The sequence below is a fragment of the Panthera leo genome, chromosome C2 (assembly GCF_018350215.1).
Source record: "Panthera leo isolate Ple1 chromosome C2, P.leo_Ple1_pat1.1, whole genome shotgun sequence".
In the NCBI taxonomy this organism is placed as follows: domain Eukaryota; kingdom Metazoa; phylum Chordata; class Mammalia; order Carnivora; family Felidae; genus Panthera; species Panthera leo.
The window spans coordinates 7,783,449-7,927,627 of NC_056687.1; the positions used below are offsets into that span (position 1 = coordinate 7,783,449).

The 144,179-nt window shown below is 47.9% G+C and overlaps 1 protein-coding gene across 1 annotated transcript; it reads left to right on the top strand.

The window, feature by feature from the left end:
- The first annotated feature begins 14,899 nt into the window (after positions 1-14,899).
- KCNJ6 (potassium inwardly rectifying channel subfamily J member 6) lies at positions 14,900-86,328 on the top strand. Its single transcript, XM_042903073.1, has 4 exons — positions 14,900-15,132; positions 15,238-16,158; positions 85,440-85,727; positions 85,946-86,328. Exons 1-4 carry the CDS (start codon positions 15,057-15,059, stop codon positions 86,041-86,043), a joined length of 1,383 nt encoding a protein of 460 aa, XP_042759007.1. The 5' UTR covers positions 14,900-15,056; the 3' UTR covers positions 86,044-86,328.
- The last annotated feature ends 57,851 nt before the right edge of the window (positions 86,329-144,179 follow it).

A 144,179-nucleotide genomic window follows, 5' to 3' on the forward strand; every position in this document is an offset into this window, starting at 1 on the left:
CAATTCCGACTGTAACCTTGGGCAAGGGGTTCACCTTCCTCAAATCAGCGACACCACACAGCTGTACGCAGGATGGGAAGAAACAGGAAACATACGTGGAGCCAGACAGCCCGGTGCAGGCACAGAGTAGGGCGTCCATAAATGTTCATGCCGCCCTGTTGGTCCCAAAAGACGCCAGAACGTTCCCACCTACCAGACAGCTGACACAAGAGGTTCTAGAAAGGCTTTTTTGTGCCCTGGCCTTTCTCCCTGGGGTTGGCCTTTACCCCCAGAACAACCCCTCAACTGCACACACCTGTTTCCCTTCCCTCACCACGCTAGGGCCATCCACTGCAATGGCACTCGAGTAAGGGGACATCCTTCTTGCCGCCGCTCTTTCCTTCACGTCACGTACACACGTGCACCCATTCACACACGCACACACGGGCACACACCCTTCCTCTCCTCTATATCTGCAACGGCAGAAGAGAAAGATTACGAGCTTCAGGATCTAGGCCAACCCGGAATCCAATCTCCACCCTATTTGGGAGGCGTAAGCTTCAGCACGTGGCACAACCCAAGAGACCTCCTTGTGTCAACACTAGCCCAGCGCTTGGCACATAGTAGATGTTCGGCGAGGGCTGGCTTTCTTCCTGTCACACGTGAGGGTCACGGTCACGTCTCACCTCCCTCACGCTGCCTTGCCCATTAGTCCAGCCACTGCCGAACTCTGAACTTCTGGCATGCCAGAACATTCTTGTCTCGTGTCCACAGTGTAGAAGGCAACGGCACATTATATGGGACGGTGTGCAGGTCTCGTGTTAACCAGGCAAGCTCTTAACTTCCAGATGGGTCTACCCATCTGTGTCTCAGATTGCTTCTGAATTTCCCACAGTTTCCAGGACAGTGTTGAGCTTGTAAAACTCGTGATTATTATAGCTGCAAGTTATGTACCTTCCTGGACCCAGACACTATCATAATTGTTACCGTTTGTTCCACGTCTCTAGGGCCCAGGTGCTGTGTTTGCGTGATTTATTGTTTTCTCACAGTAACCCTGCAAGATAAGGTCTTCTGATTCTCATTTCATACTTGGAAGTAGAGGAATAGAGGAAACTGAAACTCAGAGGCCGGAGTGGCCTGAACAAATGCACACAGATCAGAGGCAGGAGAGCAGGCTCCGATCCAGGCCTTCCCCGGGCCAAACTTGGTCACCCAGGCTGCACTGCTGGGCACGTTTCATGCCCTGTAATTCTCCCGTCAACCCAGCAGGGGAGCACTGAGCCTGTTTTGCAAATAAAGAGTCTAGATGAATCACTGGGTTCTCCTGAAACCAAGACTACACTGCATATTAACTAACTTGAATTTAAATAAAATAAATTAGTTAATTTTAAGAAAAGAAGAAGCGTCTGTGGTTAAGGGGGCTGAGGAGCAGGGACTCCCCAGGTCTGGCTAAGTCCCAACCCCGCCCTGGAGTAATCAGGAGCCATAAAGGATTCTTGCTCCGGAAGGAAACCAGCAAGTCAAGGCTCCCAAGGGAGGGAAAAGCCTGAAGTCACCACCACTGCAGACATCAGGGAAGATACACAGGTATCCAGGAGAGCGCAGGCTGGAACCCAAGATCTCAAAGCTCCCTCTAGCTCTGCCTCCCGGTGTCGGCTGGCTTCCTGGGACCTCAGTCTTTTCGTGTCTAAACAGGAGGAGGACGAAATAAATGACATCCAGAGTTCCAGGACTGCTGCTCTCCTGTACCATGTCTGAGAGCAAATGACAGAGGCACCCTTTCCTCTGAGCAGAGTCAGGCCTGAGAAAGGGCACACGGGTTGGCAGGCAAAGCACAGGGCTTGCAACCCTTCTGCTTCCCTTCTGTGGGTATCCTTGTGCAGTGGACAACCCACACAACTGGATGCAGTGATCCTAAGAGGTTCCCAATGGTTCTAATTGTCTAAGGTTCTGATTCCCGAAGTTCTTTGAGAAGGAAATCAGTGGGATGTCACTCTCCTTCATCCAGCCCAAAATGACCTGTCACTTCTCTCCTTTGAGCATTGAAATTGCACATTTTTACAAAGCCATAGCCACACGCAGGGCAGCCAACATTAGTCCTCTGACCTTGCAGTGGGTACCAGACATTCTAAATTTAGGTTCACCGTTGTGGAGCCCCCAAGCTAAAATTTTAATAAGAGCCTTTGCCCTTTGGTAGCTGTCACATGTGTCCAGCGGGACGTAAGAGCCGTTCTTCCACACAGTGACATTAAACTCTCCAGTCCCTCCGGATCTCTGACCAAAGTCATCTCTCAAAGCCCAACAGCTCAAAGTACAGGACGAACAAAACCCGCCTCGCCTTCTCATGACGCATCAGACATAAATGCCCCACATCACCAGTCCCGGGGACAAGCTTCAGCTGAGGGACTTACACAGGAAGGTGAGCATCCGGGCAAGGGACCAAAGGAAACGAGTCCTGAACTTCGGGCACCACGGGTAACCGCAGCTCTGAATCATCCGCCAAATGTGTCTCGGCCGTAAAGTGGGAAAAGTGGGGGCAACAGTTGAACCATGAAAGGATGGCAGGAAAATCCCACCCCAGCCTCAGGCTGTAGCGTTCTAGAAACACGAATCTTCTCTCATTTAGAAAGCATGTATGCTTTTCTTTTGTTAATGCAATTTCCTTGTTTATTGTGCGAAAATATACAAAACACACAATTTCCCACTCTACCCATTTTTAAAGTTTTTTAACTATTTACTTGAGAGACAGAACGAGCAGGGAGGGGCATGGAGAGAGGGAGAGAGAATTCTAAGCAGGGCCTGCGATGTCAGTGCGGAGCCTGACGCGGGGCTCGATCCTACAACCGTGAGATCGTGATCTGAGATGAGGCACATACTTCACCAACTGAGCCACCCAGATGCCCCTACCATTGTAACCATTTTTTTCTTAATATAATTTGTTGTCAAGTTGGCTAACATACAGGGCGTTCAGTGTGCTCTTGGTTTGGGGGGTAGATTCCTGTGATTCATCCCATACATACAACACCCGGTGCTCATCCCAACAAGTGCCCTCCTCCGTGCCTGTCACCCATTGTCCCCTCTCCCCCGCGCCCCCCCCCCCCCCCCCCCCCCGTCCACCCTCAGGTTTTCCTCTGTAGTTAAGAGCAAGTGTACACTTGCCTGCCTCTCTGTTTGGAACTATTTTCTCCCCTCCCCCTCCCCCATGGTCTTCTGTTAAGTTTCTCAAGTGCCGCATGTGAATGAAAACATATGGGATCTGTCTTTCTCTGACTTATCTCACTTAGCGTCATACCCTCCAGTTCCCTCCACGTTGCTGCAAACGGCCATGTTTCATGCTTTCTCGTTGCCAAGTAGTATTCCCTTGTGTATATAAACCACTTCTTCTTTATCCATCCGTCAGCGGATGGACACAACCATTTTTAAGCGTATACTTCTATCGCATTGAGTACATTCACTTTGTTGTGCATGTATCTTCCTACCCCGGAGCCCCATACCTGTGCCACGCAAACCCCTGCCCCCCTCACCCAGTACCCGGTAGCAAGCACTCTACTTTCTGTCCCTCTCGATCTGACTACTCTAGGGACGTTACGTAAGTGGAATCTTACAGAATCTGTCCTTTCGTGTCTGGCTTATTACACTCGGCAGAACGTCCTCAACGTTCATCCACATGGTTGCAGGGGTCAGAGTTTCCTTCCTTTTCAAGGCTCGATAACACCCCGTTTGATGTCTGTCCCACATTTGGCCTGTCCGTTCATTTCAGTGGACGCTTAGGTGGCTCCCACCTTCTGGATGTTGTGAATAAGGCTGCTGTGAACAACAGTGTACAAATTACCTGTTCACACATGCTTTTCCCGCCCACTAAGCCGGGGCCTGATCTTCGATTATGCTGAGTTCAGTTGTTTGCCTTGCTAGACGCAGATTTAACCCAATGGGTCTGCTGGAGTGTGGTTTTCTTGACATCTACACTGGAAAGTGAGCCAAAGTGAAGCCCCTTGACCGCCCATTCACCCATCTGAAAACCTAAGAGAGATGTCCCCAACATCCCCTTCCCATCTTTCCCTCCTGTCCTTATCATTGCTACCCTTCTGGGAGGAAGTTTCGCCCCTTTTTCTGCATTAACCCAGCCCTCCATCTACAGCGCCTTGGACTGACCTCCACTCCATCAAACACCTCACTCCATCACTGCCCCCTTCCTCACAGGGGCAACGTCTCCACTTTCGATTCTTCTCAGCACACACACACACACACACACAAGGTCCCCATTCCATCCGTCCCCTCCTGCTGTCGGACTTTAAACACGCTGTGTATACTTCTCTTTTCTCACCCCCTTCCTGACGGATCACTCCTCAAACCACTGGAATCCGACGTTCGACCCCATCAGCAGATGACACAACCCCCCCCACCGGTTGGATTAGTTGGATTAGTTTCCTGTGGTGACCGCACAAGTCAGTGCCACGTGAGTGGCTTACAACAACAGAAATTTACTCTCTCACCCCGTCCTGGAGGTCAGAGTCCAGAATTACGGTGTCCGCAGGGCCACGCTCCCTCCGAAAGCTCTAGAGGAGAACCCCTCCTTGCCTCTTGCAGCTTCTGATGGCTGTCGCCGCATCACCTGAATCCCTGCCTCTGCCAGCACATGGCCTTCTCTGTGTCTTCCTATGTCCTTTTCTTTCTCTTGTGGGGACGCTCTAAATTCATTTGGGACCCACCCTGATCTAGTGTGATCTGATCTTCATCCTTACTTGAACTATATCTGCAGAGACCCGACCTGCAAATAAGATCACATTCTGAGGTTCGGGATAGACATGGGTTGGTGGTGGGGACGCGATTCAACCCACTACGCTGGTGAATCCCAATCGCCAAGCCCAATGGACATTGCTCTGTAGCTCTGTCTGAGCCACATTTGCTTTGGTTACTCAAAACTGAAACAGCTTTATGTTTCTTGCTGATATTTTAGATGCTAGGAGCACATTAAGAGAAAATTTCAATATAGAAAAATTGAAAGAAAGCAAAAACACCCACAAACGTACAACTCAGAGATTGATCGAACTAATATTTTGGATTACATTCTACACACACACACACACACACACACACACACATTAATGCAAGATGGCAATCAATATATGCAAAGGACTATAATTTTCTTATTCTGCTTTTTCACTTAACGCTATGACACGCACAACCTGTCGGGTCAATAAACACAGGGGACCCGTGCATTCAGTAGACAGGTGCCGGGGTTTGCCATAAGCCAGGCACTTTTTCCAGGGTCTGAGATCCATCAGTGAATAAAATGCACCGATCTCAGCCCTTGGGGAGCTCACCTTCTGACCGGGGACCAACAGACAGCAAGAAGTTCACATAATATGGGGCACCAGGGTGGCTCAGTCGGTTAAGCGTCCGGCTTCAGCTCAGGTCATGATCTCCCGGTTCATGGGTTCAAGCCCCGCATCGGGCTCTGTGCTGACAGCTCGCAGCCTGGAGCCTGCTTCAAATTCTGTCTCCCTCTCTCTCTGTCCCTCCCCTGCTCGCACTCGGCCTCTCTCTGTCTCTCAAAAATAAATAAACATTAAAACAAATTTAAAAATTTTTTCTGGTGCACCTGAGTAACTCAGTCAGTCAGTTAAGCAACCAGCTCTTGGTTTGGGCCCAGGTCATAATCTCCCAGTTCGTGAGACCAAGCGCCACGTAGGGCTACATGCTGAGCGTAGAGCCTGCTTGGGATTGTCTCTCTCTCTCTCTCTCTCTCTATCTCTGTCTCTATCTCTCTGCCTCATCTCCACTCACTCTTTTTCTCTCAAAATAAATAAACTTAAAAAAAAAACTTCACCTAATAACTAACCCCTTTGATGCCAAAAGTGAAAAGTACTACAGGAAAAGCAAAGCAAACGGTAGCACAAGAAAGAGCGACATGGAGTCCTGGGCAGCAGCGATTGCAATTTTAAAACGGGGAGGGGCTTCAGTTGAAGCTTCAGTAAGAAGGCGATCTTGACACGAAGAGTTGAAGACCCCCCAAAATACTGGAAAAATCATTTTTAGCGGCCGCGTAGTATTCCATCGATTATATCTGCAACAACACGTTCAACCAATGTTCGATGACAGACATTTAGGTTGTTTCCAGGTTTTCACTATTATGAGCGAGGCTGCAACATATCCGCCACGTGGCGACGTCATTTCCTTAGAAAAATGTCTAGACCCTGAATGGTTGATTCAAGGCATCCAATCATCCCAAATTGTGAGACGTCCTGTCACCTACCCTCCAGAACGACCTTTCCGGTTACACTGCCCAGAGAGCATATGAGTTCACAATCCCTCTGCCTCTCCCAACACACACACACACACTCCACATACTACATTTGTCATTCAGTTCTAACTGTGCCAACTTCTGGGTAAAAAAAGAAAAAAATGTTATTGTATTTGCATTGCTTTCACTTGGTTGAACAGTCCTGCCATATGCCTTTTAGCTCTGTGTATTTCTTCTCTTATAAACGCCTTATTCATTCCCTATGATCATTTTTTTTTCTGTGGAGGTATTTATTGCTTTTGTAAATTGGGAATATGTATGTTATGTGTTGCAAATATTTTTCCTGGTTTGTCTTCTTACTTTTTTAACAAACACTTAAAATTTTTATACTGACAAAAATACCAGCCTTTGAAAATAGTTTCTGGATTCCTATCATGGTTAGAAAGGCTTTCTCAACTCTTACAATTACAAAAATATATCTTCTACGCCTTCTGTAGGGCTTTTTTTTTTTCTTGGCATTTAAATCCTTAATCCACTTGGAAGTTATTCTGATATAAGAAATAAGGAAGGGAAGGGACTCATCACTTCTCTTCCAAGTGGGCATACAGTTGTCCCCACAGCGTGTGCCGAGTCACGTCCCCTTTGCCTGTCCCTGGGCTGCAGTTCCACAAGGCTTCCTGCCCTGCTCTCTCCTCCCGCCCCTCACATGTCTCATCCCTTCCTCTGGTTCCTCCTCCACTTCTGAGCTCTTAATGTAATTCTTTTCCAGGAAGCATCCTCTATAATATTCCTCTATAGAAGGATATCTTTCCGTATCCTCTTTGAACTCCGTGCGATCTCCCCACGGAACTGTCGTCCGTCCCCGCAATGGCAGCCTCCCCCTGCATGAGCAGGTGACCTTCCAAACCCGGAGCCCAGTCCGGGTGACTGCTGAACGCCAGCCCCACACACCTGATTCCCCATCCTGCCCACTCCCCTCTGCAGTCGCCAATCTCCACATTATCATAATTCTGCTTCTTTTTTTGTTTTTTTTTTTTTAATTTTTTAACGTTTATTTATTTTTGAGACAGAGAGAGACACAGCACGAACGGGGGAGGGTCAGAGAGAGAGAGGGAGACACAGAATCTGAAACAGGCTCCAGGCTCCGAGCTGTCAGCGCAGAGCTCGACGCGGGGCTCGAACTCACGGACCGCGAGATCGTGACCTGAGCCGAAGCCGGACGCTCAACCGACAGAGCCACCCAGGCGCCCCCATAATTCTGCTTCTTATTCGATCCTAAACCCTTTGCCACGTCTTCATCCTCACGACTGCTCCCTTCATCCAGCACCTAGCTGTTTCTGCCCGTGGGCACCCTGTCTCCAAAACTCAGCAAATCCAGCCGGTGGCCTCTTTTTGTGCTGCCCATGAGCCAAGATTCATTTTACGTTTTTGAGGAGTTATAAGAAGCTTTTAAGAAGCCAAGAAGAATATACAAAAAAGACACCTAGGTTGCCTACAAAGACTAAAATATTTACTATTGGCCCTTTGCAGGAAAAGTTTGCCAACACTTGCCGCTGGTCTATACTCCACGTGACTACCCTCCAGAAGGATCCTTCTAAAATAGCATAAAATATCGAATCATATCACGCCTCGTTTTAAGACCCATCTCCATAGCCTGGTACAGAGGCCTTCGGGGTCCAGCCGGGCTCTCATCCACTGCTCTCCTAGCTCCCTCCATTTCCCCCACACGTGCTCTATTCCAGAATCTCTGTCGTTCCCAAACAAAGCCGCTTCACGCCTTCAAGACTTTCACACGTGCTGTTCCTGCCTTGCGAGTGCCCCACCATTCCGGCTTTTGTCTATCAGGAAGCAAACACACACTCACCACTTCCTTGAGCAAACCCATCCTGCTCTCCACCCAAGACAGATTTAGGTTTGAGCTTGCTGGTATCTTCCCAGTGCCCCTCTCCCTCATCTCCGTTTTCACATCATATTTTAATTTGTTGCTTGCCCCTGACCAGAGAAATTCCTTCCCAATGAGGTCTTAACAGAGCTCAGTAGCAGGCCTCACCTGGCAAGATGCCCTGCATTTTAGATTGCCTCCTTTATTCGGGAGTGCTCAAGCGAATGTACCACATTCTTTCGATTCAGGGGAGAAAACGAGAAAGTAAAGTAAAAGAAAAGCGAGCCGCATCTGACAGACCATCTAGGGACTCTCAATAACACAAAGACCGTTTGAGTAGGTCTTTCTTTTAAATTGTGGTAAAATACACGAAACATAGAATTACCATTGCAAATACTGCAAATGTACGATTTGGTAGCTTTAAGTACACTCACTGTGTTGTGCTACCGTGACCACTGTCCATTTCCAGAATCTGGGGGATCATCACAAACAAGTCACTCCCCCTCCCTCCCTCCCCCCAGCCCCTGGCAACCTGGATGGTGCTCCCTGTCTCCATGCGTTTGTCTGGCCTAGATACCTCACGTCGGTGGAATCGTACGATATTTGTTCTTTCGTATCGTTATTTCACCCAACATAGTGTTCTCAAGGTTCGCTCCTGTCATAGCATGTGTCAGAATTTTATCCCTTTTCAAGACTGACTAATCTTCCATTGTGTGGCGGGACCACATGTCGTTTATCCCTTCCTCTGCTGATGGACATTGAGGTGGTTTCCCCTTTTAGCTACTGTGAATAGCGCTGCTATAAACACGGGTGTGCAAGTTTCTGTTCGAGCCCCTGCTATCGGTTCTTTCGGGTTTATACCTAGAAGTGGAATGGGGGGATCGCGTGGTAACTCTACGCTTATTTTTTGAGGAACTTCTATGCTATTTTCCACAGCAGAGGCACCATTTTACGTCCCTTTCAGCAAGGCACCAAAGTTCCAATTTTCCGCATCTTCACCAACACTTGTTATTTCCCCTCCCCCCCCCTTTTTTTAACAGTCATTCTAATGGGTGTGAAGTGATAGGTTGGTTTTGATTTGCGTTTCCCTAATGACCAGTGACCTAGTCATGTTGAACATCTGCTCGCGCACTTGTTAAGCCATTGGTCTTTGGAAAAATGTCTGTTCTAGTCCCTTGCCCATCTCTGAATCGGGTTGTTTGTTTTTCTGCTGCGGAGTCGTAGGCATTCTTTATATATTTTGAACATTAGTCTCTTGCCTAAGATATGCTTTGCAAATATTATCTTCCACTCTGTACATTGTCTTTTCATCAAGTAGGTCATTTCTTTTTAGCTTTTACTTAAATTGCAATTAGTTAACATACAGTGTATTATTAGTTTCATGGGTACAACATAGTGATTCAACACTCCCATACATCACCCAGTGTTCATCACTACAGTGCACCCCTTAATTTTACCCATCCCCTCACCTCCCTCCCCCCTGGAAGCCATCAGTTTGTTCTCTATAGTTAAGAGCCTGTTTCTTGGTTTGCCCCTCTCTCTCTCTCTCTCTCTCTCATTCTCCCTTTGCTCATTTGTTTTGTTTCTTAAATTCCACATATGAGTGAAATCACATGGTGTGTATCTTTCTCTGACTGACTTATTTCACTTAGTGTAACACTCACCAGTTCCATCCACATTGTTGCAAATGGCAAGATTTCATTCTTTTTGATGGCTGAGTAATATTCCACGGCGTATATATACCACGTCTTCTTGATCCATTCATTCGTCAACGGACATCATTAGGAGGTCATTTTTAATGAGGAAGTGACCATGATTCTGTGCCACTAAGGGTTCTCCTGAGCAGGTGACGCTGAATGAAAACCACCAGGAGGCTCGCATCTGCTCCTTTTCTCTTCCACCTCGTTGTAACAGGTGTAAGGCCTCCCACACTCCTTTCTTTCGTGGAGACCGCTGGCCAGCCCCAGAGACAGCTGACTAGTTTTGTCCCACGGGTCTTGCCCCTCACCCCCCATGGCATTCTGTATCCCCACCGCTGCTGTCCCAACAGTGGGGGTTGAGTTATGATTTTTCTCAGATTCCTGAAGTCATACACCAGAAGGGTCTCAATGCCGTTTTGGAAAATTCCTTTTTTTTTTTTCCTTTTTGATGCTAAAAGTCATATAAACTCATTCTAGAAAATTTGCAAAAATCAGAATATTTAAAAGAAAATTTTAAAGCCCCCATAAGCCACCCACTCAGAATTACCTACTAACATCTGTGTGTACTTCCTTCCAACTTTTGATTTTTGCACATGCGTTGGAGATCTCTCCTGTTTTCCTGTCGGGTTTTCCCCAAAGCATTAAAAACTCCTGAAGTACGTTCTGAACATTTCCCTCGGCAGGGGAAGCATCACCCACAGAACTCATACATAGTTTGAAATGTAACAATTTCCCAACAGGAGAACATCTCAACTGGCTTTATCCCCCAGACCCATATTTACTCTAAGCCAAAGTCCGGAAAAGCAACTCGTCAAGTAAATCATCAGGATGCTGGCGGTTGCTGCTGGGTCCCCTTGCACCCAGTAGGGCACGTCACAGGTGGCAGAGAGTTCCTCTCCATTCTCTTTGGTCCAACCACCTGCACAGAGGGGCGCGTGTGGTCAGTGGGTCTGAGCACCTGGCCGCTGCGCATGCCCGGCGGGGTGGGGGTGGGGGGAGGCCCCAGGGCCAGTTTCTGAGCAGGGCAGTGGGGCGAGAAGCTAGCATCACGGGGCTGTGCAGCCCCCCCCCCCCCGGGGGGAGAAACGTCAGCTTTGCCACGTGCAGCTGCTCAGCGGCTCAAAATGCTCTGCAAATGCAATTCAGATCACCCCTCAAATCCACACCCGGGGTTTCAGGCAAGAAAAGAGCCCTTAAGAGCCATCATTAGCATTCCCTTCTCTACTTCCCCTGCTCGCATTTGCATTCCCTCTGAGGGTGCTGAGCCTTGCTCCTGGCTCAGAACTGGGAAGCCCCGCTCCCTGGTCCAGGGCTCCCCGCGATTGCTCTGGACGCAGCCTGGAGGCTCGGCACCCCCCTTCTGCGCACTCCACACACCCTTCCTTATAGGCGCCCCTCTTCCTGCCCCTTGGGACTCCTACTCCAGTGTCTGCTATGCCCCAAGCCCTCCCACACGCCCCTGGCTCTTTGGTTTCTTTCACCCGTGTGCCTGCCCCCCGCACCCTATCAAGCAGGAGGCCAGCCTTACCTCCCACTGCCGGAGGCAACATTCTCCTCTCCCCTCTCTGGCTCTCTGGCTGGGCCTAAGAATTAAGCTGACACTCGGGCTCCCGGGCGGTTCCGCTGGTGAAGCGCCCAGTCGATTTCAGCTCGGATCATGGTCCCAGGATCGTGGGGTCAAGCCCCGTGTCAGGGTCCAAGCTGGGCGTGAAGCCTGCTTAAGATTCTCTCTCTCTCCACCTCTCTCCTCTGCTCGTACTCTTGTGCCCTCTCGCGCTCGCTCTTAAAAAAGAATTAAGCCAACGTAGAATCACAGGAGAAAAGCACAACACGTGTACACGGGAGCCTCGCAAGAATACAGACAGGGAGAGTGACCGGAGCCGGAAGCTTCCATACCATTTAGACGAGGAAACCATCGGTGTGTAAAGAACTGGCAAGACAAGGGGGTTGGGTAATAAAAGGTAAAGGAGTGACCAGGAAGATGTGGGTTCGTTTAACGAAGTTTGTTTACACAGCCTTCCCAGCCCCCAATTCCCCGCCTCTGGTGAGGAGAGCGTCTCCCACCCGCTTGGCACAGGGAGGGCACCTTTCCCGTGGGAGATTCATCTCCTGCTTTCAGGAGGACGGGAGGGTCAGAGTATCCTTCTTTCGCTGGCTGTTTCATAAGTACCTTCAATTCAAAATAGTCAGTATGCCAAAGTGGCATGTTTTGGGGGCGACCTGTTCTGAACCCCTTCACCATCTTCCCATGGATGCACCTTGCCCGCGTGCACTGTCTCACCTGCAGGGGCACCTTAAAGGCCACCTTCCCATCTCACCCCCCAGGAGGCTGGGCTATCTTTGTTTGACTACATTTTTATTTGTTTTAAAAAGGCTCTTGGGGCGCCTGGGTGGCTCAGTCAGTTAAGCGCCCGACTTCAGCTCAGGATATGATCTCGCAGGTCGTGAGTGCGAGCCCCGCGTCGGGCTCTGTGCTGACAGCTCAGAGCCTGGAGCCTGCTTCAGATTCTGTGTCTCCCTCTCTGTCTCTGCCCCTCCCCTGCTCACATGCACACGCTCTCTCTCTCTCTCAAAAATAAACATTAAAAAAATTTTTAAGCTCTTAAGTAGCATATGCATTTACATTTTGCCCAACACCAGACCCAAGCATTTGACTAACCACACGCTAGTTCATTATAGATGCTTAGATTCAAACATTCCATCCCGACTTCCTCTCTCCCTGCTCTTTCCCACACCAGCCCCCCCTCAAATCATGACACTTCTCTCCCCATGTCAGTAGTGCTGCCCTTAAAATGAGACCTAAGACTATATTTGATAATAGACACGACAGACATAACGGCCCAAACATTTTTTTTTTCTTGTTTCTAGTCAGATGGCGGCTTTTTGCCACTAACTCCGGCCCCTCCACCTTCTGACTCCACCATCCTCTGTAGAAAGGGCAGGGGCCTAGGAGAGGCTACATCCACTCTTTGAGGCTTTGACCCGGAAAGACCAGCTCCACACCTGCCAGGACTCTGCACTGGCCACCTCTCAATACAAAGGAAACTGGGAAATGTGGGCCAGTCCTGAGCTAGAAAAAGAAGAAACAAACAAACAGAGAATGTGGAGGACCAACCAGCAGGCTCCGGGAAGACCCAGAGCGTTTGTGTCTACTCACTCATTAGCCTTTCAGACAGGTTCCTCCAGGTCAGGATAGATGCCTGGATTTGAAGGTTATAGCCCAGCCAGAAAAGGCAGAAAAGCATCTTCAACTGGGGGCCCGGGAGGAGGGTTGTAGGTTTCCTCGTGACATTTGAAAGTATGAAATATCACTGAAGATTGTTAAGGGCCAATCGATCTGACAAACCCTCTTCTTGGGGGGTGGAAGGACTGAAGGACTCAGGGACGCAAGGGCTCAGGGTGGCTCTGCACAGTCGGAGGGCTTACCTCCCCCCCGCCACCCCCGGATCAAGGCAAACCCCTACCTCAGGTTCAGTCAGGCCCTTGCATCCTGTAAACAAAGCCCCCCATCCCAGTGGGTTTGAGCCCTGAGTTTATCCCCCATGATGTCATATGGAGAGACTCCCAGTCAGGGCAAAATCAGCAGCGAGAGCTCAGGCGAGACCTTTCCGGGTCACAGATACCCCACCGGGTAGGGGTGCCGGCAGCGAGCAAAGAGAGGGCCTTGGCGTCCATCCAGATGCCCCACCCCCCCTCCCTCCCGTCCCGACCTCAGCTGCTTCCCTTTGACGCCTGTCCTGGTTTCTCTGTTCGAAGAAGAAAAAGAATAAGCAAAGTTTCTCTTTGACACATGAGGGCTATTGAGGGCAGTGATCTAAAAAGTCAAAGTTGTCAAACCAAACAGCAGCTTTTGCAGACCGGATGCTGTCTCTTCCTTGTGCTGCAATATGAAAACAGATCTATGGGATTGATTTTTAAGGAAACTAACCAACCGTGAACAAGGTTAATCCATAAGTGAAGTTGGTACCTCTCCCGTCCTATCCACAGCTATGTTCTTATTCAGATAAATGTTTTCGCAACAAACCGTGTTTCTCCTTTAACCCAGGAGAAAACGTAGTTACCGCAGAGAAAATGCACTGCGGACCCAAAGGCACAGAATGAAAGCCTGGGGAAAGAAAGTGCTGATGAAACTTTTAGAAAGCTTTAAAATCATTGGCTGAAAAAGTAATTTCATACAGTGGTTGATGTGTTTACTGGCAGCATCATTTCCAAATTTCCCCTTGCACTCAGATTCTAGAAGAGTTTTCCTAATGCACTGTTAACTAACGACCGTACCAAGGCATGAGTCATGACGGCCGTCGGAAAGGAAATAACCACGAGCCAAAACTGCAGATGTTACGTGTTGAGGCAGAAACCAAATAGAACGTGTAACACACAGAAAGACAGAGAACATTTCCCCACACCTTTTTTTAACCTGGGCATCAAATCAACCCTCAGAATATAATGCAGGCATCCTTACCAACCAAAACCAGAATTTTCATTCTTCAGCTCTGAAATTCGAGTAACAATTTAGAGAGTTCACTCAAAATTCTTGCCCCAAATGTAAGGAGAGTACCTGCTAGGAAAGTGCTGGGAGGCACGTAGCACATCCATCATTCCATTCAACTTTAGAACAACCCTATAAATCGCGTATCGTGATCACCATTTCGTCAATGTGGAAACTCAGGCTCGATGAAGCTGGATAGGGTGTTAGGTCTACCCAGGCTGCCATAACAGAAGACCAGAGTGCGGGGCGGGGCTGGAGGTTTAAGATCAAGGTGCTGGCAGGATTAGTGTCTGGCCGCCTCGCGTGGGTTGGAAGACCTCTCTTCTTGGCTTGCAGATGGCCACCTTCTCATTGTGTCTTCACATGGCCTTTCCTCTGTGTGCACACCCCTGGTGTCTCTTCCTCTTCTTATAGGGACCGGTCTTATCAGGGTGCCTCCCTTATGACCTCATTTAATGTTAGTTATCTCTAAAGGCTCTATCTCCAAATACAGTCACAATGGGAGTTATATCTTCAGTACAGATTGGGGTGGGGTGGGGGACACAATTCAGCCCATAACAGCACGCCCAAGAGCCTGCAACGGCTGGGGGGGCAGAATCAAGACTGTCTGAATTCAAACACTTCTTTATCCTGCGTGTGCTGGAGGCCACGTGGGAAGGCATCCCACGGAGGGGCTGGCTCTTAGAACTTGCTGGTAGGGAGACAGTTTCACAGCAGTAAGCTCTGTCCCGGTGGAAAGGGTGAGGGGGTACCTACACAAGCTAGATGGCAGGGCACAGGACTCCAGGTCAACCAAAGGCCCACCCAGAGATGCCAAATGAAAATGGCTTCATCTACTCTGGTAATAACTACACGAATGCCGTGTACCGTACACAGTGTGGTTTCCGTGACCCCCAAAGAACCAGAATTTCATTCAACTTTTCTTTTCTTTCCTCCAAACCACCAGCTAACGTCCTGGAGGGCGACTCCATGGACCAGGATGTTGAGAGCCCTGTGGCCATTCACCAGCCAAAGTTGCCTAAGCAGGCCAGGGACGACCTGCCAAGACACATCAGCCGAGACCGGACCAAAAGGAAAATCCAGAGGTACGTGCGGAAAGACGGAAAGTGCAATGTCCATCATGGCAACGTGAGGGAGACCTATCGCTACCTGACCGACATCTTCACCACCTTAGTGGATCTCAAGTGGAGATTCAACCTGTTGATTTTCGTCATGGTTTACACAGTGACTTGGCTCTTTTTTGGGATGATCTGGTGGCTAATCGCATACATCCGAGGAGATATGGACCACATAGAGGACCCCTCGTGGACTCCCTGTGTCACCAACCTCAACGGGTTCGTCTCTGCTTTTTTATTTTCGATAGAGACAGAAACCACCATCGGTTATGGCTACCGGGTCATCACAGACAAGTGCCCAGAGGGAATTATTCTCCTCTTAATTCAATCTGTGCTGGGGTCCATCGTCAATGCATTCATGGTGGGATGCATGTTTGTAAAAATATCACAACCCAAGAAGAGGGCAGAGACCCTGGTTTTTTCCACCCATGCGGTGATCTCCATGCGGGATGGAAAACTGTGCCTGATGTTCCGAGTAGGGGATCTTAGGAATTCCCACATCGTAGAGGCTTCCATCCGAGCCAAGTTGATCAAATCCAAACAGACCTCAGAGGGTGAGTTCATCCCCTTGAACCAAACAGATATCAATGTAGGGTATTACACCGGGGATGACCGTCTATTTCTGGTGTCGCCACTCATCATCAGCCACGAAATCAACCAACAGAGTCCTTTCTGGGAGATCTCCAAAGCCCAGCTGCCCAAAGAGGAGCTAGAAATTGTGGTCATCCTAGAAGGAATGGTGGAGGCTACAGGTAAGACGTGTTCCATGCTGGGGCATCTGTGGGATCAACGCTCTTTGTGAGTTGGCCCTGACTTATTTATGATGAAATATGAAAAACTGAACCTCCCTCACTATCGATATCACCCCCCCGTTTCATGACATAGTATATATACCTCTGTGTCCTCTAACCTCGCGTAGCCACCAAGAAGTCTAACCATTTAGCTTTTTAAAAGCTTTTGGAGAATAAACTAATAAGTAATTTTCGAAAGCACTACGTACTATATTTTAAATTTCCAAGTGTTTCTGTAAGTTAAAATCTTATCTGTCTCTGAAGCGCTTTTAAATGGCTCTAAAACATTACCTGATTTAAATACTTGAGGTGATTTAATAGCAAGCCAAGAGGAAAAAGTTTAGCCTTTCAAAGGAAGGCTGACAAATTGCTTTAATAAAAGTGCAATTACACCCCTTCTTTGAGAGCCATTTGCAAGACCCGGGGCCCTGGCTGTTCTTTGATATCAAGTGAAAGCTGGGTGTCTTTCTGTATACTCTACCTGCTGAACCCCCAGCTGATATAATTACTGCAGTAAATAATCCTAACAGGAAAGGGGGAAAAAATTGAAGATCCGTTCATCACAATCCTATTGACCCTTCTGCTGTTAATGGCTGATCGTTGACGCGTTCTTGGGAAAACGATCTGTTCTCAAAATAGCGAAATGGTCTGTCTTTATTGAAGTCTTCACTCATATCTGAGTTTGGCACGTGTTATACATCCCAGCAGCAAAGCAGGTCCTGCCTACGTTTATCAGTAACATTCCACAAAATAGAGCCAGACATTCTGACTTAAGCTAAGAATAGCGCCCCACTATAAAGTATAAACCCGAATCCAAATGCATTATTTTCTTTCCTGTTCTTCGGAGTTATCGACAGTAGCCTTAAAATCCTCTTTAGATGTGCAAGCTGCATTTCTGTGCTTTGAAGTCTGCAGCCTGCGGTTCTGGGTTCATTTCTATAATCTGAAAATGCACGGCCAACAGCCTGGCCCCAGATTCTTTTTCCACCCATAACCTGAGCTCAGTCATCCCTTGAAAGCCGTCAGTCCCATGTTTCTGCTTCCCTGTACCCAACAGCAGGCAAGATCATTACCTCTAACTAACTTCTCTTGGAGCGGTGGAAACTCTCGCCGTTGGTTTTTTAAACGCAGCCAGCAATGAAAATGTGAGTAAAAGTCTTTGCGTGGGGCTCAACGGTAGGACTGTGCTCCTTTCCGTAGAACAAAAGGAACACGGACCACATTCGAAACTGGCTTTAAAGAATAACAAAATAATGCACGTGAAATACTAAGAACTGCACATGTGAACGGGTTACCTGCACCTTGAGCCTGACTCTCCCCGAGTACTCATGAGGCAAGGCTGTGTGGGGGGAGGAGGAAGAAGAGAGGGGAGGAGGGGGGGAGGAGAGAGGGGAGGAAACAATTCAAAGCAGGAGCCCGGTCATTTTCTCGCCGACCAGAAACTTCTCCCACCTCGGCTCAGCACGGGGACTCTGGATCCCCCTAGTGGTGACCACTGCCATACAGCCGCTGGCAGCATAAACCGACCACTCGTGATGTAGCCTTTATATCAGATTCCTCATTACAAACCCTCCCGGTAGGACATGAGGGAGGGGAGTGGACAAGCCTTCTTATCGTTGCGTCTTTGAGCTCAAGGAGCAAAAGCCACTGAGATGTACCCTCTGGTTACTGGTGCTAATCAGAGCCGCAAACCGCAGGAGCTCAGCTTCAGGTTCCCTCAGACCAAAGCCCGATCTTGAGCAAAGTAAATGAATCCAGAATGAGCAAATTATCTTTGTAATGTCCCTGAGTTGGAATTCTCCCCGGGGCAGACTCTGTCTTTCTGATGGCAGCTTGTGATGAGTGAGACTTTCTAAAGGGAAGAACAACGTTTTCTTGGTAATTAACAGTGATACTCGCCTCTGAACAGTCAGCAGCCTTTCTTCCTGCTTTTCTTAGAGAAAACTTGGTAGTTGCCAGCATAACAAAAATCAAAACACTTATCGCTGCTCCTGGGGAAAGGCAACTGCTCTTAATTTAAAAACATAAAATAAAGTTTTCTAATTTCTGTTATGTGGAAGGAAGAATGTTCTAGAGAGTTCTGGGTTTGTCTGGAAGCTGGATATGTCCTGATCTTTTCCTAACGGGATTCATACAGTTCAATACTTCCAGCACATCTGATCTCTGAAGCTTCAGCAGGATACTTTTTCTGTGTGAATGAAATGCACAAATGGAATTGTGGGTATTAAACAGACCCTTGAGGGATGGGAAGAATGCTTCAAGGAGTCAAAGCCACAGGAAAAAAAAAAATAATAGGCGTGAACCAAATGCACACCAAGGAAAACAAATTCACAAGGATCTAATTATTCATTACAGGGCTAGATGGGAAGTCAGGAGCCTTGAAAACGGCAAGCTGACCCAACACGATTTCCGCTTTATTCATGCCTTGTTTCAAAAATGACTTAGTTGACCTTAAACCACTGTCGGTGATCCCAATTAGCAGGCATCTTCCAAGAATGAGCCCCACGCTGCAACATCACCACAGTGCTCTCCTCCTTTCACACGCGTTGTGGGTACACAGTGATTCCAATACGGTGTTTTCTGGAAATCTGAGCTATCCTGCAGTAAGCCGAGTATGCACTGGGTCCTTTAGTCTGCTGAGCGCCCGGGGCCAGAACACGCCAGTTGGTCTTCTGTTGATGCATTATATTCTCTACTGCAGCCAGCCTGCTTTGCCCCATCCCTCAGAGTTAGGCTCGATTTTAGAAAACGAAAAGTAAGTTCCTTGAAGACAGGACGTGATCTTGCCCAACATTGATGCCCTGCAGGTCCTAGCCCGAGTCCCCCACTCGATAAGTCCCCTAGCCTCATAAAAGACAGACTCACACCCACAAAAGACAGACCCACATCCTCAGTGGGTGGCTCGCGGCCGGTCCAGCCCAGGGTCAGAGGGATGTGCACCGTGACCTCTCGAGAACCTTTCAGTCATGTGATTCTATTTTTGAAAACGAATCAAACCCTGGAAAATTCTGACACCAGCCACCCAGACATCTGGGAACTGGCCGTGGCTCATCCTGCAAATATATTTTTAAAGGGGGCCCTTTATGTTCCTGACACATGGGCAATTTTGAGATAGTGATGTTTACAAAAGGGTTCACAGCTACGTAAACAAACTTGCTCAGCAGCTGTGGCAAATGTGCTTTAAAATAGTAAAGCGTTCACATAGACTGTTATTTATAGAGGGCAAATTGGCCTGGAGGCTAGATGACAGCTACACAGAGCTGGGCCTGTTGCCAGCCAGCTCCCCACTAGAGCCTCTCTGATTGATGAACTTCCATATTTACCCCCCAACGATTATGCAACTCTGACAAGCAGTCCTTTCCAACACCTCAGCAAATGTGCCTGGTTAGCTGGGATGAATCCCCATTAAGCTTTTTTGTTGTTGTTGTTACAGAAATCATAAAACTTAGACAAGAGTAGACCAAAAAGGATAATTAACTCTCATATAGCCATCATTGAATTTCTAGGATTGTCAATTCACAGCCAAACTTGTTCCATTCTAGACCATCACTCCCTAACCGCCCCCCAACCCCCCGGCCTCGGATCTTTTTCTCTACAACTCTTTCCTGTGTGTTTCTAAAAGGCAAGGGCTCGCACATACAACCGGAACACGTTGGTGGCACCTAACATACCTAAAATCGTTAGTGATCATTCCTTAAGATCCAATATTCGGGTGTTCCAACTTCTAATCGTTCCACAGATGTCTTTTTTTATTGTTTTCAAAGCTGCTCATTTGAAGCGGGATCCAAATGAGGCTAGCACGCTGTGACCGCTTAGGATCTCGTGAAAGCCTCTTAATCCAGGAGCTCCACCTCCGTCTCTGGGGGGTGTTTTTCTTTCAAGTTTTTCTCAAAGAAGGGAACTTCTGAAAGATTTAAATAATGCACAAAAAACTGGGGAAAGTGGAGGATGGAAGGAAGCCGACTCAGTGGAGGTACACTGACACGGGACCGATGAGGACACAGGCCCGACAGCCCCGCAGCTGCCGGCCGTAGGAGGAGAGGGAGTGGGCATCCTAAACCCGAGAACGCAAACCGGAAGCAGGAAACCGGAAGTGGGGGGGGGCGAATCGGAAGTAGTTGCCGTCTTTCGCCACAGGAAAACTCAGTGCCGTCTCTAGAATAACGTGTAGGCGGAAAGGGTTTTGTCGCGTAAATCACGTGACAGATCACAGGATTTTTGAGTTGGAAGGGATCTTCACCAACTCTTATTTCACAGAGGAAGTGGAAGCCTGACTAGTGCCTGGGCCCAGGTCAAATAGCCCCTGGCAGAGTAGGACCTTGAAACCCAGGATGGCCGACGTCACCCAGCCTCCACGTCCAGTGCTCTTTGCGTGGTGAATGCTGCTGGTTCATGAGGATTCAAGAGAGAAGTGCGCCCCAAAAAGAAGTGTCAAAGCAGGCTGCCCTCTCTTTTCCCCTCCCATTGGCTCTTTTTCTTTAAGGTTACTCTGTTGGTCTCTGCTGCTACCGATTCGCTTTAAAACTCTCGATGCGTTCACATGAATTTTTAACAACCATGTATTCAGATGAAATGTGCTGCAAAGAGTTCTGAAATCTAAATTAAGTAAGCAGTGTCTACACAAATACCCCTGGAAGGGTATGATGTTCTGTCAGAGCCGATTTCCAAATACCATTTTTCTTTGCTGTGATCAAAATGCCACTTCACTGTAATAAGAGGAGAATATGAGATCACAGATTTTGAAAAGGTGGCATTTCGCAGATAAGATGGTTGAGTGTTAGCACTACCGTACTCTTAAGCTATTTCTAGTAATGATATTTCATACCCATTACATTTTTCAAGTCTTATTTTCTCCTCTTGATAAGTTTCTGCTGATCCCTCCATTGGCAAGTCATTATCTCAGGATTTACCGTTTTTCTCTTACGAGTCACAACCACAGCTACCTAACCTGGGAAAAGAATTAATTGAGGTGATCTGAAATGTTAAGAACGCGGGTGAAAACCTCGTGGTAAATCTATATAAGGAGGAACACAAAAAATTTCAAGGACACATGAATTTATTTTTCCTAGGTAGAAATCTACTGTTCATCAACATCAAGAAATCCAACTACGCTTTCTTCCTTGGGCGTTAGGTTCAAGTGATTTATTCAGGGCTTCCTTCCAAAATGTCTGCCTCGACATGATATATCCCAGGAGTGTCATTGGCCGGCTAAAAACCGATGATAACTGCTTCCCCCAAATATGGTAAACTTTTTGTGATCTTCAGCAGTTTGGGAACACTGTGTTCTGATTCATCACGTGTCCTAACAATCTTGAGACTGGATACTGTAGACCGCACACAGGGTTTTAAGCTTTTCCACAACTCCTCTAAAAGGAAGAATATCGTAAGTCTGTTAAACAGTGTCACTTTGTTAAATACACTGGGGAAAGCCATGTAAGTTGTTCATGCACGCACACACGCACGCTGAGCCGAACACCCAGAGGTGCTTCTTCTCCAGTTAAGCACGCCCTTGCTTTTCTGTCCTACACCAGTCCACCTGCAAATTCTGTTTGTTATACGAATCATTTAGTATGCCTCTTTTCTGAGAGCAATCTCTCTCAGCTACAGCCAAGCTTGTGTCTCTTCAGTCATTTATAGGGTCAGACCATCCTGGGCTCAAGCCACAGTTACACCATTCACTGGCTTCCTTAGTCTCTCTATGCCTCGAGATTTCTTCCACGCTAACGTTGAAGCAGTAACGGTACCTACCTCACAGGTGATCTTTCGACTTCCGGTTTTGTGAGAGCGGATCACTTCTTTCCCCGTAGACTGCACAGGTGAAAGGCCATATAGAGCAAAACTTTGCGAGGGTGGGAAGCCTGGCAGTCCAAAGGGCCAATCCCGGAGAGTGGCTCCATCGGTTTTAGGGGCCTTGCCACTGATGCCTCGACAGAATAACGAATGACCCTCTGAAGGCCCTCTGCATAGTCAAAACGGCGAATGGTAACTTAGGATAGCCAGTCCAAGAAATGCATACTCACAACTGAGAGTAAATGCCAGCCTGGCCTCTGCCCCAGTTACTTACCGTGAATTACAAATCGATGGGCTGTGAATTAATGTGGATCACTGGACTCTGAAAAGACTTTGCATTCCTATTGATAGTAACATTTCATCATTATAATTTCTGCCCAAAGTGAACATGAATATAGATTATGCTCAGGTCTTCTAAGGCAACGGCTCCGTGAGGACAAGACCAATAGTCTGCATCTGAAAACAGTATTTCTGTGTTCCCAGTTCTCCTCCTAGGTTTCCCATAACAACTCTAAGGTATCCGTTGACATCCCAACTTGAAGAATGTAGTTTTGTGCTGGTAACTCAACTAAATTATATTTCCTTGCATAATAAGTCCTTAGAGATACTTCTGCCTTAAACTATAGATACGCTTCAACAAAGCAGACAGTCAGTTGACCCCTAAATGACACGGGGGTTAGGGACACTGACCACCCCCCATGCAGTTGAAAACCCATGGATAACTTCAACTCCCCAAAACTGAGCTACTGATGGCCTCCTGTTGACCAGAAGCCTGACCAATAACAGTCGACTAACACGTATTTTGTATGTTATATGTGATATATACTATATTCTTATAATAAACTAGAAAAAAGGAAATGTTAAGAAAATCACAAGGAAGAGAAAATATATTTACAGTACCATATTGTCAAACAATCCACGTATGAGAGGACCCGCATAGTTCGGACCTGTGTTTTCAAGGGCCAAATGTAAATAGTAATTTCTGTATAATCAACTTTGTTGTTCTCTATTTATTGAGAAAGAATGATAGAGATACCGTAGCAGTCTGCCCCCTGTAAGTTATGCTTCAGTAGCAAACAACCCTAAGGGCTTAAAACACATGGGTTTACTTCTCATTCACGTTACACAGAAGTTACAGCTCGGTCCACCTCCGGTTTACTCCAGGATGCCGACCGAAGGAGCAGGCCCCAGGGAGGACGTGCGGTTCTCATGGCAGGGAGAGAAAAGAAATGGCAGGACACCTCACTTCTACTCATCATGTATTAGTCATACCTAGCAAGTCACATGGCAGCGATTGATATCCGTGGAATGGGGAAATAGAATTGCTTCACAGGACATGGAACAAGCAAACGAGAACAGAATAATACAATCCACCACAGATAACCAAGTGGTTTTGAAAACCACTGGTCTGAGTTAAAGTCATTAGTGCTGTTCACCAAATATGTCCGGCTTTCATCCTGCCAGACACAGGTTAGGATCACATCTCCCCGTTCCTGTTGGGCATGGCCCTGTGGTACACATTCCTCCAGAAGTCTACGCATAAGCCATGCGTATCGCTCTGGTGGAAAATGCTCCCTTCCGCTCGTACGGTCCCCAGAGCACACGTCACAGCAGAGCCTCCATCATCCCCGGACTGGAGACTGGCTTTGAAGGGAAGACCCTGCCAAGTCGCTCAGATCATACAGCACGACTGAGAAAGAGCCTCACGTTGTTGGTTACCATTGGGTTAAGCCACTGAAATGTGAGTTGTTTACTAGGACGGAGAAATCTAGCCTATCTTGTCTGATACAAAATGTCACACAGGGGCGCCTGGGTGGCTCAGTCTGTTGGGCGTCCGACTTCGGCTCAGGTCATGATCTCAAGGTCCGTGAGTTCGAGCCCCACGTCGGGCTCTGTGCTGACAGCTCAGAGCCTGGAGCCCGTTTCAGATTCTGTGTCTCCCTCTCTCTCTGACCTTCCCCCATTCATGCTCTGTCTCTCTCTGTCTCAAAAATGAATAAACGTTAAAAAAAAAAAATTAAAAAAACAAAAACCAAAAAACAAAATGTCACACTAACATTTTGACAAATTGGCTGTCGCATTGCTACTGGCTAGTCTAGACTGGCCCTGAAGTGAATCGGTAGCTAGCTACTCTGCAGAACCCCCCTCCCTCCTTCAAGTCCCATCTTCGCAGGGTAAGCCTTTCAGTTCAGACAGGCTGACTTCAAACTCTGCCTCCACGCCTGACTGCCAGCGAAATTGGGCACATGTCCTTCCTTAACTTCACCAAACCTCATTTTCCATTCTGGAACATGAGAATGTTCCTTAAACCTGCAACATGGCTCCACGAGCTAATACATGTAAGTCATTCATCATGGGACCTGATGCACAGTAAGTGCTCAAGAAATTCACAGAGTGCATCTGTAATTCTGTGACTCACACTATTTTCACCCATCATTTCTGGAGTGCCTATCAGATGCCGGTTACTTCAGTAGGTGCTGTGCACATAGATTATTTTCAACCCTCAAGACAATTCTGAAAGGTAGGTGTCATCCTTGTTTGGCAAATGAGGGGTTGACTCTCAAGTGGGGGGCTAGAGAGCAACTTTCCCAAGATTACCCATCTGGTATGGTGAGAAAGCCAGGATCCAGTCTCAGAAACGCCCACCTCCCCAGTCTGTCTGCCCCACGCCTCTCTGGAGGAGACTTGGTGCACACAGCCACATTTTAAAGGAGCAGTTAGTGATTCAGTGTCACTAGCACACTGACAATTATGGCTCCATGATATATTCTCCTTTGATTACTTACTGGCTTTCGTTTGCCCATCAGGCTCCCCTTCCCCGACTGTAACCGACGGGAGCAATCTGATCTTCCATAACATTTAGCACTGAGTCTCTTGAAGGGACACTTATTGGCTCATACTCCAGGTTCTGCCCAGCTCGGTGTTATCAGGTGACCATGCCAGCTGATGCTCTGGGCCAACCCCCTCCAAAGCAGCCTGCTGCCATGCCAAGTATAATCCAAAGTGCAGTCAAGCAGCTGGCTCACAAACCCTGAGGGGAGGAAAAAATAAAATTTAATATTGAAAGGGAAGGATCAACTTTGACTCTGAGCGCCCTGCCCGAAAGCATGATGATAAAGAGATTTAGGCTTTGACCAGCCTCATTAAACCTTGTTGGGGTTTCCATTTCATTGTGAAATGTCCAACAAGACTCTTTCTTGGGTTTGATGATGGTGATGACGGTTTTTCTCTGGGCACTGAGGTCATCCTTAGAAGGTTTCAATTAAACGTTTGCTGAGTAAATGCATTTGCTTTTACATTTTCGCAAGCATATTTTACATAGGGTGACTATTAATAGGACTCTGGGAAAGCCGGTGGATGAGAAGGAGTTAATGGGTGATGACATCGGAGGAGCACCCATGGTACAAGCACTGAGGGGACAAGGCTAAAGCTTGAGTCTAAAATGGATTAATGCCCTGTTCACAATGGCCCCAGATTAAGTGTGCTTAATTACAAGTCAGAGAGCTTACAATAGCAGTAAAGTATGAGTCCTTTACTTCCTTGAGATCCTTGGTTTTCTATTATCATCTGTCTCGCAAAACCAAGTTGGAAAAGTTGTCAAGCTTCAGAGGAACAAAAATGATGCCGGTCCGTGACTCTGGAGGAAGCTCTTAAGAATCCACAAGGTCCAAAAATGGGAAAGAAAGATTTCCAAACACCTATGAGTCTTTCCAGCATAATTCCTTCGTGTTCACCCAGAGGCACCTCAGCATGTTCAGCCTGGCCTGAAGACCCTGTCGTCAGCCCCCACAGCCAGGGAAAGAAAGAGGTCACATTCATTAAGCCAACAGCAGGTGACTATATTTGGGAGGTAGGCAACCTGACTGGCCATGGACAGACCAGGCCAAGAGCAAGGAAGGGCAGGGATCCTTCCAGTACAACTTTGCGGCCTTCACTGCTGTGGGGATCTGGCACAGAGTCACCCCCTACGTTTGGTGGATGAATTGACAAAAGCCTCCCCCGTAGCTGGAAGTACCCTTCTTGACTTTGAAGAAGCTAGCTGAGGACGCCACGAGTTTCCACATCAACAAGGCAAGGTGTCCTCTATCGCCATATTGAGGGGTAGAACGTCACCGTGGCATTTCTTCCCTTGAGTTCAACCCGATACCCGCTCAACCCGGTGGAAAGGGGGCATCTTGTGAGTAACGAGCATCCGTAATCTGGGAAGGCAGCGGTCCAGCAGACAGGAGACAGAAAAGACATTAGATCAAAATGTGCCGTTGTTGTCACAGCATCCCACATTTGCTGCCCTAGGGTCTGTCCTTAGGATGAAACCAAATCTGTTGATGAATCCAAGGACTGTGCATTTAAGTTCAAATGCTTAGTCTGTTCATGTCCTCATCCACCAAAATCATGGTTTCTACTTCCTTCTCTCTCTGCAATCTCACACGACTTCTTCTTAGACAACAACCTGGCTTCACACTAGGTTGAGAAAAGAGATGTAATCACAATGGACCAATGGTCCTCACTCTGCCACGTCTCCCACCCTACCTGGGCCTTTAACCCTGTTTCTTCTTGCCTCCGAGCCCATTCTATCTGGAATCCTGTTGTCTATTTTCCCTCTGAGCCATTTCAGCCAGGCCCTTGGCTTTGATTACCATCTTTTTTTTGCTTTGCATGTGACATCAAATTTCTGTCTCTGGCCCCAACCTCTCCCTGACGTTCTGCACTCAGAGATCTAGCTGCCTCTTGGCATCCCTATTGAGATGCCTAACAAGCCTGCACAACTAATGCGGCCAAAGCGGAAACTAAAGATTCTAGAATCCTCTATTATTTCTTCCCCTCTCCATCTTCCCCATGTCCATAAATGTCATCATCAATCATGCAGTGACTTACATCAAAAACTGTAGCAGCATCCTTGATTCATCTCATCCCCTTACCATCCAGAAGTCCTTCCAAAATATGTCTGCGGCCATGACTACCACCCCAGATCAGGTCGTCATATTGTGGAGGGAGCAGCGTTCAACTGAGTCTCCCTGCTTCACTTGGACCATCCTACAAAAGTCCATCTTGCCCATAGCGTCCAGAGTGCTTTTAATAAATGTAAACCAGAGCAAGACATTCCCATGCTTAAAGCGCTCAGACAGATTCCCACAGCGCTTGGAAAATCCAGATTCCTTGCCATGGTCCACAAGGTCCGTCTGGCCCGGCTCCAGCCTGCTTGTCTGCTTTTACCTCTAACCACTTTTCCATCTGACTCACCACGCTGCAGCCGTTTGAGCTCTCCATTCTGAGCACAGAGAATCTTCCTCAGGGAGGTCTCTTCCAACCACCCAAGAGAAACCAGCTCCAGTCACTGTGCCTCCATCATGCTATGTGGGACGTGTCGCCAGCTGACATTATCTTGTTATGTGTTTATTAACAATCAGAATGGAAGCTCCATGATGGCAGTGCCTTGTCCTGTCTTTGCTAGGCTCCCAGTACCAGGAACAGTGCCTGGACCATAGCAGGCACTGGCTAAATATGTAAGTGTCAGGGTAAACGAATGAAGGAACGAGTAAGATTCCTATATGATCACAAAGTGGTCTCTTAAGCACTAGAGAAAGTCTAGAGTCATTTAAAATTGCCAAAAAAAAAAAAATCCATCTGGCTTGCCTAAAGCCTCTGCCTCCTGACATTGGGAATCACTCCAGGGACAAGCTCCTCAGTCTTCCTCAAGACTCCCTTCCACTCTCTGCCACTGAAAATTTTCAGTGGGTCCCCAGGGCTCTGTCCTGAGCTCTGATCACTTCTTTCTGCACGTCCTCCCAGAGCAACCATTCCCTGCCTCTTGGAGTCAACTCCTATCTGCTCCCTCATCTGTAGTCCACACTTGGAGGCATCAAACCGCCAATCTGCCAGTCGCCCGGCTCAGAAAGCTGGCTGTCGTCTTACATTGTGCCTTCCCTCGGGCACTTCAGCTTTCTCACGCCCCACCATTTCCCCAAGTCCTGGACTGCTGCTAGCCCAGAGGGCACCTTTGTGCGAAAGAGGAAAAGGCATCCCTCCTCAAGACACTCTACTGCCATCTGCTGGGAAATTTGTGTAACAAATAAACAAGCTGAGGCTCCGATGTAATGAGCTGTCCAAGGTACATGCCGCACAACCATATGCGGCAGCCCCGGCTAAGCTGGCCCCTTCCATCTCTTACCCGTCTGTAGCATCCAGAGCAGCTCTCCTTTCCAGCATCTAGGCCACCACACTGGTTCACAGCCCCACTCCCTCGCCCCGGACTATTAACCCGCCTGCACAGGAGTCTTGTTTTGGCAATCCCCCTCCTTACAATTGTCAGAAGAAACTTTGTAACCTACAAATAGCATCTTCTCAGTCCCCAGTTCATTCTCAGCAGCTTCCCCGCAGTTGGAGAATAAAGCCCAGTCTCCTTTGTATGTCTCAGTCGTGCGCCTGCCCAGGTGCTCTGTCACGTCCTCCGCTACACGCATCTGTGGCTGAAATTCCTGACCATGCCACACGTTATTTCGCCGCTGGCCTGCGCGTATGCTGTGACATTCTCTCCATCTAGAATACGCTTCTCCATTTTTACCTTCCTGATAACTCCTACTCATCTACCAAATTTCCCTGCAAATGCTGCTCCCCGACATACATGAAACCTTAATGACTGCTTGGTTCTCCCTGTCTGCCTCCTCGACGCTTCCACATATTTCCATCACATCTACTGCATTGTGGGTGATTGACCACACGGCTGGGTGCCCCCGGCAGACTTTACATTTTTAGGGATAAATATTGTGCCTTCCCCTCCCCCCCCACCGTTCTCAACAACTAGCACAATTTGGCACATGGCAGGTGCTCAGTAAAAGGGATGAATGCCTAAATGATTTTTTATTCTTTTATTTTAATTTTTTTAACAGTTTATTTTTGAAAGACAGAGAGAGAGAAAGCACAAGCAGGGGAGGGGGAGGACCAGCCGAGATCCTGATCTCATGGTTCGTGAGTTCGAGCCCCACGTCGGGCTCCGTGCCAACAGTGCAGAGCCTGGATGGGACCCCACTTTGAGTTCCCCACCCAACATTCAGCAGGCATCTTATAAACTCCGTCTGATACATAAACGCGGATAGTTTAAGGCAGAGACCCAAAAGGTAAACTTGTCCCAGAATTTGGTCTCATATTGCACAAGGGGCTCCGCCAAGTAGAAATACCCTTGATCCCCTTCTGAAAGCAGGTCTAGTCCAATGGAGACTCTCGGGCTCCCAGAGCAACCGTCCCCCCTGGCTTTCATGTCACCTCGTTCCACACACAGAGCGTTCCCTCTGAGATCGCCTGGTTCCGCTCACGAGCCTCCTCCCCTCTGCCAGGGGAACGGACAAGTGTCTCAGAAGAGCAAAGCGTGGGAAAGGCTGGACCCTTTGCCCAAGTTTCCAGTCCATAAGGAAGGGTCGCCCTACGCAACCCTCACTCGCCACGGTTATGAAGGGTGAGGGGCGATGCTAAATCAGGACGCACCACCGCACCCCGACACCTCCTAAGAGGCCTTTCTGAAGGCAAAAACTCAACAGGCAGGGCGTCTTAGGCTGAGGTGTATTCAGTCAGCAGGCAAGGATTTCCCAGAAACTTCCATGTGTGTGGCATGGCACAAAGTTAGAAGAACACAGTCCTGTCCTTAGGGAACTCACATTTTAGAGCAGAGGGTTGGCAAGATGTTTTCTGTTAAAAGGCCAGGTAGTAAATATTTTACCCTTTGTGACACCTCTGTCACAATGACTCAACTCTGCTGCCATTGCCTGAAAGCAGCCACAGGCAACAAGGCTAAACGTGAGCGTGGCTGTGTCCCAATCAAACTTTATTTATGGACACATAATTTTCAGGTGTCATAAAATATTCCTCTCCAGGGGTTTTTTTTCCAGCCATTTAAAAACGTCAAAGCCATGTTTAGCTCTCCCCGGCTCTAGCCATCGAGACAGACACAAACAAATCACAATACGATGCAAAGGGGAATCATGGAAGGTAAAGGGAACATTTGAAGTGGGGGGGGGGGGGTGCGGGGACAGTAGCCATGGGCTCTGCTCGGGTGATCCCAGTCGGAACTGCCCTGCAGGCCTGCTCCACATCGTCCCCGTCGACCAGAGCGGCAGGCAGGACCCCTCCCTGGGAAAGGAGACGCGGCCACAACCCATGGAAAGATGAAATCAGTCACATCTGCCTCCCCCAGAATGAGAACACAAGAGGGGGCAGAGGTTTCCTGACCTTAGAGAGAGAGCTAAACCTGAACTTCTGTTCAAAAGCAGAGACGCGTCACTAAACGGTACTATTAATAACATCATGCTTTAAAGAAAAAAAGAAAAAAGGACGTGAACGGTTTTGTTTCATGAGGGTGTGTGTGCCGACTCCCCGTTTCCCTTTTTGCTCGTTCTGTTTTGCTCTGGGTGGAAAGTCCTCCCGCCATTTCAAGTTTTCTGACGCTTCTCAGGGCAACATGCATTTTTTTTGTTAACGTGTATTGTTTTTGAGAGAGAGAAGGTGCAAGCAGGGGAGGCCAGAGCGAGAGGGGGGGCAGAGACGGCAAAGGAAGCTCCACGCCGCCAGACTCACAAACTGTGAGATCGTGACCTGAGCCGAAGTCAGACGCTTGACCGAGTGAGCCACCCAGGCTTCCCGTGGGCAAAATGTATTTTTAATACCATCAGTCCATCTGGAGGATGAAGGTTCTAAAGTCCGTTCCACCCTGAAGGAGACTCTTTTGGTCCAAACTCCACTCTGCCCCTAGCCCGCCCCCCGTTTTCTTTAAGAGATCAAGAGGGAGGCGCCAGGGTGGCTCAGTCAGTTAAGCGGCCGACTTCGGCTCAGGTCACGATCTCGTGGTCCGTGAGTTTGAGCCCCGCGTCGGGCTCTGTGCTGACGGCTCAGAGTCTGAAACCTGCTTCCGATTCTGTGTCTCCCTCTCTCTCTGACCCTCCCCCGTTCATGCTCTGTCTCTCTCTGTCTCAAAAATAAATAAACGTTAAAAAAAATTTTTTAAGAGATCGAGAGGAACATACATTAATTAGCCATCAACAAAGACCCTCAACCTTTGCTATAAATTACACATCCACACAAGACAGCCCTACACGCTATCAGGCAACCCTGAGACACAGTCTGGACAGAAAGGTGTCCTTCTCAATCTAGTCCAAAATGCCTCCGATCGTACAAAAGAGCTTGCTGACAAGACAGCCCACAAGTGAGATCACTCAACCTTTCCAGTGTCACTGACCAACCAAACGTGGCAGGGGTGAAGACCTCACACAGCCTCGCTGGCATGCTGCGGCTGTATTTCTCTCTAACTGCAGGATTTTTGACCAAAATAATTGTACTCATCTCTTGAATCACAGTAGCGTTTAGGAACTTTCCTTGATGAAAAATTGTTTCGCCGGGGCGCCGGGATGGCTCCGTCAGTTAAGCATCCAACTCTTGATCTCAGCTCGGGTCATGATCTCATGGTCTTGGGATTGAGCCCCGTGCCGAGCTCTGTGCTGACAGTGCGGAGCCTGCCTGGGATTCTCTCTCTCCCTCTTTCTGCCCCTCGCCCACTCACTCCCTCTCTCTCAAAAATAAATACACTTAAAAAAAATTGTTTTCCCTAGATGGATGTTCATTGGAAAATACACAGCCGGAAGCCTCGGGTTCTCTCCTGGCTCATATTTATTCTCTGTCTTTCCACACTGCCTTCTGTGGCTCCCTTTCCCCACCAGTCTGAATTCTCCAGACCCTGTAAGGTCCAACAGGTGCCACCTCCTCCAAGAAGCCCTCCCATGATACAGCTGGCCCTGCATTCTCTCCTCTACTCAGGTCCTGCACTATTTCCTATTTTCCTGAGTGCTGTTGCCTTCTCCCCAGTAGACTGTGAGCTACCCTAATCTTCTGGTCTTCTCTCTCCTTTATCCCTTGGCCCCATGCTGAGCACATGAAGACCACAGTGCCTGTTTGCAACAACTCAGGGACCTGTCAGGGTACCTCTTGGCCTGCCCCTGTGGGTCCGTACCATGCCAAAGGTTCTGCGACAACTTTTGGGACAAGAATTGGTTGTGAGTTCATTTACAGACATTGAACATAGCTGACCCATTCCTCAGATTGATCCTGTTAGCCATGATCTATCACAAGTCAGGGTAGCAGAAACAGTCTTCCACATTTCACTGCATTTGCTTAATAATCCTCTCTAGATCTGGATGCAGATACCAACATAGATGTGTGTGTGTGTGTATTGAAGATTCTTTTCAATCATTTGAAAGTCAGCTATACACATGACTCCACTTGACCCCTAGATTCTTCAGGGTATGTTTTGTAAATGTGAAGACAGTGTTAGAAAACCACAGGGTAGGGGGCGCCTGAGTGGCTCCATTAGATGGGCGTCCGACTTCGGCTCAGGTCATGATCTTAGGGCTTGTGAGTTCGAGCCCCACATCGGGCTCTGTGCTACCAGCTCAGAGCCTGAAACCTGCTTCAGAGTCTGTGTCACCCCTGCCCCTGCTCGCACGCTGTCTCTCTCTCTCTTGAAAAAGAAATAAACATTAAAAAAAAAAGAAGAAGAAGAAAAGAAAACCACAGTGTAATCATCAAAATCAGAAACTTGATATTGATACAATGCTATTATCTAGCAGACCTGATTCAGAATTTGCCAAGCTTCCAAATAATTTCTCTTGTTAAAATCCCAGATCATACCGTGTTGCCAAGTCTTTTCATCTCCTGCAATCTAGCGGAGCTCCTCTGTCTGTGTTTAACCTTCATGACATTAACTTTTTTGAAGAGGGCAAGCCAGTTACTTTGTAAAATGTCCCTTGATTGAGATTTTTTTTTCATGTTTCCTCATGATTGTATTCAGTTTATGCAGTTTTGACTAGAATAAACAGCCGTGGTGCTGTGTCCTTCTCGGTACATCATATCAGGAGGCACATGATGTCGGTTTTTGCTACTTGGGTGATGTTAACTTCAATCACAGGTTAAGGGGGTGCCTACCATTTTTTTCCACTGTAAAGTTACTACTTTTCACTTTGTAAAAACTATCTTATGGATAGGTACTTTGAGACCTTGGAAATATCCTATTCCTCCTCAAACTTTCATTTTAGCACCCATTGATGATTCTTATTTATGTCAACTAGGTACTACTAGACTAGTTACCAAATGGTGATTTTTCTAGCTCCATGATTCTACATTTATGTGTTGGCTTTCAACTATAAAGAATAGCTTTTCTCCCTCCATTACTCATCTATCTATCTATCAGTATGGACCCACTGAGTCTTATTCTATTTAATGGATTACAATATGCTATCATTATTTATTCACTATGCTCTAATTATCCCAGATTTGGCCAGTGGCATCCCCTCCAGGCAGGCTTCTTGTCTTTTGAAATTTTCTACACCATTTTTTGTGTTCTTCCTTCCTTTATGGCACAAAAAGATGTTCTAAGCTTCCCCTGTACTTTTCCAGTGCCCACTGGAATGGAATCGGACATTTCTCCAAAGAGTCTTCATTCCCTTTAGGAAAGCACGGTCTTTAGAAGCCAAGACCTGGGCACCAGGAGTGCAGAGCAAGATGTCCATATTGGGCTCCTTTGGTTACAAAAGAGAAGGTCGGCTCTTCCCCAGCTCCATTGACTGCTAAGCATTTGTATCTGAACTAAACCAGTAACTCAAAAACACTGCACTCCAGGAACTTGTCAGGAAGAAAGCCCAAGCTCTCATCACCTCCAGTATTTATCGGAAAGCTGATCTGGAGTGAAACAAATGGGGAGGACTGCGGGCAGCCACACAGCACTGCGTTCTTCCAGAAAGTCTAAACCCCAGCTTTCTTACCTACCAGAGAGGCAGAAGATGACCCTGTACTTAGCCCCCTGCATGACGGAAGAGCGCCCCCTTCATCTGACCCTGGGTCTGCTAGAAGGTGGTGCTAACTATAATTCAGGGCCCCGCCACCTTGTTGCAAACTCTTAGGGGAAATCTCCTCATGTCCAGGCACTAAGGGGAGTTGGACTTTTGCTTGGCAATTGCTTTCCCCGTCCGGGATGGATGCTGTAAATCCTGTAACGAGCCAGGTCTCCCTCGTGGTTGCAATAATGCCTCGAGCCAAAGGTGCTGTGCATACAGCAAGGTTGCACTTGGTGACGTGTAGGTTTCATAACGCATGGATCCTGGTGCTTCTCACAGCCCCATCCTGGGGGGGCGGGGGGAGGTTCTCTCCGCGGCATCCCCCCCAGCGTGATGGGAGCTATTTATATACTCTGTGTACTAGTTGTCTAGGCCTACCATGAAACATAATGCAAGCTGCATGGTTTAAACAACAGACATGTATTTTCTCAGAGTTCTGGAAACTGGAAGCCCCAGATTGAGGCGACGGCAGATTCGGTGTCTGGTGGGAGGTCTCTTCCTGATTCTTCAGACAGCCACCTTCTCCCCGTGTCCTCACTTGGCCCCTTCTTCTTTGCGCTCAGAAAGGGAGCTCTCTCCCTCTTCTGAAAAGGACACCAGTCTTGTGGGAATCAGGCCCCACCCTGATATGTTGTGCCCTCATTTAACCCTTATCCCTCCAAATAGGCTGGATCTGCAAGTACAGCCACACTGGGGCTCAGGACTCCCACGTCTGAATTTGGAGGTGGGACACAAGCCCCTAACGCTAGGTCACCTGTTTCTAGCCTTCGTGGACCAGGTCAGAGTAATGATGAGTGAACACTGCTTTCCTCCCAGCCAGGAGTCTGCTGGCTTCACAGAATTTCCCCACTCTTGATTACGTGTGGAACGCCTAACTTCCCATTCCGCAGCCTGAAACGGAGCAAGGGCCACGCCTATGACCCGATTAATTGTACTTTATCTTAAAATTACGTGAAGTCAAATGCGCTGAACTTGGCTCATTGTTCCATAATCGAGCGGGACGGAAAAATTCTCAGGTGTTCCATCATCCCTCCCTCAAAGTTCCCACACCCCTTTTCTCTTTACTGTAACCTCTGAACCTGTCGTGGCTACGAGAGCCATCCAGGATGGGAAGGTCAAGAGCGCTGCATCGCTGTCCTGGCACAAACCACCGACACAAACATGCCTCAGGGCTTCACAGAAAGTGCCTTCAGGAGAAAGCCTGATGGCATATGGCTACACATCACACATGGCCCCCAGCTTGCACTTTTCTCCCTCCAGAAACTTCTCTACACTCACCTTCCATGGCCCTCAGGCAGGAAGCATGGTGTCTCTACCCAGTGCCAACCACAGCGCCTAGAGTTGTTTGTCTATAGGCCTGGGAAGCTGTGTTCCAGCTCATCCAATGGTGTTTCTGCATTTGTTCCAAGATCACATAGCAATTCATTTTGCACTATCAACCCTGCTATGTCACTCACTCTGCCCCAATCTTTCCTGCCCACCGCTGGCCGAGGGGCTCCGTGCTCTCAGGGCACCTGCCTTCTAGAAAGGCCCAAGGGCCCCATACAAGACTCCCACCCACCCATACGGTGGCCCTTCCCATCTTCTGTCTTGGCCATCCAGTCCACCTTGCCTGGCCTCTCGCTCACCAGATTTGGCCATTTGGACCACAGCTGCCATTTCTAAGACACGACCCAGAATTCTCTCTTGTAGACTCACCCATCATAACCCAGACCTACATGCTCCTTCACTCTTCAACTCCAACAGACCCTGGGGCCACCATCTTTCCAAAGAGGAAGTTCTGACACCAGTCCCCAATAGGTTACAATAATCTAGAGATGACAGCATTTCCGCGTACCCTTGTTTATGCATCACTGAACTAGTCAGCTCTATCTTCAAGAAGCCAGAAAATGCCTACAACATAGCACTCAGTCCCATCTATTTCAGAAGGAAAAATTATGACATTTAAATAATTGATATGATAGATTTCCAAATTGCATTACTGTTATTAATTGCCTGCTGTCAAAATAGAAATTATCACAGGAATGTCTCCCTCTACCCGTTAAGCCTTTTAATAAAAGCTGGAAAACAGGATGGAACACAAACAGCATAACTAGTCGTTACTGAGACCTTATTTACAAGGTTGCTTACAGAATTCATTTCTCTGGGCTTATTCACAATACAAATAAAGGCTTGTATAAAAAGCTATCCCTTTTTGGTATCTATCATTAAGAGCAAAATTTAATCCAGCTCTTCTATTCTAGCTTTAACTAAATAACCATTTACCTGAGGAAAGTGACTTTAGAACTGGGACTAACTAGTTGGTTCCTTGGCAGGTCACTGGGTGACTGTGGGGCTCGATGGGAGATCTGTGTCGTAGAGAACGTCTGCTTGTCAACATCCGTGACTCTTTGAAAGTGAACTGGAAGCATTCTCCCATTTCCTGATTCACTCCAAAGCCGGGGTCTAAACTCTGTATTGCAGGGAGAAGGAAGGGTTCAACCATGAGGCCCCAAAGTCCTGCCAGAAGCAGGAGAAGGTAGCACGTCCAGTTGACACATGGCTCACTTTGGCCCCCACATTCCCGTTATCTTACAGGCTTTTCCACCAAAATGAGACTCGTGGAGAGGGAAGTTAGCGTTCCAGCCAGTAAGCGTAGGAACGGGCTGGTACAGCTGAAGAGATCGTGTCTACTTTAAACTAACAAGCTTTAAACACAATTCAAACTCCGTATGTAGCACCTTGGAAATTATTCCGAAAGGGGAGAAAGAGGTGCAAGTCATTTATTTTTCCAAAGTAGAGGGAGAGGAAGCTGAAACACAGAAGTTCAGTGGAAACGTGGGTGCCGCTCAGTGGTTTTTTAATCTCTAGAAGCAGACATGTAGCAAATCCTATTGCCACCAACACCAAACTGCCATCCAAGCGTGTCAGAATTCAACTACATCACACATCACTTGAAATAAACAAGCAGTCAGCTGAGGTTAGAGACATTTGTTTAATCGTACAGCAAAACTTCTCGAAAGAGGTATTTGATCCGCAGGGGTAGATCGCGGCAAGAGCGCACTGAATGAACACATTCGGTTGTCATCTATTCAACTTACCGAGTCCCGCAAGGTCCGTGGTGTCCTGGTGGCCGTGCTTCCTGGGCAAGCACAGGTGTGCCGGTGACTACAGACGAGACCCCTGCCAAGTGGCCTCCAGCCGTGTCTCACTACACCCCCCACTGACATTGTCAGATCTCGGCTCGTGCCGAAAACCGCAAAGCACCTTGAGCTGGAGCTGTTCCTGGAGGCTGTCGCAGCCAGAGGCCAAAGTGTGAATCAGGCAGGGGACACGACGTCAAGCAGAACTCCGGGAGCCAGGCGTGGCTGGTGGCCCCACCCAGCGGGTGTCAGCTCCTTCCAGCTTCCGACACGAGCAGCCGGGTGCCACGTGGAACGTGCGGGGCCGATGGTCAGAACCCAGTTTTGTGGCCCAACTTTCACCCACACTGACGGTAGAGGGTCAGAAATTTATGATTAGATCCTGTGACCCCAGGCCACTCTATCCCCATACCTGGCCAGCTGCCGCCGTGATGGCTTACCAGACCGGCAAACCTGTGCTGATAGCCGCCACGCACTGCTGTCCCCAATCTTCCTCCTCAAAGGTACAGCTTAAGAGGGCTTGGCGTGAAAATGAAAATAACCTGATAGCGTCACCCGTGAACCACTTTGAGCTATACTCGCTTATGACCCATTTCCTGTTTGGAAAGCAGAGGGCTCTGTGGCTTTTTTTTTTTTTTTAATTCGTGTTTGTGCCCCGATTGCAGCCTTAGGCGATTATCTGAGCCAGCTGCCGTTCTTGGTAACCATGCTACTGTCCCCAGAATTCGCAAAGGTCTTCATAGGCCTTCGGCTTCCCAAGATTCCCACAGCCCTTTTCTCCTACCAATGCCAGTTACAAATGCAAAGATGGGGAGCTCCCCTGTGGCCTGTGGAACTGTCCCCTGTGGACAGTTGCTGAGGCCAAAACTCACCCCACAGAGCGCCCACTTATTTCGCTGCAGACGGACATTTTATGAAAAGTCTTGGTGTAGACGGTCCTTAAACTTTTACAAACTTCAACAAGATTCAAGGGGGAGATGATTAGCGTCAGGTGCATGCTATAGAGTGGAGAGGCTTGAATGTACATAATAATAATAATAATAAATGGAAAATGAGGGGAGCCTGGGTGGCTCAGTCAGTTAAGTGTCCAACTTTGGCTCAGGTCATGATCTCGCAGTTCATGAGTTTGAGCCCCACGTCGGGCTCTGTGCTGACTGCTCAGAGCCTGGAGCCTGCTTCCGATTCTGTGTCTCCCTCTCTCTCTGCCCCTCCCCCGCTCATGCTCTGTCTCTCTCTCTCTCTCTCAAAAATAAATAAACATTAAAAATTTTTAATAAAGTATAAAAGCGATAAACCTGAAAGTTCTGCAAAAAAGAGACTTCTCACTCTGCCCTGTACTTTCAGGAACAGACATGGATTTCTGTCCGTATTACATACACATATATGTACACAAACGTACATATATGCACAGTGGTGTGAATCCACAGTACATATATTTAATGATATCTTCACTGCAGTTGAATTATATTGGTTCAGTACATACTGGAAGACGTCTCCATTTGACCTTCATCATGCTCTCTTTGCCAACACTGCCATCCATAATGTCACTGTGTCTGCTAAATACCTTTTCTTTTTTTTTTAACGTTTATTCATTTTTGAGAGTGAGAGAGACAGAGCATGAGCGGGGGAGGGGCAGAGAGAGAGGGAGACGCAGAATCGGAAGCAGGCTCCGGGCTCTGAGCGGTCAGCACAGAGCCCCGACGCGGGGCTTGAACCCACGGACCGTGAGATCATGACCTGAGCTGAAGTCAGATGCTCAACCGACCGAGCCACCCAGGCACCCCTAAATACCTTTTCTAGAACACTAGGACAAGGAGAAATTACTTCCCAAGCAACCGGGTCTGGTTTCCAGCCAATACCTGCAAGACGGGTCTCATTAATGAACAATGTCTGGTATCTTAGCTGACACCCGGATCCCTCTTCCCCACGTCTCTGGCCGTTAGAATTCAACGTCCCAGAACAAGCCTTGCCACTGTTAAAGAAAAGCCAGAGCCTGACAGTAGTCAAGGTGGTAAAGGCAGACTTTTAATAGGGGAAAGAGACCTCAGTACAGAGCGGGATTCAAGTCCAAATACATCACAGATGAGCAGAGATTCTAGCTAAGGGTAGTCAGTGGATGGGAGACACCCAGAGGAGACATCGGGGGTCAGGGCATTCTGGCTAAACCGACCCAACAGGATCCTTGCTGAAGGCAGGCCAAGTGGTCAGACCTCACCTGCGGATGGTGAGAAGGATGAGAAGCCCGATCAGGTGCTGAGGGCGATCGGATATCAGCGTGGGGGATTCTGGCTAACCTGACTTCACAGGACTCTGGCTAAAACTGGACAATACAAAGACAAACACGGAAGTCCAAAGGTCCAGGTCTCTTTGGGGAGGGCACTTGAGAAGAGCCTGACGGAAGTGGGGTCAGGAGGGTCTTTGTGGCCAGCAGTGGGTCATGTGTCCCACACCCATGTTATCGTCAGGCTCCATTAGGCTGACAGATGAAGGGGGGTTCGCAGGGAAAGCCCTGGGCTTGTGATCAGAAGACGTGCTCACGACTTGACCCGGCTCCTCATGAGCCATGTCCTTGACCAAAACATCTGGTTTACCTGGACCCCAGTTCTTCTGTCTGATCAGGGGCGATAATACCTGCCTGGCTTGGTTTGGATGATTATTAAATGAGATGATGCCAAAGGAAAACAAAATCTAGCATAGAATCTGAAATACAGTAGACATTTGAGAAAACGAAGGTGCTTTGAAACTACTGGTGTATCTGCTCAAAGGTTCTTCTCACCTGTAAAATAGCAGGTGGTTTAAAGATCTAAAAATGTCAAGTTAGAAAAAGCACTCCCCTCCTTATTAGCAGGCAATTCTTTCTTAAGTTGAATTTCAGCAAGTTGAGCTGGGGATCCCATCACGTATAATTCAGACACGTTAGCACACCTTTGCTCTAAAATTATCTTTATAAGGGGGAAAAAATCCTGGTCTGCCAAGCCCACACAGAGGGTTCTTTTTCCCATTCAAGCCTCTTATACCCAAAACAGGTCAGGCAAAAGGGACGCCTTCCGTCTGGGATGGAAGGATTCCGTGAACAGCACCCACAAAAAAAAAAAAATCAATAAAAAATATAATCGTCCAGAATCATTGAAAAATAAATAGAACAAGGAAACTTTTCCATCATCAGGCATTTGTTTCTCTGGCAACTTGATCCATCAAATTGCAGAATACAAGTTAAGAACCCAGAAGCAAGGACAGAAATGCAACCACAAAAGATACCAGAAAGTCCATTCGTTGAACATTAATCACCAAGCACAGGGTCCGAGACCGATGTGAAGAGAAGCACAGCCTGTTTCTTTCTTTTTGCGAATAAGAAATCCTAACAAGTTCAGTTGGCTGAACTGGTCCCAGACCAGAGCAGAACGGGAAGCAGCAAATAAAAGGAGGCCATGGGTTTACTACAAGCTGGTATATGGAAAGCAGGGAGGATCGAGTCTAACAGCAAGTGAAAAAAAGCCCAGAGCTACCCATCAAAGAAACAAAAGCCCAACCGTGTAGGGGTCTGGAAGCTGTCTCGAGAGAAGGAAACGCCCCTGGCCTTGCGATCTCCCGAGGTCAGGTGTGCAGTGAAGGACAGAACGGTATCTGAGGTTTTCAGCAAGATGGCCCTGAGGCATGAAGAACTAGGGTTATACAAGGGGTAGTCTGCTGCCCCACGATGGGCTTTCCTTGCTACTAGCGGCCAATTGCCCCCAGCCCAGGCTGTCCTGGAGTGAGGGCACGCTGTGCCGGTGTTCAGGAGGGTGGGGGTGGGATGGGAGAATGGCAGGCTTAGAAGGGTCAGCAGGGACCAGAGGAGGGGGTTCCCGCTGTCAGGGTGGGCACCAGCCCGCCAGCACCACACAGGAGTCACCCCGGGCCTCAATTTCCCCATTTGGCAGAGTATTGACTCTGGCCTTGACTCTTGACCTTGACTCTTAGGGGCTTGACTCTTGACCCTTTAGGGCCCTTTAGGAAGGAAATGCACTATGGGTTTTTCTGTAGCCCACCCCACCCTGCCCCAGCACCCATTTTCACACCACCTCTCCCGCCTCCCTATGATGTGCCCGGGTCTCCGCGTGCACAGGAGTTTGAGGCCCGTGACCACATGCGTAGGTCCGTGTCTGCACTTGGGATCCAACGGCCTCGAACACAAGACAGGGGATGCATGGAGGTGGCGGGTTAGGAACGCCAGATTCAGCACGTAGTTTTTAAGCCACAGTAGCTTTTTCCTTCCCAGACAGTCGCTGTCTTCATCTTCTGCCCGCATCGGCGATTTGACTCGGGTGATGAATCTCTCTTTATTTGCTTTGGTCTAAGGCAATTAAATTTTGCTTCTCACTGTCCTCAACTGTGTATTAAGGGAGAGCAGAGAATAGTAGCCCAGAGCAAAACCTCTTTATTGCCAGAGAAAAACTGATGTCTTATTTCTCATTTTTTACTGTAATTTGGATGTTTTTGCATTAAAACTAATACTTGTGAACGGTAAGAAATTCAAATAGCATAAGAGAATACATAATAGAAACACATCCTTCTCCCATCCTCTATTCTCCAGCCCCTCTACTGCTCTGTCACCTGTATGCCTTCCAGAAATAGTCGGTACTTATCCAAGTCTAGGTACACACATTAATACATACTTATATTTTGTTACACAAATGGGAGCATGCACTTTGCCCATGGTTAATTGTGTGTTTAAAATGTGATACTGTAAATCTTTATTAACATATTCTTTTTTTTTTAATGTTTATTTTTGAGAGAGAGACAGAGCATGAGTGGGGAAGGGGCAGAGAGAGAGGGAGACATAGAATCTGAGGTGGGCTCCAGGCTCCAAGCTGTCAGAGCCCGACGCAGGGCTCGAACTCACCAACTGCGAGGTCATGACCTGAGCTGAAGTCCAACACTTAACCAACTGAGCCAACCAGGCGCTCCTAAGTTTATTTATTTTGAAAGAGAAAGACAGTATGGGGAGGGGAGGCAAGAGAAGAGAGAGAATTTCAAGCAGGCTCCGTGCTGACGGCAGGGGACTCGAACCCACAGACCATGAGATCATGACCCGAACCGAGGTCGGACACTTAACCAACCAAGCCACCCAGGCGCCCCTAACATATTCTTTTAAACTGCAAAATAATATTCCAGGTTATGGATGTGCAGCTTTTTACGGAACAAGGGCTCTGTTGGTGAATATGTAGAAAGCTTCCCACATGGAACTCTGATTTCCATAGGAGAGATCCCTAGAGGTAAAACGGACAAGGCAGCAGAGGACATGCATATTTTTCTTTAAAAGATATTGCCAAATTGCCCCCCACAGGGTTGTGTTGATTCACAGTCTTCCCTCCAGAAGGGAGTACTTCCATCCACGCTGGATGAAACGACCCACCGATCTTTGCCAGTAGGATGAGTGAAAACTGGGTGTCATTTACATTTCCTGGAGTGAGTTATGCATCTTTGAATATATTTGTTGGCGTTTCTTCTCCGGCCCTTTGCCCATTTTTCTAGTGGAGCTTTAGCCTTTTCTTATTGATTTGGAAAGGCCTGTCTTGAATAAAGGAAATCAGACCTTTGTCAGTTACATGTTTTACAGATAGTTTTTCTAGTCTGCCTTTTGTTTCATGGCCTTCTTTGTTATAGTTTTATGTTTTGTGTCTTTGGGCTGCAGAATATTTTTCTTTTACGTAATGAACATCAACATTCTCCTTCATGAGATCTGTTTTAGGTCAATGAGATGTTTGTGTTTTAGGAATACAGAAATGGCTTACGTCGTAGGAATAGGCCCTTCCTGTCCCTATGTTATCGATGTAAAACAAGTCTGCTTTGTTTTCTTGTAGTCTTTTGAACGGTTTAACTTTTGAGAGACACAGACGGGGAGGGGGAGGGAGGGGCAGACAGGGAAATAGACACAGAATCGGAAACAGGCTCCAGGCTCTGAGCTGTCAGCACAGAGCCCGTCGTGGGACTCAAACCCACGAACTGTGAGATCATGAGCTGAGCTGAAGTCGGACGCTTAACTGACTGAGCCACCCAGGTGCCTCCAGATCCTCCAGACTGAGATCTCTGAGCCAGCTGGACTCAGCTGGAGAGCACAGCTTTCGTTGTTTTCTGCATGACCAGCGGATCGGCTCTAACACCACCCACTGAATAAGCCATTTTTCTCCACCGACTTGCGTGCCCATCACTCAAGTGATGGTGCCCACTTTGCTCTTTGTGATCGTTGTCTGATCCTTCTTCGGCAAAAGACAACAAAAGTCAATAAATATTCCTGTCCTTTGGGGTATGGTGACCGTTTCAAATATCAGTCTCAGCTCCTGTCAGTTGCCTATGCCAACACAGCTTTTCACAATTGTTATTGCGGACGGCTGTCCCCCAAAATTCACAGGGTGAAGTCCTAACCCCCAGGGCCTGGCCTTTTTAAAAGAGGGAATCAGGACACAGGCACAGGCTCAGGGAGAAGGCCATGTTCAGACGAGGGCAGAGACCGGGGGACTGCACAAGAGGGCAAAAAATGTCAACCAGCAAATCATCGGAAGCCCAGAGAACCCCGGAGCAGATCCCCCACCCCCCCCCCCGCCCCGACACACACACACACAGCCCCAGAAGGAACCCAACTGCCCACACCTTGATCTTGGCCTCTTGAGCGTGTCTCCAGAACTGTGAGACAACATTCTTCTGTGTTCTAAGCCGCCCAGCCTGCAGCACTCTGTAACAGCAGCCTGAGCAATCGAATACAGCCATTAGGGAAAGTTCCATGATTTCTTACTTAGGACTGGAGACCGAGGCATTGGCTGTGGGAGAAGGCAGGGTGAGCAACGCCTGTGCTCGGTGGAAGCCAGCCTCCCAGACAGGGTCAGTGTGCCCTGGGGACCACCAGTGAGGCAACGCACCCCCAGGCCGGCCTCCAGCAACCACACAGGATGGCCCCAGCTCTACCCACCGAGGAGGAGATCCCTCCTGGGGGGAAAGGGGGGACACAGCAGGAAAGGGCCCTGGGCCCAGGTGCACACACTACCCACCCACCGAGGCCCCTCCCAGCCGATGCACCCGGACTCTGCCCCCTCCCCCTTGCTGGGCTGGCCCTGAGCTTCCTTTCCTCTCTTCCTGCAAACAAACAAGCATGCTGAGCTGGGGAACACGAGCCATCCTGACCCTCCAGAAAGAGTGCCTCTGAGGTTGCTCTGCCGGGAAGCAGCGTGTGCAATGGCCAGTAAAATGGTAGAGGAGCCCACGGACTGAAGGGGGAGAGGAGGGAATGGTCGCTTCAGGGAAGCCTGAAGAAGGATTTATTCAAAGCCGCTCTCTTTTAAAAAATGCTGTTTTTAAAAAGCAAAAGCCTTGCAAATCCCTCCGGGAACGGGGCGGGGGGGGGGGGGGTTGGGGGGGGGCTTCTCCAACTGCCAGTTCACACTGGCGTCTGCAGCCATTTCTGTCACCGGGGAATCCACATTTGCCACACTGGCTCCTTCTCCTGCTGCAAATACGATTTTTCTTTGGGGCCGACTTTGTGCGTATGTGTGAATTTCGGGTGATGTCTTGTAGCTGGTTTCCTCCCTCTGGGAATACACAGCTGAAGAAATTATAATGTAAATCAGGGTGGCGGAATGATTCAGAAGACACTTTTCCAGGAACGCTTCCCTCGCCTGACGCCACAGAGGGAGCAGTGGGCGGGAGGAAGCTGGATCCACTTGGGGGACCGCAAGGTGGGTCTGAACAACGCTGGAGCTCTCGTGCGGCCAGAGCGCCGTTCCCCAGGGGCTTGGCGCTTTGCTCCGCACCCCTCCAGAGCTGATGGTAACTGTGGGGCTCACCACACGTCCCCAGCAGGCTGCAGGGACAGGTGGAGAATTCCAGAAGTTCTTGGGGCGACAGAGAACCACTCCGGTCCCTGCTGGGGCACTGGCCCACCTGCAGCGGGTTGACTGATGGCCCCCAAGAAGATACATTCACGCCTTAAACCCCAGCGCCTCTGAACGTGACCTTATTGGGAAAAAGGTCTTCGCAGATGGAGTCAAGGATTTCAAGGGATTGTTCTGGATTACCCAGGTGGCCCCAAACCCTGTGACGAGTGTCTTTGTAAGCGATAAAAGTGAAGACACAGACACAGAAAGAAAGCCACGTGAAGACAGACACAGAGACTGAAGGGACACGACCACAAGCCAAGAGACATCTAGAAGCCACCGGAAGCTGGAGGAAGTAGGAAGGATTCCCCCTCTAGAGTCCTCAGGGGGACACAGCCCTCCGGACAGCTTGATTTCAGACTTCTGGCCTCCAGACCTGTGAGAGAATAAATTTCTGTTGTTTCAAGCCCCCTAGTAATCTGTAACAATGTGAATTTGTTACGGCAGCCCCAGGAAAGGAATAGACCGTCCCTCCAGTGACCCCTCGCCCTCTGCTGCCTCCACAGAGACCACAACCCTTTGTGGAACGAAGGAACCAACAGGACAATAAAGCGGCCGGCCAAGACCGGTCCCTTGACACGTGGGCATGCCGGACCTCTTTCCCCTTAAAGAAATAGACAGCAGGTGTCCCTCATGGTCAGCAGTCAGCCAGGCCCAGCATCACATACCTTGACCTCTAATTTCACAGGAGTGGTCTCCATGGGCCAAAGTGGCTGCCCAGAGCTTTGACTTTCCAGAAAACTTGCTTTGGGTCACTCCTTTCCCCCTCTGTTCTTTTTTATGTTGCCCACTGCCCTCACTGGCGGATTGTTCCAGCACATACACATTCACAGAGAGGAAGTTTAATGACTGGCAAGATGAGAAAACATTACTCATGTTTTCACTTCCTTCAGAAGCTTCTAATCAAATTACAGGTTTATATTTAGCCCCAGGCAATGCAGGAGCCTGTGCTGAACTCATCCATAGACACCTGTCAGTCTCCCTTCAGGCAGAAACCAACACAGGAAAGACCCACAGAAGGTGAAGAGAAGGGCCCCATCAGAGAAGCTTGGCTGCTTATCACATTACCATCCGCCTACCTCCAGATCATCCTTCATTAGATCACATTATCCTTGCCTACACCTTGGGAACTTCCTCCCCTAATTTGAGAGCTTCGAGTTGTCGGCATCGAATGAAAAATGCAAGGAAAAGCACAGCATACGCGCTCTCAACCCCTAGAGAGTGAGAGAGAGAAAAGAAAATTGGGACCTTGGCATTGTTATTTCTGACTAAGGCCAAGGGGACCTCAGCTCTCTACTCCTCAATAGCTAAAGAAACAACTCGTTAAGATTAGTTAGAGGGACGCCTGGGTGGCTCAGTCAGTTAAGTTAGTTAACTCTTGATCTCGGCTCAGGTCATGATCTCACAGTTCGTGACATCGAGTCCCATGTTGGGCTCTGCACTGACAACATGGAGCCCGCTAGGATTCTCTCTCTCCCTCTCTCTCTCTCTGTCTCTCTGTCTCTCTGCCCTTCTCTCTCTCTCTCTCTCTCTCTCAAAAATAAATAAACATTAAAAAAATATATTAGTTATAAATTGTGCAGTCAGCTTTGGGGGTCATAACTCCTTCCACAATCAACATGATCCTCAACTCCTGTCCTAGACTGGAACCTCAGCAGAAACAAGATTGGCAAGTAGCAGTAGGTACTGCTGCTCTGGGGAACGGACCTTCTGGTAAACAGTGTGGTCCCAGAGGTGGGCGTCAGAGAAGCTCCATAAGGGGTGGTGGAGATGGTGGCTACAGAGGCCCACGTGGTATGTATATTAGTCTGGGCTCTCCAGAGAACAGAGACAGTAGGAGAGAGAGAGATAGAGGATGGATGGATGGATGGATGGATGGATGAATGGATAGATGGGTGGATAGACGGATGGATGGATGATGGATGGATGGATGGATGGATGATAGATGGATGGGTGGATGGATGATGGATAGATGGATGGATGGATGGATGGATATGGATGGATGGATGGATGGATGGATGATGGATGGATGATGGATAGATGGATGGGTGGATGATGGATGGATGGATGGATGATGGATGGATGGGTGGATGGATGATGGATAGATGGATGGGTGGATGATGGATGGATGGATGGATGGATGGATGATGGATGGATGGGTGGATGGATGATGGATAGATGGATGGATGGATGATGGATGGATATAGATGGATGGATGGATGAATGGATGGTGGATGGATGATGGATAGATGGATGGATAGACGGATGGATGGATGATGGATGGATGGATGGATGGATGGATGATGGATGGATGAATGGATGGATGATGGATGGACATAGATGGATGGATGACAGATGGATGATGGATAGATGAATGGATGGATGGATGGATGGATGATAGATGGATGGGTGGATGGATGATGGATAGATGGATGGATGGATGATAGATGGATATAGATGGATGGATGGATGGATGGGTGGATGATGGATGGATGGATGGGTGGATGATGGATGGATGGATGGATGGATGAATGGATGGGTGGATGGGTGATGGATGGATATGGATGGATGGATGACTAATAGATTAGATAGATGATTGATAGATAGATAGATAGATAGATAGATAGATAGACAGAGATAAATAAAGAGGTTTATTATAAGGGACTGCTTCACATGGCTATGGAGGCTGACAAGTTCCAAAATCTGCAGTTGGCAAGCTGGACACACAGGAGAACCAACCGTATAAGTTCCAGTCCAAGTCCGAATCCGAAGGGAGCAGAAGCCCGATGTCCCAGCTTAAATACAGTCAGCAAGAAGGAGCAAATCCTTCCTTCCTCCACCTTCTTGTTCTCTTCAGGCCTCCAGTGGTTTGGATGAAAATCCCCTGACCCCACAGTGGGGAAAGCACTCTGCTTTATTCAGTCTACCAATTCAAATATTAACCTTCTCCAGAAACACCCCCACGGGCACACATAGAATAATGTGGGACCAAATATCGGGGCACCCTGTGGCCCAGTCAAGTCGATGCACGTGAATCACCACAGCATGGGCACCCCAGCTCTCAGGGGTGGCCACGTGCAGCCCCGAGTTGGCCGGTCAGCTCAGGCGGTGAGCATCTTTGCAGACTGGCGCGGTCTCAGAACTTTTGGTAAGGGGTGGGGGTGGGTAGGCCATGCTAGAGGTCCAGAGGAAGCACAAGCCTGAGAAACAGCCCCATCACACGTCCTTGACAGCAGCTAAATATTTGGGGAGCCACTGTGGCCACGGATGCCGTTTCCTTTCCTTGCAGGTGCTCTTAGAAATTCAGTCAGTTGCTCGCCCGGGCCCCGGCCAATCACATCGGAGTCATAGCCTATGGCTATGTTACCTTCACACCCATCGCTCTTAGCTACGTATTTCACTCCACTCTGTCTTGAGAGGGTTGCTTCCTTAGGAATTTCTGCCCTGAGTGGGAATCTTCCTAACCTGTTTTTACCCCAAAAGTAAGCAACAACTAAAAATGGGCTGTTACTTATATATACTCCTGGCCAGTAGGGGAAATGAGTTGAGACAGAGGGGGAACAGGATTTACACCTTCTGCTCTCGTATCGGAGAAAGAAAAGCATCATTCACTGTATGCCATTTATTTATATACAAATATATCGTTATAATCAAAGGAGTTTAATAAAAAAAAAAAATCTCAACAGGAAGGAACTGGTCCTTCTGCTGACTCAGGGCATCCCTGGGCACCCACGCTCACAGATACTCTCGGTCGCTTCAAAAATGAGTAATGAGGGTGCTTGGTAAAGCTTTTTAAGGTCAACGTAGAGGGTTCTTTCAACCAAGATTAGAGGCGGGTGAGTGTGAGAATGCTGAATCATCGCAAAAGGCAGCTAGGAGTGGCGGAGACAGCAGGGTGCGGGGCTTGGCACAGAAGGTCCCTCCGCGGGGAAGATGGGGTCCTTTCATTCACCCCCTCACCGGCCAGCAGACCTTCTGACCCTTGTGCTGAGTCTGGACTGGCAGAGCCTGCAAAGCGGTTCAAATGAGTGTCGATATCCTCCTTCCATTCATTCAGCAAGAACTCTGTTTCTTCCCCATTTCCCCGCCTTTGCCCAAATTCATACGATTACCACTCGTGCGGGTTAAAAATAACGGTCATTTATTGAGCGCTTGCCGAATAAGAACGTTATGTGCACTAACTCACAAAATCCTTACGGATCCTCTGCGGTGGAGACACTGTTATTACCACCCTAATTATATGGGTGAGGACACAGAGGCACCGGAGAGTTGATCAACTTGCCCGAGGGCACACAGCTTCGGTAACAGTTGTCAACTGCTGTACCACGACTTACCCAAAAGCGTAGTGGCTGAACCAACAAACGTGTGTTGCCTCTCAGTTTCTGTAGGTCAAGAATCAAAGGACCGAAGATAAACTCTCTGGGCCAGCTTGCTCTCTGGCTGAGACACAGGGGCTGCACACGCCCAGTGCACCACAGGATCAGGGTCGGGGTCAGGGGGCCTGCACGCCCAACACTGAGCTGTTGCCATGGAAAAGCCGCTGTCTCTGGGGCTGTGCTGGTATAGGCGTCCTGTCCCTCCTCCCCCCCAGGCTGTCACACCACAGCTGGTCTTAAGCCACAGGAGGGTCGAGTCCTGCAGTCAGAGGCAATTGTTCAAGGGCAGTGGTGGGGGGGGGGGGGGAGGGCACTGGTGGCATCCTGGCATCTGGGCAAAACCGGTGATGGAGGTCTGACCCTGGACACGGAGCCCTCCCGAGAGCAGCCTCAGCCCAGCCAGGACCCCTGCCCTACAGTCACCTGGATCCAGCGCTACACTCCTAATAAGGTGTCAGGTCCCAGCACCGGGGACAGTGGAGGCTGCGAAGGGGACCGAGAGCCACCATGAGACTAGAAATTTCCAACAATGCAGGGAGACCCGTTGTGCTTTCTCACGCCACTCCTCTTGGCACTCCTGACATTTGTCACTTCGTTGCTGTGGGGCCATCCCGCAGCCTCCCTGGCCTCTACCCTCCAGATGCAGCTGGCCTTCAGCCAGCTGTCGTGACCATCAAAAGTGTTCTTCCAGACATGGCCCGCGTCCCCAAGTGTGCAAAGGCACCCCCCGGAGAACCACTGCTCTGGCAGGAAAGGCGACCTCTCTGCTTTCCTGCTGTTTTGTTCCCAGCCTCTCAGATGGCCCTGGGCCTAGGCGTGACCCCTGTGGCCACCTGCCCGTGCTCTCAGGCAGACCCCCCTGCCCACACCTGTACACAGGCCCGCAGGGCTCAGTGCTCGCCTCTGCAACCCTTCCACGGGCACTGGGCTTGCCTGTCTGAGTTCATGCTTCATTCCACGATTTACCAGGTGCCTGTATCAGCCGGCAGAGGGGTGCAACGGTGAGCAAAGCACAGGGCCCACCCTTGGGAGCTTAGAGCCCACCTGCCTACCTGACCATGGACGCCCTGGGGTCATGGGACCCAGGCCTGACCTACGGCAAGACCATCTCCTAGAGTAAGACCCCCCCACACCCCATGCTTCCTCTCAGTGGCTGACCCAGTGGCCGGTCCCGGGACCATGGACCTCACCCACCTTGCTGGCTGCCCTCCCCCTGCAGCCCTCCCATCTGTCTTCTGCTGGCACTCAGCCAGTTTGGGGGCACCCAGGAATCACCCGGGCTGCTGTTAAAATGCAGGCTCCCATCCCGCAGGTCTGGGTTCTGCATTAGGGCATGCTAATGCTGCTGGTCCTGGAGACCACAAGGAAGGGGTGGAGGGCCAAGTTAGGCAATCTGACAAATGCCCCCCCCCCCAATTAGTGCTCTGCCTCCCGCAGAAGGCTGTGGGGACGCCCTAAAGGTGACTCCAGCAATAGGAACTTGGGGATGGGGTAACACCGTGAGGACCAGCCAAGGGCGGCCCTCCCATTTCCTCCCGAGCACCCGAAGCACGTAGGAGGCTACCTGCCGGTGTGATATTGCTTCCAGGACAAGCGAGGGCCCCTAGTGACAGCCTCCGGGCTTAGACTCTAGAGGTCGGCCTGGTCAAGATGTCCACCCCTATCACACACACTCTCCTCGGGGTCGAAAGTTCTGCGCACGTGGAGGCAGATGGCAGGCACCGGGGACTAAGGCGCCCCCTCGCGCTAGAGCCCTCCCCTTCCCCAGTCCGGGGTCCAAGGAAAGGACAAAGTGCAGCCCCTCCCGGGGATGCGGGTGCCCGAGGGCCGGAGGAGCAGCCGGGCAGCGCGCCTTGCCCACCGGCGATCGCGGGGACGCCAGCCGGCTGTTCTTCCCCCCGCGCGGCCAGCGGAGCCCGGGGCGACCGGGGGCGGCCTGAGGGCCCTGAAGGACACGCAGGCGCGAGCGCCACCTCGTGGTCCAGCGGCCACACAGCCCGGCCGAGCCGCCTGCGGACTCTGGAGGCGCCTGGGGCAGGTTGTAAAACCAGCGCAGTCACACTCTGAAAAACACACCGGGACTCTACACCTCTCTTCGGGGGTGTAATCCGCGTGGCATTTCTGTCCCCGGGGTATAGCCGCCATCCCTGAAATCCCAGGTAACAAAAGACGAGGTCTTTGGGGTTTGCGCTGACCATTACGTCAAACGTTTACTGAGCACCTACTATTCCCAGAGAAGACAGTACAGCCGCAAACAAAATACAGGCCGTCGCTGGTGGGCTCAGTCCATGCCAGGCACCTGGAAAGTGGTGTGAAAGGATGTCTACTGAGTTAAGCCAAGGCCACCAGGGGAGCTCTGAGCAGGGCTACCCGAGCCCACCTGGGAGGGAGGCCAGGGGGCAGGCGAGAGAACAGGCCTGGACGGGAGAGGGTGTGAGCCATGCAGAGAGTGGGGGGGAGAGTGTTCCAGGTAGAGAAGGCCTTGCAGCCATGGACGCTTACAGAAAGGCTAGGAGGCCATGTGGCTGGTGAGAACGTGGAGAACGTTCATGAGCTGGGCTGAGGAGGGCGAGGCCCAGGCGCCGGACCCAGAGCCCTTGCGGACCGCTGTAAGCATTACAGCCTGTGCTCCAAGAGAGGGGCCACCGAGAGTGTCGAGCAGGGAGTGGTGAGGTGTGACAGGATTTTAAAAGGATCACCTGGCTGGTATGTGAGCCGGGACGACCAATGTCTAGGTGTGCCTGGGACTGAGGGGTTTCCCGGGGCGCGATGGGACGTTCAGCGCCAGATCTGAGTCACAGGCAAGCCTGCACGAGTTCGTCACCCTATGTGCGGACAGCAGCCAGTAGAGGAGGAAAAGTCTAGAGAGAGGCGATGTTGGGGCAGGTCGGGTTGAAGATGAGGGGGGCGCCAGTGAGCCCCGAAGTGTGCACCTGGGCATAGACAGGGACTGTGCGTTCCTCCCTGGCCCCACACTCGCAAGTAGCCTGCTTTCGCCGTCCCCGTGGTCCCTGGCTAGAAGGCAGGGAGACCTCCCACAGGCACAATACACTGTCATCACTAGAGGGAAGCCACGGGGCTGAAAGTCATACCGTGAAAGTGGACAGGTGAACCCTGCTCTTCAGCCAGCTTCCCTGCTAAGGCTCCTTTGGCCGTCTCCAGTGCAGCCGGGGCAAGTCCTTGTGAGAGCCTCTTCCCCTTCTTGCCTCCAGTGATCCACCTGGTAAACTCCTATTCATCCTTCAAAGCCCATCTTCCTTTTTTTTTTCCTTTGTAATATAATTTGTTGTCAAACTGGCTTCCATACAACACCCAGTGCTCATCCAACAGGTGCCCTCCTCCATGCCCACCCCCCACTTCCCCCCTCCCCTCCACCCCCCATTCACCCTCAGTTTGTTCTGTTTAAGACTCTCTTATGGTTTGCCTCCCTCCCTCTCTGTTTGTAACGTTTTTTTCCCCTTCCCCTCCCCCATAGTCTTCTGTTAAGTTTCTCAGGATCCACATGTGACTGATAACATATGATATCTGTCTTTCTCTGCCTGACTTATTTCACTCAGCATAATACCCTCCAGTTCTATCCACGTTGCTGCAAATGGCAGGGTTTTATTCTTTCTTGTCGCCAAGTAGTATTCCATTGTATATATAAAGCACATTATCTTTATCCATTCATCAGTTGATGGACATTTAGGCTCTTTCCATAATTTGGCTATTGTTGAGAGTGCTGCTATCAACATCGGGGTACAAGTGCCCCTAGGCATCAGCCCTCCTGTATCCCTCGGGTAAATTCCTAGCAGTGCTATTACTGGGTCGTAGGGTAGATCTATTTTTAATTTTCTGAGGAACCTCCACACTGTTTTCCAGAGCGGCTGCACCAGTTTGCATTCCCACCAACAGTGCCAGAGGGTTCCCGTGTCTCCACATCCTCGCCAGCATCTCTAGTCTCCTGATTTGTTCATTTTAGCCACTCTGGCCGGCGTGAGGTGGTATCAGTGTGAAAGCCCATCTTTCTTGAAAACTTCCTCGCATCACTTCCATCTAGCAAATCCCCCCCTTCTCTCTGCCTCCTCTGGCCCTGAACACACCTCTAAAATTACAGGCACCCACATATCCGCTTACTATGCATGTCAGTGTCTGCACCCCCCTACCTGGTGCCCCCACCCCGCCGTGTCCCTGTGCCGAGCACAGCGTCCGGTCCATAACAGGCGTGTGATGCGCGGGTTGGGTCCAACCACAGGAACAAGTGGGCCCAGCCATGGGACGGGATCGGAAGTGAATCCTGTGCCTGAGAGAATGAAGGCTGTGGCCCCAGAAGGGAGGGTAATTCCACCTGGAAAGAAGCAGGGGGGGGGAGGGAGGCAGAGGAAGCAGCCTTCTCAACAGCCCCTCCTGACCTCAGGAGTGTCTTACAAGAGCGGGCGATCACCATGTGTTCGACACACGTGCAACTGAGGTCAGGCCACCGGGAGTGTGGGCTCCAGTCCACTGTGAGCCTGTCCCCAGTGGTGGATGAGGGGCCCTGGGCAGAGGCAGGGATGCCGGGAAGGATGAGGGGCCCCCTGGGCAGAGGCAGGGATGCTGCTTGACCTCCTCCAGGGCTGACGCCAGACCCCCATCTCCTGCGTCCCATCGAGCTCCGTTAAGTCTGCTCCCACCCAGAGTTCTGTGGGCTGCCTCTCAGGCTCTTGGGTCAACAGAAGCTGGCCTTGCCCGTAGCCAGATCTATCCATTGTCCCCCTTCTCCTCCCCTCTCCTGTGAGCCCCCACCCTGGGTTTGAATCCCTCCACTCCCGCTTGTGTGCTTTTCGGAGAATCACTTAACCTGTGTGTGTTCCTCTGTTACCTACAGAATGAGAGTATTATCTTCCTCTCGGGGTCTCAAGGTGGCTGTGGGGTGTAAAGTGAGATCCCCCGTGAAAAGCGACTAACAGAGCAGCGCATGGGTGGCTCAGTCAGTTAGGCGTACGACTCTTGATTCGGGCTCAGGTCATGATCCCAGGGTCGTGGGATGGAGCCCGCGTTGCACTCCGCACTGAGCGCGGAACCTGCTTAGGATTCTCTCTCTCTCCCTCTCTCTCTGCCCCTTGCTCATACTTTCACACCTTCTCTTTCTCTAAAAAATTAAAAAATAACAAATGAAAGATTAATAATAATTTTTTTAAAAAAAGAAAAGCAACGGGCAGCGTCCCTGGGCATCACAGCACGCTCACGTGCACCCACTTCTGTCCCCTCCTCCCACCCACATGCCATCCATCCTCTGGACTCGTGTGTCCTCCAGGAAGGCTTCCCTAACCATGTCTGACACCTCCATTCCCTGAATAACTAAACCACCAAACCTTCAGCACGAGCTCACACATCACCCTCCATTGCTGTCCAACTCTCCATCAGGATAGTTTCTTAGATAGACTTTAAATTGCTGAAAAGCAGCAACTTGGAAGTCCTTGCCTGTGTTACTTGTTGGATGGATGAATGATTTCCTATTTCAGCCTCGTCCCTCCCCTCCTTGAACCACTGGGAGAGGCCGGAGAGGTTCACACCCCAAGGCAGAGCTGTATGAATCCCAGCTCTCTGGAGAGGCTCATCCGCCCAGGTGACAGTGTCCCGCCACCCACCCCCCTCCCCCCGGGGAAATTAGGTGGAATAATTAAAAATTACCTTCCCGCCTGATCTCACTATTTCCCTTTGCAGTTCAGAACTGCCTCTGATTCCCGTGAGATTTATCTGCATCCTGCCAGTTGCTAAAGGTTTACCGTACAGCTAGGGTGAATAATGGTTACCTCTTCCCTGGAGAAATGACTCCTGGCAATGATTACAGACTTCCCCTGCCGTGGACTGCCTCCTCAGCGAGGCTCTTGGAACCAACTCCCCGCACTAACACTCTGCTTTACTGGAGCATGATCCATGATAATAACAATGGTTACCATTTATTTAATGTATATCCCCTCAAGTGACTTCCATTCCTGATCTCCTTGAACCCTCATAGGGATCAAGCCCATGGGGTTGGAACTATTGTTATCCCATTGAGCGGATGACTAACCCGAGCCTTAGAAGGAGTACTTCCTTTTTTTTCCAGCCTCTTGTAGGACTCGAGTTATCCATCCCTGTTTGAAAGAACCTACAGAAAAACCATGTGGGTTTTCCATCCACTGTTTCCTTTTCATGAAGTCTTTTCACTGATGGAGTTTCTCCAACAGTTATAGGACTATTCAGGTTTTTCCATTTCTAGTTGAGGCAGTTTTAGGAAGCTCTCTATTTTTTTTAGAAGTTTGTCTATTTCAGCTAAATTTTCAAATTTACTGGTGTAAATCTATAATATTTCTTGTTATATTTTTATAGCTTTACTGCTTTACACTTTTTCGTTCCTAATGTTATTTATTTAAATCATCTTTCTTTTTGACTCTGTTATCTCCCTAAGGATTGGTCAGTTTCATTACCTCCAAAGAATCCATTTTAATCCTTTTTGTTGCATTTTAATTTTCTATTTCATTACTTCCCGCTGTCGTCTTGATTATCTCTTTACCTCTTTTTATTTGGATTATTTGTTACTTTTCCCCCTTAATATCTGCCAGTGGTTCTTCGCTCGTTCATTTTCTGTCTCCTTTGTGTGCTTTCTAATACAATTTAGGGTTGATTTTCTAAGATTCCCTTTAGGTTCATCCCACAAGTTTTTATATGTAGTTTTTTTTAATTATTGTTGAATTCCAAGAGTTATCTCATTTCTATGATCTTGGATTATTCACTGATAAATTATTTAGATGGGACTTTATTTCCAAAAGCATGGCATTTTATTAGCCTTGTTATTGACCTCTAACTTAACTTCTTTATGGGAACTGCATGACAGTTTCTTTAAAATCTATCAAGTCTTGTTAAAAACTGAGAACAAACTGAGGGTTGATGGGGGGTGGGAGGGAGGGGAGGATGGGGGATGGGTATTGAGGAGGGCACCTTTTGGGATGAGCACTGGGTGTTGTATGGAAACCAATTTGACAATAAATTTCATATATTAAAAAAAAATCTATCAAGTCTTATTTGTTGCTTTTGCACATGGTCCTTTTAATGATTGTTGCGAATGTGCTTAAAAAGAACACAATCCCAGGGGCGCCTGGGTGGCTCAGTCGGTTGAGCGTCTGATTTCGGCTCAGGTCATGATCTCGCGTTCCGTGAGTTCGAGCCCCGCGTCGGGCTCTGTGCTGACAGCTCGGAGCCTGGAGCCTGTTTCAGATTCTGTATCTCCCTCTCTCTGACCCTCCCCCATTCATGCTCTGTCTCTCTCTGTCTCAAAATTAAAGGTTAAAAAAAAAAATTTTATAAAAAAAAAAAAAAAGAACGCAATCCCAGCCACTGGGTGCGGTATTTGACATATGTTCATGAGGTGAAGCTTGGTGACTGTGTCCTTTGTTTGTCTACCTGTATTCTTACTGATCTCTTGTCTGTTTATCAAGATCTACTGTTGACAGAGTCTTCATTACAATGGTGACCGTGCCCCGGGGCGCTTGGGTGGCTCAGTTCTGTGGGCATCCGGCTCTTGGTTTCAGCTCATGTTATGGTCTCAGTGTTTGTGGACTGGAGCCCCGCATGGGACTCTGCACTGTCAGCGCAGAGCCTGCTTGAGATGCTCTCTCTTCCTCTGTCTTTGCCCCTTGCCTGCTCATGCTCCCTCTCGCTCTCTCTCTCAAAAAAAAAAAAATTAAAAAAAAAAATACAGTGGTGAATGTGTCCCTTTCTTTTTGTTATGCTTAAAATCTACGTTATTAGACAGACATAAATTTAGCACTTTTCTATCGTCTGATGAGTAGGACCTTCTATCATTATGAAGTAACCCTCTCATGTCATGCAGTATCTTTTGCCTTAATCCATTTGTTTGATATTAACGTAGCTACACAAGTGTTCTTTGGTTACTATGTGCCTGATCGATCTCTTTCTGTAATTGTTCTTCGACCTTTCCGTGTTCTTCTGCTCTAGGAATGCCTTTTATGAACAGGATGTAGTTGGATTTCTCAAAAATTAAGTAGATCATCTTGGTCTTTTTACCAGAGGATTAATTGAGTGCTCAAGGTCAGTGATCTAAGAGGGACTCACTAACTTTTTTATTCGTACACTCCTTAAAAATTTTGGCAAACTACTGGCTTCTCATATAATTTCAATATGACATCTGATACTTTCATTATAAGTTTAAATAATTGCAAGAAGATTTTTGGCATATCGTAAATATCGACATTAACTATGACATGATTATATAATTCATTTAAATATATCCCATAGAGGGGCACCTGGGTGGCTCCGTCAGTTGGGCGTCCGACTTCAGCTCAGGTCATGATCCTATGGTTCGTGGGTTTGAGCCCCGCGTCGGGCTCTGTGCTGACAGCTCAGAGCCTGGAGCCTGCTTCGGATTCTGTGTCTCCCCGTCTCTCGGCCCCTCCCCTGCTCATGCTCTATCTCTCTCTGTCTCTCAATAATGAATAAATGTTTAATAAATAAATAAATCTCATAGAATATAAATATCTAGTGATCCAGTAACTCATCCCCAACCATTTAAAAAACATAATACAAGCTTTTCTTTACACATCTGAAATTTTACTGTCCTTTTTCCCCTTGCATTTTGATTTTCATTTCACCCCCACACACATGTACCCTAATGTCCTACATTTTTAGACTTCGAAATCTTCTGATCATGAAATCAGATTTCTTTGCGATAAAAATATCTACATAAGTTTAAATTGAGAAAAAAAAAATTCCTCTGACCAAGAGGGCAAGAGTCAAATTACGTCCTTCTAGATAGCTGTCAGTACAACGTAAATAGAACGCAAGTGATCAAACTATAGATAAATAATTTTTGGTAAGCAATTATTAAGTACAAATAACAAAATGTTAATAGATAGACGTCTCTTGGGGATGTGAGTGGAGTTTTAACTTCTGACATGTGACTACAGATTAGTATTACTTCTTGGTAGTCCGAGAGACCAGAAAGACCTCCACCCAAATTTTTTGTTAGTGTAGCTACAAGTGGTGATAAACATCATTCCTATAAATACATAAGAGGGACTAGAGTGAGTATCAACATAGCAGATCACTCAGTTCGTTTGTCTTCTTTGAGATCACTGGGTTTTAAAAATTGGATATTGATTAATCATCAAAAATCATTTTAAATGATCCATAAGATGATAAATGAGTGAGGTCCTGTTTCTGTTTTGTTGAAAGCAAATCGTTAGAAACCAGCTGACTTACTAAAAAATATGTTATTAGTTATTATAGCCAGTATTAAAGCTAATCACAGGTGCAGTTTCAAGGAATTGTATACAAAAGAGGGACTTTATCAAAACGTATCAAATAGCTATGAATTACGTCAGTGATTCCTATAACTGGAGGCATCTCTTTTAGCCCAATATTTCCAAAAGATTGTTAGAAAAATAGAAGTGTTATCCATTTTAAAACACCCCTGCCAAGGAAATTTGAATAGGTAAATGCTGAACAGGGCATTCAATTAAAAGGTAATAAAAATTGTTGCCCCCATAAGTCTGAAAATGTGTTGAAGAAACTGTAAAACACTATCTTAGTTCTGAGACCTTCTCTCAAAGACGTTATGATAATTATGATAATCTGCTACATGTGGGCAGGTGACCCACAGAGGGAGGCACCTGTGAAAGACGGGGCTCGCCAGGATTAGTGGGGTAATAAAGACAAGGTGTGGGGCTCCTGGGGCCAGTACCCGGTGCCGGCCAAGCCAGCTTGTCTTCCTCCCCATCCCAAATATTTCTTGGAGCCTTGCATGTGCCGGCTGTGTGGACGCACCACCGGCCAGGAGTCTTTGTCCGGTCCTCGTGGGAACAGGGCATTCCGCAGCCACAGTAGGGAACGGGAGGAGCAAGGTGTCTACAGGGAACTCAGCATCGGGTGGGTTGGGCAGCCAGGTTCTGGCTGAGGCTACGACACACGTGACTTCCGCACGTGGTGGCCTGGGCCAGGACGCGGCTGCCCACTCAGGACAGTGCATGGCAGACAGGGACTGCTTAGAAGCCCGCCTGCGCCCATTAATAGGGTGTCTGCAGTACTGATGTTTCGTACGGTCTGGGGCCTCGCGGGGGTTCTTGCGTCTGGGGCATCGATGCTAGTGAAGTGCAGCCATTCTGGGTCAAGTGCAATGGAACCAATCACGAAAGGAAGGGAGAACAGAGACTGCAGGTGCGTGCCCCCAGGAGACACGCTTGGGAAAGGCTACCTGGATGGTGAGGCTCTACAGGTGACGCTCCGCAGAGCCCCCTGGGGAGAGTCACGTGTCCAAGTGGACACAGAGCAGTCTCTTGAGGCGTGGGGTCAGCGCCTGTCCCGGGGCCACGGGGTCAGCACGATCCCCCTGCAGCAACCCGGCCCCCTGTTCCCATTTCCTCTCTGGTTCTCAGGATTTCCCTCTCTCTCCATCTTCGGTTTGCTCTGGCACCTACGTTTTCGTCACGTACCCAGCATTTTCAATATTCTGGAAGGTGACAATTTTTCAGGTGCTCTACACCAGGCCGTATTTCCGGAAATGAAAATGCTTCGGTAATTTCACAAAAGGCTCTCAATCACTGCCTGTCGGGGAGGACCAGGAGAAGCCAGAAGCCTGCAAGATCGGGTCCCGAAGCCACGAGCCGGAGGAGGCATCGCCATATCAGCAATTTGCTTCCTTGCCTCCCGTTTCTTTCTCTTTCTCGTGCTTTTCCATTCTCATGCTCTCGGCCATAACTCAGACCTACCTGTACACCCCCGAGGACAGCTTACAGCCTCTCCAGCATTTGTCACCAAAGATCTGCCCCGTGTGTGAGGGGGTGGCCGCCGTCCCCTACCCCACTTAGAACGAGGGCTTTGTTGCCAGTGAGGGCATCGGAGAGCAAGGACTCAACTCTTGGAGGGTTCTCGCCCCTCTCTTGGTCACAACTTTTCAGTTCACGTCTATGATTTATCTGGTGCTGAGTTCGTGATCAGGAATGCAACCTCACAGTTACACATTTTTCTTGTGGAACAGAGCGCTCCGATCGAGCTGCAGTTTCTAGGAGTGCCCGGACAAAAACAAAACCGGGGACAGCCTGTAACTCTTCCCCTGAGCTCCACCAGAGGTTCCGAGAACTTCCGTGAAGTGAGTTCCAACCAACTCGAGCCTTGACAAAGCGGCAAAGCATTTAAGGCCAGGAAATTTTATTAAAATGCATCTCATTTGAAAAAAATGAGTTAGGAGAATTCCCAACTCAGTTTCCAGCTAATGTAAACGCTGAAAACACATTACTCATTTGGGGAGTGAGAACAAAGAGTTTTCTGTTTTAAGTGTGGCAGCAAACTTTTCTAGACAGAGACTTCACGTTTGGGAGAGGGTAAACAATGGAAAGAGGACCAGCCTGGGAATTGGAGGGTCCAGGCTGGCCCCAAGCTCTGCCACTAGCTCGCTGGACAGCCCTCGGCAAGGGGTTGCTGCCTCTGTTTCCCCATCTATAGCAGGAGGAGTGGGGATGGTCTCTGAAGTCCCTTCCAGCCCTGATGAGCCAGGATTCCAAGCCACAGAGAATTCTTTTGGCCTCAGTATCCCTTTCCCTCCCATAGGTCAGTCCTGCTTCTGGTGTTCACATTGCCTGGTTATGCCCTTGGGAATGGGGTACGGGATTCGGGTATATTCTCTTTCCCTCCATTCTGCAGACGAGCCAAAAAAAAAAAAAAATCTATCACCATCACCCACTTCTTCAGGGATTTTTAAACCATCAGAAAGTTGCACACAAACATCCCTTCTGCCTGCTTGCTGCAACATTGTAGCAAGTGAAAAGCTCTTCTGAAATGTTCTGCACTGCAGATATTTTAGGACCGATTTAAAATGGCTGCACAGAAGTTGACAGAGACCCTCACACATGTGAGGGCAAACCCACGAGGTCTCAGTTTTCTCATCCAAACAAAATTGCAATGTCATGCTTGTCTTCAGGGACCAAGTGCTTCCGTCTCTCCATTTAATTCACTGTGCATTCCTCCCATATGCTTGCAATGCACTGAGCTCACTCTTATTTTCCACTTAGTCTGTAAAATGAATGTCTCCGTCATGCCACGACTGCAATGAAATCAGTTAATTGGGCCCTTCCTGCAGACAGCTATGTCCCCTGCACCCCACCCCCACCACGTGCAAAGCAATTCTGTTTTATGTGCAATAAAACAATCCATAAATATTTACAGGCACAGGAGCCTCATTTTACCAGAAAACGCCCAAGTTACAAAATGAATCTCAAAACCTGAGTGCAGTCCAGGATGGGGTCATGAACGTGGGTAGCCAACAGCCCTGAGTTCCCACCCCCACTCATCACTTCATCAGCTTGCAAAACAGTCACGGGAAAGACACCGTCGTAAGACACAGATTTCAAGTGTTCCCCCCGGAAGTGCAATTCACGTTTCAGGGGCTCGTCCAAACCAGGCAATGGCCTGGACAGGTCAGTTATGAGAAATCACCGCTTCATTTGTCGTTTCGCCGGGAACACGGTGGAAAAACTAAAGGAGTGTGATTTTCAACTAGTCCGGAAAGCTAGGGGAGGCCCTCTGGTTTATGAAGGTCACCCCAACAGAGACCTGGTCCAGTGGATGGGGTCCCTCCAAAGAAGAGAGAAGACAAGGAGGGAAGGAGGCCCTGTTGTCCCCACGTCAAGCTCTAACTGGCTCTCCCACTGCTAATGGAGAAGCGGAGCAGACCCTCACCCATCCCGGGACCACCCACCCACATGTTGGGAGAGCTTCCCCAGGCCCACCCCTAAGGTTTGTGGGGTCATAGCAGAGCACAGATGGAGCCTCCCAGGTGCACCTGTTCTCACTTGCCCCATTTTCCAACTGGTCCAGGGGCGGTCCCCTGATATCACCTGACTGCCGTGCCCGCGCTGCCCCACCAGCTACGCCGGCTTGACAGTTCTCGCCAGCAAAATCCCCAAGTCCACGGGGCGCCGTGGGGATGCTGAGAGAAACCGGGTGACAAAGGCCGTGGTGTGACCCGAGATCCTGTGCAATCCTCGGGGCCTGCGTGCACGGGACAGGCCCACGCCTGAGTCCGTGCGGGGGGATGCCAGCAACTACGGAAACCAGGGTGGAAGGTGGCGGTGACAGTAACGCAAGCACGAGGCAGGTCGTGCGTCCAGACCCCCGCCCCCGGCACCATGCCGACCCGCTGGCCTCCTTCCCAGCTCCCTCTCCTGGTCTGGAGCCTCAGCACCCAGCTCTCGGTCATGATCTCCAAGGGAGAAAGCACCGGGGAGCCATTGCCGACAGGAGCACCCCGCCCATCACTAAGGCAACGCCCTGCACCCAACACCTTCAACGGCCAGGAATCAACTGAAGGGTAGTTGAAGTTCATTGTATAAGTAAGACCTGTCACCTCACAGAGGATTCTCACATCATTCTTCCTGTCCATCCAACCTGTGTCCTGCCTTCTCTTTCCTTCTCTCTCTCTCTCTCTCTCTCTCTCTCTCACACACACACACACACACACACACGCACGCACACACCCTGCAGCACAAAGGCAATGTGTTCAAAGACCAGAAGGGCTACGATACAGCTTGACCCACAGGTTCCAACACCATTGTGGGACGTCGCCGCCTGCTGTCCCTTGGCTCCACTTTGCCCTGTGCTGCCTCTAACTCCCACCCTCTCAAGTTCAGGTTCAATGGGGAAGAGCTGGTCTCAAGTTCAGGCTCAATAGGGAAGAGCTGTGGTCCTTTCCTGCAGCTCCCTAAAGTTCTGAGAATCCCAGTGACCGAGCTGGGTCGCAGGTGGCCCCAGGGACGTCCATGCGGCCTGACGGGGAGGATGAGGAAGACGCTGGGGAGGCAACCCACACACACGCCCACCTCCTCCAGCCTTGTCCGGGAATCCTCTGCCTTTCTTTCCGGCAAGTCACTTCATCGGATAAGTTCGTCCGTCAGTGGAACAGGCAAACTTATCCTCCAGTGGTTGAGAAGATGAGAGGACCCTGACGTAAGCAGGAAGGAGGTGTGCGCCAGCCTTGCCCACGGGCCAGGGCGGCCGCACAACCTGCCCAAGGACGCGGTCAGGGCAACGATGGCGGCCAGCCCCTCGCTCTGCACCTGCTGCGTCCGGGGACACAAGGCAGGGAACCGGTGTTCGAACCTCAACAGAAAGCGTGCCAGGAAGTCATCAGGAGATTCCAACGCTTTTTCCCATCTGTCAGTCCAGCAGAGAAATGTTAAATCGGGGAGGGAGAAGACAGCCAGTCCCGTAGAAGAGCTTTCAGCTGCTTCCCTCTGCTGAGTGCACAGAGAGGGGACGCCGGGCTCACGCTCATGTCCCACACCCTGGCACCTTCCTGGTGCCTAGGACACAGCTTGCCAGCACCCCGGACCAGTGAACGCAGAACCGAAAAGACGGAAGAGGAGCTACCCCAGGCACCGGGCCGATTGCTTGACATCCACAATCTCTGATGCTCGTAAAAATCCCACCGGGGGGCGCCTGGGTGGCTCAGTCGGTTAGGCGCCCGGCTCTGGATCTCAGTTCAGGTCATGATCTCACCGCCAGTGGGATCAAGCCCTGAGTCAGGCTCCGGGCTGCCAGCCTGGAGCCTGCTTGGGATTCTCTTTCCCCCTCGCTCTCTGCCCCTCCTCCACTCACTCTTTCACTCTGTCTCTCAAAATAAATAAATTACATTTTTTTACAAATCCCACGAGGTGGAGTCTTGGGTTCCGAGATGTGGCTTAAGTTGCCCGAGGACGTCCCTCTTGTTAAAACAAAACCTTCCTGCTTCCACAACTCCCCGCTGCTCTTTCTCTCTCCTTCCCTCTGCAGGCAGAGTCTTCTTGAGACTTGCTTATGTCTCCTGCCTCCCTCTTCCCCTTGCCTGTTCACACTTCGGCCACTCCCGTGGTGTCTAACCCCACCTCCCCACTGGAGCATCGCTTACCCGACTCTCCAGGGACCTCGGTCTCCCAACCCAGTTAGCTGGTTCAGGTTTTCATTTTGTTTGTCCCGCCAGCAGGTTTTGATGTTGACCGCTCTTTCCTTCTGGGACTCCTGTCTTCCCTGGGCTCCTCTGACATGTAACTCTCCTGGCTTTTCTTTCCCCTGTTTTTCCCAAGATCTCCTCCGAGGTCGTAGTCCCATAACCAGCATGGAATGGCAGAGCTTCTCACGGCCCAAGCTAAGTGCTCTGTCCTCTCACTCTATTCCAATTCTCATCCCACCCACTTCAGTTGCCACCTGCCAGTGACTCCCAAATTTACCTCTGACCCAGGCCTGGACAGGCCTTGGAGTTCCAGAATGTTCTATTCAACAGCCTATTGGAAATCTCCTCTTAGAGGTTGGATGTCAAAAACACCACAACTCAACATATCCAAACTAAACTCATAAACACCCCCAACTCCAGTCCTCTCCCTGGAGTCCACATGTGGGTGCATAGCACCAATACTCAGGTGCTCAATCCAGAAACCTAGAAGAGATCCAGATGCCTGCTTCTTCTCCAACACCATCTCTGACCCAATATCAAGCTTGGCCCATTTCCGCTCCTAACTATCTCTTGAGTCCATCCGGTCTCTCCCTCTTGTGACCTTTGCGATCCACCTGCCGCTGACTCCCACCCAGACTATGAGGAAGGCCTGCTCTCCCCGTGTCTACCCTCACTGTACCCCAACATGCTGTGACACCGCAGCTCTTTCCCCCACGCAGATCAGGGTCTTTCTGTTTCCTGAAAGCTCCTCAAATGACTTCTTATTCATGAAGGTCTTGGTAGGGGCAGGTCCCTACCACACAGAGAGAACACTCAGTGAATCAGGTTCATGCCACGCTGTCACCTATAGTGACATAGAATAAACATGTAGGAAATAAATGTGGCTAAACCGGAACCCAGGCTGGTTCATTTGGAAACAGTCCCTTCAGAAACGTCAGCAAGAGACAGCTGGTCAACCAAAGGCAATCAGGAATTTACGGCCACATCTCTGTGGCTGTCGCAGATAGCCTGTGACAACAGGTTCCTGTCATGCCCACCACTCCCACTACAAAAATCCTAATCTCCAACTGATTTTGCCATGGGATTGCCATGGAGGGCTTTTGCAACTTCCAAAAATAAAAAATTCCTCTTTACATCTCCTTCAATGTCTCAGTAGTAATGTCTATTGAGAAGTATGTAATTGCAATGAATTCTGAGTCTGTTAAACAGTATAAACAACAAGTGAAAATTGGAGGTGACTGCCAGAGGGGGAAAAGGCATCACATCTCCCTCTTAGAAGTCTCAATGCTAAGATTCCCTGCATCAAACTTCTCATATTTCTTCCATAACAGGTCATGGATAACCTGCAAAAGTGAAATGTAAGTCAAGGGGAGGAAAAGGAGAAACACAGTGATGTACAAACTTCCTTTCATAAGTGACCAGTTTTAACAAAATTAAACTTTAAGAACCCAAGGTAATGAATCCAGTATGATGTGACTCTAGAAATGACCAACTCTTGGGTGCCTGGGTGGCTCAGTCAGTTAAGCACCCGGCTTCAGCTCAGGTTATGATCTCGAGGTTCATGAGTTCAAGCCCCGCGTCGGGCTCTGTGCTGACAGCTCAGAGCCTGGAGCCTGCTTCGGATTCTGTGTCTCCCTCGCTCTCTGTCCTTCCCCCACTCGCACTCTGCCTCTCTGTCTCTCTCTCAAAAACAAAGAAACATTAAAAATTGTTTAAAAAGAAAGACGGAAAGAAGGATCAACCCCGGGAAATAACAGGAAATAGGGAAGAAGGTTGATTTTCATCATCTTGTTGGACCGAGAAAGGTCCCGTGGCATCCGTGGCCTGGGAAGCAGCCCGGTGAAATCAGGACCTTCTGCTCCAAGAGAAGTCATTTGAAAAGTGCACCTATTGACAATCTGGTTAGGGGAAAACGCTGAAAGACTGAAGTGAAATTATCCAGAAAGGAAGAGGAACCATCCCCGATTTTGTGCCCCAATCTAAATATTAGCAAGAAGGCACTGCCCAGAGACCATGGACCAGTTGGCAGGGTTAGCAACTCCAGTATCGATGGCCACGATGTGCTCCACCAGCGTCTCCCAGAGGAGAGGCTGGGCGTCCGAGGCGGGTGGCCTCCCCCCTGCTCCCCCGAGGAGCGCTGCAAGGGCTCACCCAGCAGCCAGCCGCTCACGGAGGTCTCAGCGAGGAGGGCCTGCTCCGGGCAGACAGACCTGCCAGGCCTCGACATTTCCAGCCCCACCCGCACAGGCGAAGCCCCTTCCTGGCCTTCAACCCCAAATCTTAGCCCTGCAGGGGGGCACTTTAATTCTTGTGGGAAGGTTTGAGAAAGGCAGGGGATGTGTTAGAAGGTACCACACCTCCAGGCTCTATTTCGGCCTGACATCCCCCCAGGACCACCTGAGGAGGGTCTGTGGCAGCAGCCGCCCGGCCCGTCCTTGGCTATTCCGGGCCAGAAGGACCTCCCGGCAGCCTCGCGACAGTCACAGGCTACATGCGACGTGTGACAGTCACATGTCACCTACACACGTGACATCCAACATAGGGCACTGTCCCACACTGCGGGTCTCCACGTGAGGTTCAGGAAACACCCTCTGCAGGAGGTACGCTTCACCTCCGCCCACTACGTTCATGTAAACCAAGCCACGGACGCCGCTCTCTCTGTCGACCAGGCGGTAACTGTTTTTGCTTCGTTCAAGTTTGTTTTTATTTATTTCAAGGGGCAGGAGACGGGCAGAAATAGAGACAGGCTCCCAAGCAGGCCCCGTGCTTTTCAGTGCAGAGCCCCACGCGGGGCTTGAACTCACGAACCGTGAGATCGTGACCTGAGCCAAAATCAAAAGTTGGACACTTAACCGACTGAGCCACCCAGGTGCCCCAGTGTTAACTGTTTTATTTTTTTTTTTGTTTATTTTTGAGTGAGAGAGAGAGAGAGTCAGAGCATGAGCAGGGGAGGGGCAGAGAGAGAGGGAGACACAGAATCGGAAGCAGGGTCCAGGCTCCGAGCTGTCAGCACAGAGCCCGGCGCGGGGCTTGAACTCACGACCTGAGCCAAAGTCATACGCTTAACTGACTGAGCCACCCAGGCGCCCCCACGTTAACTGTTTTAAAACATAGTGCCCCAGTAGAAAATTTGAGGTTCAGGAAGGCCAGCAGGTCGGGAGACAGCTGTCACTGCAAAAATAGTTTGTTACTCACAGATCTCAAGAGAACGGGGCATAGCACCTCGGACCGGAGCACAGGACAAGCACCAGGGTTGGGCAGGAGGTGGGGGGCTGGAGGGGACTACGGCTACAACTTTTATAGTAGCTGCTGTGGGAAGGAAGGAGCAAGACAGGGTAACTGGAATGACTTCCATGGACACTGGGCATAGGAGCTGTCCCCAGGGTGATGAGGGCAGGTGAATGTGAGAGCCCAGCGTGGCTGGGGTGTGGGCTCCAGGTCGGTTGGCTTGTGTTTGAAAATCGCACCCATAGTCGGGCAGTCTACCGTCTATCTGCGGGGATCGGCTAACCTGGGGAAGGGTAGTCCCTCCAGGGCCAGCGAGTCCCCGGATGTCAAAACACAGGAACACAGAAGATAAAAGATATGGTTAATACTTGAACTCAGAACAAAGCTCTTTCTGAAAGAGTCACGAAGTATTGCTCCCCTGCTGCCCCCCGCCCCACAGACCCCTCAGCCAGGTCTTTACATTTTTTTTTAATTTTTAAATGTTTATTATGTATTTTTAAGAGAGAGAGAGCATGAGCAGAGGAAGGCAGAGAGAGAGGGAGACCCAGAATCCGAAGCAGGCTCCAGGCTCCGAGCGGTCGGCACAGAGCCCGATGTGGGTTTCGAACCCACAAACCGCGAGATCATGACCTGAGCCGAAGTCGGACGCTTGACCGACTGAGCCACCCAGGCGCCCCCAGTTCTTCACATGTAATAGCACACTTTCAGAAAGACCAAAAGGCTCACAGCATCCGAAGAAATGAGCTGAAATGCAGGAATCACTCCAGCACCCCTAAGGCTACAACAAAGATACCTAATGATATTCTGTGCTTCATAAATGGTGTCATTGACCGGGCATGTGTTACGTACTCTGCACGGTGCTAGATACTCAAGAATTATTCCACCCAAGAGATGGCTCGTCTCCCTCCCACCGGCACAGATGACGGATTCTGTCCCTCCCCTTCATCCGATCCACGCACACAACCCAGGCCACTCCTGTGCGGGCCCCCGCTGTTATGACTAGTCTAAGTGGATTGCCAACATGCCGTGACCCAGAATCCCAGTACCCGCTGTTCCTCGTCTCAGGAACGCTGCTGAACATCCCCGGCACGCAGGCTGGAACATACCGGCCTCCCTCCGGGAGGGACAGTAAAACGAGATGGCAGAGATTAGCCCAGGGAGGAACACTGTGTCTTTTTCTTCGGTGCCTCCTTGCCTTAAAAGGCAGGGCCAAGTAAATGATGAAGCTGTAAGAATATGGTATCGGCTGGGGAGAAAACCAGCCCGCAGGTGTGAATACAAACTGACGAGGGGGTATTCCTGTCACTCCCCCTGGAAACTAACAGGCCAGAATTTGGACACCGGCTGGTGATCTGTGAGCAGAAGCGTGAATCAAGACGAGGATTTATCTTGGGGCGCCTGGGGGGGCTCAGTCGGTTAAGCGTCCCACTTCGGCTCAGGTCGTGATCTCACAGTTTGTGAGTTCGAGCTCTGCATCGGGCTCCGTGCTGACAGCTCGGAGCCTGGAGCCTGCTTCGGATTCTGGGTCTCCCTCTCTCTCTACCCCTCCCCCCCTCATGCTCTGTCTCTGTCTCTCTCAAAGGTAAATCAACATTAAAAAAGATTTTTTCAAAAGGTGAGAATTTATTTTGCCAAACCAAGCTCTCATTTGTTCCTTGGGATATTTGATTCTCATTAAACATCCAAACCCCGTATCTGACACATCGGTCCCTCCTGGGCTGCATTTTTCACCCCTAAATGGACTGGAATTAGGAACGTAGAGATTAGGTGGTATATTTACTTGAAATCAGTACTTCAAGACCAGACTTGGACTAAAGCAGGCTCTCACTGCTAAAGGTATTACGCATGTGTTTACAAGGCTGTGCTCATTCGGAAGACTCGCCTCACCCTCTCCACACCCAACTAAATTTTTGACAGGTCAGGAGAGATTCCAAATTTGAAGAAAAGACGCAGGTTCACAAACAGAGCCGTAGGTAGAATTTGCCGCGATCTCATTAACCATTCATGGTTATTGAAGAATGAAGACATTCCAACAGATCACAAGGAAGGCTGCAGCCATTGCTAGATTCCCGGACATCTTGAGGCATTTGTCACAGTAAAAAAGGATCAGATGTATGAAGGACCTCTAGAAAAGACCCCTAAGTGCCTCGCACATAACGCTTTCGAGCCTGGAAGCTGCAGCCAGAGGAGGGACGGCGATCCACGTTGGCTCAATCCCAGGGCAGCCTAGGCAGCGATGCCCCAGAATCTTCGGACAAAAGCTTACTTGTGGCACGTGGTTCAATGGATTCAACGTCGCCAACGTCCAAACCTCTATGAACCCCCAGGATGCAAACTACGCTTTTCCGGAATTTGCCCAAACTTTCAACTTCAGACCACATTTACTAAACAGCCTCCTAAGAAGATGTCTTTGCTTTTATAAACACATTGCCTCTGTCATATTGCCTTCCTGGCGCTGGGTTCGTGAATCAGTTTATAAAGATCTCTTTGCTTTCAGAAGTCCACTGCTGGGGCGCCCGGCTGGTTCAGTCGGTGGAGCCTGCGACTCTTGATCTCGGTGCCATGGGTTCGAGCCCCACGTCAGGGCATAGAGATTACTTTGTTAAAAAATAAAAAAAACATAAAAAAATAAATAAAAGTCCATTGCTTTTGGTTAAAACCCGATTAAAGTCCGTTTTTTGAAAGAAAAATTACCTGTTTTCTAGCAGTGGCAGGTTCTCACGCCTGCCCCTTCTTCCATCCATCAGTTCTCCCCTGGGGGAAGGACTCCTTGGAATCTTTCCGGAAATATGCGGACAAGAGGAAGGGCAGGGAGTTTGGTTACTGTTGTGCAGGCAAGCTGTCAACTTTAGGAAGAATTTCAAACAGGCTCGGGGCGTTTCCATGTTTTTCCAGTTTTACTGAGATGTGACTGACATGCAAGACTGTGTCAGTTTGAGGGGACGTTCGCGTATCGTGGGACGTGAGTTTGAGGGGACGTTCGCGTATCGTGGGACGCTTACCGCGGTGCATTCCGTTAACATCCGTCCTCTCACAGGGACAGAAGGAGAACGAGAAGAAGAAAGGGAAAAGGGTGGGGGATCTTTCTTTTGTTAGGAGAACCCTTAGGATTCACTCTCTTCACTTTCAAACACTCCATACAGAGCCACACATCAGATCCCTTTCTCCATGACTTGCGTGTTCGGTTTCAGGCCCTGTTTAAGTGAGGTTATAGGCTGTTCTCCTCTCCCCAGGCATTTCCTTCTGACAGACCAGAACAAGGCAGGGTACAAACGGGTCCTCTGAGGACGTGGGAGGTAGAGCCCTCCACAGACTGAGTAAGCGTGGCCCTGCAGGCACAAAGTTAATAGGACACGGTGAGGACACAGACGGTGATGACAAGGCAACAAAAGTGAACGACCTCTAGGCCAGGCCTAAGCTCTAGTTAATTTTCAGGTACTTTTCCAGTATCCCCCCGGCTTCTGCGATGTCAGAGTCATGAGCCCGAAGGAAAGTCAGGAGGAGGGATTTTGTTCTCCTCCCCTTCCCACACGTGAGCCATCCAGTCACTAAAAAGGACAGCGTGGCACACACATGTCTTAGAGGCAGAGACAAATCTCAGCTTGGGAAATAAAGATTGCGTCGGGTTTTTTTTTTTTTAAGTTTATTTATTTATTTGGAGAGAGACAGTGCGAGCAGGGGAGGGGCAGAGAGAGAGGGAGAGAGAGAATCCCAAGCAGGCTCCAGGCTCAGTAGAGAACCCAATGCGGGGCTTGAACTCACAAAACCGTGAGATCGTGACTTGAGCGGAAGCCAAGAGTCAGATGCTTAACTGACGGAGCCACCCAGGCGTCCCGCTGAAGATTGTGTCCATAGGTGTTGATGGCCTTGTTGTATACTTGCCCAGTCAAATGCACGTCGGCCGACGGTCTCCCCTGAGTCACTGCGCTGCCCTCACGGACGCCCTTCCGTTCACTTTCACCCGCCCGGACAGCTGGCCAGATGCACATCGGTGGCAAAGAGTGGTCTCGAGACCTAAGCGACCTGAAGCCAGGAGCATCCACAGGATGCCAAACTTCCGGAAGTGTCCGTTCTAAATGGGATCACCTTAGTCCACAGCTTGTGTGCCAGTGACACGCGGAGACTTCGAGACACATGGTGGGTCCCACTAACCTGAAGTGTGCTCCTGCCTCTTCTTTGGGGCACAGACACCCAAGGGCATCTTTGTCCAGGAGCCTCCCCAGCCAGCCAGCCCCACGGTCTTTAAGCTGGGGCTCTCCCTGGGCTGTTTGTCTTAGCCTCAACCATCCATTACGTTTTCTTCCCAGTTTGAAGGCATTCTCTCTCCAAGTGGATTCGCGTCATTGTAAGAGTGCTCGTGTAAGAAATATTGGTGATGCTTTGTAATTCCCTCTTATTTCTTTAGTCCGCCAGGTCTTTATTGAGCAGCTATCGTATCCCACATTGTGCCCAGCTCCAGAAACACAAGCGAGGCACAGTCCCTGCTCGTCGTGGCATTTATGTTCTGTCAGCAAGAAGTCTCACAGGGGACGGTGGGGGGTGATGGGCAGGTGTGACAGAGACCTAACTCAGGAAAGGCCTGCTGGAGGGGGCTACATGGCCCCTAAGGGCAATATACAAGTCAGGCAGGGGAGCAGAGACCCGGAGAGCCCGCGTGAGAACTTTGGACCTTGTTTTCGCGGCAACGGGATGTCACCGAAAGGCTCTGAGCCAGACAGATAGCATCAGATCCGCTTTGTTCCGAGGTCACCCTAGCGTCGGGAGAAGACGAGCTGAAGGCAGGAGCCGCTTCCAGAGATGAGGGTGGCGTGGGCCAAGGCGGTGGCGATGGTGCTAGCAACGGGGAGAGAAGGAAGCGAGATCCAAGGTGCATTTCAGAGGCGGAACCGACCATACGCATCAAGTGATTGCATGTCAGCAGCGCCATTGACTGGAATTGGGAATCTGGGCTGAGAGGCAGGTTTGGAGGAAAAGGTGATACAGGTGGCACGTGTTCAGTTAGGGGCATTGGATGAGACACCCGAAGGGGAGATGCCCAGTGGGCAGGTGAATGCAGGGGTTTGGAGCATCAGGCATGAGGTTTGGGCTGGAGGTTAGAGAGTCGGCAGCTCGTAAAGTCACATGAGCGAACGAGATCATCCAAGGAGAGAATGTAGACAGAGGACCTCGGAGCCCAGAGAGAGGACTGGGAGGCCAGGGGGACTCAGAAGGAGGACATGGCCAGCAGGGTCAGCAGCAGAGCCGGTCCAGTGAGCTTGCAGGTCACAAGAGCTGCAGGACCACTGCGTCCTTAGAGGACCTAACAGCCTGCGTCCTTAGAGGACCTGTTCGGTCTTAGAGGACCTAACAGACCAGACCTGGTCGCCTGTGGCCGAAGCGGCTCTACCTGAGGTTTTGGTTTTGGAAGCACCGGTAAGTAGGATGAGATCATCGGCCAGGATTTGCCCCAATTAGTGTTAAGTCTCAGTTGCCCCGGCAAGAATGTAGTCAGTGGCTCGTATGAGTTTTAATCTTTCCAGCAACACAAACTTACCTTTAGCACTAGTGAATTAATGTGCCGGACAAGGGCCCAGAGATCCATCAAAATGGCCCATCTGGACGCCCTTTACCCAACAAAAAGATCCTAAGTCTCAGGGAGCCTGGGTGGCTCAGTCAGTTAACCATCCAACTCTCGATTACAGCTCAGGTCAGGTCGTAATCTCACAGTCACGGGATCAAGCCCCACTTCGGGCTCCGCACTGAGCGTGGGGCCTGCTTGGGGTTCTCCCTCTCCCTCTCTCTCTGCCCCTTCCCCACTCGCATTCTCTCTCTCAAAATAAATTAACTTAAAAAAAAAAGTTCCGAGGGGCGCCTGGGTGGCTCAATCGGTTAAGCGTCCAACTTCGGCTCAGGTCGTGATCTGGCGGTTCGTGAGTTCGAGCCCCATGTCGGGCTCTGTGCCGACGGCTCGGAGCCTGGACCCTGCTTCCAATGCTGGGTCTCCCTCTCTCTCTCTCTGCCCCTCCCCTGCTCATGTTCTGTCTCTCTGTCTCTCTCAAAAATAAGTAAACGTTAAAAAAAAAATTTTTTTAAGTTCCTAAGTCTCTTACTAAAACTGAGTTTTCCCCCGACCGACTCTATATTGTTCTAATTATCAAACTCAAAACGTAAAGGCCTGGGTTTTTTACTAGAATCTTAAAGTCAGCTGAAATAAGATGTTTATGTTCAACTATGCAAAGAGTAACAGAACCACGTGAGCTTCATAAACTCTCTGGAGGGCACTCTCAGGATCACGGACTCTGCTTTTTCGCTCCAAGATGAAGTCATTTTAATTATACGTGTCATTGTTTGTTTTATTTGGGAAGGATAAGCGCTTAGAATTTTAAGCCAACTTTTTAAAAACTGTGTCCAAGGAGAGATTATAATTTATAGACTCCACGCTCAGATAAGTAGAAATAGAATTGACTTTGTTTCCCTGTGACTGAAATTAACTACACTGCTCTTAAGCTTCCTGTTTCCTGGTAGAAATAAAAGCTTACATTTGCCAATTAAAGGTAACTTGGTCACTTCCAGCTTTCCATGTGGTTCATTCAGATCTAAACTGTCACTCAGGAAGTTCCCCTCTTGAACCATAAGAGGCATCTGAATTGGGGTGGGTTCTACATCATTTTGGCATCGGTGAGGGGGTGCGACCTAAGTACATCCTGCCTCCTTGCTCTCCCCACAAGGTCTTTGGGGTATCACGTGCTCTCGCTGCGAGGGTCCAAGTGTCCACCAGGCTCCTGGATTAGAAGCTGCCGTGTGCCTCTCCCCACGGCCTGCCAGCACCTCCACACCGTCCGCACACGCTCCTGCATACACACTCGAGAACACACACACTTGCACACACACGAGGGAAGCTCACACAAGCACAAAAACGCCTGTTCGTACACACTAACACACGCGCACAGCACAGTCATAGCACACGCTCTGGGCCAGGCCCTGGGCCACTGACCAGATGCACCTCATTTAAATGATTTACAGTTTTCTTAAAAGGATCACAAAAGCAAATCCTAAAAGGAAATACATGTAGAAGCAAATGAACCTAACTAGACATGAAATAGATGACAGGCCACATAGAAAAAAGAACAAATTCGAGCGACGTTTGAACACAGGACCTTGATTACACTACCTCGGTGGAATATTCCAAGATTGAAAAGAAGTGCAAAGAATTTTTTTCTTAATTTTTCAATGTTAATTTATTTTTGAGAGAGAGACAGAGACAGAGAGACAGAGAGACAGAGCGCGAGTCGGGGAGGGGCAGAGAGAGAGGGAGACACAGAATCCAAAGCAGCCTCCAGGCAGGCCCCAAGCTGTCAGCAGAGAGCCCGACCAGGGGCTCGAACTCATGAACCATGAGATCACGACCTGACCCAAAGTCAGATGCTCAACCGACTGAGCCACCCAGATACTCTGCAAAGAAATTTTTAATTTTCCCTTACAGGTTTGTGGTTGATACTGTCAAAAGGACAAATAGCACCTGTGGGTTGTTTTTTTTTAAAGGTGCTTTAGTCAGATCTTATGAAAGAGTCTGTTACCATCATCCTCCTTCCTTCCAGAAGACTCTGATGACTTTGAAAGGAAAGTGAGTTTTATACAGTAAAAGGAGGAAGTCTTAAGAGGGTCTTTCTTCCTGGCTGGCTTGTAGATGGCCTCCTTCTCATGGCATCCCAACATGGCCTTTTTCGTGTGTACATGCAGGAGAGAAAGTTCTCTGGTATCTCTTCCTCTTACAAAGACACCAATCCTATTGAATTAGGGCCCCACCCTTAGGACTTGGTTTAACCTCAATTACCTCCCTAACGTGCTGTTTCCAAATACAGTCCCATTCAACATGTGAATTTTAGGGGCGCACAATTCAGTCCATAAACTGTGTTATCCAGGAAAGGTACTTAAACTTTCTTTGCTTTAGTTTGACCATATGAAGGTAGAAATCATAACAGCCTCCCTGTAAGAAGGCTGCTGAGAGGACTAGACGGTTGATGCACACGAAGTGTTTTGTGCCTGGCAGAAAATAAACAATCAATAACATTTCGTATTTAACTCAAAACTCAACTCGTTAATTTTGTCAACTACTGTGGCGAGAGCACAGTTAGGAGTACGCACATAGAATGTCTTTTTTTTTTTTTTAGACATTAAGAAAATGCACATCTCCATTTATTTTTGCATGGCTGCAGGTGAACCTCAGTGGCCCCCCAATATTTGGGTAACAGAATAAGTACAACTGTTTATGGAAGGGCCTTGTAACCTGAGTGGAAGGCAGGGCTCTGTTATTTAAATAATCAGCAGTTGGCTGAACCTACTGAATGAAAGTTATTATCATGCTATGGCAGAGATTACACTATACTGTTTCTTTTTGACATCGCGCTTTGTAAATCACCAACGTTCTTCTCCCACACAAACACTTATAAACATAAGTGCGGAACACTTCATTACTGTGCTAATTCAGTGCGGTCCTTACCGAGAATAGCGAGGAGTAAAGAGAAACATCACATCGTTTAGCCCAGCATTTGAAATAAGAAGGCAAAGCCCCTACAGTCAGTTCTTTGTCTCTGAATACTGATGATCCATATTGGTTAATTTTACAGTATTCAAAGTGGTGATGGCGGTTTATATCCATTTCATTTTATTGGAATCGTATTCTCCAGGCGGGTTTGATGTATTATCTGTCTACAGAGTGAATCCCTCTGGCTTTATCCAGCGGGCTCTCTCTTGAGGATGGCTTTCATCATATTGGTATTCTGCTCAAAACATTTCCCATCATAATTTGCTGCTGTGAATCTAAAAATAGAGCTTTGCCTGTTAAATCCTCGTCTTGCAGGCCTGACCCTCTGCCTGCTCAGCCGCTATGACAGATTCCTTAGCGGTGCCGCAGTTAGGTTTCCTGGCTTCTAGATGGACTGGGCTTTGCGCCCGCCGCCAGTACACGCCCCCCACCCCCATCCTTGCTCTTACATAGTCTTACTCAAAGAACAAAATGGCCACCAAAAAGAGGAGCTAGTTCTAATCACTTCCCTGCAGGTTAAACTCTTGGAAGATTAACCAGAGATCCAAACAGAGAAGTTCTCAGAGGAGAAATTATGAAATTATGAAATGAAATAATATTTAAAAGATACACACACACACACACACACACACACACACACGTGCGCGCGCACGGCTTGGGGCTTTGGGGAAATAACTTAGACCATACCACGCTGCTACGAAAACCAAGCAGCCTCCCCCAGCATAAAGTCGAAGGCATGCCTGGACCTGAGAACACTCCAGAAGACCTCTTCCTCCCCGAGTCCCACTTTGCCTCATGCCGTCTTGCAGTGACAATCTGCACCACTCAATGTCCCCTCATTTCTTTTGAGACTGCGAGGACAGATTCCCCAGGGATGTACTTTGGACCAAGCTTACCAGATGTGTATCTATTTTATTAGACTTTTCAAACAACCAATTCTTGCCTTTATCCATCCTATTTTTCGTTTGCTGTCTATTTTAGTAATTTACACACTGACCTTTATTGCCTATTTGCCATGGGTTCATCCTGTTGTTGTTGTTGTTGTTGTTGCTGCTGCTAATTTTTTTTCCACTGAGCAGGGCTGACACACACCGTTCCGGGTGTGCAACATAGTGATTCAACTTCTGTATGCCCTGTTGGTCTCTCCTACTTTCTTAAGATGGATACTCTGCACGTTAATTTTCGGATTTTCTTTCTTTTCTTTTTTTTAAAGATTTTTTTTTTATGTTTATTTATTTTTGAGAGAGAGTGAGAGAGTGAGCACAAGACGGGGAGGGACAGAGAGAAAGGGACACACAGAATCCAAAACAGGCTGCACGCTCCGAGCTGCCAGCACACAGCCTGACATGGGGCTTGAACCCACAAGCAGCGAGATCGTGAGCCGAAGTCGGACGTTTAACTGACTGAGCCACCCAGGCGCCCCAGACTTTCTTCTTTTCTAACAGAAGCATTTAGACCTATACATTTTTCTCGCTTTCCATGTATCCTATAATTATGACATTTAGACTTTTGATATCATTCAGTTCCAATATTATTGAATTTCAGTAGGGTTTCTTGTTTGACAGAAGCTATTTAGAAATGTGATGGTATATTATGAAAGACGTGGTCATTTTTAAAATTCATCTTTTCTTTTTTGTTTTCTGTCCTGTGCATGCAAAGCTCCAGACTTGTATCAACTCATGCACGGAATTCATTCACAGGATTCTCTTCCCCAGTTCCATCCTCTGTAGGATTCCCCACCGTTTTCAGCTCCCAGACACCCGCTGCTCGATCTTCTGTCTAGAAAGACAGGATTTTTCTCTGAATTCTAGCCACTTGTGCCCTGCATGGTCTCACAGACTCGGGTCACTGTCAGGGTAAAGCAGTGAGAAATGAGAAAAACACAACCACAAACTCTTTGTCCACAGTCCCCTTTTCCCATCCTCTGGCCAGATTTTCTCCAGGCTTTCAGTGCCTGTGACATACAGCACACAGAGAAGTTCCCGATGGGGCAACACTGAGGGCTGGGTGAGGAGAGGACAAACCTAGCGGGGACCCCCCCCCCACTCTCATCCTCTGGCTCAGAGGGGCACCTTGTCCCAGTGCTGTGGTCAGAAGGACAAGGTTTCTCCCCGAGATTTTGTTGTCAGCACCTGCTGCCGAGCTCTATGCTGGGAACACTCTCATCTGGTTAAAGCCAGATGATGAAAAAGGAAGAAAAGAAAAAGGAAAAGCAAGAAATTTACCCCCAAACAAGTTGATCTTCACGTTTGGTACCCTTTTCCCATCTTCCCGCTAGTGTTAGACTTTCTGGAGTCTTTAGGCTGAAGATTTTGTCTAGAGAAGTTAGTTGTTTGTAATCAGCAGGAGAGAAAAGCTGTACTTAATTCTGTCTTCACCAGAACCAGAAGTCCTATCCCTTAGTTTTTTAATTGAACTTATTTTTTATTAAAAATATGGATTTTGGGGGCGCCTGGGTGGCTCAGTCAGTTAAGCGTCCGACTTCGGCTCAGGTCATGATCTCGCGGTCCGTGGGTTCGAGCCCCGCGTCGGGCTCTGTGCTGACAGCTCAGAGCCTGGAGCCTGTTTCAGATTCTGTGTCTCCCTCTTTCTCTGACCCTCCCGTTCATGCTCTCTCTCTCTGTCTCAAAAATAAATAAACGTTAAAAAATATATATGGATTTTGTAATTTTCCAGCACCTAGTTTATATTTTAGCCATAGGTCCTTCATAGATAGTCCGGGATAACACTGGAAACAGAAACCTCCCACTTTCCTTCCTAAGGACTCAAGCCAAATTCCACACATGAATGAAATCATATGATACTTGTCTTTCTCCGACTGACTTATTTCACTTAGCATAATACCCTCTAGCTCTATCCACATTGTTGCAAATGGAAAGATTTCATTCTTTTTCATCAATGAGTAGCATTCCATTGTATATATATACCACATCTTCTTTACCCATTCATCTGTTGATGGACATTTAGGCTCTTTCTATCATTTGGCTGTCGTTGATGGTGCTGCTATAAACATGGGGGTGCGTGTGCCCCTTTGAATCTCAACAGAGAACACAGGGAAAGGAAGGAAAAAGAAGATAAAAACAGAGGGAGACAAACCACAAGAGACTCTTAAATACAGAGAACAAACCGAGGGCTGCTGGAGAGGAGTTGGGTGGGGGGAGGGGTTAAGTGGGGCGTGGGCATTAAAAAGGACACTCTTCAAGATGAGCACCGGGTGTCATATGTCAGTGATGGATCACTGGATTCTACTCCTGAAGCCAAGACTACACTGCATGTTAACTAACTTGAATTTAATTTTTTTTTATGTTTCTGATGTTTATTTATTATATTTGAGACAGAGAGAGTGTGAGTGGAGGAGGGGCAGAGACAGAAGGAGACACAGAATCTGAAGCAGGCTCCAGGCTCTGAGCTGTCAGCGCAGAGCCCAATGTGGGGCTCGAACCCATGAACCATGAGATCATGACCTGAGCCGAAGTCAAATGCTCAACTGACTGAGCCACCCGGGCACCCCTCGAATTTAAATTTTAAAAAAAGGACTCACAAGCCATCTTTTTCCTGAATAACGGATCTGAGACATTACCAACCAACAATGTTAATTAAAATGCTTCTCTATAGTTTTCCTAAGTCAAGTCTTTTGACTTGACAACGAGTAGTGTTTGGGAAACTACAATGTTGAAGCGCTGTGCTAAATGCTAGGAACATGGAAATAAACAAGACCTACCAGCCCCAGTGTGATCCCAATTCAACAAGGGAAACGGACACTTAGAGGCAACTGCAAACAGTGGGATAAGGACCATGAGAGGGTATCACTGGAGTGTTATGGCACCCTGGGCTCTATAGTTTCAGCCAGGGACTGGTCAGTCACAGAGTGCTCCAGAAAGAAAATGATAAATTAGCTCTTGAAAGATGAGCGGGATCCCATTGGGAGAAGGATATTCAAGATACAGCAAAGAGATGAACACAGGCATAAAAGCACAAATGCCAAGGGCGGGAGAGTCAGTACGCCCGGAGAGTGGAGTGCGATCAGAACTGGAGATCAGCTTTTTCACGTTTCGCTCTTCACCAAAAGAAGCATCTCTTTTTCCAGAGAGATGTTTACTCACTAAACACCTAATGCAGGGGACTCCACGATTGTCTTCTTGATATGGAAAATAACACAACATACATATGCACTGATGTAACCTTGGCAGCTCTTTCTTACAATGTTAACCCAGTTGGTTGTATTTTGTTACTTCTTCAAATTCAATGAAAATCACATCTTTAAAGAATGGATTAGAACCATTGGCAATGTGTAGAATAAGAATCTTTCTGCAAAAAAGGAAAATTATCAATTTACACTAAAAACTCTTTTTAATATTGTACTATTGGATAAGTACATTAATATTATTTTTTATCCCTTTTTAAATGAATTCGGACACCACAAAAGGAATAAAAAAAGGAAAAGCATCCATGAGCATTCATTTAAATCTTACCTATTCACCTTTTTATTACAAAAATTAAACAATCTCATTAAAATGGTACTCTGAAAAGGTATTTTACTATCCCTATAGAATTCAATAAGTTATTCGTTTGCTAGGTACATAACAAAGTAACACAGACTGGGAGGCTTAAATAACATAAATTTATTGCCTCATAATTCTGGAGGCAGGAAGTCCAAGATCAAGGTAGGGTTGGTTGCTGTGGAGGCCTCTCTCTTTGTCATGCCAATGACCAGCTTCTTCCTGTGTCTTCACATGGTCTTTCCTCTGTACATATCTATGTCCTAATCCACTCTTACAAAGACTCTGATCATATTAGATTAGAACCCATCCTAATGATCTCATTTTAATGGAATTATCTCTTTAAAGACCCTATCTTTAAAAACAGTCACAGTCTGAAATACTGGGGGTTAGTACATCAACATAGGAAATTTTAAGGGAACAATTCAGCTCCTAACTGTACACAGTTTCCACAAACCAAGTCGGTATTTACATTTCCCTCAACAAATAACCCCATCACATACCTTTGAATCATTTTGCTTTATTGAATAAGTAAACTGTGGCATTTCCGTTGAATGAAATAGTGTAATTGCCATATATATGGAGTAACCAAAAAATTACACTGCAGAAAAACATTTATATTTGCCTGTGTAGTTGCCTTGATCAATGCTGTTTATTTCTCGATTTGAGTTACTATCTAATATCCTTTTATTTCATTCTGAAGGGCTCTCTTTAGTACCTCTCGTGGAGTAGGACTGCCAGAAATCAGTTCAGTTTTTGTTTACCGTGAAATGTCTTAATTCCTCTTTCTTGTGTGAAAGACAAAATTGTTGGATGTAGGATCCTTGACATATAGTCTTTGTCTTTAAGTGCTTGCAATGTGTCTTCTCACTGCCTCCTGGCTTCCATGGTTTCTGACGAGAAACCAGATGATGATATTGTTGTAGATCCCTTGTGTGTGATCGGCGTCTATATCCTGCTGCTCTTAAGATTCTCTCTTTGTCAGGGCGCCTGGGTGGCTCAGTCGGTTAAGCGGCCGACTTCGGCTCAGGTCACGATCTCGCGGTCCGTGGGTTTGAGCCCCGCATCGGGCTCTGTGCTGACGGCTCGGAGCCTGGAGCCTGTTTCGGATTCTGTGTCTCCCTCTCTCTGACCCTCCCCCGTTCATGCTCTGTCTCTGTCTGTCTCAAAAATAAATAAATGTTAAAAAAAAATTTAATAAAAAAAGATTCTCTCTTTGTCATTGTGTTTCAACAGCTTGATTATTGACGTGTCTGAGTATGAATCTCTTGCGTGAATCTTACTTGGAGTTTGATAAACTTCTTGTAAGTGTAGACCAGTGGTTTCCATTAAATTTAAGATGTTTTTAGCCATCGTGTCAAGTATTTCTTCTCCCCCTTTCTCTCTCTACTCTCCTTCTGAGATTTCCATTACGCATATGATACGATCGACGGTGTCCCACACACCTCTTGAGGCTTAGCTCAGTTTTCTTCTTTCTTCTCTCTTTCTGTCCCTCAGACTGGAGACAATCACAACTGACCTGTCTTCAAGCTCATGATTCTTTCTTCTGCCAGTTCAAATCTGCTGTTGAGTACCTCCAGTGCATTTTTCATTCATCTATTATACATTCCAACTCTAGAATTTAATATAATTTAATTTATATTTGTTTTTTTATATATGATTTGTATTTCTTTATTGATATCTTCAATTTGGTGAGACATCATTCTCGTAATTTCCTTTAGTTTTTTTTCACATATTTACAATAGCGAGTCAGGTGAGTCCAATGTCCCAGCCTCTAGGACGGTTTCAATGGACTGCTTTCTTCCTATACATGGGCCATACTTCCTTTTCTCTTCATAGGTCTCATAAATCTTTAAAGCCAGCATTTTAAATAATATAATGTGGCAACCCTAACAATCAGATTCTCCCTCCTCTCCAGGGTTTTTTGTTGCTGTTGCTGTTTGTTTAGTGACTTAGCGTGAGATTCAGGCAGTCTGTATAGTTTTGTATGTAGCCCCCTGAAATCTTTGCTCAGTTAGCTTTGTAATCAGCTAATGACTGGACAAAGGTTTCCTTAAATGCTTGGAATCAGTAAGTCTCCAGTCTCTGCTAAGGAGTGCTGTGTGCATGGTGGGGGGCAGGCCTTCAACACTGAGGTAGGAACTTTACAGCCTTGCCTTCACCTTCACTTCCTGCTTGCTCAGAGGCTCAAGGTCAGCCAGAGACAAGAGCTCAGGGCCTTCTCAGGTCTTTCCTGGGCACGTGCACAGTCCTAAACATGCATGTGGTCTTCTAGATTCTCAGGAATATGTCAGAGTTTTTCCCAGTTCCTTACGGACATCTTTCTCCAGCTTTTCCTTTTGTTTCTTGGTTAGCTTGTTGTTCTCCCCAACTGTTATCACTGCCCCCCACGCAGCTGCAATATTAAACAACTGCCTGGCTGTTTCTGACAACTGACCCAAGGTAAAAGGCTGCCTCCATTGGGCGAGCTCTCTGCCAGGTCACACAGAGACAAGCCGTGCAAGCGGGGTTTTCTAGGGAACCGCCAGACACATGAAGTAATGGCAGTTCTGAGAACGGGGCTTTGAAAGAGCTCCACCTGTGTTCTGACCTCCGCTGGCTGTTAGGCTGCTGGTTTTCACCGCGAGTTGGGGCTGTTGGTTTTTGAGGCTCGTGGAGCTGAGCAGGGGGAGTTAAAATTCCACACCGTTCAGGGTTCTTACTAAAGTTCAGCTATTTTGTTCCTAAGGAAGCTCCCCTGGAATTCATTTACAGAGCTCTAAAAGAGTTTGTTTGGTCCGTGTTTGCCACTGCTCTCATTGCTTTTACGGGGGAGGAGGTTTTCAGAGGTTCCTCCCCTCCCCCCGCCGGCCTTCCTGGTGACATCCTCTTGGCGGCACCCGCTGCTGTTTCTTCATACCTGTATCCCAAGTGTCTGATTCTCTCTTCAGCCGGCTCCAACAGATGGTGAAGGTCCATTTAGATTTTAACTTTAGTAACGGTAGATTTTATTCCTCACTGCATTTGGTTACGTATATCGCCAGAATGGAAAGCCTAGGCGGATTTTATGTTATTTGACCATCGCTGGCTTCTAATCACTTCACAATAAACGTGTACCTCCTTTATGGGAAAAAAAAAAAAAAGTTACTGAAGTTATTTTATCACCTTTTCCCCTTGACTTCCTGTGTACTCCTCATTCTGAGCCCATATGTCCCTGCCATCATCTGTCTTCCCCCGTCACACCCGAACACACACGAAAAGTTGGCAGTTTGGACGAGAAACGCTGGTCGGGAAATAAAAAGCAAGACAGCGCCCTTTTCTTTTCCATATCTAGAAGTCCCGCAGTACTTGTGTTAGAGGCATAAAAGGGGGCTTTTGTGGGTTAGCCAGACAGACACTGCCAAAGGGTAGGATTCGGTTTGGGGATTAAGGAGAAGAACCCAGGGCTGGAGTGAGGGCAGCGCTGACTCGGGCCCTGACAGCTGAGCGGGGTAAATCACGTAAGTCCCTGGCACCCCGGTTTCTTCTTCTAGTCGCACGGAGCAAGTGCCATGCTCTGAAATCATCGTGTAGCTCTGAATCCTCCGTGGAAACACCCACACGTATTCTCTTCTCCCCTCTCCACCTGCACTCCACACAAAGCAGTTGCCTGATACACCTTATCGGCTGTGTCAATACACGACATGTGGACTGACTGGCTGTTTCCTGGAATGAATGAACACTGACCACGGGACAACTTTTGTGCCTCACAGGTAGTTTGGCCTTGAAGGATCCCTTATTCATTTTTTTTTTTTTAAGTTTTAATTACATGACATTTTACAATCTTATTAGAGTAAGGGTGACTATTTTAACGTTTTCTTCTACCTAAAAGTTCCTTGTTTTGTTCTGATTTTAAAAGAATTTTTATAGGTCCCTAAAAAGCAGTTGTGGGCCCTAGGCCCAGGGACCTGCCTAGCCAATGGAGAAGTCATCCCTGAGGATGGGTGGAGTTTCCCCCATTCTGTCGTTCCATATTTTTAAAAAAGCTGCTCCTGGGGTGCCTGGGTGGCTCCGTTGGTTAAGTGCCTTACTTCGGCTCAGGTCACGATCTTAGGGTTCATGGGTTCGAGCCCCGCGTCGGGCTGTGTGCTGACAGCTGGGAGCCTGGAGCCCGCTTCGGATTCTGTGTCTCCCTCTCTCTCTCTCTGCTCCTTCCCCACTCGTGCTCTGTCTCTCTCTGTCTCTCAAAAATAAATAAACGTTTAAAAAAAAAAAAAAAAAAAAAAGCTGCTCCTGACTCCTGGGCTGCAGTCGCTCAGATGGCATTTCTGTGCAAACCAGGAAAAGGTTGCTTATGTTTAAGAAGAAGGGACAAGCCTTGAAAGTATTATGGTTATTGCACAGTCTGAATAACTATCCTCACTGGGCCCGGGGCAAGTACAGAGTAGGGGGGCGGGGGGGGCATCCCTTCCAACGTCACCTCGGGCGGCAGTCCGGGCCTGCACGGCACGATGGGAGGAGAGTAACGCTGATCCATGACGTTCGGCTGGAGGGCCTCCCGGGTGTAGTTCCATAAGCCAAACTTCACCCTAAGTCGATGGCCGGGAGGCTCAAGTCTCCGTAGGGCTCAGGCGAAGCCCTGAAAGCCACGGGAGGCCAGACGCGCGGCCTCCGGGGTCTCCCGGCGCGAAAAGCGGACAGGGCACGAGCACACGTGACTGTGCACCTGTGCGCACGTGGCTTCCCGTGCGTGTGCACGGCCGCGCGGGCGCGCGTGGCTGGCTGTGGGCCAGGACGCTCCCACGGCGCCCTGGCGCTCCCCCCGCCAAGTCCCGGCAGCGCCACCGCACACTCCGGTAGTAGCGTCCGTCTGCGGCACGAATCGCACTCTCGGTCCTAAGCCCCGAGCCCCGGTGCGGGCCGCAGTCTGAGCAGCTCGGGGCCGCGACCACCGCCCGCCCGCTGGGCCCACTTGCCCAGGGCAAGGCCGCACTCACTAAAGCCTCCGTCCGTCCCCTTCCTTGCAGGAATGACGTGCCAAGCTCGCAGCTCCTACGTCACCAGTGAGATCCTGTGGGGTTACCGCTTCACACCTGTCCTGACGCTGGAAGACGGCTTCTATGAGGTCGACTATAACAGCTTCCACGAGACCTACGAGACCAGCACCCCATCTCTCAGTGCCAAAGAGCTGGCCGAGCTGGCCAGCCGGGCGGAGCTGCCCCTGAGTTGGTCCGTGTCCAGCAAACTCAACCAGCGCGCAGACCCGGAGACGGAAGAGGAGGAGAAGAACCTCGAGGAGCAAACGGAAAGGAATGGTGACGTGGCAAACCTAGAAAACGAATCCAGAGTCTAGTCGCCTAGCCGGGCGGCTCCTCCTCCCCTCCCCCCGCACAACCCCTCCTCGTCTCTCATGCTCTCTCTCTCTTTTGTCTCTCTTCCTTGGTTGTGTATGGATTTGCATTTAGTTCTGACATGGCCAGAAAGCGAGTCTTCGAGGTGTAAAATAGCTACCTGCCCTCTCTCGGTTTTGCAGATGGACGAGGCAGACGCAGATTTGGTGAAGGTGCCAAGCGCCCTCCCTCGCGGCCCCAGCTTGCTCTCTTCCCGAAAAACCACGCATCCGACTCCTAGGGACTTAAGCTACTTACCTGCATGTCTTGTACAATAGCAGATCACTCAAAGAGTGTGTCAGAGATCTCACCTGGGATATGACAAGTTAGGTCTCTGGTGCCTATTTACTCATGCAGTGAGACATAGCGTATAACCCTCGGTTTTATAGATCCCAATAAATTCCATCTGCAGGGCGACGTGCCTGCCCCCTACAGGCATTGCAGTTATAGGACCCGGGTCAGGGAAAGACAAAACACTGTACATATATATGCCTTATGTAATTATTTTTCTTTTTGCAGTCAGTAATAAAACACAGCATGTACGAAAAGTACTGTAGGACAGAACTTCCAAATAATGTACATAGATGTATAATTACTGTAGGTTTAGATATATAACTTTAGAAATAAGATGCAAAAAAAAAAAAAAAAAAAGATTCCCAATGTACAGTAGGCATTTCTGTTCTGATGTCTTTGCTTTCTGAATTTCTTTGGTCCCATCGATCACTGGCCCTTAGTGCATGGCCTTTGTTCTGTGTCCCAGACTGGTAGTGTTTGGGTACCTCTGTTCCCTTGCTTATCCTCTCACTGAATCTAATAAGCCATAGGTCTGGGGGAAGTTAGGCGGTCCGGTACATGGCAAAACCCAAACCCACCACCAATATCCTGAGATACTGTGAAATGTTTACAAAACTGAGGTCTCTCTTTTTTTTTTTTTTTTTTTTTTTTTTTTTTTTTTTTTTAGTAACAGGAGCCTCACTGACTAGCCTGGGAGAATATTCCAGGGGGAGGACACTCTCTGGCATGTCAGCAATGATGTGTTTATGCTTTTCACATGAGCTGTCACCCTTTGTAGTACAAGAGTTTGGGAAACTCTTCTCCTGCAAAAACCCATGGATTCCCCAGCTGTTCCACTCTGTAATTGTGAGAAACTATAGACCTAAAAAAATCAGACATGGTAATTTAGCAGAAGACGGTTTGGGTCTAAAGCCATGACATTCATGAAGGCGTGCAGTGGGCGACATGTATTATAATCATTCACCTCACACACTTTGACTCCATCCGGCTCTCTCCCTGCCCCTCTAGCTTATCCATCAGCATTTTTCGCATTTGTATTTATTATTATTCGTCTTCTTTTATTATTCTGAAATAAGGGTCAAAGATTAAATCAACAATCTAGGTGACTATGAAATCTCTCTAGAGCATGCCACAGGCGGGAAATCAAATCCAAAGTGTCTCCCAATCAGAAGAAAACAAGCAAAAAAACTGCAGCCTTAATTAATTTTAATCTGTGAAGATAAATGGAAAGAGAGAGATTAAGAGAGAGAGAAGGAAGGAAGGAAGGAAAAGGAAGGAAGGAAGGAAGGAAAGGAAGGAAGGAAGGAAGGAAGGAAGGAAGGAAGGAAGGAAGGAATTTTGTACTAAAAAATCTAAATTTCAAAATGAAAAAAAAATTTCAAGTAAAAAAGATAAGGAAGAGGATGTTAGACAAAAATCTCAAGGGCAGGTGGAAATTTTGCACTGTAACAGATCTTTCACATTAATTTCACAATTTTAAACTCTTTATTCCCTAAACAGTCGCCCATCATAAATATTCATTGGCTGAACTCAAGTTCATTTTCAGCTCCCACAGCTGTGCTCAGTTTGAAGCTTTGTGCCTTGGAGGTCAAAGAACTCAAACTAGCTATCACTCCCTGTTGCCCTTGACTTCCCTGACCAGATTGCACAGGCCTTCGCTGTAGTTCGGGGACTTGGCTACTAAAAAGCATGTCCCAGAGACAAGGAAAGTGGCTCCTCAATTTAACACAGGGGTCTCTCTTCTCCCACGTCCTTGACCTTGCATTAGGACAACTGCTTCTTGGCACTGACTGAACCGAAAACAAAACTGTTGGCCACGTAGCCCTTTCCTGTTTGCCAGCATTTCACTTTCTGCATCGAATACCTGTCGAATCATTTATTCATTCCACACACTCCGAGGAGGGCGTTGTAGTCCAGGAGGAGGAGGAGGGAGCCCCATACACTTCCTGCCAGGCTGTTGGGAGGTACTGTGGCCTTACCTCGCTGTAGCCTTATGAAGGGCGCCCTTGACTTGGGGGCGCTAACCCCGCAACATCACCAGAGTTGCAGGGAAGGCACCGTAGCACAAAGCAAGATGAGGCAGGGGCTCATTAGCTAATTAGCTCTTGATGACTCGGTGGGCCTTTTTTTACTCCGTTACTACGGTTCAGAGGACAGCACACACCCTGTTGTCTGGTTGGAAGAACAGTTTGGGGCCCTTTAGCACAACTGAACAAAGAGCCTTGGTGACCCTTTGGTCATGCACATGTGTCGGTTCTGTATCTGTGACAGGGCACCCAGGTGTGAGGTCTCTGCCTATTTCTCATCGTCTTTTGTGTCAATGTAGTTGAAGACAGAACATGAACCAAATCTCGTTTTTGTAACATGAGCCTCTGGATCTTTAAACAAGGATGCTCCAGAAGAACCTTTTACTAGAATGTCCCTATCAAACGTGTCTATTTTTCTACAATTATTGATAACACGGTTTAACAGTGTATTTTGTGTCAACTGTTAAAATTTGGAATTGAAAGAAGTTCATTAAGACTGAATTTTCTAAGCAGAAAGTATTGAATGGTGTTTTTCATTAAGACCGCAAAACAAAGATGAGCCCATGATTTCTACTCATTCTATTCCGCCATGGCCAGTCCCCATTCACTCAGTCACTTTCTTAGCAAACCAAGTGTTATGAAAATAAATAAGCCTATTTTAATTCAACAGTACCCACAACTAATGAGCATTGCTCTCAACTTGAAATTTTGGTCTGTTTGGTTGGTGTGTTTGAGTCACTTTCCATAAAAGCATGGTGGGATCCAATAGCCAGATAAGAATTTTTAACTAAAGGGTTATGGTTTGCCACAGTTGACCCCAATCTGGAGAAAAGGGCAGAGTCAGCTGGAAGCATGACCTCCCCAAGGGCTGCTGAGACCCTCAGATTCTCACTTCCACCCACCCCAAGATGCTTTCCAACTGGAAAACCTATTTGTTGATAAGTCAGTTTTATGTAACTCATAAAATCGTTTCTGTTTTTGGCTGTCCCCTGGACGAAGATACTCTCTTGAATTAACATATTTGTAATCACCGTAATGTCAGGTCATTGTTTATCCATTCCTTCATAACATGGCATTGCAACCCGGTGAACCGACGTACAGCCACTCCATGTCCGTAGGAAGGAGCTCCCTCCTTCCCCCACTCTTTCGCTCCACGTGTCTCTCTCTTTTGTGCTTTCCCTAACTCTCCAGTGCCAGGTCCATTGATTGAGTTCGGTATCTTACGTTCCCTAACAGAAATCCAGCTACTGTCTTTAAAAATGTCAACTTATTTCTTAAGCACAATTTTTCTCTTGGCTTAACCAAACTAGGGCTCTGAAGTGTCTATTTCTCACTGTACTCTAGTTAAAAAATTATTTACGACTTCATTCAAAAGCCTAAATTTTGAAATCTCCAGAGCAACATCCTTATGCTTTCCTTCCCCACATTTTCTTACATTTCAGGTTTCTTAATTTTTCCCCTTTGCTTTTTAATTTGATTTAAGCCAATATCTTTGGGATGCACAGAAACTGTTTATTAAAGGCGGGAGCTGGTGGACATGGGGGTTATAAAAATGCCAGTAGAAAACGACTGGGACTCACTCAAAGAATGTGAAATCATTTGATTAGCTGAGTAATTCAAGATAAAAAAGAAGGAAAATATGCATAGTCATTTCCAAGACAGCTTGCCAATAGTCTGACTTTCTTTCCTTGACTTGGATGGTACTCTATGTGACTCAGAAAAGTCAAAAGGGGAGCTGTAATTAAATGCCCTACATACACGGGAAATAGTAACTTCTATGATTTCCTTTCAACGGATGGCTATAAAGTTGAAAAACATAGTTATACATAATAGATGATTCATTGATACCGCATTCCAATATAGTAAAGTCATATTATCTTGTTTCTAGATTTCACGACCAACCTGTGTTTAAGAAAATGTAATCCTTTCATTTAAAATGGAGTTAAACGCACCTCTTCCTAATATTTCTGCCCTTAATGTCTTAGAGAACTTCCACTGTAGTGTCATCTAGAAGTCAAAAACTCTGTAAGGCTACAAAGAGATTTTGACAAAGCACAATATCAACACAAAATACAATGACAAATTATGTCATTACACAAACTATGTCATTTAATTCTACTCTACCTTGAGAGCTTGAGTGTTACAATTTACGTTTTATGATAGGAATACTAGGGCTTAGGCAAACTGAATAACTTCCCCAAGGTTATGGGCCCAGTAGTAATAGCTCCTGGTCTCAAATCCAAGGCCAAGGCTTAAGCCACGGGCACTATTTACACAGAGAGGGTCGGCAAACCAAAACTACTCACAGACTCTGGCCCACTCCCTGTTTTTGCACCACTTGTGAGCAAAGAATGACTTTTACATTTTTTAATGGATGCAGAGGGGAGGAATATTTTCGGACATATGAAAATTGTATGCAATTCAAATTCCAGTGTCCATAAATAAAGTTTTCTTGGAACACAGCCACACTCATCCATTTGCGTATTGCCTATGGCTGCTTTCACACTACACTAGCAGAGCTGAGTATTTAAGACGGAGACTATGTGGCCAGAAGACTAAAATATTCCTATCTGGCCCTTTACAGAAAAGTTTGCCGACCTCTATACTGTCTGTACTATTAAGTACTATTCATGTATGAAGTGGTACTAATTATTAAATATTGTACCGTGCTACCAACAGACTCCTGGACAACTCAGAATGATGACATTATTTCCCGATAAAAATGCATTGCAGTCCCTCGCAGATCTGTTCCAAGAAAAAATAACACAGTCATATAATCAGGTGTCAAAGGAGGACTCCTTCCTTTTCATAACCATTCTCCCAGAGCGCTAAAGAAATAACCAGTCAAGATTCAGTGGCCAACTCACAAAGCGACAACGTAAAACAATTCCTTAACAAACAAAAAAGAAGTGGGAATCCCCGGTCCAGTTGACTGAGACATTGCGTCACTGCTGTATCTATAGGTGTTTAAATATGTAGACAGTGGGGACACGTGTCTCCACCCGGTGGGGAAAACCGGCGGCGCAGCCGTTGCAGGGGGAGCTTCCCCTCCCCCGCCTGCCTTCTCTCCTAGGCTCCTAGGGACAATGGAGCTCTGCCTGTGTCCTCCCACTAGTTCTCTCTACCTGCAATTGATCAACGTAATGATGATGAACGTTGAACTGTTGCTCATGTCTAGCTGTCCTAGTTCTGGCTCTCTCCAGCCACTTGGCCAAAGGTTTAATTTAACATGAGAATTAGGAACTAAATCCTTCTCTTGGAAAACCAAGAGGTTCTTTACAAAGAGCTCAGGAAGAAACAGGAGGGCAGTAAAGGGTTGTTGGATTGTTTGTCGCTTTCTGAGTCCGAAACACAAGATAAAGATTGGTAATTACAGAAATATTGAAAGCAAGAAACCCAGACAGTGGAGTTTTGAGATAAGTCAATATTAAATGACATTCTTTGGTATCACTACGCTGAAAGCGCTTGTGTTCTAAGAAAGCATTTCCAAAGCCAGACATGGGTCAGCCAAGTGAGCCAAGTTCTGTTGGAAAATATATCAGGTTCTCTTATGAGTGCTTTCCTGGAAATTAGGTGGGGGGGGGGGGGGCGGAATTTTGTAACAAATCATTGTGATGTATTGCTGACAGATACATGATGGAAACTGAGATGGATTTGGTCCTGTGTCTGAAACTAAATGGTAATGATATCTGAAATATATGTTGCAAAAAGCTCACAACAGCTTTGCGTGGAACAGCATAATAACTAAGTGGGGGGGAAAGATCTCTCAAAGTTCAACACCGTAAAACTTAAATAAATGTAAAAGGAGTCAAACTTTTACTTGGCCTCATTGCCTTGGTAAAAGAAAGCTCGATGCATCCACCTAACTCAAACCTATCCTCGTCCAAAGGAAGAAATGAGAGCAAAATAGCTCGAGATGGTCAGCGTGATTAAGTGATGGAGATTTATCACCAAGGAAAATGGCTTTTATAAAGTTAATTTTAGATACTACCCCCTAGACGTGAATCCTAATGTGTTCTGTGGTCGGCCAGAGAATTGTGGCCACACAGGCAATAGATCTTGATTTCAGAGAATGAAATGTTCCTACTGTCAAAGGGTAATTGACCATTTCAGGATTAAGACCCTGCACCCATTGTATTAACACTGATCATAAATACTGTGATATCAACCAGCCAATCTTTATAAGAACATGAAGGGCTGTTTTTCTCAGGCAATGTAAATATCTGCTACCAACAGACACTAGTGAAATAAACACGTAATGCACCATTATTTCTAAAATTCTGATAGAAATCATAAACTATCCATCTAAAGGAGCAAGAAATCATGGGAGCCTCAGTTCAGACCTCTTCGGCTACTAAAACCCCAGTGCAGTCTGAATGCCTTATGGAGTGTATCAGTGTTAGGTTGATCAGCACTAAACACAACTACAGAACTGGATCAACTACAGCACAGAGAGCTGGGCTTGCATCAGCTGTGCACGATCAGAACCTCTAACCCCATGGCCACTATTCTTAGACAAGGACAAGGGACACTGTTCTCAGATCCAGTTGGTGCCATCCTGGCATCATCTCTCAGCATTATTGGGCATGGGAATGGCTGTAAGCAACCCTCCCTCGGGTCAGTTTGGCCATGCACACCTGCTGCAGGCTCTCTAGGTGAACCTCTCTCTCCAGGTCTAGTTCCTGTTCATATAGACAATGACCCCTCCCAGAAGACACCGGGGAACCTGTGTCTTTTGAGCTTATGTTGGCCAGCACCCTTGACCCTACAGAGTACCCACCTGGAGCAGGGATGACAACTCTCCCTAGAAGAAATGAAGTAAGGCCTTTTGAATCCCCTATGCACAGGGCTGTCCCTCCTATACATAATCAAACAATATTATTGAATAAACGGAGTATGTGTAAAGAAGTCCAAGGAAAGATCATTTTCCCATGGTGATTGCCCGTATGACTTTTTTCCCCTTTACGCATCTAATTCTTCAGCCTCTGGAAATTCTCACTTTTTAGTATCATGATGCTGTGAGCACAAACTCAGCTGGGCCATTGGGCAATCCAAGACATCACCCTAGACGGTCTGATCCTGTTTCTTTAAGTAAGGGGGTCTGATCTGTTCAAACCTGCACCTCATCCAATCCAAATGCTGTCCTGTCCAAGAAATGTCACGTCCTCTCTCTTTCCTCTAACAGGAACCAACAAACAAGGATATTATTGTCAAGAGTGTCCTCTTGAGTTGCAAGGAACTCCCCTGGATTGCAACACTTGGAGACACAACTTATGCTCTCCCCGGGTGCCCACAGGGCTGTCATGTCACCACAGGTTATCATCCAAACATTCTGCCCACTTCCGCTTTCTGTATTCCTTCCGTGGCTCACCACCAAAAGTCATCTTTCCTGGAAGTTCTTCTGAGCTTCCATTCCATTTTTGAGTGGCAACCAAGAACCTATTATCAAGGCTAGTCTCATCTGTTACCACCTAATTGTTCACCACAAGTTTTAACTGCGCATGTACTATGTTCACAGTCTGACCAGCTGAGACCCAAAACAAGGTAAAATATTTCATTTCTGCCCCCATACACGCCCTGAGAGTCCATGAGTGATGACATTAGCCCGTAACTGAGCAGAGCATAAAAAGAGGTCTTGTGCTGAAGGGACAGCTGGACTTTTCCAGAGGAAGCTTCTTGTCCTTTGCAACATGCAGTTAGGCTAACCAGCTTGCCAAAGACGGTCCTGTATATCTTTATTCAGCCCCGTGGAACAGCATCTAAAATGAGTCTTGCAGGAACAACAGCGAACTCCCACACGTGTACAGGATTCTGAAATGATGACCTAAATATATGCCTGTGTTGGCAAAGTGGCCTTTCCTCCCCCGCTGTCTGCACAGACTGTGCTCTGGGGAAAAACCAAGCACCCATGTGGTGCCTGGTTACCCAGGATGTGCATGGCTGCTGCCATGGCAACCTGCAGCCTATCAGCATAGATCTCTCCATGGAGTCTCTGAGGAGAACTGGCTGAGGCCCCAAGGGGCTGGAGCTCCCAAAGGCTTATCCACCTGCGGACAGCCTTCGGGGAAACCTAGGAGATACAGGGCAGTGCCCAGGCAAACAGGTACGTTCAGTGGCCAGGTGTAGAATATTACTATCCCTTCTTCCTAAGACAGTTTGCACTCAGGTGGCCAAACTGTTCCTTTGAAAAAGGCTATTCTTTAAGCCATCATCCCCATCCCACATACACACCCACACCAAAATCACATTCTCCTTTAAAAAAAAAAAAAGAAAGAGAAATTCCAAAACTAAATTCGCATCATCTAATGCAATAGATATCCAAAGAGCTCCCATTTTATTAATCATGAAATAGGCTGAGCCTAAATAGTGTTTCCATAATAAGCCCAAGTGTAAACAAACGCAATTTTAAATTTTTACTTAGAAATTCCTTCAGGAAAAAAAAAAAGAAGTTCTTTTAGAAACCCTGATTTCAAATGTTCATTTTTGCCTCCAGAAGGCAAAGTCTCCAGAATACTATTTCTCCATGAACTTGCCACTTTCCATTTTCTGGCTTTGAACCTGAGAACAGACTCCTTTACATTGGCAGGAAAGGTTATGCAGAATTTGGCACTGAAACTTTCAGAGTTAAATTCGGTCTGGCCCTATGAACCCAGGTAGGAGTAAACTCTGCCAACCAGGAACAACTCTCCATCGATGTGCTTAGATGTCAACCTCAGGGAAATTTTGGGCATGGAAATTTTGCTCAAGATGATGGCCTGCTTGCAGAGAGAGGATGGTAGTGTTCGAATCTCTGAGTCATGCCCACGCACATGCCAGATCAGCTGGCCTGATCTATAGCTTGCCCAGCCAACTGGCCCTATCCACAGGGGGCATTAGTAAATAAATGAGAACTTTCTACAGCCCGAATAAGCACACTGGAAGACCTTTCTTCCATCTTATTTACAATGCTGTTACAACACACATCAACAAGACACGTGGTTTGTTATCCCACAGCTCCTCTCTGCTTGTACTTTCGTATTTTTTTCCTTTCCTAAAAGAAAGAAGGCTCCTCTAAACGTTACACGATGCAGTGGTGGTACAGTCCTTTGTAACTAACACTTTAACAAATGCAACAACCCTTTCCGCACATACACGCATACAGGCACATACATATGTACACATGCCCATACATACATATACACAATATACATGCACTCCTACACGCACACACGCACACACACCCACATACACACACCTACTTCCCTCCTCCAATCAGTTATGAGCTGGTCCACATAAGTGGATTCAGAGAAAACCAAAGCCCTGAAAATGACAATAAGTCCCTCCCTTAACCATCACAGTGGTATTCTTTCTAAAATGCACCATAGGCCTCCCTGAACTCATAGGCAATGGGTCATAAGGTAGCCTTTTTTTTTTTTTTTTCCATTGTTTTGTAGGAAACCTGGATTCAGTCTGAAGAGAACAGGATTCTGATCCTGGTTCCGTCCCCAGATGAGTTATATGGACTTGGATAAATCATTGAACTCAAAAACAGTTTTCTCATCATTTTCTCTTTTTTGGATTAATAACCTTTAGCTTTTAGCACAATTTTAGGTTCACAGCAAACGAACCTATACTGACACATCGGCATCACCCAAAGTCCATAGTCTACAGTAGGATTCACTCTTTGTGTACATTCTATGAGTTTTGACAAACGCACAATGTATAATGATATGTCGCCAGCACTAGACTATCATGCAAAATAGTTTCACTGCCCTAAAAATTCTCTGCGCTCTATTTGTCTCTCCCCACAAACCCTTGACAACTACTGATCTTTTCACTGTCTTTAGAGTTTTGCCTTTTCCACAATGTCACAGAGTTAGAATCATACAGCATATAGCCTCTCATATTAGCTTCTTTCACTTAGTGTTATGCATTTAAGATTTCTTCATATCTTTCCATAGCTTAATAGCTCTTTCTTTTTAGGGTTGAATAATATTTTACTGTCTGGATGCACCATGGTTTATATATTCATTTACATACTATTGTTTGCTTCCAAGCTTTGGCAATGATGAATAAAGCTGCTATAAATGTTTGTGTGCAGGTGTTTGTGTAGACATAAAGTTTTCTATTCATTGGGTAAATGCCAGGGGGCCTAATTGCTGGATCATATGATAAAACTGTGTTTAGTCTCATAAGAAACTGCCCAGCTGCCTTCCAAAGTGGCTATCCCATTTTACATTCCCACCAACAACGCATGAGAATTCCTGTTGCCTCTCATCCTTGCCAGCATTTAGTGTCATCAGTGTTTTGAGTTTTGGCCATTCTATTAGGCGTGCACTGGTATCGCATTGTTTTCACTGCATTTCCCTGGTGACATATGATATGGAGCATCTCTTCATAGACGTATTTTCCATCTGTACATCTTCTTTGGTGAGGTGCCTGTTCAGGTCTTTGCCCACTTTTTAATCAGGTTGTTTGTTCTCTTATTGTTGAGTTTTAAGCGTTCTTTGTATATTTTGGATAACAGTCCTTTATCAGGTGCATCTTTTGCAAATATTTTCTCCCAGCCCGTGGTTTGTCTTCTCATTCTTTTGATAGCCTCAGATGCTAAGCAGAAGTGTTTTAATGAACACCAGCTTATTAATTCTTCCCTTCGTGGATTATGCCTTTGGTGTTGTATTTTTAAATTCATTGCCATACCCACAGTCATTTAGATTTTCTCATTTATTATCTTCTAGGAATTTTATAGTTTTTCACTTTACATTTAAATCATTTTGGGTTAGTTTTGTGGAGAGTTTAAGGTCTGTGTCCAGACATTTTTTTTTTTTTTGGAATATGAATGTACAGTTTTTCCAGAATCATTCATTGAAAAGATTGTATTTGTTTCTGTGTATTGCCTTGGCACCATTGTCAAAGATCAGTTGACTACACTTATGGGTTCTATTTCTGGGGTTTCTGTTCTGTTTCATGGATCTGTTTGTCTATTCTTTCACCAATATCACACTGTCTTGATCACTGTAAATCAAATCACTGTAAGCCTTGAGGTTGGATAGTGTCAGTCCTTCAATTTTGTTCTTCAGTATTGGCCACTCTAGGTCTTTTGCTTCTCCATAGAAACCTTAACACCAGTTTGCTAATATCCACAAGTTAATGCTGGGATTTGGGCTGGAAATGCATTGAATCTGTAGATCAATTTGGGAAGGACTTGACAGTGTTGAGTCTTACTATCCATGAACCTAGACTATCTCTCCATTTACTTCATTTGTTAGCTTTCACCAGTTTTATAATTCTCCTCATATAAATCTTGTACATGTTTTGTTAAATTTATACCTAAGTGTTTTATTTGAGGGGAGGTGCTAATGTAAACGGTATTGTGTTTGCAATTACAGATTCCACTTGTTCGTTGCTGGTATATAGAAAGGTGATTGACTTTTTGTATATTAACTTTGTATCCTGCAACCTTGCCATGATGTTTTTCGTTGATTCTTTCAGATTTTCTACATGGACATGCATGTCATCTGCAAACCAAGATAATTTTACTTCTTCCTTCCCAACCCCTCTAAGCACTGTTTTCACTGCATCCCACAAATTTTGACAAATTGCATTTTTATTTTCATTTGGTTCAAAATACTTTTCAAATTCTCTTAAGATTTCTTCTTTGGCCTCTGTGTTATTTAGAAGGGTGTTGTTGAATCTCTGGGTATTTTGAGATTTTCCACCTCTGTTGGTTGTATTTCTAATTTGATTCCATTGAGGTCTAGAGAAGACACTGTATGACTTATATTCTTTCCAGTTTTTTTAAGTTGTGCTTTATGGCCCAGAAAGTGGTTTATCTTAGTGAATGTTCCAACGTGAACTTGAGAAAATGTGTCTGCAGTTAGTTTCCTTGTCTTTTTCTTTCTGTCTTCTTTAGCAAGTTGGAACCCCCAGTCTCTGCTTCTAAATCTAATAGCAGTTCGAGTCTATACCACCCCTGCACTAGATAGCCCCAGATGGCTCAGCTTTCAGTATTCGCTGTTTTTAATAGTTTCACTAATTCCTATGTTGGCAGCAATGAAATTTTGCCACCATCTATACACTTGCCTCCAGGATCTCCTTACCAAACACATCCTTCTCTCGTCTCCTCTCCCACCACTAGATCCCATAGCAAACAGACAAGTTACGAGTTAGGTGCCTTCTAGACAAATGAGGTGCTACTGTACAAGCACTATAGTCTCCTTTACAGCAGGAGAAAAAGCCCCCAAAGTGGTTGGGACCTTTGACTGAAAATAAGTGCATGACTACATCTTGCCAGCTCATCCATAAATACTTCAATCAGCTCCAGGAGGTTATTGGCAACTTGCTTTTAACCTGAATCCGTCTCTACCTTCCCTGAAGCATGCGCTTAGGACGCCAGGACAAAAAAATTAATGCTAAATCAAGTAGAACAAAATTAGGGAGGCAAAGAGATTAAACCATAACACTTTAATTCAATGGCTTTATTTCAGCCACACCCCTCTTTTCCACTATTAATTGAAAGATATAATTCACTGTATTTGTCTTCCCTAATAAAGTATCAGCATACGAAGGCCTGAGATATTTAATATGGCCCAATAAAACATGAAGTCATTCTGTGAGCCATTTCCTAAGATAGAAAGAACATTATTCTGGAAAGTTCATTAGTTCAAAAGTCCAAAGAAAGCAGTGCCTCAACTTTGGTAGTCTTTTTAATCCTGAATCTATGAAACTGAGGATAAATCTTAATCTGGTTTCAGGGCTGCGTGTCTTGCACACATTCCCGTTTCTATTAGCCTGGAAGTTCTCGTTCTTACCTTCACACAGAACTGTCAGGAATTGTTTGAACAAACCCTAGCCACTCTCAGATCCAGCTCATCAAGCTGGGGTGTCATTGGGGCACATGTTGGTGTTCCAGTTCCAGTTTCCACTCCTAGAGAATAAGTCTTCTAAAAAGAAACAAGGCACACACATAATTGACCTTCAACATTGTTCCCAGAAATCCTTTTAAGAAGCTGAGTTTTTGATAAGATGCTCACATTCCACAGAGAAATAAAACGTTTGGTTTTCAAGGTGTATGAAATTCGCTGATGCTGGGAGCAGGCACATACATGTTCCTCCATTCTCAGGGATCTAAGCTGCCAACTAAAACTAGACAAGGAGAGAATTCCACTCAAACGATTCTGAAAGCTAGTAGATGCCCCATATTTTATTGTTCTAGATTAATATTTGTTTGACTGAGTATTGACCCGTGAACATTTTAGCACAGTGGGCAATGTCCTAGGCAGGTTGTTCTAAAGATCAAGAAATAATGACATCTTCCTCTGCCCTCAACAAGCCTATAACCTCACGGCAACCAGCTCTTACCAGATGACTACACTGTGTTGAGTGAATCAACCCACAAACCGCACAAAAGCCCTGTGAGCAAATACTGACGCCTACTTTACAAATAAAGAAACTGAGGCATAAAGAGAAAAATGAACTCACTCTAGTTTTAGAAATCAGACAACCTAACGGAGAGGGTACAACAATTGTAAAAAAGCAAACCTGTTCCTATGTAAGCAATCACGAATCGTTTCCCGGGGAATAAAGGGACATTTGTCCTGACGTTCTTGGAGACTGGGCAGGATGTAGAAGACGCAGACCCAGAAGGGAGACTTCCTTACAGTCTGAGGAGCCAACATGGGAGAGAGGCCAAAGATAGGCACGCACAAAGCAAGATTGGGGGAGAGTACCCAGGCCCCCCTGGATGGGATGGATGGCTTGTTGTAGGATTTGATAAAATATGCATTTTGAAAACTGGTGCTAAACTGTAGAAGACTTGGAATTGCAGGATAAGGAAGATAGACGAAAGTAAGCACAGTAGGGCAGCATTTATTAATAAATCTACCATAGCACTTAAAAGGCTCTTAAGTCTGAGGATTGGTTTTTCAAAATAATAACTTTTAGTGGAAAAAAGCAAGACGTCCCTGCCAAAACTGCCAAACACTTTGAAACGATTCAGGGAATCTATAAAAAATGGAATAAATCATTGGTGGGATTTCAGTAACAATTGGTAGTAAACTCCATGGCCAGCAAAATCACAAAACAAGAATTATTATAGGAGACATTGATAGATATTACATAATACAATGCACAAAATAAAGTTTTATTCAGACAAAACCTTTAGATGACTCTTTAGAGATGAACAGACAGAAAAGAAGGAAAGGCATCTTTCAGAAAATCCTACCAAGGCCTCTGACTTTTCCTCTTGATAAGTAACTAAGATTTGCTCCTGAAGTCAGTGTCGTCAACCTTCCCACCATGCTTTTTGGAAAGGAAAGCCAGGAAGGGCTCAAGTACTGGTCTGGCTCCTGACCCACCTTTTGGTCTTTTTGTAAGTCCCTTTATTCAACTCCAAGTACATCTGTGCACGGACAATGAGACGAAAGCATGCTACATGCGAAAGCACAAATTATGTATTGAGAAATCACTACAATGCCAAATTTTTTTAGAAGAAAAAACTGTATCTTTAAGAACTCGCTGTGTTAGGGAAACTGTTTACATATTGAGGTGTTCCTCTTTTTTTTGACTGGAACAATAAAAAAGAAATTTGATATGGCCTTGGTTTCTTGTGTGTGTGTGTGTGTGTGTGTGTGTGTGTGTGTGTGTGTGTCCAACGAGTCAGCCTTTTCTGCCGATGAGAACATAGAGTCAGCCTTTTCTACACGTAGGAACAGGAATTGTCTTCGAAGCACCATATCCCGCCACAGGACCAGTCAGGATGCTGGACTTCCCACCATACAGTCCAAGAAGAGTATCACAGGTTTGAAATGATCTCTTCTCTCTCTCTCCCCTCCCCTTCCTCTCCCCTTCCTCTCTCCCACCTCACCTTCACCTCTCTCCATACTCTGCCTATGGCCAGATCCCGGCAATGGGTCAGCTCTGCTCCTTCCCACACGTGCCCACCCAAGCGGGACCCATTCGATACCCATTTACCATTCGAACCTTCTGGAACTCAGTTTTTTTAATATTTATTTATTTATTTATTTATTTATTTATTTATTTATTTAGAGAAAACATGAGCAGGGAAGGGGCCGAGAAAGAGGGAGAGGGGAGAGGGAGAGAATCCCAAGCAGGCTCCGGGCTGTCAGTGCAGAGCCCGACACGGGGCTCGAGCCCACAAACCGTGACATCACGACCTGAGCCGAAACCAAGAGTTGGACACCCAGCCGACTGAGCCACCCAGGAGCCCCCCTCATGGAACTTGAAATAATGAAGGGGACCTAGGGACCTGCAAGGCAGTTCATCTGGTCACTTGCCACAGCTCAAAGTGTCCGGAGAACTTTAACAACACATGACAAAGTCCAATGTTCAACAAAAGAAACGTTCCTAAAAGAGATTTTCATGCTCTCGGTTGTTGTCCATTTTGCATGGGGTTGGCTTTGCCTGACCCCAGCACCTCAGCTCTGGCTCCTCAGATTCTCCAGGAGGATGCCAGTGGCTTGGCCAGCCAGCCCTCTCCACGGAGGCCTGAAGGAAGCCTGTGAGTCCAGCCAAGTTTTCAAGTGACGTGCTGGTCACCTTACACTGTGAGGTGAATGAAAGAACTGCCATGAAATATACCTAGGTTCCATTCTTTCCCAGAGGCTTCCAGGTGCTGAGACAAGACACTTAGGACACCATCACTATCTCGTCCCATTTTTCCTAATGGGACCCCTGCCCAGTATCACTGTTGTGCCCGACAGAGTTACTAATCTGTCATCTGTCCTCTGCACCCCTGTGTGCATCAGTCCTACTTAGCGCTCACCATGCCCCACAGAAACCCACAGAGGTGCGTCCATTCCCTCGGGTACCCAAAGGAGGAGCCCCCATCTCTGCTTCTGGCTGACTCCCGTGGAACCACCCTCCACATTGCCACAGAGGCATGGTTTAAAGCAACTCCCTGACTGAAGCCATACCTGGAGCCACACCATCCCCTCCCGTGGTTTTCAGACCAAGCTGCAGACACTTTCCTCTGAAGGAACTCTCAAACAGAAGCTCAATATTTAAATCAGACAAAAGCAGAGTTCTCCTGTTGCAGCAGGAGTAGAGATTCAGAGGCCAGTGCCTGAAACCCAAGTACCCTGGGGCCCCTGTCCTCAGAGCACAGATTAATAATCACCACTGTGCAGCATTATGTCCAAAGTCCTTGACTGGGCCTACAAGGATGGGCAGGTTCTGGGCCCCAGGACGCTCTCCAAACCAATATTCCACCTTAATACACTCCTTCTTAAATGTCTACATCCCCTGACAGGACACCCCTTCCCAGGCCACCTAGACTTTGAAAACACTGTTCTTTTGTCCTGGAATGTGAATCCAGAGCCACCAGGAGGGCTCAGACATCTTTACCGAACTCTCCCTGATCTCAGATGGCTTCTGAAGCTAGGTCTTCAGAGCTCATAAACCAGCACTGCATTGTGTTTTAACTTTCTTATCCATCTTATGCAGTAGACAATAAACTCACAGTCAAAGATTATTTCACTCTTCTTTGTCCCCAGCACCTTCCATAATGCTTGGCACTTAGTTGGTGCTCAATGCTTATTTGTTGGATGGATGGATGGATGGGTGGATGGATGAGTACGTGAGTAGTGGATGAGTGGGTGAATGGATATTTGAGTAGTGGGCGAGTGAGTGGATGGCTGAATAGACAGGTAGATGGGTTGGCAGGTGGATGGATTGATGGATGGGTGGGTGGATGGAGGGACTGGCAGGTGGGCAAGCAGATGGGAAGGTAAATGGAGGAAGAGAAAGAGTAGGACATTCATAGTTTGTCATTCAAGTGACTACAGCAGCCACTGAAACACCTACTATTGGTTCACAGTTACATTATAGTTTGAAAATCTCACTCTTTGCTAGCTGGGAAGAATCTGGTGCTTCCTTCCATCTATGGTAGGGTGGTTTCTTCTACCAAATCACATTATCTGATGTTTTGGCAAAACATGCTATACTGCCCATATCTTGGCACACCCTTATGAGTGACTTCTATGAAATTCATTAATTTACAATTTTAAAGAAGTCCTCTTGTCTTATCATTGTTCATGACGGTGACCCATCTATTTAAAACCAGTAGGCTGCAATTCAGCCCCAAAGATCAATATATACCCCACAGAAAGGCAAGTGCATCCACATTCATCACTTGGGCAGGCCCCACTGTAGCCAATGGGACTCAGAAGAGCAGAGTCAAGGGAGATTCTGAACATCGAGCGTCTCCCCACTGCTAACATGTTCCTACATGTTACTTAGGTTTTCTTTAGCCAGCAAGATGCACACATCCTTTTACACGTGTTGCTCAAACGGTATGATCTTTCTTCTTTCATAAAGAAATATATTATTTTGGGTCTTCTCGACAATTGCTTGGGTTACCACTTTTCTAAATCACAATGTCATGCTTCATTTTCCCAAAATCCCGAAGTCATCTCTAGAAAAAAGACTTCGGAGCTAACTTCCATCCCCAAGGGATCCTTCAAGCAGACCACGCCCTGCCTCCCCTTGACTCCTGCATCAAGGAATCCCAAGGCAAGAAAATGACAAGACCAGCTCCTCAAACCATGCTTGTCCCTACCAGAGCTGGGTACACTAATGACAAAGCAGTCTTTCTGAAGGCCACAGTCAGTACATTTTAAATCTCATGTCCAGCTTCTTTCCCACCAGGGTAGTCTCAAAAAACACTGTTTTTTATAGACTCAAGGCAAGCAGATGACTCCTCTCCTTTTTGGACTCTGGCTGCATCATGAGCACAAGCCACAACAATAACAACCATCACTCATGAGCACATTAGCATATAGGTGCAGGGTATTCCATATACACTACCTTTAATCCTTCCAGCCCTGCATGATCAGTAACAATAGTTCCATTTTCTAACTGAGAAAACAGAGGTTCAGAGATTACAATACTTAGTCCAAAATTACATTGCAAGCTGCAGTTATAATCGCTCAATTATAATGCTGAATTGAAAGTTATACCGTCAGTTACAGAGCATCCTGAGATGATCCAGTGTCTTCATCCTTTCAGGTTGAGAGGAAGAAACAGCACCAACCAGCACTGCCCACATGATGACAGGGTCATTAGGGTCGAGCCAGGAGGGGGCAGCAGAACAGTAGCCAAGGAGTCAAGGCCAGCAGGGGCTCAACACTGGCTAACTAACGTTGGAGGAAAGCAGCTGGTGGGGTGTCAGCGACTTCCTCAGTAGGGCCATTCCGCTAGGCCTGGCTGGGTCTCTCTCCAAGCTGGCCATCAAGTAGGACGTCCCAGAGCGTCAGAAGGCAGAGATGGCACAGACGGACCAGGACGTGAGCAGGTCTGAAGACCAAACTCCCAGCATGCCCACCCCTACTGCAATGCTACCCCACATGTGGGCAGTGACTCTACTCTGCGTTGGCCTTCCTCTCCAGGGGACATGCAGGGATTTCTCGGGACTGGTCACTGCACTGTAAGTCCCTGAGAGGCCCGGCTGGGTCTCTTTTGGCTCCTCTTGCCTCAGTGTACCTAGTAGGTACGTGCTTAGTAGGCATTTGCTAAGTGGTGAAATCAATGTTGAGGCCTTGGGCATGTGAATCTTGTATGTTCATTGTTCTAAGTGCCCTGCTCACGCCCAGAGGCAGCAAGATCGGTGTCTCATCCAGACCCGCACAGGGATGATTCACCGGACCCCTGTCTTCACCTTTACCTGGACAACAGCAGAAATCTTTATCTACCATTTCATTGGGCATCTTTCCTTACGGCGTCCTCCCCAAGCCAGCCGGGTGACCAGTCTCGTCTTGACTAAATGTCCCAGTTAGGATTCCATGTGAATCCACTCCAAACTGAGAGGCTTCAATCAATCATTCATTTTGCTCATGGTTTTGTGAGGCAGGAATTTGGGGAGGATGTGCCAGGATGGTGTGTCTCAGATCCTTGGGCCATCAGCTGGCTGCCTCAGTTTCCTTAGCTTGTTCTTTCCCCGGGTGGCAGCTCATGGCCCAGGACGTCCACAGAACATGAGCTTTTCACAGCGTGGACATCTCCAGGTGACCCACCTCTCACAAGATCGAACCTCCAGGAAGCAAGAAGCCCCAGCTGCTCCGTGAAGGGCAGCACCAGGACGTGAGCAACTTGTCACCACACCGCGTTGGCCACAGTCCCTATCCCGACCCCAGACTCTAGGAGGCCGAGACCCCACTGTACCATGGCGGAGGGACAAGTTCATACACCACTGCGGTCACCTCAGAAAAGCCCCAACCTGCCACATCGAAGCTCACAGCAATTCCCTTCCACTCCGACGCTGGGCTTGGAAGGACGCGGTGAAAGGTTTAACTCTCTCGGCCCAGGGCGGCCACTGTCATTGCCCCCTTCTACACCTGCCTGGTCAGCACCCACCGAGGCCTCCTCGACTTCATCCCCCGTAGTTCACATACCTCTTCTCCCACAAAAAAAAAGTGGCAATGAGAAAAACAGAACCTCATCGTATTAATAACATTCCCGTTAGAGCAGTGTAGTGGCTCCCTGATGACAACAGTCAGGATGCTATTCCTGTCATCCCTGAGTTTTTACCTTATTGTGGAAGCCACAATAAGCTTGACCGACAAAACTGTATGCACATAAGAGATAAGCAACCGGCTAATGGGCCTTAACAAGCCGTGGATGGGAGAAGCCCGAGATGAGAAATGCAGGCCGACAGCTGTTCAGAACGGCCCTGGGACGCAGCTTGACCAAGGTAATTGACATCAACCGGAATCCAAACAAACGGTCTCTGGGGTCTTGTCCACTCTTTGAAATGTAAAAGGGAGGCTTCCAAGGCCAAAGATCCTAGAGAAACAAATTAGGTGAAACCTCCCCACCCCAACCAACCATATTGCCAGAAATTGGAGAACCAGTATCTTGGGCTGTGCCTTCACCCACCACAGTCCAGGCCAAATGGGATGCTTAGTCACCTGCAACTAACATATCTGTGCATGGGGAGATAGTCCTCTAGGCGACAAATTCTGATTCTAGGCAGTGATGAGTTGCATAAGGGTATACGAGCTCCTAAAAGGAAGGGAGCCTCGGCCACAATTACTTGCCAGAGCCTGGTCCCTAAGGGCTCCCAGGACCTAGAAGCCTATAATGATTGCACAAACCAGGCAGCCGGAGATCCCTGCAGAACCCAAGAGGGGTGCAGAGACGGACAGCAGAGCTGACAGGGGACAGAACAGAAAGACTCTGATGTGAGCCCCCCCACCAATTTCTCGGTTTATACATTGTGACTGTCTCAGCGATCTTTTCGACTTAAAAACATTTGGCTTTTAACGTGTTGTTGTGTTGTTGTTGTTGTTGTTTAATTTTCATTGTCTCAGGAACCACAGAATTCAGACCATGGCTTTGGTTTAATCGTAGGCTGCTTGAAATGACAGGAATAAGGACGATCTCAAAACACACACCTGCAAGAAGAATCAGGGAGAGGCCAGAGGGGAGCAAGAAAGAACTCGGGGCTCCCTTGGAGCTGGAGGAGGGAAGCAGAGGGACACTCTTCTGTCCACTCAGCGTCAGTGGGCCTGTCTCGGGCCCCAGAGGAAGGAGCTAGCTGGCCACTGAGACTTGAATGTCTCACTACCCCACATTGATCCCCCCACTAGCACCTGTAGTAGGTTGAATGGTTTTCCCGAGAAATTCACGTCCACCCAGAACCTCAGAATGTGATCTTAATTGGAAATAGGGTCTTTGCAGATGTGATCAGTGAAGGATCAAGGTGAGGGTATGGGGTGGGCCCTAAATCCGATGACCGGTGTCTTATAGGAAGAGGAAAAGACACGCTACGACGAAGGCCAAGTGAAGACAGAGGCAGAGCCCGGAGAGCTGCGGCCTCGAGCCACGGAACCCGTGGAGACGCTGGAAGCTGGAAGAGGCCTAGAGCCTTGGGAGGGAGCCTCGGGCCTGTTGACACCTTGGTGTCAGACTTCCGGCCTCCAGAATGGTGAGAGAGCACATTTCTGTTGTTCCAAGCCTCCCGGCCTGCAGTGATTTGTTACAGCCCCGCTAGGAACTGAATACATCAAAACCCCACACGTCAGATCCGCAAAGAAAGGGAAATCCAGAAACAGAACTACAGACACAAAGGAAGGCAGCCAAGACGGGGTTAGCCACACTGTGGGGTTCAGGTTCTAACGTGGCTTCCCCGATCTCGGGCGACACCAAGTCCGTAATTCTCCCACCTGAACAGGAGCGATTTGAGCTGGGCGTGGGCTCCACCAAGAAGACACGGCTGTAGCGTCCCGAAGGGGCAGGAAGGCGTCGGGACAAGAACGGTCCGCCTCTATAACTTTCCCTGACAGGCGCTGTCCCTCGTGTTTTGTGGGGGAATAAAGCGAATGAGAGAACTGGTGTCTCTTCAGGCTCAACAGGAGGCGAGGTGGTTGCCGGGGGCACCCACTGTAGGCGAAGGTGAAAGCTGAGGGCTGAAGCGGCTGCCTGCCTAGAGCCTACGCCAAGGTCAAGCCCAAGGGCGGCTCAGAGCGCAAGGGCTGCAGGCATGTGGCATGACACCCCCCCCAAAGGGGATGCCGTGCATCCCCTGGAACACGATCCAAATGCGAGCCACGTGTATAGCATGCAGTGGTCTCCACTGTCGGGCAAATAAAAGGCACTAAACTCCCCTCCTTCGGAGGGAGATAATGAGAAGACGAGGAAGGTCGGTTATGCTCGGAAGCGCCTTCTAAAAAAAGGGAAACGAGCCCGTGGAGTGATACTCGTTCTTCTTGTAAGCCTTCGTCTTCAGTTACACTCTCCCAGCGCATTTTTATTTTATTTTTCCTTTATTTATTTTGAGAGAGAAAGAGAGCACAAGCAGAGGAGGGGCAGAGGGAGAGGGAGAGAGAGGATCCCAAGCAGGGTCTGCGCTGTCCGCACGAACCGTGAGATCATGACCCGAGCCGAAGCCAAGGGCTGGACACTTAACTGACTGAGCCACCCAGGCGCCCCTCCCAGTGCATTTTCTAAAAGAAAAAAAATACGCAGTGTTGAGGTCTGTTACGTCTTCCCTTCTGGCTACACCTGTCCTCTGGGGGCCAAGTCTGTCGGCGTGAAGTTCGAGCACAGGCTCAGGAGGGGCTTTCTGTGGGAAGCAATGGTTCCCTTCTTACCCACAGACCTTATGGGGCCCCGTGCGGAAGAAGGGAGTCGGGGGTCCTTCTGGAGTCTTTATTCTTTGGAGGAAGGAGGGCAAGGGGAAAGATTCCACCAAGAAGGAGGGAAGGTCATACGGATTTTATGCCCCTGGGCACTGGAAGCAGGCCAGGTTCTGCTGGACTGCTGGACCAAGTCACCCTGCTTAGGTGGCACTGGGGCGCCACAGTCTTCCACTCACCGGGGGCTGCTCAAAGGGCAGGCCCGGAGTTCAACCAGGTAAGTACCAGGGGTCATGAGGAGTTGGGCCATGGCTCCCCTGGGGGCAAGACCAGGACTCCCCTGGGGTAGGGCCAGGACTTACTGGGGAGCAGGATCAGGGCTCACGAGGGGACTGGACAAAGCCCAGAATACTCTGGAAGACACATCGTGTTGCCCACTGTTTGGCAGAGGACATTACTACATCCTCAACGTCATCTAGCAACGTGTGGCTTCCTTTTTCGTAAAACCCTATAGCACACAGAGATCTAGAGCTCTAAGGGCTTATACCAGGAGATCGTCCCACCTCTCATCTCCTAGCTGAAGGCCAGAAGGAGACACAGGGGGCCGAATGTCACTTTTCCAGCAGTGACAGTCAGAAGCATGACCCAGCTCTCCTGCCATCAGTCCCCCCGCATGTTTGTGTGCACCTCGCACTCACAGCCAGGGTAAGTGTTCCATGGCGCCAAGCACACCAACCCTGCCAGTTCTTTGAACACAAGGTTCAGGTGGCTCACGGCCCAGGAAGGAGGCCCAGCTGTCAGTGTGCCTGGTCTGAGTTTTCCGAGGTCACCAGAGGGGAGCTGACGGCGGAGGGAGAGACTCGGAGGACAGACACGGCGCGGGGCTTACATGCACCCGCTCCGAGCTCGGGGAGGAGGTAGGTTTGCGTCTGCCCCGCTCGGTGCACCTCTGGGCAAGTCAGTCGACCTCCCTGAGCCTCGGCATCTCAGCAGAACCTATCCTGTGTGGCCAGCACGGACGAGGTGCTATGAGCACACGCTTAGCTAAGTGCCTGGACCATACTAGCGTTCAACAATTACGGTCAAGAAATAGTATCACCAATCGCTTCCAAGTTGCTGCGCTGGAAAAATCCAAGCTGGCATCCTGAATTCCCACCCAAGAGAGGCTAAGCAGAGAACCCCAGAGGAGGGACAGAAGAGTGACCCATGGCTCCCATCTCATCCCACGGCCGGCCTTCCATAACCCGTCCTCCTACCCTCATCGCCCAATGGAAACCAAGCGGAACCATGCTCGGGGTCATCGCCCCCTGGTCCTCCCTGGCACTGTCCCCTCACGCGGGGCTGACGGCGGCATTCACAGCACGGAGGACAAAGGTTGCCCAACTCAAATTCAAAGGCAGACCCATTTTTTTTATGACCTGAAAAGTCTGGGATCACATCCCCAGAGGCTAAATATCCCCTTCTGGAACGTGCAAAAGGAGAAAGCAGATTCCACACTCTGACATTCCAGCTCTTCCAGACTTTAATATCAACAGCCTCCTGGAGGCCCTGCCTGCAGCAAGGAACTGAAGTTGAGGGAGGAGTCTGAACCCCTTTTCTCAGCCTTCCTTCAAAGACAGTCATTTGGACAAACCGAAGCAGGCTGGCCACGTGTATGCTTAGCACAGAAAATTCCGCGTGTGAGAGCCTAGCGTGTAGGGCAAACACAGCCACGCCACGCCTCCCACTGCCGGGCACCGAGGTACATGCTTCACGAACAGCACCCGGTGGGCTAGCTTTACTCGTCCCCATTTCTGAGATGAGATAACTGAGCTCTGAGGCGTTCAGTAGCCTGTCCCCAGCTTCAAAGTTAGCAAGTGAGGGAGCTGGGAGCCTAGTCTACATTCTGCCCCGGCCAGCGTCCACACAGTGCAACCCGGGAGTCCTCCCGTGTATGTGCAGCCCCCTCCCATGTCTGAAACTAAGATCTCCACGCTCCCAGTGCCCATTAGCCGACAGAAAGTTCTGGGAGCTTTGAATGCCTGAATGGTAATAACTTATCGGTAAAATAATTGTTCCTGGTGCGTCTGGCTGTCAAAAAGGCCTGTCGGTCTCATCTGTCAGCCCAAATTAAGAATGTCAGCATTATTAAGACCGAGCGAACTTCAAGCAGCAACTTCCAATTATTTCATTAGCAACCCTTTGCTGCGTGTCACCACCCGAGACGAATCTTTTGGGCGCGATTGAAAGTTATCATTTCTTCCCCAATGTGGCTCTCATGTTAGCTAATTCAGCCCCTAAAATAAGAAGATGATGCATATTGGGTTAAAAAGGACTGAGAATCTTGCAGAAATAAGAAGCACCCTTCTGCTTTCTAAGAGAGCTCTCTTCTCAGAGAGTTGGCACCCAGTCCTGCGTGGATGAAGCATGCGGCTGCGGTGGGCACCAGAGAAGTCAGGACGCTCAGCGTTTCATCACCTAGTTCGGCCCGGATCGCCCAAAGCCCCCAAATCCTGGCGGCGGTATAAGAACAGGGACAGTGCATGGGCGTATACCCCCGAAGAACTGAAAGCGAAAGATCTAAGAATGTCCCCCTGGGCCCTGAGCTGTGGTTTCAGCACGAGGGGGAGCACAGCAGAGCCCCCAGGACGCCCAGCCTCCCGACCCGACGTGATAGGGTCGAGCCAGTCTGCGGGACCCCCCCCCGTGGGGCCACCCCTTTCAGCCACCTCGGCTCATTTTCACAGGGGGAAACTGAGGCCCAGAGAACGATGAACGCGCAGCAGGCTCAGGACACAGGGCCGCCAGGCTCCAACTCCACCTGGCCCCTGAGGCCAAGGCTGAGGGGCTGGGGCCGTGGCAACCCTTACAGAAGGCACGGCCGGGCTCGTGCTGTGCGTGGAGAAGGTTCCTCTGGGAGCAGAGGAGGCTGGGGCTAACGAAGGCCGACAGTGGAGGGGCGCCCGGGTGGCTCCGTCGGCGAGGCATCCGATTCTCGGTGTCGGCTCAGGTCACGGTCAGTCTCTGGCTTTCGTGAGTTCCAGCCCCGCATCCGGCTCTGTGCTGGTGGCACGGAGCCTGCTTGGGATTCGCTGTCTCCCAGTCGCTCTCCGCCCCTCCCCTACTCACGCTGTCTCTGTCTCTCTCCAAAATAAATAAACTCTCCAAAATAAATAAGTAAGCTGACAGGAGGCTCCCCAGGACGTGGCGCTGGCGGCCCGGGACAGGAAAACAGAGGCAGGAGTCGGGGTGACCCGGGCTGGAGAAACAGGGAGTGATGTGACAGGTGGGGTGAGTCTCACAGTGATCTGAGGTCAATTCGGGGCAGGCCAAAAGCCCGCTGAGCATCTGACATTTGAGACTCGGCTTACGGATTCCGTTAGCCGGCTCTCCCTCCCCACCTGCTAAGTGCAAACCCTGTGTTCACTTAAGTCCTCGGGAGGTGCGCTGTTTCAACTCTGCACGAAGAAAGCCTGCCTTGGATGGAGGTGCAACACACGATGCTCTCAGCTTCCACAGAGAACCACGCTGCACCCTCAGGGGGTCCCCGGGGCGCCCACCTCCCCGCAAGGCTGAGGGCGGCTCAACGCAGCAGATGCTGGGGTGGGGGGGGTTCCACGACTTTGCCAAACTGCAGCTGAAGACCGCGGTCATCGCCCTACTTCTGAGGCTTTTATGCTTTATGTTTAAATAATTAGCTCACGGAACTAATTAAGAGTCCCTCTCTTCTGGGGCGCCTGGGTGGCTCAGTCGGTTAAGCGTCTGACTTCGGCTCCGGGCACGATCTCACAGTCCACGGGTTCGAGTCCCGCGTCGGGCTCTGTGCTGACGGCTCGGAGCCTGGAGCCTGCTTTGGATTCTGCGTCTCCCTCTCTCTTTGCCCCTCCACCACCTCCCCCCCACCCCCGGCACCGCACTGCCTCTCTCTCTCAAATATAAAGAAACTTAAAAAAAAAAAAAAAAGGAGAAGAGACACAGACCCCCAGAGAGAGGAGCACCATGTGCCGACAAAGACCCACAGAGGGAAGGTGGCCATGGGACAGTGGAGCCAGAGACTGGAGTGCTGTGTCTACAGCCAAGGAGAGCCGAGGGCTGCTGATGGCCACCAGAAGTTCGGAGAGGGGGCAGGGCCCTGCCAACACCTTGATTTCAGGCCTCTCGGCTCCAAAAGTGAGAGAGAATACATTTCTGTCGTTTCAAGCCATCCAGTTTGTGGTCCTTTGTTACAAGAAATGAACACAGTCCTTCACACGGGAGCCAACACCTCCGTGACCTCCAGGCCCCTCACACCCCTGCCAGGGTCCGGAGCCTCCCACCTGCCTGGCCACTCTTCCTCCTGACACCCTCAGGGCTTGCTGCCTCCTTTCAGGTCTCAGCTCAGATAACACCTTTTAACACGTCCCTGACCACTCTCTCTAGACACAAAAGCCTACCCTCACTTGGCTCTCCATATTCTTCTCTAGTACCTATTATGAGCTGAATTCCGCCCCCCCCCCCAAAAAAATTAGAGTTCTAACCCCCATTTACTCACAGAGTGGCCTTATTTGGAGATAGGATCTTTACAGAGGTGGCCAAGTTAAAATGAGGTCATTAAGGGTGGCCTTAATCCAATGTGACTGGTGTCTTTATACAAGAGGAAATTTGGGGGGCGCCTGGGTAGCTCAGTCAGTTAAACGTCCAACATCAGCTCAGGTCACGATGTAGTGGTTCACGAGTTTGAGCCCCACGTCGGGCTCTGTGCTGACAGCTCAGATCCTGGAGCCTTCTTCGGATTCTGTGTCTCCTTCTCTCTCTGCCCCTCCCCTGCCCACACTCTGTCTCTGTCTCTCTCTCTCTCTCTCTCTCTGTCTCTCTCTCAAAAATAAGCATTTTTTAATGTTTATTTATTTATTTAGAGAGACAGAGAGAGAGACTGGGGGAGGGGCAGAGAGACAGAGACAGAGACAGACAGAGAATCATCCCAAGCAGGCTCTGAGCTGTCAGCACAGAGCCTGATGCAGGGCTCAATCTCATGAACCATGAGATCATGACCTGAGCCAAGGTGAAGAGTCAGACGCTTAACCGACTGAGCCACCCAGGTGCCCCTTAAAAATAAATAGACATTTAAAAAAAAATTTTTTTTAAGGGGGGAAATTTGGACAGAGAGAGACACAGGGAGGGGAGACGATGTGAAGACACAGGAGAAGCCGAACGCCAACAAGCCAAGGGAAGAGATCTGGAATAGCTCCCCCCTCACAGCCCTCAGGAGGAATCACCCTTGTTGAGCCCTTGATCTCAGACTTCTGGCCTCCAGAAATGTGAGACAAACCTTTCTGCTGGTGTGAGCCACCTAGTCCATGGTATTTGGTTTAGGCAGCCCTGGAAAACTAATACACCAAGGGCACCCGTGTGGTTCAGTCAGTTAAGCGTCTGCCTTTGGCTCAGGTCATGATCTCAGTTTGTGAGTTCGGGCCCTGCATTGGGCTCTGTGCTGACAGCTCGGAGCCTGGAGCCTGCTTTGGATTCTGTGTCTCCTTCTCTGTCTGACCCTGCCCCGCTCCTGCTCTGTCTCTCAAAAAGGAAACTAATACACTGTTTGACCTGTGGCATGGTTATTTATTTTCTCTTTCCTCCCTATTAGAATCTAAGCCCATCTGGGCAGGGACATTTCATATTTTATTCACCACCCACGTGCCTGGATCCGTGTCTGGTGTGAAACTGTTGTGCAAAAAATATTTGTGGAATAAATGAATGAATTTGCAGATTGTTCACTCTGTGACTGGCATGACACATACATTATATACAATCCTGAGACGTTTTTCTTCCCGACACCGAATACCTGGGGTCTTTTCTACCACCGCTTCTCCGATGGTCCGACACCAACTGGGTGTCCAACGAATCAACTCAACTTGACAATATGTCCCTGGCGTTAGCATCAGCTCCCATGAGCTAAAGGGTTCAGTTCCTCAAGATGGCTCCCCAGTTCAGGCATCACTCACAAATCCCAAGCCCCCAGTCTTCTGACCAACCAAGAAATCAGAGCTTCTCAAGACCACCACCCGTCAGGTTTGGTAATCCTTTGGAATGACTCACAGAACTCAGGAAGGCACTTTACTTACTATTACCAGTTTGTTATACAGGATACAACTCCGGAACGGCCAAATGGGAGAGATGCAGGGGAGGGGAGGAGGACACAGAACTTCACGCCTTCTCTGGGTATGCCACTCTCCCAGCACCTCGACAGTGCTCAGCAATGTGGACACTCCCTAAATCCCATTGCTTAGGGCATTTCATGGAGATTCCATTCTGCAGCCATGATTGATTAGATCACTGGCCATTGGTGATTAATTCAACCTCCAGCACCCCCTCCCTCCCCAGAGGCGGGCGGAGTGGGACTGAAAGATCCAGGCTTCTGCTGTGGTCTTTCTGGCGACCAGCCCTTGTCTGCTGAGTCACCTCATTAGGATGAACACTGATCCTGTCACTTTTATCACCTTTTATTCCAAGGCTTCCAAGGAGCTCTGTGCCAGGGACTCAAGACAAAGACCAAATATTTTTCCCGTGATGCCACAAAGCCCCCCAAGCCTGCAAAGCAAGCAGGATTTTCCCTGTGCAAGGCCCCAAAACTCTCTGCGGCACACCGCAGCACATGGTCAGGTGGGAATTCAAAGCTGGGTTTGACTTCTTTCCTTAGGTTTTACACCAGGGACACGACAACTAGAAGCTGGTTCTTAAGCAGAGGGAGAAGAGTGACAGGTTCAAGACACAAGTAGAGAGACCTTTGTTCCCAGCCATGCACTAGGGCACAAGTGCGGTCACCATCCATATTACATATCCGAGACTCTTAGGTGGGATAAGAATGACTGTGTAGGCTTCATTAGTGCTCTGCTTTTCAGAGTTTTCACGCCTGAAATGCTGAGTTTACCAACAGCTGCTCCAGGTTATATTATACTAATGGGACGTGAAATGTATAGCACCAATTTTAATATATATTCATACAAATTAAGAGAGATCGTGTAAGAGAAGAAGGTGTAACGCAGCCAGCCTCCTGGTTCTGCTAGAGAAGAATCTGGTTCATTTCTCTTTTTGTTAGGAAGCAGAAGCTGCCTGCCCAGGTCAGGACCTGTCCTGTGAATGGCTGGTGAATCAGTCAGAGGACCCAGGGCTCATCCCATGCCCAGTACCATCCTGTAGCTGTTTCTTCCCCAGTTGTGATTGGGCTCTGCCAGTTGGCAAATAAGGAGCATTTTCCTCCACGAGCATCTCACCTGCTCAGAATGATGCTAGGAAGGAGCCTATTTGTAGCGCATTGTATGTCCGAGATATCTGCTCCTACCAAATTACTCCCATAAGCTCTAAATCATAGAGACCTGGGCTGTATTAAGCATCATCCTGGGGGATCTTGGAAAGGTGGGGATTTGCCTGGGTCCTTTGTCTCTCTACAGATTGAGAGGAAAACGGTATTAGTGAGGGTTTTCAAGAGAATCAGAACCAATATAGATATATAGACTTATTATAGAAACTGGCTTACATGACTACGGAGGCCAAGAAATCCCACAATCTGCTATCTGCAAGTTGGAGAATCGAGAAGACAATGGCGTAATTCAATCTGAGTCTGAAGGCGTGACAACCAGAGGAGTGGATGGTGTAACTCCTGCTCCAAGTCCAAAGGCTGAGAACCAGGAGAGTCAATGTCAAAGGCCAAGAGAAGATAGATGTCCTAACTCAAGGAGAGAACAGATTCGACATTCTTCTGCCTTTTTGTTCTGCTCAGGACTGCTGTGGGTTAGATGATGCCCACTGGTGAGGGCAATCTTCTTTACTCAGTCTGCTGATTCAAATGCTAATCTCTTCTGGAGACACACCCAGAAATTGTTTCTCCAGCTATCTGGGCACCCTGTCCCTTAGCCCAGTCAGGCTGACTCGTACAACCAACCATCACAAGAACACAGCCCTAAGCCTACAGTCCTGAGCGCCCTGAAGCCCCAACTCAGGTTCCTCCAGCATCGGGGATTTGAAGTGCTGATAAGTTTGGTCTCAGAGACCCCAGGGGTGGAAGCACATCTCCTCTTGCCTCGGCATCCTCTCCTATTTGAGTGAGTAGGGGACCCCACTCAGAACTGGCATGCATCCCCTTTTCCCTTGGTTACAGGTAACTTAGACACCCAGGACGGCTTGGGTCACCAAGACATGTGACACGGTACGTAAGAGTAAGTTGGAATCATTATTATTGTGCCTGCCTTTGTTTTTGTGCAAGCAAAATGGGTCTGCAAGGTTGTGCAGGTAACTGCAACTTAGGTTTTCCCATTAGGAATCCACAAGGCCCCTGCATCCTTAGAATCAGGAAGGAGGCAGGGCCTGCTACCAAACCCTCACCCCCCACCCCTTCTCCCCTTCTTCTCCTTTCCCTGCTCAGTCACAGAGGTTCTAACTTCTTTTTTTTTTAATGTTTATTTATTTTTGAGAGAGAGAGATAGCATCAAGTGGGGGAGGGGCAGGCACAGAATCGGAAGCAGGCTCCAGGCTCTGAGCAGTCAGCACAGAGCCTAATGCGGGGCTCGAACCCACGAGCCATGAGATCATGACCTGAGCTGAAGTCGGACACTTAACAGACTGAGCCACCCAGGTGCCCCTGGAGGTTATAACTTCAGTGTGAACCACGCCTTCTGACAGCTACTGATTCAAATGAGCACCTGTCACTGACTCAGGCCAAATGGCCAAATCCAAATTACTTAAGTTTGAAGAATGTCTCAAAGTAGCAATCGAGCAAACACAAACCTGGAGACACACAGACCCAAGTGGCTTCAGGACTGGAACCTGTCACCACCAGCGTTCTCATACACAGCTCTTTCTTCCTGGGCAGGAGGGTCACAGACCCAGGTACTGGAGCCCCAGGAATGAGAATGCTGCCTTGTGAGGGGACCTGGCAGGCCACAGGTGCTTTGAGAGTGAGACAGTTAGGAGTTTAAGAATGCCAAGGCCCATGGAAGGGGGCAAGGTAAGGTTCAAGATCACCAGAGCACGATCGTAAGGCCTGGGAGCTAAAATCAGGGGGCCTCTAGGACGGGAAGGGCTGGGAAAACCCACAGACAAGAAACACGTGGCTTAAGTTCTCCTGGAGAAGTAAGTTCTCCTTAATCGGAGAATTATAAAATAAAAGTTGAAATGCACAGTGCAGGTCCTATGCTGGTATCCTATGACATAGGTCATACGCTTATCTCAGTGAAGAATTTTGTCAATAATACTGAAAAATCTGTTGCCTCACTTGTCAGGATGCTTTACATTTGCTATAGTTCAGGGGGAAATTGCTAAGAACTGGAAAAATATATTTACCTCCAGGAAGTCAGAGACTTCCTGCCTTGAAACGGGTGAAGAATATCACCAGTGTTGGGTCGACAGATTTTTTTTGGTTTGCAATGTATATAAAATTCCATGGTCTTAATTCAGCTTTGCACTTCTTACCTCTGTGGGGTAGGTACAATAAACTACCTGTAAGAAATAGAGCGTGGGAATAATATTAGCTTCTATGGCAAGAAAGCTGGGTGCCCAGAAACTTATCCCACTGAGTGTGGGGTTTGGAAACATTGCTTATAAGGACGAGAAGGTGTAAAACTAGCCTGCTTTAGTTGGTAACCTGGGCCAAATTAATTGTGTTCACTTTTTGCACATTATCCACATAATGATCTCAAAACTACAATTTGCTTTCCTAGAGGCCACAGCATCTTTTATAATTTCTGGGTTTTGTCCCTGATGTCACTAATTGAGTCACTGTGCATCTTTCATTCAAAACACGGTTTTGATTGTCAGCTCTGAGCCAGGTGTGTGCTGGAGAAGAGGTTACTGACCTAGGAGACCAGTCCAGGAAGTCAACAGTGGAAATCAGGAAGTGATCGGCACCTTGGTTACACTCAGCGTAGAGGAAAGAGGGGGCCTAATTCACATTTGTTTTGTGAAAGGGTACATCAGCTATAAATGGTCCCTAACCACATAATTGATGTCTTTCAAAATCCAGTGAGTAAGTCAATTTTGTCAAACCCCATTCCTCTGAGGATCAAGTAAGGTGGCCATCAACAGTTAAGCAGAAAAGAAGACTGAGACCTTTGTCTAGAAATTCAATTCTATTCGATAAATATTTACCTTCCTTGTAACAGGTATTGTTTCCTGGCACTAAAACTTCCACAGTGAACAAAACAGGGAAAAATATTTGCCCTTCAAGAGGTATACTCTACCCAAGGAGACAAACAACAAATAAACTAAATATGTCAGATACATAGTATTTTTAGATAGTGCTCAGTTCTCAGGAGAAGAATAAAACAAAGAAGGAGGATAGCAAAGTAGGGGGTAAGTAGTGAAAATTTTAGATGGCGTGGCTGTGGAAACCAGTAGAAGAGATAAAATAAAATTTAAAAAAAGAAGTCAAGCGTAAATTGGGCAGGAAAGGAAGAAAAAAGGAACAAAGAACAGATGCGACAAATAGCGAGATTAACAGCAAGATGGTAGATTTCAACCCATGCATATCAATAATTATATTAAATATAAATGATCTAAACACTCTAATTAAAAGTAAAGATTATCAACTTGATAAAACAAGCAAAACCCAACTATATGGTGTCCATAAAAAATGCATTTTAAACATAGAGACACAAATAGATGGAACATTAAAAAATAGGAAGAAGTATGCCAAGCAAATACTAGTCATGAAATAACTGAAATGATTACATTAAAATTAGATATAGTAGATGTCAAGATCAGGAATATTACCTGAGATACAGAGAGAGATTTTATAAAGATAAAAGGACCAATTACTTATAACAATATTAAACATGATTAATTACAAAGCTTAAAACTATATGAAGTAAAAATAAGAGAACTGAAGGAAGAAGTAGACAAAGCTGCAATTATAGTTGTATATTTCAAAAATACTGGCATAAGAAGAAATAGGAAAAAAAGAAAAATATATATGATACGGAATTTGTAGTTTAAATTCTCACACATTATTTGTCAATTACACTTCAATTTAAAAGAAAAAAAGGTTGGGGCGCCTGGGTGACTCAGTTGGTTAAGCGTCCGACTTTGGCTTAGGTCATGATCTCGTGGTTTGTGAGTTTGAGCCCCACGTCGGGCTCTGTGCTGACAGCTCAGAGCCTGGAGCCTCCTTCGGATTCTGTGTCTCCCTCTCTCTCTCTCTGCCTCTCCCCTGCTCATATACTCTCTTTCTCTCTCTCTCAAAAATAAACATTAAAAAAAAATTTGTAATAAATAAAGAAAAGAAAAGAAAAAAGAAAAGAAAAAAAGTCCTCACAAAAAAGTCACCAGGTCTGGATGGTTTCACTAGTAAATTAGATCAAATAGGAAGTAAAATGCCAGTCTCTTCCAGAAATATGTAGGAGGAAACACTTCCCTACTCATTTTATGACAAACATAAAATGAGAAAAGAAAACTATAGTACAATATCCCTCATAAAGTTAGATCCAAAAATCTGTAACAGAATAACACCAACTAGAATCCAGGAAATATATTTTTTTAAAAATTACATCAGGACCAGTGGAGTTCATTCCAGGAAGACAAGGTTGTTTTCCCCCTTATATTGATAATAAGAAAAAGGTGTTCACTCTCACTGCTTCTATGCAGCATTCAGACCTCAGAAGATCCCTCTGGGAGCTCTGAAGCTAGGATGGCCCTTCAGAGACGTCCAGAATTAACAGCTAATGGGTAGCTGGGTGGGGTGCCTGGGTGGTTCAGGTGGTTAAGAGTCTGACTCTTGATTTCAGCTCAGGTCATGATCTCCCAGTTGGTGAGATCCAACCCCACATTGGTCTCTGCACTGTTAGCACAGAGCCTGCTTGGAATTCTCTCTCCCTCCCTCTCTCTCTGACCCTCCCCCACTTGATCTCTCTCTCTCTCTCTCTCTCTCTCTCTCTCTCTCTCTTAAAATAAATAAATAAACTTTACAACATGGTAGCTGGGCTTTTCTATCCCCACATCTATCATTCATTGTGTCTAGAATGCCACAAGGCGAGGGGTCTATGGTTTAGCCAAGCAGCTCCCTTCAGCTGAGCGCAATGCCTAGTTCGAGTGTCAGCTGAGATCCATTATCAACCAAACTCCTGACAGGTGGGGGTGAGCACTCGGTCATGAAGGGGGGATCCGGGTGGGATCCCTACGGGAAGCACTTATTAAAGCTAAGCATGTGTGTGCCCTAGGACCTAGCATTTCCTCTCCTCATGCACCAAAAGACACGTACCAGAATGTTCACAGCAGCATTATTCATAATTGCCCAAAAATGGAAATTACCGAGATATTTTTAACAGTCATGAATGTAATGCATGCATAGAATGAAACGTTAAATAGCAATGCAAAATAAACAATTGCTGCTATACTCGATATTATAAATTAATCTCACAAATATAGCATTGACTGAAAAAAAAAAAACAGAAACCAAAGTATGTGTACTAGAAGAGTTCATTTATTTGAAGTTGAAAACAGGACAAAATTACTCAGAAGCCTACATATGCTCACTTCTGGAGTGTGGCAGATCTTGGAAAAGTCAGAAGCGGGAGGTAGTTTTATTCTAATTCCTCATCTGGGTCGTTATTACATGGGTGTTTTCACTTTGTAAAAAAAAATAATAATTGGGCTCTACACTTATGATCTGTGCATTTTGTGTACATATTATATAATTCTACTTAAAGTATTTACTAAAAAATAGTAAGTCACAGGCTGGGACTTTTGCAAACGTATAACTGAAAAAAACAAAAGGATTCATATCTGGAATATATAAAGAACTCTTGAGAATTGGTAGGAAACAAACGCAATGGGAAAATACAAGGCAAAAGATATGAACAGCCCATTCACGAGACAGCGAGATACAAGGCCAAGAAACATATAAAAAGACACCCAATAGAAATACTAATTAGGGGAATACAGATGAAAACACTGTGAAATATTTCATAACTATCCACTTTGAAACTATTTCAAAGTCTACCAGGTTCGCTATCGTCGCAGATGTAGATCAATGAGACCACTCACACCCCTGGGTCATTTGGTGAAGAGCAATTTGGTACAATCTCTCTGGAAAGAAAATACCTGCTCCTCGATCTACTTCTAGGAAAGTAATAAACTCTTGCAGAAGTTCCATAGGGAAAATGGCACAAGAAGGTTATTGCATTATTTGTTTGATAATAGAAAAAACCCATCCAGTATGACATTAATAAATCTTGAAAACATGCAAAAAAATATGGATTCCCACATGGGATGCTAATAGAATTTTTATTTTTTGTTCATTTTTATTTAAAAAGAATTTTTTTATGTTTTAGTTTTGAGAGAGAGAGAGAAAGGGTGAGTGGGGGGAGGGCAGAGAGAGACGGAGGCACAGAATCCCAAGCGGGCTGCGGGCTGTCAGCACAGAGACCAACGCGGGGCTCGAACTCACGCACCTCAAGATCATGACCTGAGCCGAAGTCTTACCCGGCTGAGCCACCCAGGCGCCCCATCAGTAGGATCGTTAAATGCCGTTAAAAACAAACATCACGTTCAAGACGGCGGTTACCTCTGGGCGGGGGACTGGGACGAGGGAAGGATCCTAGAAGGGTATACTGGGAGCTATGCCAGCATGTGCGCTGTGTTGCTTCTTAAAGAAATAGGATGCACGTGTGACAAAATGTTAGCACTCAACAGAGCTGGCTGGTAAATGTGCTGAGTGTGTTATGAACTTTCCTGAATATTTGAAATATTTCACATTTTAAGAAAACCATTCACCAATATGCCTCTTACTCCGGTGACTCTCTCTCACGCAGATCCTCTCTCCCCAGCCACCCGTCATCACAGCACGTGCAGTGTCTCACGTCCTGTGGCTCCCCCCGCCATGTCTCACGTCCTGTGCTTCACGTGGCCTGGGTCACTGTCAACAGGGAGGAAAGAATGAACAGACAACGGACCTTCAGGCTTCTGCCCAGCAGATCACATGCATTGCCGTCTCATCTCTTTTTGAAATGGGCTATCTCCCGCTGACCACTAGGTGGGACACCAGCTTGCCAGTTGCTGGATGAATAGAACGCATATAGAATTCTCGAAACAGCCTCTGTTTCTGCAGAGAAGACCATACTCGGAAAGCAGTTAGCAGAATAGCTTAGGGAGGTGCTTCCTGAGTCTGGAAGCAGCACCTCTTCAAATTCCTGCCTATGATATTTATTTTGGGGTGCAGTAAGTAATACGCTCCTACTCTACACAAATCCCAACTAATATTCAACTAACTGGAATTTTCTCTGGTCCAGAATCGTTCTTTTCTGGCTAACTATGGTTGGGACAAGGAAGAGAGAAAATGGAAAACGGCACCTATTTGGTTTATGCGCCAGGAAGCAAATTAGAGCTTTATCTCATAATAACCCTCACGCCCACCCTTCAAAAAGGGACATCATTTCACTGTTACAAAGAAGGAAGCAAAGGCTCAGAGATGTTAGGTGCCTTACCAGCATCCCAAAAGGGAACAGCAGACTAAAGGTTTGAACCCACTTCTCTCCACCAACAAAGCTCCCTTACTTTCTACCATGCTCCCTCTCCAGAAAGCCCTTGGAGAGAAACTCTGAGAGGGGGTGGGGAGGGGAATGCAGAGAATATATTTAATATAATTTAAACACTTCTAGGGGCGCCTGGGTTGCTCGGTTGGTTAAGCGTCTGACTTCAGCTCAGGTCACGATCTCATGGCTCGTGAGTTCGAGCCCCACGTTGGGTTCCGTGCTGACAGCTCAGAGCCTGGAGCCTGCTTCGGATTCTGAGTCTCCGCCCCCCCCCCCCACCCCTCCCCGTCTCATGCTCTGTCTCTCTCTGTCTCAAAACTAAATGAACATTTTTTTTTTAATTTAAACACTTCTAGGCATAGCTATAATAAGAACAGGTAGTAAGAAAATCTAAAAGGTCAAATAAAATAAAAATTATTATAACTTATTCTTTCCACAAAATGGTTTTTAAAGAAGTGAAATGTCTACAGAACTCTTCTTAGATATCAAAAATGAAAACAGAGCCCTGGTATAATCTTTCAACACAGGGCTTGGTGAACCAGAAACAGACTTCCACAAGCATGTCAGATTCTCCCAAGCACTGTGTGTGTGTGTGTGTGTGTGTGTGTGTGTGTGTGTGTGTGTGTGAAAGAGAGAGAGAGAGGAGAGAAAATTAGTTTGCTAAGGTTGCCATAACAAAGTACCCCAGACTGGATGGTTTAAACAAAAGACACTTATTTTCTCACAGATCTGAAGGCTGGGAGTCTGAGATCAAGGGGTCAGCACAGTTGGAGTTTCTCCTGAGGCCTCTCTCTTTGCTTCTCTCATAGGCCATCTCCCTGTGTCTTCACGAAGTCTTTCCTCTGCATGTGTCTGTGTCCTAATCTTCTCTTCTTCTAATAAGGATACAGTCAGACAGGACTAGGACCCACATATTTTACCTCACTTTAACTTAATTACCCATTTAGACAGTCTGCCTCCAAACACAGTCACTTTCTGCGGTACTGGGGGTCAGAACTTCGACACAATATGGGGAAAACACAATTCAGCTCATAACAGACAAATCATAAGATGTGAAGGACCCAGATCAGGGCTTTTTGGGGAGGAGGGTCCATCCAAACAGTCATAGATGGTGATGTGGCCTTGTCTAGCCACCAAACTAGGAGACAGCCATCCTCTCTAGAATTATCCCAAATGACTGGCATCAGAAGGGCATCATCACTAAACTCCTTTTTTGTTCTCTTAATCCTTTAAAGATAATTATAACGATACGGGCGCCTGGGTATCAGTCGGTTAAGCATGGACTTCGGCTCAGGTCATGATCTCACCGTTTGTGAGGTCTAGCCCCACATCAGGCTCTGTGCTGACAGGTCAGAGCCTTGACACTGCTTCGGATTCTGTGTCCTCCTCTCTCTCTGCCCCTCCCCCACTCGCTCGCTCTCTCTCGCTCTCTCTCTCTCTCAAAAACAAATAAACATTTTTAAAAATTTTAAGGTAATTGTGACAAGGATTCTAGAGAGATTCTAGAGCATTATACTTTCATGTCCCCAAGTTCCCACATAAAAAGAGACCAAGCAACTTGTATATTACAATCAAAGATCTGGAACTCCTACAACAAAACAGGTGACAAGGTATCCCAATGAATCTTACAAAATGAGCATCTAGGGTAAGTCATCGACAGCCAAACAACCTGTATGAGTTGAGGATCTGAGCAGGAGGAAAAGGAGGGATTCCAACAGTCCAGACAACAGGAAAACCACACCGATGGCCTATATTCACTGAAAACACAGAGGTCTAATCTGAGAATAGTAGGATCCAGTTCACGGGTGAGGACAAGGGGACCATGATACACTATTCTGACCATGATGGACCAGACTATAAGCCCTCAAATATAGCATACTGAACCTTCCTGTCAAGACAAATGCCACAGTGGGAAGAATAGGAACGAATAGGCACAGAGAAAAGATCTAGCACAGAAAAAAGAGGGGGGAGAGATCAGAACGTCAGATCTCAGGAAACACAAGGCAATATTTTTTTCTTCACTTTGCAAAATCAGCGGAGGAAGGAGTACTGGAGTCATGAAGCTAGAAAACCTATCCTGACCTATCCTTCACTCTTATACACAAGCACTCATTTCACTTAGAAAGAAAGAAAGAAAGGAAGAGAGAGAGAGAGAGAGAGAGAGAGGAAGGAAGGAAGGAAGGAAGGAAGGAAGGAAGGAAGGAAGGAAAAGAAAGAAAGAAAGAAAGAAAGAGAAAGAAAGAAAGAAAGAAAAGAAGGAAGGAAGGAGGGAAGGAAGGAAGGGAGGGAGGGAGGGGGAGGGAGAAAGGAAGGAAGGAAGGGGCAAATTTTTCAGAAATAAAAACTAAATTAGAAAGGACATCAGAACCAATACACAAAACAAATAATGGCTTAAAAGAAACAATGTGTAAAAGAGGGACTTTTAGAAAATCAAAAAGAAACGAAGAGGTTCCACTGCTGGTCAGGATGTAAGAGATCACAAAAGACACCACTGAGCAATGAGGAAGCACTCGATAAGCTTTCAGATTGTTTTTCTTTAAAGTCACTGAAGATCCGCAGATTCAAAGTTTAAGTAAAGTAAAAATTAGAGAGAGATTAGCTCGTCTTAGTGAGTGCGACCCAGTGGTCCCTTGCATTCCTGGGGCAAGTTGTTAAGCACGGGACCAGGGGTGGGCAGAAAAGCAATTGTCAGGGATAAGGGGAAGCTAACTGAGAATTTAACAGCCGATGTGTAGACTTGAATCTGGAGGAACCCAACATGGGTTGGACATCCCTGAGTGCCGACAACTCTCTCTCACAGAAATTTACTGAGTGAATGGTGGCCAGGAAGTCAAAGGATGACACAGGAAAGAAGAGAGGAATTTTGTGGTGTCATGGTGCTTACGTCTCACAGTTGCTGGGGGAGGGGGATCCCATTCTCAAGACATTTGAAATTGAAGGTGAGCTAAATTAACTAGAGTGGCAGCCAGGAGTCTTAAATCAGCTCAACTGAATTAGTCCTAATCCAGCTCAAAGATTAGATTGTAAAGATCACATCCTGCCCCAAGATACCCAACTCACAAAAGGACAAGCACTTTCCAGAAACAATTATTACTTTCAGTCTCCACTACTCTAGTACATGCAAACTGCAGCACTTAATTAAAAACCAAACAATAACAACAATGACGACAACAACAAATTACGAGACGTGTGAATAAGCCAGAAAACATGACCCACGATTAAAAGGGAAAAAATAGTCAATGGAAACAGGCCCATAGATAACCCAGAATTGGCATGAGCAAATAAAGACTTTAAATTTATTAAGGTATGAGTGTGAGCATTTTTAGTGGAAATATAGGCAAAATGGGGGAAAATATAAAGAATTTCAGCAAAGAAGTGAAAACCCCCAAAAAAGACCCAAATGGAAATTGTAGAACTAAAAAATACAGTACCAAAGTAAAGAATTTGATAAGTGGTCTTAATAGCAGGCTAAACAAAGGATCTAGTGAGCTTAAAAACATGTCAGTAGAAATTCTCTAAATTGAAACATAGAGAAAAGTACGAAAAAAGTGAGAGAAATGTGAGACAATATGGAACAATCCAACATACATGTAATTGGAGTCTCAGAGGAGAGGGGGTGATGAGAGGAAGAGAGAGAGAAAAAAAAAATGAATCAAAATAACTATTTGGAAAGATATTAGCTGATACTTGTTTCCAAAACTGATGAATGACACCAAAACATGGACCCAAGATTTAGACCACCATGGGGCACCTGGGGGGCTCAGTGGGTTAAGCCTTCGACTTCAGCTCAGGTCATGATCTCAGGGTTCGTGGGTTTGAGCCTCACGTCAGGCTCTGTGCTGATGGCTCGGAGCCTGGAGCCTGCTTCGGATTCTGTGTCTCCCCCTCTCTGCCCCTCCCCTGCTCGTGTTCTGTCTCTCTTTCTCTCTCTCTCTCTCTGTTTCAAGAATAAACATTTAAAAAAAAATTTTTTTTTAAAGAATTCGACCACGGTCTCTGTCCACTTGCACTTGTCCTGTGTCACACTTCCTCTCACGACTGGTAGAATGGGAGGAGCTACAGCAATTCTGGGTGTCTCACTAAGGGGGTTGGGTTTACTATTAGTTTGGGTTTAATGATATAAACGTATGTGGTTCGCAATCACTTCCATGTCAGATTAAGTTATTACCAGCTAGTGTAGTGCATAAACGATTTCTAGGAATACTCCTGCCCACTGTAACAACTCACCCGGCTTGGTGACACGTATATCACAATATATTTGCCTTGCATGCCTCATCTATATATCTTATAGGAGAAAAATCCACCTGAACAAGACCTAGAGTGGTTAACCAGCATGATATTTTGCAAGAGTTATGTGTTTTCAGGGAGACTTGGGTGGCTCAGTTTGTTAAATAACCAGCTCTTGGTTTCAGCTCAGTTTATGGTCTCACGGTTCGTGGGTTTGAGCCCCACCTCGGGCCCTGGGCTGACAGTGCAGGGCCTGCTTGAAATTCTCTCCCTTTCTCTCTGCCCCTCCTCCACTTGCACACTCTGTTCTCTCTCTCTCTCTAAATAAATAAATAAACTTTTAAAAAAGAAAGAGGTATGTGTTTTCTTTACAGGTTCATTGATGGAGTATGTTTAACCACACGTATAAGCTGGCTTTTCTCTGAAGAGTCTAATTATAGAGAGATGCCATTATAAATCTGTCCAAGCCTTGCAACTTGGATATAATAATATTATAAGTGCTCTAGTCTATGTTTTTAAAGATTCAAGAGAGAAACCCAAACACAACAGGAATGCAAAAAAATTATTCAAAAAATTAGTGAAGCTTAAATACGCCATTTAACTGCAATTTGAATGGATGTCTTGGAATGTTTCAATAAAACAAGTGAGAAATTATAGATCTCCCTTATATGTACAAAAAGTGTCTTTTTTGACACTTTAAAAATTTTTAAAGCACTGAGAGAAAAATACACATAAAAATTACTAGTCGGGGAGCCTGGGTGGCTCTGTTGGTTGAACATCCAACTCTTGATTTTGGTTCCGATCGTGATCTCATGGTTCATGGGTTCAAGCCCCGCGTCAGGCTCCACGCTGACAGTGCAGAGCCTGCTCGAAATTACCTCTCCCTCTCTTTCTGCCCCTCTTCCACTCTCACTCTCTCTCTCTCCCGAAATAAATAAATAAACTATTTTTTTAATTACTAGGATACCTTAAAGCTATAAAGATGAAAATGCACAACAGAAATTACTCCAATATTGAATAGAGAATTTTACTAACAAAAAAAGTTTCGATTATACAAAAAAACAGTAAATCATTAAGACAAAGAAATAGATTCGTAATAGAAATAGTACATTCTTGAATAATTTGATATCCAATAAATAATGAGAAGTGAATCAGAGGAACACATTGCAACCAGACTTCAATTTCTTGCTTATGGGACACTGATGCTGATAAAGATCATCTAAAAGCCCTAACATGGCACCACAACTGGGACATTGATGACCATCTGGTCGGTGAGGGATGTCAATTCAAAGAATATTTACAAATAGTCACTCACAAGAAAACTTGAAATGCCTTGAAATCGTAAAGCTCATGTGTGAAAGCAACTCACTAAATATTGTCCCATTTTCACAACAATCCTGAAACTTTACCTGACATTGCCAATAATGAGTTTGTAAGGCTAAAGCCAAACGATCGCTCTTTTCTCAACTGTCAATAATAAACACATGCTGGTCACAGATTCTAGGAAAGACTGAATTACCCATCTATTCTCTCTGTTTAAATGTATTTTTAAAAATGTTTATAATGTTTATTTATTTTTGAGAGAGAGAGAGAGACAGAGTGCGAGCGGGGGAGGGAAAGAGAGACAGAGGGAGACACAGAATCCGAAGCAGGCTCCAGGCTCTGAACTGTCAGCACGGAGCCCGACGCGGGCTCAAACTCGGGAACGGCGAGATCATGACCTGAGCTGAAGTCAGACGCTTAACCAACTGAGCCACCCAGGCGTCCCTGTTTAAATGTATTTTAAAATTGTTGCCATATGAGGAGGAGAGCAAAGAAAATGCAGTCCAAAAAAATATATAAAGAGGGTAAGATAGATAGGGTGCCTGGGTGGCTCAGTTGGTTGAGCTGAAGTCAGAGGCTCGTGAATCATGAGGTCAAGATCTCAGGGTCGGTGAGTTCGTGCCCCATGGGAGTCCGTGCTGACAGCTCAGAGCCTGGAGCCTGCTTCGGATTCTGTGTCCCTCTCTTTGCCCCTTCCCCGCCCGAGCTCTGTCTCTCTGTCTCTCTCTCTCTGTTTCTCTCTCTCAAGATACATAAACATTAAAAAAAGAGAGAGAGGGGGGCCTGGATGGCTCAGTCAGTTAAGCGTCCGACTTTGGCTCAAGTCACGATCTCGCGGTCTGTGAGTTCGAGCCCCGCGTCCGGCTCTGGGCTGATGCCTCAGAGCCTGGAGCCTGCTTCTGGTTCTGTGTCTCCCTCTCTCTCTGCCCCTCCCCCGTTCATGCTCTGTCTCTCTCTGTCTCAAAAATAAATAAACGTTAAAAAAAAAATTAAAAAAAAAAAAAAAAGAGAAAGTGGTGGTTGAGGCAGTTAATTAATAAAATATTTGGTTACTTTTCTGGACTTTTTACTGTGTGTGTTATTAAATTTATGATTGATAGCGATTTTTTTCTCTCTTACATAAATGTGTACTGTCAAACCGAAGTCTACATTCATAATTTAATACTATTTGTTTTTAAAGCGGGTCCCCCAAATACTACAAGCTTCGGGACTCACAAACCTAGACCCACCCACGCGGAGGGCTGGCCCAGTCTCTGTGGGACCGGCCACACTCCCAGTGACGGTCGGGGGAGGGGATGTGAGGACACCCCCTCCAGGTTGTTTCAAATATATCCCCACTGTCTCTTATTTTTGTTTGCCAGTTTTCTTTTTATGATTTGTCCTTTTCCCCCAAAAACAGAGGTTCAGAAGGGGAGAATTTTCAATGATCTCAAGATCGTTGATCTCGTTTCACTGTTTTATAATTAAAGCCAGAGGACGGGACTTTGGGCAAAACCACGCCCAATGATCAGAAAGATTGTCAAAGACAAAGGTGAGACCATGGGATGAAAACTACCAGGAGTTGGGGGGCGCCTGGGTGGCTCAGTCAGTTAAGCATCCAATTCTTGATTTCAGCTCAGGTCACGATCTCATGGTTCGTGAGGTCGAGCTCTACATTGGGCTCCAGGCTAACAGAGCAGAGCCCGCGTACGATTCCCTCTCTCCCTCTCTCTCTGCCCCTCTCCAGCCGTCGCTCTCTTTCTCAATGTCTCTCAAAATAAATAAATAAACATTAAAAAAAAAAAAAAAACCCTACCAGGAGTGGTTTAAAATAATAGGGAAAATGTGAGTTGTTCTCTGTAGCGATCGGAGGGCACCATGGGGGCCACGGGGATGCCCCTCCCTTTGAAGAACTCCAGCGTGGCCCCTCTCTCATGAGGTTACTCCTGGGGCCATTTACCTTGGATAGTTTCCACGATGGATAGTTTTCAAAACCATCTGTCTTGACAGCTGGGCCCACACCTCAGAAGTTCTCCTGAAGAGGTCAGGAGATGCTGGTGTAATCCAAGTAGACAATGAATAGAGAGGAAACCTGTGTTGGCAGCAAAATACGCAGACAGTGCGTTGTGTTCTGGAACAACTGGTAACGAAAGTCCACGGAGCGCTCACTCTGTGCCAGACAATTCGCGGGGCGTCTTCCCGACGTGCTACCAGAGTTAGTCTCTGCCCAAACCTCTGAGGTAGACGTGACCGTCAGCCCACACATGAGGAAACGGACCCTGAGAGGGACAGGCTGGAAGGTCAACAGCGGGGACTGGACCGTCCCCCACCACGTTCCAGCTGCCCCCAATTCCAACCCTTCCTCCAGCCCAAGTGTTGGGTGAAGGCTGGGGTCTCTGCAAAACGGTGCCACATTCTTCCAGGCTGAGTAACGGACTTCCTCAGGAGCTCGTTCAAGCAGCTCCAGGACCCAGAGCCCAAAAGGAGGTGCGTCATAAGTGGAAAAGTTAATTCCCCGGAGCGGGAAGACAAGGAGTCTAGGCTTCTAGAATGTGCCCCTTGCCAGCTGGGACCTGAACTGCACTCCCTCGGTGTCCCTCTTCCCACGAGCAAAACCAGAATGATGTCAGCCTACATGTATACAGACCGAAGAATGAGGCAGGCATTGGGGCGCCTGGGTGGCTCAGGCAGCCAACTTCGGTTCAGGTCGTGATCTCGTGGTTTACGAGTTCGAGCCCCGCGCCGGGCTCTGTGCTGACAGCTCGGAGCCTGGAGCCTGCTTCGGATTCTGTGTCTCTTTCTCTCTCTTTCCCTCCCCTGCTCACACCCTGTCTCTCTCTCTTTCTCAAAAATAAATAAAAAACATTTTTAAAAAAATAAAAAATAAAATAAAAAGAATGAGGCAGGCACCACTCCAACCTCTCACAACCCTACCATCATCCAACTTCACAGATGGGGAAACTGAGGCACAGAGAGGTTAAGGAACTTACCCATGGCCGGGAATTGAGCCTGGAAGCCAGACCTCAGGTCTCCACTCCCAGCCACTGTGCATGCATGTGCCTTATACGAGCGCGAGAACCGAGGAGGGTGGTCTCTATCACGGCTTCTCAGCATGGTCCCTGGGCCAGCAGCACGTGGGAACTTGGTAGGCATGCAAATTCTCAGGCCCCACCAGAGACCACTGAGTCAGCAATTCGGGGGTTTGGGATGGGACCCCGCACTCTGCCTTTAACAAAACCTCCGGGTAATTCCGATGCTTGCTCAAGTTTGAGGACCTCTGCTCTAAGTGACCTCTAAGGCTCTCCGAAAGCTGAGTTGAGGAGGGAAGGGGCAGAAGGCAGAGAAGTACCAGGTAAAGCAGGTCAACCAAGGGAGAAACAGAGATGATGTAAACACAGTTCACGGAAGCACAGGCGTCGATCATGACAAGGCCATTCTGCTCCAAGAAAAGCAGCGAGGGCGTCCCATGGCCAAGCAGGTGTCTGAGAGGCTGGCCGGAGGCGGAAGTGAGCGGGACGGGACAGCCAAGCACGCACGGATGAGGCCTCCAGTGAAACCTGGCTGATCTCACCACCCCAACCTCTCTCGGTGCTGCTGTCACTGCCCCTGACACTTTGAGCCCCAGGATGAAGGCTGTGAAAGTGACAGCATCCCAGAGTGGGAAGCATCCTGGGGACCATTTCACCCAGCAGGACCACTTCTAAAGCAGAGGGTAACAGCTGTCCCACCACCACCCAGAAGGGCCATGTGGAAAGACAGAACAAATGCCACATGTTCCCTAAGAGAAATGAGCCAGGCTGGCCAGAGAAGCACCCCAGGAGGGGCTCCAGCCCCTGGGAATTCCCGAGCGGGTGGCAGGACCCACAAGTGAGGGAGATTGACGTTCTGTGCAGGGAACTTTGACAATGGGAGACAGAACAGGGCCCAGAGGATAAATCCTCCCTCCTTCCCTCCTGAAGGACGGTTCTGAGTCCACAATGGACCAGCCACCCACTTGGCCTCTTTGGCCAGGTTTGTGAAGACAAACCATCTTGACTGCTTGTTTTCCCTCCCTGCTCAGTCCCTTTATCCCTCCCTCCTGCTTCTCTGGGATTTTCACTCATACACCCTCTCCCCCCAAAAAGTGTTAATTCATCGTATCTGTTCTTCCACTTTGAAAAGGTGTATCAAGAAAACTGAGCTGGGGAGTCTAGATATAAAGTGCAGCCAAATCTCCAATCATTAGTCACGGAAAGCGTGATGATCATAAAATCGGAAAACAGTCCCTATTTTCCGCTGAAATTGGAAAAGGAAGTGCCTGCATGTGACATGGGCTGAGGGCTAAAGGCCAGGGTCACGGCGAGGCAGGAACGAGCACAGAGAGGCCACGGCCAGGGAGGATCTGATCGCATGTGGGTGGGCTGGATTGAGGACAGCAGCTAGTGAATGGTGAGCAGAATTGTGCAAATCAGGATGTAAGCAATGCAAAAGTTTCAGGCACAGGCTGAAATTGGGTTCTGCTGCAAACGCCAGAAAACTGCCAAGAGCAACTTTTTCACAACTCTGGAAATTTAGCCAAAGACTTGCAACAATTCCAGGGGATTTATTCCAGAAAAATGACTGGATCTCGGTAAGAAATGGGAGCTTTGTAGCATTTTCACTTGGTCCCTAGACCCCTCCTCCTCTTCCCAGAGGAGGCCGTGGGGGCGTGGGGCTCCCCTCAAAGCCCCATTCCCAGACACTGTCCCGTCTGGAAGTTCCCTAGAAATCCCAGTGGCCCACGTGACCAAGAACAGAGACCACGTGCGTAAACACACACACAGCAGCTGCTGCCACCAGAGCCCGGGGGGTGTGATTTCCAGAGTCACCACGACATATTATTCGGTGTGTCCAGTTTTCAGAAAAAAAAAAAATTTTACTAGACATGTAAAGACACAGGAAACATGGCCCACAGGGGGGAAAAAATCAACAACAGTCAGAAACTGCCCCCGAGGAGGCCCAGATGTTGAACTTTCCAAATCAAGATGTTAGCTCAGCTATTATAAATACATTCAAAGAGCTGAAGGAGGTAGAGAAGACAGACCCGGGGAAGAGAGGAAGGTGTGAGTGTTACAGGAGGTGGGGGAGACGCCAGTCCTCGTGTCACTGAGTCGAAGCATGAATCTCGCCGACAACAGAGAGTGAGCAGAGCCCCGGAGCCTATGGAGCGAAAGTACAAAGCTCTCAAGAATGAGAAGGGTCCCGACTGGGTAGCCATCGAGGATGTTTGTCTCTGACCTTTTATTGGGACCTTATCAGAAAGTCTGTGAGACTCCACACATGACCCGTAGCCCAGGCAGGTCTGGAATACCTTTGTCCTTTTTTTCCCCCCACCTCCCTCCCCCCACCCCATCGCTTCTTCACCCTCCCACCGCAGCACCTGCCTCCCCCTTATCTCTCGGCCGAAAGGCACGAGGCTGGCTTGAGACGAGAGCAAGCACCCGTGTCGGGGGGAGCATGGAAGTAACGCGTGGAGAAGTTTTGAACATCAGTGTGCTGCCGGTTAGTCAGCTCCTGGCCCTCAGCTGCCAATGCACCTTCCCTCCTGGGCTTCGTGGTGCCGGGGCTGGAGGTCCACAAGCCACCTTCCTGCTCTGCCAGCTGCTCCCTGCGCTGACAAAGGGGGCGTCGGAGGGAGACTGCAGGGCTGGAGGGGGAGGCGGGGAAGGGCTGTTTCCTGTCTGCTTCCTGTTCCTGCCGGCCTCACCCGGGCAGCCCTTCGGCATCCTGGGAAGCGGCGTTGTTGCTTCCGTTTGGACCCAGTTCTGGAGCTTTCGATCAGCAAAACCAGCCTCATTACGCACCCCGGGAGAGGCGTCAGCCCAGACTTCAGGGACCTCCTCCTTAGAGCCTGAGAACCTCAGAGGTTCAACTCCACGGCGCCCTCTGCCAATCTCCTAAATTTTAATTCCAATTTCTTCACTTCCTACCCCCGACTGAAGGGAAGGAGCGGCTTCCTGCCGTGGCTTCCTCCACAATATGGAGCTTCACCCTTCAATCACCTCGTTAATAAATAACTTAACATCTCCTTGACAGATATTTATATTAAATTCTATTAACACAACTGCTTTGATTTCTGTTTCCTGCTTAGACTCTAATAAAACCAGAAAGGGAAATCACATCTCTATGTGACAAGAACTCTAAATCCACAAATTTAGAAGTACAAGAATATCCTTTCCATCCTTGTACTTAAAACAAGTTAAATCCCATGTCGTGTGTGTTCCACCCGTCGGGTTAGACATTATCAGGGCTCTATCTCCCAGTCCAGAGGCAAGTAAGGACTGAGGGAGGCTTACACAGCACCGGCACATTCATCCGTGAGTTCACTCAGCGGTATATACAACCTAGCCACTTTGAGATTCCTGCTGTCCACCCACTGGCTCATGAAAGCCCGTGCTTTAGAATAATGACTAATCTGGTTAAAGACCGGGGCTATTCTAGACCTGCCACAACAAAGATTACAAACAAGGATTGAAAAAAAAAATCTAGCCAAACGACAAGCAGATTAACCACTTGCCAGAATAACGATCTGCACTATTCAAAGGAAGACAACAAAAGCCAGATACTCAACAATGTGACATTCACAACCACAAATCACAGCAAATTAAAACCACGATGAGATATCACCACATGCCTATTAGAACAGTAAAAGTTAAAACCCTGACGATACCAGGTGTTGGTGATAGTCAGAAACTAACTCTCATCCACTGCTGGTAAAAATGTAAAATGGGGGCACCTGGGTGGCTCAGTTGGTTAAGCTTCTGACTTCGGCTCAGGTCACGATCTCGCAGTTCACGACTTCGAGCCCCATGTCAGGCTCTGTGCTGACAGCCCAGAGCCTGGAGTCTGCTTCAGATTCTGTGTCTCCCTCTCTCTCTCTCTCTGCCCCTCCCCTGCTCGCACTCTGTCTCTCTCAAAAATGAACAAATGTTAAAAAAAAAAAATTTAATGTAAAATGGAACAACCACTTGGAAAAGTTTGACAGTTTCTTGTGAAGTTGCATTTACACTTACTATATGACCCAGACATCCCACCTCTAGGTATTAATCCAAACAAAATGGAAATACGCTCACAAAAAGATGCATCCTCACATGTTCCTACCAGGCTTATTCATAATAACCAAGAATTGGAAACAATTCAAATGTCCATCAATAGGTGAATGGGTAAACAGATTTTAGTGTATTTACACAGTGTGATACCACACGGCAAAAACTAGTTCTGATACACAGAGGAAATTCACAAACACGCTGAGTGGAAGAAGTCACGCACAGAAGAGTACAGTTGACCCTCAAACAATGGAGGTTAGCGGCACTACCCCTCTACACAGTCAAAACACTATGTATAACTTTTGACTCCCCCAAAACTCAACTACTAATACCCTACTGTTCGTCGTAATCCTTACCAGTAACATAGTCAATTAACACATATTTTGTATTGTTACGTGTATTACGTGAGATATCCTTATAATAAAGTAAGCTAAAGAAAATGTTACTAAGAAAATACATTTACGGTACTGTAAAAAATCCACATACAAGTGGATGCCTGCAGATCAAACTCATGTTGTTCAAGGTCAACTGTACACACTGCATGACATTTATGGGAAATTAACCCGTAGTGATAAAAATCAGATCAATTACACAGGTCCAGGATGTGGTGTAAATTAGTTGGGAAAAGACACTAGGGGTTTTGGGGATGGGAGTGGAAATATTTTGTATGTCAGTGTGGGTAGTGGTTACTACAATGCGGATAGTAAGTTTTCATAAGTCACCAAACTGTACGTTGAAAAGAGTGCATTTTTATAGAACTATCCTACGACCCAGTAATTGCACAACTAGGTATTTATGCAAAGGATACAAAAATGCTGACTCAAAGGGGCACATGCACCCCAATGTTTATAGCAGCGCTATGAACAATAGCCAAAGTATGGAAAGAGCCCACATGTCCATCAAGGGATGAATGGATAAAGAAAATGTGGTATATATATATATATATACAACGGAGTATACTCAGCAATCAAAAAGAATGAAATCTTGGCCATTCGCAACAACATGGATGGACCAGAGTGCATTATGCTAAGCGAAATAAGCCAGTCAGAGAAAGATAAATATCATATGATTTCACTCATATGTGGAATTTGAGAAACAAATTTATATTTGTTTATATAAACAGATGAATACAGGAGAAAGGACGGAAAAAGAAGATAAAAATAGAGAAGGAGGCAAACCATAAGAGACTCTTCAATACAGAGAACAAAGTGAGGGTTGCTGGAGGGGGGATGGGCTAAATGGGGGATGGGCATTAGGGAGGACCTTGTTAGGATGAGCACTGGGTGTTGTGTGTAAGTGATGACTAACTAAATTCGACTCCTAAAAAAACAAATAATTAAAAAAGTGAAAAAGAAAAAAAAAGAAAAAGAAAGTGCATTTTTATATGTTAATTATGCCAATACAGTTAAAATATACGTCTACTGGAGGAAAATTTGTCCTTTCAGTGAGCTGAAGATGGGTCAGAAAGGAATGAGACTAGAGGCAGAGGTCTCAGGTCACCCCCCGGGAGCAAGCGGGAAACCCAGGCGTCCTTCCTGGGTTTGGTCTTTCAAACCAAGCCCAGGTTCAGAGCGCAGAGTAAAAGGACACGCAAACTAGCAATCAGGGAGGAAGGCGGTACAAACACCCAGCAACTGATACACGTTCCGCAAAATGAAAAGAGTGGATTTGATTAGTCACTGGTACACCCAGCCAGGCCCTAAGGGCGCCACGCAGTGCGCATAAACAGGAAAACCGGTTTGCTGGCTACCGCACTAAGCCTGCTGTCACAAGGCAGTGGAGACGGAAATCACTAGAGTTTGGCAAACGCGTGGGTGTGAGAAGGAGCTTCAGAGACAACCTGGTCTCGGCAGCCTGGGTTCCCACAAGAACGTCGGGGTGCGGGGAGGTCATGAACCAGAGAGATCCACTCAGAAGACAGGCTGTGGCAGAGAAGGGGAAGTATTTAGCCTGGGAAATTCTGAGCTCAAGGTGCCCACAGGACAACCAGGCGATGCCCAGCAGTGACTCAGAACATGAAACACAGGAAAGGCCATTGGAACAACACACACGGGTTCAAAGGCCACTAGCATAATCCTTGTTCTTTTATACTGAGTGCCTTGGCAACTGCTGTTTCTTTTGTGTGAAACACTTTCCCTCTCCCCCACATCTATTCTACTTTGTCTAAAAGACCGGTTCAAATGAAACCATAAAAGTGGTCCTACACTTATGCAGGCAAAGTCAACAGCTTTGGCCCCCGGGCATCTTACCGTGCTAATTGGGAGGGAGTGGAAAGGCTGGACTGAGAAGAGCCTGAACTCTGGGGTCAGAGTGATCTGGGTTCGAATCCTCTGCCAATCATACTGGCTGTGTGATCCTGAATAATTCACCGCGTCTGGAGTCTCAGAGTCCTCCGCGAAATGGAGAGAACATCAAACTCAAAAGGTCATTGTATTTAACGAATAAACGCCTAACTGCGGCTGCCTGGCTGTGGAAACCGTGACATAGTGTGTTGTAATTGTTTAAAAGACCTGTTCTCTCTCCCCTTCTAGACCGAGTGCCCCATTGGGCTCCCTGGGTCTCCTTGAGTAGGCGCTCACATCATGCTTGGCGCTACACAGAGCTGGAAAAAGACGTGGAGGAGGGACCCGCGTGGTCCATTCAAGCCGGGGTCATTGGAATCCTGAGCAGGTTCCGCTGTGAATTCACTCAGAAGCCACATCTGTGTTTTGGAAGACGCAGCAATGAGGCCAGCAGCAGCCTGCCACCTTCTGCCAGAAAGGAGAGAGAGAATGTCTGCAACTGTGAGTCACTGTATAGGTTTCACTGCAGATCCACCTTGGGGAGCCCGGAGGCGGAGCCGGGGGCGGGGAGGGGTCTTGAGGGTCGATCCGTGTTCCCCAGGGGGAACCAGAGTAGAAGGCAATTCAGCCTGGGCCCGGGTACTGCGGGGAGGAGAGGGTGGCCTCTGCAAGGATGTTCCTGGGAGGGTGCCCTCGGGGCGGCGACAACCTCCCTCAAGCACCACGACAGCAGGGACAACGAGGATGTGACGCCGCATGGCAGACTTGCATCCCCAGAGCACCTCTGGGACCCTGGATCCTTCTCTGGAAAGCCCCACTCTGGGGAGCTAGCCTGCACGTTGCTGGGGACCAAGGAACAGAGTCCCGCAGGACAGGAAGCAAGGCACAGTTAAGGTGCCGGCAACCCGCAGACTTAGCAGCTCGGAGGCCGACAGCGACCCGAAACGCGAGACGCCCAGCGCGACCCGACCCAAGTGCGCGGGAGGACAGAATTCCGCCGGCAGCGCCCCTCCTCCCCGGAGCGAAGGCCCGGCCCTCGGGGCGTGGCCCGGAAGCTACCGACCAATCCGTGTCGCGAGGCTTGGTCACGTGACCGCCGGTCGAGCGAGGGTTTCCTGCCTTCCGCCTCGCAGCTCCGCCCAACGCGGCGAAAGGCCGCTGCCACCACGCCGGCGAGGAGCTTCTCGCGAGAGCAACCCAGACAGCCTGGCCTCCCGTTGGTCCGGCGCTGGCTGGCACCGCGCCCTCGAACCGAGAGCCGTGAAGTGCGGTGGCTCCGGTACAAGTGATGGAGGCGCCCCCAGGACAGCAGGCTCGTCGGGGCTGCCTTGGCTTCTTCTTGCCGCATCCAGCCAGGCCCCGGGGACCCCGAGGCCCTGGACGTGCACTTCCCGGGGCCGGAAGCGGCGACCGGGTTTGCAGGCGTCCGTGGGGGCCTCGGCTCGCATGATTTCCCGGCTTCTCAGAATCTTTGTCGCCACTGCCACTACACCCACTGAAAATCTGAGGCACGAGAGAACATTCCAGCAGGAAATCCGGGGTCGACCTCATCTGAGATGTGATATGAGCACAGCTCGTGTTTGCGCCTTCCACGGTGCTCAAGCGTCTCCCCAGAAGGGTTCACCTATCCTTTAACCACCCTGCAGGGCGCGCTTTGTCCTCCCCGTTTTAGAGACGAGGAAACCGAGGCGCTGACAGGTTTGAGGAACTTGTCCATTGCACAAAGCCAGGCTTCGCATCTCAGCGTCTCCGACCGGAACCCTCCCCACCCTCCGGCTGCTTCTGAAAGAGCAGCCTCAGGACCCTGAGGTCTGGGGGAAAAGGTTTGGCCAAATGCCACCAAGCACTGGTCAGGGAACGGGCTGCACACTTGATGCCCTGTCCCCGAGGCGCCAGCCGCGGAGCCTAACCTCAGATGTCCAGTAGAAGACAGCCTGTCACCGGTACCCACCAGAGCCCCTTCTGTGTTTCTAGCCTCCCGTGCTGCACCTGGTTCCCCAGTGCCAAGCTGGCGTGGACCCCAGCTGTGGTGACAGTGCCCTGGCTATGAAAGGGCCACTTCTTAGCCACGGGGCTGCCAGGAGTGAAAAAAATGGGCTTCCTCAGATACATTTCTCCGAAGGAACTCCTAAGGGGATATGAAAATTGTCCCATTTATATTCATTCATATCAGGTGAACATTCGTATCAGGCCCAGCATGATACCTTCGTGGAGCCAAACGAATCTACTACTTAAGCCACTTGCAGGTGAGTCAGAGCCCACTACCACTACCATTTAAAACATCCCCTGGAGGGGCGCCGGGGGGGGGGGGGGGGGGGGCTCAGTCGGTTAAGCATCTGACTTTGGCTCAGGTCATGATCTCACGGTTTGGGAGTTGGAGCCCGGAGTCGGGCTCTGTGCCGACACCGCGGAGCCTGGAGCCCGTGCTTCGAGTTCTGGGTCTCCCTCTGTCTCTCTCTGCCACTCCCCACCCCTCACTCTCTCTAAAAAATAAACATTTAAAAAAAAGAAAAAAAATTCCCTGGAAATGCCTGAAGTTACCATTAGCGGTTCTCTGAGATTAAGAATCATCCTGTCTAGATTCATTGACAAATGAGATGTATTAAAGCCCTGAATTTCTGATAGAGGGGAGGTAAATCAAAGCACTGGGTTCCTGGGAAGAGGGAAGACAGAACACAAGGGGAAAGGCCCCCCCCCTCCCAGGAGGGACTCTAGAGAGATCTAAGCGGGATCTCTCCGCTTAGTGCAAATCCCTCGGAAAGTGCAAATCCCTACTCAGTACTCCCCAAGCCTTAGAAGGGTGCTCTTCTGCCCTCTGGGGTTCTGAGACCAGATGAACCTACTCAGTGTTCACATCCACCTGTGGTCACACTCTGGGGCTATGAATCCGAAGGCTCTCTGCTAACCAAACTTCCCTCCGAGCAGCAGAAATCGGAACCGTTTCTTTCTCCCGTTCCAGGAAGCAAAGCACAGCCATATTCAGAAAATAATGAGAAAGACCATTAAGTCAAAGGAAAAAGGAAAACAAGTCAATAAATCAACTGTGTGTGGCACTACAGAAAAGATTAAGAACGCCAAGGTGACATAAGCATTAAACATTGTTATTAATCTGGGGAAACTTGATTCCAGTCACAATGTTCTTTCCTCTACCAGGCAGTGTGCACCTCTACGTGAATTAGGAAAAGGCATCCCTTCCTCAAGATACGTTATTGCTGTCGGCCGGAAAAAACCTAGGACGACCTCTATGAGAATGGTGTCCCTGAAGTTGCTCAGTGCGTGACATGCGCCACTGTACAGGGTGGCCGGGAATGCAAAGCACACTTGGATATCCTTCATGGCAGAGGGTCATACAGGCCACTGATCAGGCTGAAGCTTCCCAAGCGCCAACTACAGTTTCCTTTGTGATCGGGAGCTGAGATAAAAGACAGGTGTCGCAGATGTCTGAGCAGCCCCTGTATCTGTAGGGCTCAAAGAAGTAGGGTCTCCTTTGGTGACCTCAGGGGCACTCACAATACATAATCACAGAGGGGCTGTGCATCCTGGCTTGTATGCAGCTGCTGCTTGCCATCATAGGACACTTAATATTGGAGGTACTGTGAAAAAAAAAAAAACCAGGGAGCCTGGGTGGCTCAGTCGGTTAAGCATCTGATTTCAGCTCAGGTCACAATCTTGCAGTCTGTGAGTTCAAGCCCCACATCAGGCTCTGTGCTGACAGCTCAGAGCCTGGAGCCTGCTTCAGATTCTGGGTCTCCCCCTCTCTCTGCCCCTCCCCTGCTCATGCTCTGTCTCTCAGTAATAAATTAACGTTAAAATTGTTTTAAATAAATAAAAAACATAATTTATTAGGTTTGCTTTTTGCCCAAATAATCTGAGGCTTGTATTTGATGCTGATTTGGATCAACTGGTCCACATGCTACGTATCATACTATAGTTATGTTGTGTAGAATTATTTATTTTCAAAGGTGTGGATTTTGAAACAAAATCCACACAGGGGTCGTGGGGAGTGGTTATAGTCTGCATAGCCATTGACCCATTATCAGTCTTCTCGTGAAACAGAAGTCTGTCAAGAGTGCTTTATATTTTCTCAGACGATGAAAACAAATACTCAAGCATATTTAGAAAGAGCAACCATTTCTGGATGTATCCTTCGAAGGAAAAGATGATTTTAAAAACAGTTTTTCTAACAGTAAGCAAAGAAAAAAAGATAAGGTCATATAAAATAAAGACAGCAGAAAAAAAATAAAAAATAAAAATAAATTAAAAAAGAGGTTAGAGATGGAGAGAGCCAAAGCATAAGAGACTCTTAAAAACTGAGAACAAACTGAGGGTTGATGGGGGGTGGGAGGGAGGGGAGGGTGGGTGATGGGTATTGAGAAGGGCACCTCTTGGGATGAGCACTGGGTGTTGAATGGAAACCAATTTGACAATAAATTTCATATATTGAAAAAAAATAAAAAATAAAGACAGCAGGAAGGGGACTAACATGAGACACAAGGGCTCCCGGAGGCTCGTGCTGGTGTTGTCCATGGACACAGGAAAACACACGCTGCATCTGGGGATACGGTGAAAAGCAAGTGGCATTGAGTAAAACAAGTAATTTTTTTTATTCAGCTACCACTAGTCTATTAGAGAACAAATTTCTTCTTTGGGGACACAACTGTGTTACGCTGTACCGTAGATTAGTATTTTCCGAGACTGGTGACTGTAGTATTTCTGTCCTCACATGTTCTTCCCGGATGTTGCCGTACTCCCTTCAGGAGGCGGTGTCTCTGTCCGCCTCCCCTTGAAACTCCCCTTGGAACACAGAGCCTTCGTGAATAGAATTCGATGTCTGGAATGCATCGGGAGCAGCACTGCCCACTCCCAGGGCCAGGCCACAAAGGCAGTTAGGGGCTCGGCCAGTGTCCTCAGCGCTCTGGAGTCTGTCCTTTCTCCACCGCGCCCCACACACACCTCTCCTCTCTCTCCGTATCTTTCCTTCCCCATCTCTGCCTCTCTCTCTCCCCCTTGAAACCCAAGCACCTTGCTGTGAGGTGCCCAGAGCACAGCCTGGCCCTGAAAGAGCTGAGGTCCAGGGGCTCTTGGAGGAGGAAAGGCTCTGGGAGAAACATGGGAGTAAACTGCAGGACAGAGATAAAGGCAACTAGAAGTCCAGGGAGAAAATGTTCTCCAGGAGAGGGAATGAAATCTCAGTAAATGAGTTGGCTCTGCATGAAACAATTATTCCACTGTCTTAATACTGAGAGTAGATGGCGGGGGTGGACGGGGGGGTGGGGGAGGAACAGGTGGGGCAAATAGAAATTCTACTCTCGTAATAGAAAACTCAGCAGGTCATGTGGAAAAGAGGGGTCTGAGGAAATAACAGTATAAGCTCATATGGAGGTATGATTGGCAGACTCATGGTCTCCAAAGATGCCCAGGTCCTAATCCCTGGAACCTAACATGACAAAAGGGATTTTGCAGATATGATGAAGTCAGTGACCTTGAGGCAGGGAGATGATCCCAGATCATCCAGTGAACCCAGTGTACTCACAAGAGGCCTTGAAAGATAGGGGAGGGAGGCAGGAGGGTCGGAGAAGAGGAGCCACGGAAGCAGAGGTCCAAGGGACGTGCCTGATGGAGGAAGGGGCACGAGCCAAGGAACACGGGTGGCCTCTAGAAGCTGGAAAAGGCAAAAAGACACAGGTTCTCCCCTGGAACTTCTGGAAGGAACCATCCCCACCAACACCTTGACATTAGCCCAGTGACACCCATTTCAGACTTCTGACCTCCAGAACTGTAAGACAACAGACCTGTGTTGTTTTAAGCCACTAAGTTTTTGGTAAGTTTAAAAGCAGCCACGGGAAACCAACACAGGAAGAAACGCCCAGAAGGAAGAACAAGAAGGGTTGGAAGAATGTCCTGGGAAGTGTGATCACGCGGGGAGAGGGACTCCAGTCTGTTACCCTTCCACTATATGCCTCTGATAACTTTGGTAAAAACTGTACAAATTCAACAAGGGATCCTGACGTAGCAGTGACTCAGAGAGGAGGACGTGAGCAAACTGTCCGTAGTCCCCATAAGGAGGGAGCCTGAACACTTAAAACCACAGGGTTCCACACGCACCTTCTGTGTGCCGCGCCCCCCCCCCCAACACACGCAAGGCATTAGGAGGGACTTCAAAAGATGCTCCGGCCCCAGCACTCGGGGGTCCGTCACTCCCACTTGCCTCCCACCTTGGAAGAGCCAGAGCCAGGCAGCACCACCCCGGCGGCAGGGCCCCAAGGCCAGCGAGTGCTGGGAGTCCACGAAGACGGGGATGGGTTGGTCAGAAGGAGCTGCTCGAGCTGCCCTGGAAGAACTGGAGTTGGGGGATCCAGGCACAAGAAGGCAAAAGCCAGAAGAAGGAAGCGAGAATCGTGTGTTGGGGGACACTGGAGACGAGCGGAAGGCTCCATGTGGACGGGACCCGCCCCGAGGACAAGGTGTAGGGGAAGCATACAACCCACGGCTGCAGGTTTGCACACTGTCGTGTACAGCTAGGCGTGCCAGGGACGCTGACATGGCTCAGACCCATTCAGAGCAGTAACCTCCGGTGGGCAGGTCCCAGCTTGAGCCCATGACCCTTCCGTGGGATACCATCTACTGAGAATTCA

Excerpts from the sequence above, each read along its gene's own strand:
- KCNJ6 (XM_042903073.1), top strand. The coding sequence starts at position 15,057 with ATGGCAGGGCACAGGACTCCAGGTCAACCAAAGGCCCACCCAGAGATG. Across the intron at positions 15,133-15,237 it reads AAATGGCTTCATCTACTCTG|CTAACGTCCTGGAGGGCGAC; the intron begins GTAATAACTACA and ends CCAAACCACCAG. Across the intron at positions 16,159-85,439 it reads AGGAATGGTGGAGGCTACAG|GAATGACGTGCCAAGCTCGC; the intron begins GTAAGACGTGTT and ends CCTTCCTTGCAG.